Source organism: Eleutherodactylus coqui, chromosome 6 (assembly GCF_035609145.1).
Source record: "Eleutherodactylus coqui strain aEleCoq1 chromosome 6, aEleCoq1.hap1, whole genome shotgun sequence".
Taxonomy (NCBI): domain Eukaryota; kingdom Metazoa; phylum Chordata; class Amphibia; order Anura; family Eleutherodactylidae; genus Eleutherodactylus; species Eleutherodactylus coqui.
The window spans coordinates 90,111,565-90,255,743 of record NC_089842.1 but is presented as its reverse complement, the minus strand read 5'-3'; the positions used below and the strand labels follow the sequence as shown (position 1 = coordinate 90,255,743).

Genomic DNA, 144,179 nt, shown 5'->3' with positions numbered 1-144,179 from the left:
GCATTTTTTTTTTTTTTTTTTTTACACCAAAATTTTTCTTTTTCAGGGAAGAGCCTATATGTAAAACTCTTCCCTGAAAAACAATTCAGTGGTGCAAGCAGACCATTGTCTTCAATGGAGCCACCGGCAGCAGCAGCGGCTCCATTTAAGAGAATGCCTGCAATTTTTTCTACACTAAAATCTTTCTTTTTCAGGGAAGGGCTTATATGTAAAGCCCTTCCCTGAAAAAGAATGCAGGGAGCCAGCAGACCATTGTTTTCAATGGAGCCGCCGGCAGCAGCCGCGGCTCCATTGAAAACAATGCGTGCATTCCCTATGGTGCACGCATGTCCTATCTTTGCAGGCACGCACCTGTAAAACACGGACATGAGCACACACCATAGGGAATGCATTGTTGTAAATACAAGCGTGTTTTTGTGCCTGCGTATGCACGCACCAAAACACGCTCATGTGAACCCGCCCTAAGGCCTCATGTCCACGGGGAAAATAAGATCCGCTGCAGATTCTCCATGTAGAATCTGCAGCGGGTCCCTCCTGCCCCGCGGACATGAGCGCTGAAAATAAGAATTTAAAAGCATTTACCTATCCGTAGCGGGCGGCGAAAGCCTTCTCTTCCTCACGGCCGGATCTTCTTTTCCGGCCGGCGGATGAATTCGTCACGTCTTCTGAATTTGGGAATATAAATTGATAACAACCTTTGACACGCTGAATACTGGGTTAAATTATTCCCCAGGATTTATGCGTGAATGGGAAGTGTGAGACATTTATTATACAGATAAGACCCCCATCAACAGTAATTCAGGGACCATTAACTTTCACTCCCTTATCAGTGTTTAGCTAAAAATGTTTGTGTATCTCTTGTAGCAATTCAAGCCTGCTGACTTTTCCCCCCTCCAACAGTAATTTAGGGACCATAAAACTTTCACTCCGCTATCAGTGCCTAGACAAAAAAAGTTTGTTTGCTGTTGCAGAATTCCTTTTAAGTGCGAACCAATCACATCCATATCTGTGCCTTGTCATAAGTATGTATGTTATAAGTATGTATAAATATGCATGCCTCTTCAGATCCAATCCATAAGCCTGAAGAAGAACCCTGCGTTGGTTCGGAAGCTCGCTATTATTACATCATGTATTTTTGTTAGCCATTAAAAAGTATCATATCTACAAGATTACTTGGTTTCTCTTGCTGAGAACAATCACATTTTGCTCTACTGGCTAACACGGTACCAGATCTTTGTTTTCATTATAACGCATGCAATGACAGACCAATCTTATCGCTAATCTGATCTTTCATGCAGGTCTTAAAATCATTGTTGGTCTGCCACTGCATTGTTCAGTTTAAATCAATTAACAACTGCCTGTTTAATGTGAATGAAGATGGGCCAGAACGATCTTTGCCTGGCTCCACTGCCATTCACAGGAGCAATGATCCTCCTGTGCAAAAGCACAGGAGCGATCATTGCTGGGAAGGCTGCAATTTCTATATACAGTGATATGTAGAAGCTGCAGAAGAGAAACAATGCTAAATTTTTGATTAAACTTTATTTCAAAATGATTGCCAGCCCAAAATATATGTATTTAAGTGAAAACAAAGTTTGGTTCATTGGACAGTAAAAGCATACTTTAAAGTTTTAAAGGAGTTTTTTTTTTATACAACCATTGTCCATATATACTATTAGGGCATATGGATTCCCCTTTAATTGAAGAGCTTTGTTCATTATATTAACCTAGGTCTAGTGCTGTATATGATAGCAGCCTACGTGTTGTAAGGAGCCATGGCCCTTAATGCTTTAGAGCCCAGATCTGTCAGTCCACCACTAACAGGGTTCTACACTGATGACTGGAACAAATGCACCGCGGCCTCTAACAAGTAATAATAATAATAAACTTTATTTGTATAGCACCAACATATTCCACAGCGCTTACATAGACAGGGGATACAGAAAGACAAAAGTACAAACATTACAGAACCACAGTTACATAGTAATCAATTGATGGAAACAATAGGGGTGCGGGTCCTGCTCCAACGAGCTTACATACTACAAGTAATTGGGTGATACAGAAGGTAAAGGGGCTGGAGATGTGCACGGTATGGCGAGGGGGAGAGAGGGGTGATATACACATAGACAATGGTCAAACATTTAGCCGTGTGACGGCAGAAACAGTATGACTGCAGGAGCGGTTTATGATGGCTAGCAGGGATTGCAGTCTGTAGGTCAGGGAGCATGTTATCAGGCGGAGTACAAAGGGGTTTGTTTAGGGAATTCGGTATGCCTCCCTGAAGAGGTGCGTTTTTAGAGCACGCCTGAAGTTCTGCGAGTCCTGGATTGCTCGGGTAGCCTTTGGTAGTGCGTTCCAGAGGACCGGTGCTGCTCTGGAGAAGTCTTGGAGGCGGGAATGAGAAGTTCGAATTAAAGGGGCACTAAGTCTGGTTTCGTTAGCAGAGCGGAGAGCCCGGGCTGGGTGATGGATAGAGATGAGGGAAGCAATATAGGGGGGCACTGCACTGTGGAGGGCTTTGTGGATGAAGGTAGCGAATTTAAATTGAATTCTGTATTTAACGGGCAGCCAGTGCAGTGACCGGCACAGGGCAGAGGCGTCCGAGTAGCGGCTGGAGAGGAAGATGAGCCTGGCTGCCCATTCAGGATGGATTGGAGAGGGTCGAGTCTGGTGCAGGGGAGGCCGATCAGCAACGAGTTGCAATAATCGAGCCGGGAGTAGATGAGGGCAACAGTAAGCGTTTTTAGCGTGTCCACAGTGAGAAAGGAGTGGATTCTTGCAACGTTCTTGAGGTGCAGCTGACATGTTCGGGCCAGAGATTGGATGTAGGGGGTAAAAGAGAGATCAGAATCAAATATGACTCCAAGGCAGCGGGCATGTTGTCTAGGAGTTATGGTGGTGCCACACACTGAGATGGAGATGTCAGGAGGAGGTCGGTTAGTGGAGGGTGGAAATACCAGCAGGTCAGTTTTAGAGAGGTTTAGTTTTAGGTAGAGAGAGGACATGGTGTTAGAGACAGCGGACAGACAGTTAGTGATGTTTTGGAGTAAAGGTGCAGAGATGTGACGGGAAGAGGTGTATAGCTGGGTGTCATCAGCATACAGGTGGTATTGGAGGCCAAATCTCCTGATGGTTTGTCCAATAGGGGCTGTGTAGATAGAGAAAAGAAGGGGGCCGAGGACAGAGCCCTGGGGGACCCCAACAGCAAGGGGAAGAGGACGGGAGGTAGAGCCAGCAAAGGAGACACTGAAAGAGCGGTCAGATAGGTAGGAAGAGAACCAGGAGAGGGCAATGTCCTTTAGGCCAATGGAGCGTAGCATACTGAGGAGGAGTTTGTGTTCAACAGTGTCAAATGCTGCGGAGAGGTCGAGGAGGACCAGTAGGGAGTAATCGCCCCTCGATTTGGCTGTCAGTAGGTCATTGGATACCCTTGTAAGGGCAGTTTCTGTCGAGTGTTGAGGTCGAAAGCCAGACTGTAGGGGGTCTAGGAGAGAGTGCTCTGATAGGTAGCTTACAAGGCGGGAGTAAATCAGCCGTTCTAGTAGTTTGGAGATGAAGGGGAGGTTTGAGATGGGTCGGTAGTTGGCAGCATCAGTCGCGTCCAGAGTCGGCTTCTTTAGCAGTGGGGATATCATGGCGTGTTTGAAAGAAGAGGGAAAGATGCCAGAGGTCAGAGAGAGGTTGAATATAGTGGTGAGATGGGAGATGACCACTGGGGAGAAGGAATGGAGGAGGTGTGAGGGGAGGGGGTCGCTAGCGCAGGTGGTGGGGCGAGCAGAGAAGAGCAATTTGGAGACTTCTTCCTCTGTCGCTGGTCTGAGTACAGACAGTGAGCAGGAGCTAGATGCAGTGCTGACAAGACTAGGGTCAGGGCTAGTCTGGGATTGGGAAGTTATTTCCTGACGGATGTCATCAATTTTCTTTTTGAAGTAAGCAGCCAGCTCTTCGGCACTGAGATCCGTCACCGGGGGCTGTGGTTTAGGGCTGAGAAGGGAGTGAAAAGTATCAAAGAGCCGTTTAGGGTTGTGGGATAGTGAGGAGACTAGAGAGGTGAAATAGACTTGTTTGGCATGGTGGAGGGCAAGGTTGTAGGTTCTGAGCATGAATTTGTAGTGGAGGAAGTCTGCGGACGTTTGCGATTTCCTCCACAGCCGTTCAGCACTTCTAGAGCACCGCCGGATGAAGCGCGTTTGAGGCGTGAGCCAGGGTTGCCGTGGTCTACATCGGATGGCTCGGGTCCTGGGGGGCGCCGCTTCATCCAGGGCATGTTTGAGAGCGGTGTTGTAGTGAGCGGCAGCCAGGTTGGGGCAGGTGAGGAGAGAGATGGGGGACAGAGAGGACTGTAGGGATTCAGCAAAGTTCTGGGTGTGAATGGCCTTAAGGTTCCTGTAGGTACTGTAGGTAGGTGGGTCTGGAGAGATGTTAGGGAGCGTGACAGAGAAAGAGAGGAGGTTATGATCCGAGAGCGGGAGAGGGGAGTTAGTGAAGTTGGCAGCAGAGCAGAGCCGGAGGAAGACCAGATCCAGGGTGTTTCCATCCCTGTGAGTGGGAGAGGCTGTGAGTTGAGAGAGACCAAGGGAGGAGGTGAGCGAAAGAAGCTTAGAGGCAGATGGGGAGATAGGGTCATTAGTGGGGATGTTAAAATCACCTAAGATGAGGGTTGGAATTTCACAGGATAGGAAGTGGGGGAGCCAGGCGGCAAAGTGGTCCAAAAACAGGCGAGCAGCACCTGGGGGGCGATAGATAACTGCTACTCGCATGGACAGCGGGCGGAAAAGCCGTAGCGTATGTACCTCGAATGATGGAAAAGTGAGTGAGGGTACAGGGGGGATGACCTGGTAGGTGTATTTCGGGGAGAGAAGAGCACCTACTCCTCCGCCACGCCGGTCATCTGGTCTCGGGGTATGGGAGAACTGCAGGCCATTGTAGGACAGTGCAGCAGGGGAGACCGTGTCAGACTGCTGTATCCACGTTTCTGTGAGAGCTAGCAGGTTTAGAGATTTAGCAGTAAAAAAGTTGTGGATAGTGGGGAGTTTATTACATGCTGACTGGCAGTTCCAGAGTGCACATTTAAAGGAGTCAGGGTAGGGTATGCATGGGCTAGCAGTTGGGCTTGGGGATTTTATTAGTGAGCCCGGTAGGGGGTAATAGCTAGGAGCAGTGGAGGGTGGGCCAGGATTGGGAGAGATATCCCCAGCAGCTAGTAACAGCAGAATAGTTAGGGTTAGCAGATGATTAGGAGATTTATGAGGAAGACTGTTATTTTTGTTAGTGGCACTAGGGGGTTTGAGGCTAAGCAAGAAGGTAAACAGTGCATGCGAGCTGTGCATAGGTGAGGACAGGAGAGAGGGGCTAATGTGAATAGAGTGCCCCAGAGGTTGGCACTTGAAAGAAGTTCTGAAACTGAGAGCAAGAATGAGAACAGAAGTGACAACATTAGCGATAGCTGTTAAGTGTAAAGCATTAAGGCAGAGTTTGTGGCCTACCTGTCGAACTGCCATGATGGAACTGTATCATACTTTCTCAGCTCATACTTTAATACAGCTCATTTGCGTGGCAGCCACCCGCGTGGCATGCAAGCTTACACTGATATTATAGTGAAAGTTTAAGGTACGACTAGGAAACAGCTGGGAGTGGCTAAACAGGTTCCAATTGACTAGCCAGTTGACTTTAGCATTGCAAACCTAATGACCAAAGGGGGGGGGGGGGGAATGAAATTTATTGCTCTCCTTAGATAAGGAAAGCATCTCTGCAAGGATGGGTGAAAGATGCCATTTGGGGGAGGTGGATGGCAGAGGTGACTAAAAGTAAAGTTTCATTTACCGATGCAAACAGATGAAATGCAAAATACACAATTCATAGCAAGCAAGTAGCACAGAGGATTTAAGCAGAGGGAGATAGTTGGAGTTCAGCTTGGAGTGGGATGGTGCAGAAATGAACGTTTGTGTTGGTTCACCATTTGCAGAAGTGTATTCATGAGGAAACAGAATTGTTACACTTACTGAAACGATTACTGTCCAGATAGATGACACAATATGACTCAATCAGTTGCACCGAATATCCTGGGAGTATAATAATACCATAATCATAAGTAGCTAAACCAACAAATGTGCAATAGAGTTTGCCTCATTTTACAAATTACACAAGATAAATAATCTCTCTGCGTAGGAACTTGAGAAATAAACTGTAAAACTTGGCAAGATCTTACTAAGTTTTTAACATTTTTCTAGAGGGACAGTTGTTCCATGTATGTCCCTCCCTTACAGTTCATGTGGCCATTGTCACATTGTGCTCCTGGGACCTGTAGTACTATGGGTTTCCAGGAGAACACTGCCGCAGGTGTGGTTGATTTGCCTGACTGATGGTGTGGAGTCCTCCAGCCAGCCAATCACCACCGGTCTGTGCACATAAATACTTCCTAGAGGGCGCTGTCATTATACCATTACATCTCCTAACTAATTCTGGGTGTTAGGATGTATGCTGTGCAGATCCTTGTTCCATTTATGTCTTGTTCTGTCCATCTGCTTTGTGGTTTGTATGCATGCGGCTTAGGCCTCTCTCACACAGGCTTTTTTACCGTGATTAATGCGGCATGTTGAATGACGCAGTAATCGCGGTATAACGCTCCCATTGAAATCAATGGGGCCTCACAGACATGTGTATGAACGCAGCGCTGGACGGAGCTTTCCAGTGTTGTGATTTTCAAAAGGTTTGAAAGCTTGCTTAAACATCATGTAGTTTTGTTGACCATTAAAAGGTATCATATCTACAAGATTACTTGGTTTCTCTTGCTGGGAACAATCACATTTTGCTCTACTGGCTTCACCTGTGCGGTTCTCTAGTACATTGGTAAGTATTTGGTTGCCTGGTGTTTGTACGCATGTTCGGTTCATGGTGTTTGCATGTATAGCTCTTCCTATTTTCCATTCAAGCCTTCCATAGAAGTTGTGTTCATGTAGTGTTGCGTCCTTATCGGACGTGCAATATACAAAAACAAAAGAAAGGCACAACTGTGCAACGTAAATACAAAACTAGGGGAAAGCCTTTCCCTGCAAACCCCTAACCCGGGAGGGGGCCCTGCCTACTCGGCGGGCCGATCGCTTCCAACAGGTGCGGGCCCACAACGCGTGCCTGCCTGGGCCACTGAATATTCCCTAACAGGGAGCCCTGATACAAAAAAGGGAACAGAATAGAGATGAGCGAACGTGTTCGGCTCCGCCCCTTTTCGCCCGAACACCGAACTTTGCGAGCAATTCCGTGCTCGGGCGAAAAAAGTTCGGGGGTCGCCGTGGCAGCGCGGGGGGGGGGGGGGGTGCGGCGGGGAGTGGGGGGGAGAGGGAGAGAGAGAGGGCTTCCCCCTGTTCCCCGCTGCTGCCGCCCGCGCCGCCGCGCCTCTCCCCGCCCCCCGGCGCCCCCCGAATCTTTACGCGCGGACACTGAGGTCCTCGGTAAAGCCGGTGTCCGGGTGCGTATGTGTTCGTTAAGAACACGTTCGCTCATCTCTAGAACAAAACACCATGAACGCAAAGATACTTAGCTTAAACGTGGAGGAGCACCAGTGGCAAGCTGTGCTCCGCAGCAGCAATCCAGGTATCAACTGAAAAATTGACCAGCACTGAGGTCAATTCTAGCCTGGCTTAAACAGGAGCAGAGCTACTCAGAAACAGGTGAGGACTGACATCACTCATCCAACCACCACACCCCTCAGCTCCAGGAAAGGGAGAGACACTGCTAAACCCTGGTCCGGCCTGAAAGCCAGGTGAAGACTTCAGAACAGCTGCAACAGTACCTCCACTTCCAGAAGGGGCCCCAGGACCCTTAGGACCAGGATGACCAGGGTAAGGTCTATGAAATTTTTTTACCAGACGATCCGCATGAACATCAACTGCAGGAGCCCATGACCTTTCTTCTGGACCATAACCGCTCCAGTGTACAAGGTACTGCAAAAAATTCCTGACTCGACGAGAGTCCAAAATGCGACCTCCCCATCCACTAGCACAGGAGCCGGGGGTGGTGAATCATTCCCAGAATCGATGAATCTTTTGAGCAGAGATTTGTGGAAAACATTGTTGATCTTCATCGCACTGGGAATTTCTAACCGAAAAGCGACTGCATTAATCTTCTCAATTATTTTAAATGGACCGATAAATCGCGGGCCAAGTTTAGCGGACGATTGTTTAAATTTTATATTTCTGGTAGACTAGACAACCAAACCAAGTCTCCAACTCAGAATCCCACCCCCTCAGAGCGATGACTGTCTGCAACTCACTTGCTCCGCAGAACTGATCGCCGTAAATTTCTCTGGACCTCAGCCCACCCGGCCTCAATATCAGAACAAAACTCATTTGCTCCTGGTACCTCAGAAACCCTCTTGGAAAGAGGGCCGAAACATGGGTGAAATCCATAGTTACAAAAGAACGGCAATGTCCCCGTGGCCTCCAGTGGTCTATTGTTTAGAGCAAACTCAGCTAGTGGTAAGAATCTTGACCAGTCCTCCTGGTTTTCTGAGACATAACAGCATAAATATTGCTCCAGGTTCTGATTACATCTCTCAGTCTGCCCGTTGGTCTCTGGATGGTATGCCGAGGAAAATGAGAGCTGGACACCCAAACGAGAGCAGACTATTCGCCAAAAGCTGGAAATAAATTGTACGCCACGATCAGAGACTATATTCTCTGGCAAACCATGTAGTCTAATGATGTGGCAAATAAACAAACTCGCCAACGTCTTAGCATTCGGTAAGCCAGGGAGTGCCACAAAATGGCACATTTTGCTAAACCGATTCTCTACCACCCAAACAACTGTGTTGCCATCGGAAGGTGGTAAATCCGTAATGAAGTCCATGGACAAATGAGTCCATGGTCTCATAGGAATAGGCAATGGTAATAACATACCGGCTGGCCCACTGCAGGATGACTTGGTTCTGGCACACACTTCACAAGACGAAACAAAACTGAACATATCCCGTCGTAATGACCGCCACCAAAACGTTCTAGAGAGTAGCCTACGGGTATTATTAATTCCCGGATGCCCGGCCAATACCGAACTATGAATCTCAGCCAGCACCTGTAACCTCAGATGAACTGGAACAAAAAGCTTCCCAACCAGAAGCTTTGACGGGGCCAAATTCTGTGCTATCTGGACTTGCTCCTCTAACTCTAATGACACTGCCCACACCACCACCCCTTCAGACAGGATAGGGGCAGGAGGTGCATCAGAAACTACTGGAAGAAAACTTCTCGAAAGAGCATCGGCCTTCACATTCTTCCAGCCTGGACAATATGTAACTAAAAAATTGAAGCAGGAAAAGAAGAGCGACCAGCGTGCCTGTCTGGACTTGAGTCTCTTAGCAGATTCCAGATATATAAGGTTTTTGTGATATGTGAAAACCGTTACTTTGTGTCGCGCCCCTTCTAGAAAATGACGCCACTCTTCGAATGCCCATTTAATCGCCAGCAATTCCCTGTCCCCAATATCATAATTTATGAGAGAAGAATGCACGCAGGCGGAGGTCTTGCAATGTCTCCGTTCCCTGAGACAGAACTGCTCCAACGCCCACCTCTGAAGCATCGACCTCAACAATAAAAGGCCTAGAAGAATCTGGCTGCACCAGAACCGGAGCCGTAGCAAAACACGTCTTCAATCTCTGAAATGACTGCATTGCTTCCACCGACCATTTAGTAGGAAAAGACCCCTTCTTTGTCATATCAGTAAGAGGTTTAACAATCACCGAAAAATTCCTAATGAATCTACGATAATAGTTGGCGAATCCGAAGAACCTTTGTAGGGCTTTCACATTCTCTGGTAGGACCCAGTCCTGCACCGCTCGAACCTTCTCGGGGGTTCATCTTGAAACCCTCTTGGGTAATTATATGCCCCCAAAATGTGATCTCTTGTACAGCAAACACACACTTTTCTCTTTTGGCAAACAAACAATTGTGCTGAAAGATCAGCGATCCGTTATCAGGAAATCGCGATTTTGCGCGATTGCGATTTTAACATTACAAGTCCCATAGACTCCTGCAGAGAAAAAAATGCTGCGAATTTTGCAGGGAAAAAAACCGCTAGTGGGTAGGCACCCTTATACAGCCGAGCGCTCTGTGCGGAGGATGCAGAAGGCAATGCTGGACTGCTCTGTTCTTCATACCCCACCTGTCATCAGGGAGCAGGATACAGCTGAAACAATAGTATCAGCTGTATCCCGCTGTGAATTCCTGATAACTGATCGCTGATCTTTCAGCATGCAATCAGCGACAGCTTAACCAAAACTGCACGATGTCAGTGCAGTTAAACACCATGATTATCGCTCAAAAGACAGCTTTGAGCGATTTTTGAGCAAAAACCGTTGTGTCTAAAAGGGCCCCTTAACTCTTATAACAAAAAAAAAAAAAGTCACATAGAAAGCTATTGGTGGGATAATAAAAAAGTGATGGGAGTTGGAATGCAGGGATGCAAATTCAATATTTTTCTTTCAGGGTTTTTATTATTTAGAACTAGTGAAATTAAAAAAAATATATATCTGTATTGAGTTTCTCTGCAATCGTATTGACCCGCAGAATAAAGGTAAATGTTAATGTGTGCTGCACAATGAACGCTGTAAGAAAACAAAATAACTGAAAAAAAACAATTCTAGAATTGCTGTTTTTTACTAATCGTATCTCCCAAAAAGTAGCTTTTAGGCCTTAGTCAGACGGGCGTTTTTAGCCGCGATTTGCGCATGCGCATGCGTCTGGCGATTTTATAAAAACATTTCTTTGCAATGGTATCGGACACATGAGCGCTTTTTATGCGCTCGTCCGATAAATTATAGAACAAAAAATCGCAGATCGCACCTATCTGCGATCTGCGATTCCTGTTCTCTTCTCTATATGCGCTCAATGGGGCCGGCGGCAGCAGCGCCGACCCCATTGAGAACATATAGAAGACAAATCATTCTTCTCTGCCACAGCTGTAACAGCTGTGACAGAGAAGAACGATGTTTGCCCATTGAATTCAATGGAGCCGGCAATACAGCCGCTCCATTGAAAGCAATGGGCTGCCGGCGTGCGCGGGGTTAATTGTCGGGAAGGGCTTAAATATATAAGCCCTTCCCTGCAATTCATCCTAAAATGTGTTAAAATAAAAAAAAATTGTATACTCACCTTTCCGCTGCAGCCGGAGTTCAGCCACGGCCGCTGTCAGTTCTCCTGAACTGCTTCTCGGCACTATTCAGCCGGCGGGGCTTTAAAATCCCCGCCTGCTGAATGATCTGCCTCTGATTGGTCACAGCCCTGACCAGTCAGAGGCAGGTTTCACTCACACACCCATTCATGAATTCATGAATGGGTGAGTGACTGCTGCCTCTCAGCGCTGAGCCAATCAGGGGGCAGGTCTGACTCACATCCATTCATGAATTCATGAATGGGTGTGAGTGAGGCATGCCTCTGATTGGCTCAGCGCTGAGCCAATCAGGGGGCAGGTCTGACTCACACCCCCTTCACACCCACTGCAGGACGGTTATTTTTACACATTTTAGGATGAATTGCAGGGAAGGGCTTATATATTTAAGCCCTTCCCGACAATTCATCCTGGGCTCGCCCGCAGCGCATTGCTTTAAATGGAGCCGGCTCTATTGCCGTCTCCATTGAATGCAATGCGCTGGACAGCGCCGGCCCGTTTCTAATGAAACGCGGCTAGGAGCAGATTTTCGGGCGATTTGCGGGCGACTTGCGCGCACCGGTCACGCGATTTGCGGATGCGCATCCGTCATGCGATCCGCAAATCGCGCGAAAAAACGCCCGGCTGACTAAGGCCCAAAAGTGATCAAAAAATCATCTGTAGCCCAAAATGGTCCCAATGAAAACTGCAGGTTGTTCTGCAAAAAATGCTTCCTTATACAGCACTGTTGATAAAAAGTTACAAAATGTTATGGATCTCGTAATGCACCTACAGTAAAACGATTTTATTTTACTTTTTGTGTGAAAAAGTAGTAACATAAAAAAATGACATAAACTTGGTATTGATGTGATCATGCTGATCAAGAGAACAACATCATGCTTGTTTTACAGCACAGTTCAACGTCAGAAAACTGACAGTGGCATTATTATTTTTTTTTTAGATGAAGTGGCCAGAACAGTGTTTCCTCTGATTAGATTACACATGCATGAGCTTCACCCAATACAGTGACTGGATGCAAAGCATTCCCAAATTATATACAGTTAACCCATTGAGGACGTGGCTCTTTGATTTTTTTTTCCATTTTTGTTTTTTCCTCCCCAATTTTTGTTGTATTAAAGTTGTATTTGTCAATGCTATGTAATGTACCATATAATATACTGAAAAACTTTAAAAAATGCTAAGTGGAGTGAAATGGGAAAAAATGAAACTCTGCCAACTTTGGAGGAGGAGGTCGTGTTTCTATGTTGTACACATTGCGGCAAAAATGACATGATTTTTTCCAAGGATCAGTCTGATTATCACAATTCTAAATTTATTTTGCTGTACTACTTTCATTTTTTTTCCAAAGATATTTTTTTAATTATTTTCTGTCTCTATCTTCTGACAGCAAAGATGTTTTTATTTTTCTGTCAACATAGTTGAACAAGGGTTAATTTTTTTTTGTGGGACATCCTGTAGTTTCCATTAGTACCATTTAAATCTATTTGATGTTTTTTTATTATTTTTTTTTAAAGATGAGGTGACCAAAAAAAGCGCAATTCTTGCATTGTGTATTTTTTTCTTATGATGTTTACCATGCAGGGTAAATAATGCATTACTTTGATAGATCAGACTTTTATGGACGCAGTGATACAAAATATGTTTTTGTTTTTTAATTTAGATTTTTTATTATAAATATGGCAAAAGTTTTTTTTAACTTTTATTACTAGAGATGAGCGAGCACCAAAATGCTCGGGTGCTCGTTACTCGAGTCGAACATCCCGTGATGCTCGAGGGTTCGTTTCGAGTAACGAACCCCATTGAAGTCAATGGGCGACCCGAGCATTTTTGTATATCGCCGATGCTCGCTAAGGTTTTCATTTGTGAAAATCTGGGAAATTCAAGAAAGTGATGGGAACGACACAGAAATGGATAGGGCAGGCGAGGGGCTACATGTTGGGCTGCATCTCAAGTTCCCAGGTCCCACTATAAAGCCACAATAGCGGCAAGAGTGGGCCCCCCCCCAACAATTTTTACTTCTGAAAAGCCCTCATTAGCAATGCATACCTTAGCTAAGCACCACACTACCTCCAACAAAGCACAATCACTGCCTGCATGACACTCCGCTGCCACTTCTCCTGGGTAACATGCTGCCCAACCGCCCATTTCAGTAATAGTAGCAGTCAAGACAGGCCCCAGTAACAATTCCAAAGCAGCAGTAAAGGGGGAGCACAGTATTAGTTCCATTTCAGTAGTAGTTGCAGTCTAGACAGGCCCCAGTAACATATCACTAGCAGCAGAATAGGGGAAGCACAGTCTTAGTTCCATTTCAGTAATAGTAGCAGTCAAGACAGACCCCAGTAACAATTCCGAAGCAGCAGTATAGGGGGAGCACAGTATTAGTTCCATTTCAGTAGTAGTAGCAGTCAAGACAGGCCACAGTAACATTCCCGTTGCAGCAGTTTAGGGAGATAACAGTCTCTTGCACATTTCAGTAGTTGCAGCATAGACAAGGCCCCAGTTACATTTATGTAGCAAAAGTGTAGGCCAACCCCGCACACCTTGCTGTACCATGAGTGCAGGCGAAGCCCATAAAATTACTAGAATTACACTGTAGGCGAGAATTGAAACGTACAAACATTGTTTGCAAAAGTAATATGACTGAGCCTTGCGGGCCTAAGAAAAATTGACCTTTCGGCGTGATTACGTGAGGTTTCAGGAGGAGAAGCAGGAGGAGGAGGATGAATATAATACACAGATTGATGAAGCTAAAAGGTCCCCGTTTTTTATGGTGATAGAGAACGATGCTTCCATACGCGGGTGCAGCCTACGTATTGTTTAGGTACCGCTGCTGTCCGCTGGTGGAGAAGAGAAGTCTGGGGAAATCCAGGCTTTGTTCATCTTTATGAGTGTAAGCCTGTCGGCGCTGTCAGTTGACAGGCGGGTATGCTTGTCCGTGATGATTCCCCCAGCTGCACTAAACATCCTCTCTGACAAGACGCTAGCCGCAGGGAACGCCAACACCTCCAGGGCATACAGCGCGAGTTCGGGCCACGTGTCCAGCTTTGACACCCAATAGTTGTATGGAGCAGAGGCGTCACGGAGGACGGTGGTACGATCGGCTGCATACTCCCTCACCATCTTCTTACAGTGCTCCCTCCGACTGGGGAGGTGAGAGACAGTCTTGCTGGGGAGCCATAAAGCTGGCAAAGGCCTTGGAGAGTGTTCCCCTGCCTGCGCTGTACATGCTGCCTGATCTCCCCGCCTCCCCTGCTACCTGGCCCTCGGAACTGCGCCTTCTGCCACTAGCGCTGTCGGATGGGAATTTTACCATCAGTTTGTCCACCGGGGTTCTGTGGTATAGCATCACTCTCGAACCCCTTTCCTCTTCGGGTATGAGAGTGGAAAGTTTCTCCTTATACTGTGGGTCGAGCAGTGTGTACACCCAGTAATCCATAGTGGCCAGAATGCGTGAAACGCGAGGGTCACGAGAAAGGCATCCTAACATGAAGTCAGCCATGTGTGCCAGGGTACCTGTACGCAACACATGGCTGTCCTCACTAGGAAGATCACTTTCAGGATCCTCCTCCTCCTCAGGCCATATACGCTGAAATGATGACAGGCAAGCAGCATGGGTACCCTCAGCAGCGGGCCAAGCTGTCTCTTCCCCCTCCTCCTCATGCTCCTCCCCCTCCTCCTCCTCCAAAACACGCTGAGATATAGACATGAGGGTGCTCTGATTATCCAGCGACATACTGTCTTCCCCCGCCTCCGTTTCTGAGTGCAAAGCGTCTGCCTTTATGCTTTGCAGGGAACTTCTCAAGAGGCATAGCAAAGGAATGGTGACGCTAATGATTGCAGCATCGCCGCTCACCATCTGGGTAAACTCCTCAAAGCTTCCAAGGACCTGGCAGATGTCTGCCAACCAGGCCCACTCTTCTGTAAAGAATTGAGGAGGCTGACTCCCACTACGCCGCCCATGTTGGAGTTGGTATTCCACTATAGCTCTACGCTGCTCATAGAGCCTGGCCAACATGTGGAGCGTAGAGTTCCACCGTGTGGGCACATCACACAGCAGTCGGTGCACTGGCAGATTAAACCGATGTTGCAGGGTCCGCAGGGTGGCAGCGTCCGTGTTGGACTTGCAGAAATGTACGCTGACCCGGCACACCTTTCCAAGCAGGTCTGACAAGCGTGGGTAGCTTTTCAGAAACTGCTGAACCACCAAATTAAAGACGTGGGCCAGGCATGGCACGTGCGTGAGGCTGCCGAGCTGCAGAGCCGCCACCAGGTTACGGCCGTTGTCACACACGACCATGCCCGCTTGGAGGCTCAGCGGCGAAAGCCAGCGGTCGGTCTGCTCTGTCAGACCCTGCAGCAGTTCGTGGGCCATGTGCCTCTTCTCTCCTAAGCTGAGTAGTTTCAGCATGGCCTGCTGACGCTTGCCCACCGCTGTGCTGCCACGCCGCGCGACACCGACTGCAGGCGACGTGCTGCTGACACATCTTGATTGCGAGACAGAGGTTGCGTAGGAGGAGGAGGGTGGTTTTAGTGGAGGAAGCATACACCGCCGCAGATACCAGCACCGAGCTGGGGCCCGCAATTTGGGGGATGGGTAGGACGTGAGCGGTCCCAGGCTCTGACTCGGTCCCAGCCTCCACTAAATTCACCCAATGTGCAGTCAGGGAGATATAGTGGCCCTGCCCGCCTGTGCTTGTCCACGTGTCCGTTGTTAAGTGGACCTTGCCAGTAACCGCGTTGGTGAGGGCGCGTACAATGTTGCGGGAGACGTGGTCGTGCAGGGCTGGGACGGCACATCGGGAAAAGTAGTGGCGACTGGGAACCGAGTAGCGCGGGGCCGGCGCCGCCATCATGTTTTTGAAAGCCTCCGTTTCCACAAGCCTATACGGTAGCATCTCCAGGCTGATCAATTTGGCTATGTGCACGTTTAACGCTTAAGCGTGCGGGTGCGTGGCGGCGTACTTGCGCTTGTGCTCAAACAGTTGCGCTAGCGATGGCTGGACGCTGCGCTGAGAGACATTGCTGGATGGGGCCGAGGACAGCGGAGGTGAGGGTATGGGTGCAGGCCGGGAGACGGTCGTGCCTGTGTCCCGAGAGGGGGTTTGGATCTCAGTAGCAGGTTGGGGCACAGGGGGAGAGGCAGTGGTGCAAACCAGAGGCGGTAAACGGCCTTCGTCCCACCTTGTGGGGTGCTTGGCCATCATATGCCTGCACATGCTGGTGGTAGTGGCTCCCCGGCTGACCTTGGCGCGACAAACCTTGCACACCACTGTTCGTCGGTCATCTGCACTCTCAGTGAAAAACTGCCACACCTTTGAGCACCTCGGCCTCTGCAGAGTGGCATGGCGCGAGGGTGCGCTTTGGGAAACAGTTGGTGGATTATTCGGTCTTGCCCTGCCTCTACCCCTGGCCACCGCACTGCCTCTTCCAACCTGTTCCTTCTGCTGCACTTGCCTCCCCCTCTGAAGACCTGTCCTCAGTAGGCTTCGCAAACCAGGTGGGGTCAGTCACCTCATCGTCCAGCTGCTCTTCCTCCGAATACTCTGTGCGCTCCTCCCTCGGACTTACTGCCCTTACTACTACCTCACTGATAGACAACTGTGTCTCATCGTCATCGTCCTCCTCACCCACTGAAAGGTCTTGAGACAGTTGCCAGAAGTCCCCAGCCTCATCCCCCGGACCCCGGGAACTTTCCAAAGGTTGGGCATCGGTCACGACAAACTCCTCCGGTGGGAGAGGAACCATTGCTGCCCAATCTGGGCAGAGGCCCGAGAACAGTTCCTGGGAGTCTGCCTGCTCCTCAGAATGTGTCATTGTAATGGAGTGAGGAGGCTGGGAGGAAGGAGGAGCAGCAGCCAGAGGATTCAGAGTTGCAGCAGTGGACGGCGCAGAACTCTGGGTGTTCGATAGATTGCTGGATGCACTTTCTGCCATCCACGACAGGACCTGCTCTCACTGCTCATTTTCTAATAAAGGTCTACCGCGTGGACCCATTAATTGTGAGATGAATGTGGGGACGCCAGAAACATGCCTTTCTCCTAATCCCGCAGCAGTCGGCTGCGATACACCTGGATCAGGAGCTCGGCCTGTGCCCACACCCTGACTTGGGCCTCCGGGTCCTCGCCCGCGTCCACATCCTCTAGGCCTACCCCTACCCCTCAGCATGGTGTATTACGAGTAGAGCAGAAACAGAACGCTGTAATTAAATGTGCCGCTTATTGGCCTGTGGTTGGAGGCTGACTTTGCTTACGGAACGCACAGCAGAGCCAAAAAACAATTATGCGCAAGCCTGTAGTGAGACCTAGGTGCGTATGACTGAGCTACTGGAATTCACAGTGCAGAACCAGTCAAGTGGCCAAAGGCCAGTGGTAGGCCTTAAGTATTTTACTTCAATTTTTTAAAATGGTGAGGTGAAAAACCAGACAGACACCGTATGTAGCGTATATATGTATACTCTTTCCCTCTGGCGGGATGATGGCGATCATGTAACAGACACAGCAGAGCCAGGAAACAATTATGCGCAAGCCTGCTGTAACGCCTAGCTGGGTAATAATGAGCGAATACTACCCCCAGCAGACACGCAGTAAACTGTACATGGTCACAGGCTTGGCTGGGTATTAATGAGCGACTACTACCCCCAGCAGTCACGTAGTAAACTGAAGACGGTCATAGGCAGCCCAAATACAGTATTTTTTCCCAATTTTGGGGAAAAATCCCACTGCCTATATAGCCTGTATATGGATTTCCCTGTTGGAGGTTGACTGTGGTTATTGAAAGCACAGCGCAGCCAGAAAAAATTATGCGCAAGGCTGGGTATTAATGAGCAACTACTACCCCCAGCAGACATGCAGTAAACTGAAGACGGTCACAGGCAGCCCAAATACAGTATTTTTTCCCAATTTTTGGGAAAAAGCCCACTGCCTATATCGCCTGTATATGGATTTCCCTGTTGGAGGATGACTGTGGTTATTGAAAGCACAGTGCAGCCAGAAAAAATTATGTGCAAGGCTGGGTATTAATGAGCGACTAATACAGCTGCAGACACGCAGTAAACTGAAGACGGTCACAGGCAGCCCAAATACAGTATTTTTTCCCACTTTTTGGGAAAAAGCCCACTGCCTATATAGCCTATATATGGATTTCCCTGTTGGTGGATGACTGTGGTTATTGAAAGCACAGTGCAGCCAGAAAAAATTATGCGCAAGGCTACAGTAACACCTAGCTGGGTATTAATGAGCGACTACTACCCCCAGCAGACACGCAGTAAACTGAAGACGGTCACAGGCAGCCCAAATACAGTATTTTTTCCCAATTTTGGGGAAAAAGCCCACTGCCTATATAGCCTGTATATGGATTTCCCTGTTGGAGGATGACTGTGGTTATTGAAAGCACAGTGCAGCCAGAAAAAATTATGCGCAAGGCTGGGTATTAATGAGCGACCAATACACCTGCAGACACGCAGTAAACTGAAGATGGTCACAGGCAGCCCAAATACAGTATTTTTTCCCAATTTTTGGGAAAAAGCCCACTGCCTATATAGCCTGTATATGGATTTCCCTGTTGGAGGATGACTGTGGTTATTGAAAGAACAGTGCAGCCAGAAAAAATTGTGCGCAAGGCTGGGTATTAATGAGCAACTACTACCCCCAGCAGACACGCAGTAAACTGAAGACGGTCACAGGCAGCCCAAATACAGTATTTTTTCCCAATTTTGGGGAAAAAGCCCACTGCCTATATAGCCTGTATATGGATTTCCCTGTTGGAGGATGACTGTGGTTATTGAAAGCACAGTGCAGCCAGAAAAAAATTATGCGCAAGGCTGCAGTAACACCTAGCTGGGTATTAATGAGCGACTACTACCCCCAGCAGACACGCAGTAAACTGAACACGGTCACAGGCAGCCCAAAGATTTTTTTTTCAAATTTTTTTTTGGGACACCTCCTGCTTCAACCCAATCTTTGGTTTTAAAATGCGCTGCAGAATTGTGGAGATGTGTAGAAGTACTGGCATCTGAGTCCTCTTTATGTTCTCATTTGTGGCTCCTGACAATTTCATGACAGAGGTGGCATGGGATTGGAATTATGATTGTACGTTAGTTTATCAGCAATTCTCATCAGCATTGTGGGCAATCGCCCACAGTTTCAAAGAGGGTCGCTGGCAGGCCCTGCCAACCCTCTGCAGTGTGTGTCTCCTGTTCCTCCTCATCCAATTACACACCTATAAATAGACATGAGGGTGGTGTGGCTATCAAGCGAGCGTGTGGCATGAGGACAGCTAAACGCTGCACTGAGAAAAATTTGAGTACGCTGTGGATGCAGGCTCGTGCGGGTGATTGGACAGCAATGCCAGCATGTAACCCAGGAGAAGAGGCAGTGGTGTCACCCGCAGGCGGTGATTGGCCTTCATTCCACCTAGTGTGGTGCTTAGCTAAGATGTGCCAGCGTGTGTGCTTTGCTGATTATGGTCTGGCCCAACTAAATTGTTAGGGGGGTGACCGCCAGGCTCTTGCCCACAACTTGGTTTAATAGTGTGACTTGGGAGTCTCAGATGCATCCATGCATGCTGCCCCTGCTGTTCCCTAGCAGCTTCTGTGGTGTTTACATGACTTTCTGATGTTTTTAGGGGATTCACACAACCTCCCCTATGCAGAGCATGGGTCACCTTGAAAAATGCTCGAGTCTCCCATTGACTTTAATGGGGTTCGTTACTCGAAACGAGCTCTCGAGCATTACGAAAAGTTCGACTCGAGCAACGAGCACCCGAGCATTTTGGTGCTTGCTCATCTCTAATATTTTCCCATATGAAACCCTTGTACTCTAATTCACCCAACATTTTTCCAGATCTGTGTTGACATTGCCACTCCTCTCCTTTCCGTATAGTCACCCTGTTTATGATATTATTGTGCACCTGGTGCACGTGGATTTCCCCCTCATACCGTACCAGACTCTTATCCTATTCATAAGCACTAAGTATTGACTGAAGTGCTTCTTAATACATTTTGGTTCTTCCTTAAGACAAAGAATTGTGCAAGACAAAACAGGAATAAGGCTTAGTTATGTCATAAGACCAGAAATCTTAATCCTAAGAGAATAAAACCCTTTGCATTCTGGATCTAACTACAAATGCAGATATCTATACAAGTAACAATGCTCTCTATGAAATGGTGGCCACCATACCGTACACCATAATGGATGTTGTATAAAACTAAAATGGTATACAATTTCTTCATTGAAAGATATGGTGGACACAATGGTGAAACAATAGCAGTCATATTAAGTTCTACATTAAATTCTGTCGGTTGGGAATGTGACAGTGGGAACTTTGCACTACCAGCATGGAATCTGTATTATTGTCTGTCCAAAAAGGACCACATATGCCACTGACCACTGGGTTCTACAGTTACAGTATATGACTTGATTACTTCAATATCTATTCTGTAAATTTTCCAAACAAAGTATATATCCTACCAAGCTAACAAAGTCAATCAAGTAGTCTCAAGTCTAAGAGTAGGAGGCAAGTATATTCTCTGCAGGTTTTTATCTCTTTATAACCTATGGGTAGAACAATAATTATTATTTTATATAATAAAACTATTTCCAGATCTGTTGAGAAGGAGGACATTCTGCAACACACCTGGAGAATTGACCCCACAGCCTTTCAGAACACCATGGTCCAGCTGTTGCCAGATGTCTCTCAATGCACCCTCGGGATGAGGCGCCTACTGAAAACCCTTCCTGGGTCAGCTCACTGAAATAGGTGCGACTTATAGATGAGGTCACCCTTTTCACCTCATTATACAGAAAAATAGATCTACATTCTATCTACACTCCCCAGATCAAGCTGCAACTTTGGTTATTTTCCTGGGGCTAGAGAACTTAGCCATTCCGGATTGACTGTTTTATCCACTGCCTTCTGTACAACGGCACCCCTTGCCCAAGTGAAACAGATGAATTGCGACTTTGAAACCCTCGGCGCCTGACTCTATATAGCAGGAATGGACCTCCACGATCTCACTCAACATCCACGGAAGAATAAAGGATGCTTTGCTCTACACGAGGAATATTTCCTTTACCATATATTTAAAGACCTTGAACTCCAGTCTGCTACCCCTCTCATCTATTCCTTGAGTGAATACAGATGTGGTCCACCTCAGTAATAGTTACCTTTCTTTATTCACCCGGGCTTACCTCTCTCTCCTTTTGGTTGTGCCTCAACACCCTCTGACTGACATAGTTTTACTTTACCCTCAGCTGCGGGGCCTGTGGTTGCCCCAGGGATTGTCTCTGGTGCCTGCTTTTCCACCTCCCCAACCAGTGTGCTGTCTGGCAGGCTGGTGTCTGGTAGTAGGATGGTTGCCTGGGACTCACCAGTTTGAGTATTCTCACTTTTCCTATTTTTCCTTTCTCCTTTTCTTTTTTCCCGTCCTCTCTCATTTGTCTACTCCTGGATTAGCCAGTTTCAGTTTTTGGACCGACTCGTCCTCTTCTTTAACTTCCCTTTTCTCTATTGGTTAGTTTTTTTGTGTATTTCTTTTTCACTCTTCGGTTCTTTTTACTCTCCACCCTTATTTTGTCTTCTCTGTTCCCCTTTTCCCTTTTCCTCCCCTTAGTGCTTGGATGTCGATATGGACTCTATTTCTTTTCCATACTTAACACCCAGGTACTCAACTCACCAGAGAAGAGATTCTCAGGCTCCTTTGGAGCAGAAGGGTACAGATAGCCCTTCTCCAGGAAACCTACTTTGAGGTCGGCTTTATCCTTACCCTTCATTCATCTAGATACCCCAATGTCTACCAAAGCTGTTACCATAGACCAGAGGTATGAGTATTCTCATATCCCGGAGGATGCTGTAAGACTTAAATGATCACCACTCACATAGAGAGGGATGTTTCTTATTCATTAAGGGGAGATTGGGGAAGCATACCTTCACCTTTGCAAATGTATACATGCCAAGCTCTAACCAGTTGGTGGTCCCCAGAAGACATTCCAGCAAAGTTAGCAGAGTTTTCAGAGGGTAACCTGATTTCAACCTAGTGATAGAGATACCCTCTTAGATATTTCGAGGGGTGTATCCCACTTAGCCTTATCCTATCTCCACCAAGTTAATCACTTCAGTCACATAAGTTAATAAGTGTTTCGTGCACGGCCCACCCAGATAGGAAGGACTACACTAATTATTCTTCAGTTCATGTATATTCAAGGCTTGACTACTTTTTTTGCCCGGGACACTGATCTCTCTCAGATCCATTGTTCTACTATTGACCATATCACATATGCAGACCACACAATGCTGCATGCCTTGCTGGCATCCCCTGTGACTATACCCACACCTTGGCACTGGTGTTAAAATGAGTCCCTATTGCATGACATAGCCATCAGTGAGGCCATTCATGCAGACCTAATTCACTATTTTGAGGAGAACCCACTGGAGAAAATTTCACCCCTTGCGGAGTGGGCAACTCATAATTTTGTAAATCAGGGACTGTTGATGAGGCATGGGACTCAGCATAAAAAAGAAAGATCAGGAAAAAATAGTGTCCCTAATAGCTGAAATCGAAGCTCTAGAAAAGACGCATAAATGTTCCCACGTGGCTTCCATTCACTCTATACTCACCATAGCCCATAAGTGTCTGAAAGATAAATTAGATTCCAAACTAAATCCCTCCTAGCCATAGGATGTCACCACTTCCTTGAATCTTGGAATAAATGTAGCAGGACCATGGTGAGATCTTTGAGAGAGCAGAGATTTTGTAACTTTGTACCAGTAATTTTATCCCGCAGTGGTACTCTCACTAGTGATCCTGAAAATGTTGCAACAGAGTTTGCATAATTCTACAGAGAGTTGTATAATATGACACCCCCTCTCAGAGACCGGAGCTTGTTTTTACACGGGGCTCCCAATATGCCAGTATTTGGAGAATTCTAGCCTGTTAACAGTGTCACTGAAATCTGCAAATGCCCTGGACAGACCTATTTCAGAGGAAGAGATTTCCCAAGCTTTAAAATCAATGCCTTCTAGTAAGGCACCTGGTCGAGATGGCATCCCGTCTTCATATTATAAGAAATACCGAGACCTGCTCATCAGCCCACTGATGTCTGCATTGAACTCCATTGCAGGTGGATGCCCCTGCCCCCTGAGAGGACTAGTGCCCAAATTACAGTTATACATATATAAACAAGGGAGAGCCCCCACTCTTTCTCCACATTATAATCCAATTTCCCTATTCAACGTAGACCTAAAACTATTTATGAAAGTACTAGCAATGTGCCTTTCACCACTGCTGCCAGAATTGGTAAACTCTGATCACATTGGGTTTGCTTGGCCAATCAGTGGTATCCTCGGTAAACTTGAGCACATATGTAATTTTGTAAGTTTGCTCCTTTTCATACATACTCTTAATGTATGGTACATTAGAGTCATATGGTAATTTTAGTTTCAAATAGTTTTATTAATTTTTCTCAAATTATTACAATATAGTAACTATAGATATAGATACCCCTCGCAGGGGGATTTCAAGATGAAAAGGTTTATAAAACAAAACATAACAAAAGCAAGCTCAGTCAAGTATCCAGGCAACAACTTCCACAAACCATGTAATGTATTTTTGGGGTTAGTTCTGCTGCTATCCATGCTTTCCGTAGAGCTACTTTATATCTCTCTCCCCTCCCCAACTTATCGCTGGAGGGCCTCTGTGAAACCTGGAACTCCTAAGTAGTCGGACCACGGCTGCCATGTTTTCAAGAACAGCTCCATCCTGTCTTCTCTGATAGCTGAAAGCTTCTCCTATGCCATCATCAGCGAGATTCTAGCGTTGACCGGGCCTATCTGCCATACGGGCGATAACCATTGTAAGGCTATATATACTCTGGTTGCCATACAGATGTTTTGGGACAGTTTATGCTGTTGATTGTTGAAGAGTCATGCGGTAGTTTTAAGCCCGAATTTTCTAGCTATAGACTAAAAGCGGTGCGCCTAGAAAAGTATGCTTCTTCCTTATTTTTGTGAATAGTGCATACCACGATCGGCATTCTATGGTTGCTTTGAATTGTTGTAAATTGCACTGTCCACCTAGTGGGGCCGTTTTTGTTGGAAAAAATGGAAAAGCTTTATCAAACTTAATTTATTAAAAAAAAGCAAATTTGTACGATTTGGTTTGCAACAGATTTTAGATTGAAGGAGTTAGGCCTCCTTCCCACGAACGGATTTACGCCACGTAAATCCGCGGCAAAAATTCGCTGCGTTGCCCCCTGCTATTAGGTTCTATTGAACCTAATAGCACAATGCTCACGGTGCGGAATTCCACCGCGGAATTTCGCACCGTGAAATCTCCCGTCCTCACCCGCAGCATGTTCTATTTGCCGCAGGTGTACGCGCTGTCGGCTTCCATTGCAGTCAATGGAAGCCGTCCGTTCACGCTATCTCCCGCTGCAACCAGCGGAAGATAGCGTGAAAAAACGCTTCCCCGCCTACCGCCGCACGTCATATGACGCGGCCGGCTCGTCACGTGACACGGCCGACCGCGTCATGTGACGCGGCGGGCGTGTCACATGACGCGACGGCGGTGGGCAGGGAAGCGTCTTCACGCTATCTTCCGCTGGTAAGTATGGGGTCTCTGGGGGGGCCATGACGGGCTTCACTGCGGAATATTACGCGGCAGAGCCCGTCACGCTCGTGTGAAGCCGGCCTTAAAGCAGCAAAGGCCAAAATCCACATACAATTGTGTGGATTTTGATGCAGACTTTAGTGCGGATTCACTAAAGGTTTTTTTTCAGCTGCAGCAAATCTACAGTAAATCAGCCACTTGTGATGAATGTATCATAAGGTGGGTCCACATATAGTGTTTTTAGAAAACATGGAGCATTTTTTTCAGTAAAAGATGTCATGGCCAGATGTTAGCTGTAAGCCAATATGGAGTAATGTAAAACACTGCAAACATTGCAAGAATTTTTTGCTCTTTGTGGCAAAAAAGGAAAATTAAACACCCAAGAAAAGCACACGTCAACAAAATATATGTCTGTATGAAAAATATCATCAAAAACACATGAAATTCCTGTAGTTCTTTCTGCAAGACACCAAAAAGCTATGTGTGAAGGATGCCTTAAATGTTCTTCTGGACTATGATGCTTTGTAGCAGTATATAGAGAGGAAAGGTTTACCGATTCTGAGGTATTACTTCTATTAGTTTGATCCTTTCTTTTGGTATATAGTACAAAGAAGCTTTCAATATGCCGTTGGCTGCCCTTTGAGACAAACTGTGGTTTACCAAATCCTTATAAGACAAGCTAATTAGTTAAATGCTGTCTCTGCCATCTGAGCTCCCATGATGCACTGCTCTTTGGTAACAGGAAACTAACAAAATTCTAATTCAAGCTTTAGCTATGAATGGAGGAGAAAACTTCATGTACTGCAACTTGAAATCGGAACAAGATAAGTAAAGCAAACTATTTACAAAGTGACTCAACATTTTAAGTAGATTCAAGCTGTGAGACTACCTAGAAATGTGGAGTTTTCCTTGTAAGTTAACATTTGCAGTGTGATGTTCGGATCATGAGATACGGTACAGGTACACGGACGGGCTGATTTCCTGGAATGTCACTTTAAGCCCCATACAATATATGTGGCAAACATATTTTGCAGATCTTGATTAAAGTTTAAACATGTAAGTCGGAGATTTCATTACTTCATAGACATCTGTCACGTCTGACTGCATTTCAATGCTCTTTTTGCGTAACACAAAGCTCTTTAACTCTTCTGAGCTTAACCGTCAGACCGAAAGTAGTTTGCATCTGATATGCTGCTATTTGAGACCATTGTGATAGATCCCTGTAGTGTGAGAGTTAAGTTTGGAGGACACTTGATAGTCCATCGAACTCAAACCTGCTCACAGCCCTACCCCTAATATATCGGGAGCCAATGTGAGTCTACAGAGGGTGTAAATTGAAGACAATCCAAGTTTGAGCTTCTCCTGTAGAAGAAGCCAAGGTAAAGATGAAGGTGGCCACGGTTTTCATGTTGTCCGCAATTCTGATCCTATTCTACTGTTTGACCATCCAAGGGCGCAGCACCTCAGGTAATTTCTTCAGGAGAACACATATGACTATATAGGATCTATGGAATACTAGGGGTTCAATGGGGCTATATGGGATCTATGGAATCTTGTTCTTTATGTAGAAGGCAATGATTCACATGTAGTCATAAGTAGTCATAGCTTTTGGTTATTCATTATATGATACATTAGCATGCAACATTACTTGGATGATAGACCAAGGGGTGGTGGGTGGTGACTACCAGGGAGCCAGTATAGGGTTCAGTAATGGCATAACAACTTTTTTTTTTGTATTATCTCTACACACTAACATTTACATGGTATTTGTAAAGAGCATAGTAGAAATACCATTCATTATAGTACTAGGAAGAGCGAATGTGACCCAAGAATAACACGGCGAGTAGCAACATAAGTATCAGTTAACAGAATGTAATTGTTAGAGCTTTCTGATATCCAACATTTTTTGTATTGTGACTTGGCTCATGTTAAATCAAAAGTTTAATGCGGGTTGATGCTTATTGTAGTGAAGTTGTAGCAGAGGTGAATTTGTAAGAAATATCCAAACAACCTGTTGAACTTATCACTGTATACAGAATTATCAAAGTGCACAAACCATGCAGTAGAAAGAGTTAATATGCCCAAACACGCTTCTTCTAATTTATAACTTTCATTGGTAACAAAATTCAATATTAAGGATGACTTATTTCGAGCACTACACTAATGTGTCCATGGTTCTGCTTAAAGGGAACCAATCATCAACTATAAGCACCATAAACTAAGTTATGGCACTCATAGGGCAGATCCACAGGAGTCTACGGATGTATTTTGCATAATTATCTGGCTGCCCATTCCTGTGCTGTTACCCATGGAAGTCAGCATGTAGACAATGCGTTGAACTCTTCTCTGCAGGCTACACGTATGTACTCCCATAGGGAACAATGTATGTGCATAGGCACAGCCAGCAGAAATGCGTGTGCTACACTGTCTGTGTGTCAGCTTCCACAGGTGACAGTGCAGGAATTGAGAGCCGGGTAAGTATAAAAAGTACTTCCCCAGACTCCTCGGGACCTGCCTTATGAGTGCCATAACTTATTTCATGCTGCTCATAGGTGATGACAGATTCCCTTTAAAGGGTTTTGGGGAAAAACAAAGATCTGCCATTTCCCCAGAAATTTGTGGTTGTTAACTGTTTAGTTGTTCACATCCCTCGGCAACCCAAAATGCAAGCTCTCTCCATGTTTTTTGATTTTGCACTACTTTGTTCACTTTCTTCCCAGAAACTATACCACTGCAATTAGCTGCAATACCAGACACAACCCCTGGACAAGAGAGGCACTGTTACTGGAAAAAAATTGTAGGGTTATTTTTTATCACAAAATTTGAGATATTACTGTAGAATGAATGCCATACTAAAACAGAACACAGGATCACAAGGGTTATACAAAATCACTTTAATGTATTTTCGAAAACAAAATATGTTATTCTTTTATCAATTGCCATTACTGCTTTGTGAGAACATGTATGCATGTATTCTCATGCCGACACTTCCTATTCTATGCTCCACTAATTTAACACTGTCTGTATGTTTGTGTGTGAGTGCTTCTCAGGCTCCACCCCTGGTAATGTCATTGCTCTGTCCCCTGGTGATGCCATCGAAGGTCCTACAACATATATAAAACACAGAGTCTGACCGACAGAAGAACAACACAGTTAGGGGTCCTGGAAGGGAAGGACAAAAATAACACACTGAGAATACAACTAAGTTGTTATTATCTCAGAAGACACAACTCAGCAGTCCTGACAGAAGACAACAACCTACCACCACCACAGAGATCCAGTGGGCTAAAGGGTCTGTGGTGATGTCACTGCTGTGGGAGGAGTCAAGCTGTGTGTATGATGTGTGCTGTGTAGTAGAGCTGTGTGTGTGCATGTAGCATGTAGCAGAGCTGTGTGGCACATTGTGCCACAAGAAACACTGGTACTATCATTTCCTACACAACTCAGCAGTCCTGACAGAACACATTGACCTACCACAGAGATCCAGTGGTGATGTCACTGCTGTGGGAGGAGCCTAGCTGTGTTTGTCTTTTGTGGCAATCAAGCTGCTATGAGTGTGATGCACCACCAGAAACACTGCTACTATAATGTCCTCATCATTACTAGTATCTCCTTATTACAGGGATTCTTACCACCAAAAAGTATGCTACACTTAGGAGTGGCCCCTTCAGCAAAAAACAGCCACCATAACAGGTATCACCTCAGGGGTACCATCCCAAGTGATAATCAATTAAGGTGAAAAGGTTGAAGAAAATCTATTATGACCATAGAGACGTATAAAACATAATATAAAATAAGACATAAAACATAGATATTGTGTCTCCCAAAGGCCACTTTACTAGATTCCTCTAGATTCTTGATGGATACCTATGGTGGGTAGGGGAATGCAATGGCAAACCACCCCACAAAAACAGTCTGCCAAGAAAATGTCACAATGTGACGTCACTCTAGGAGTCAGTCAGGGACTTTATCTTTTACTTATGGTGGGTAATCCAGCTGCTAGTCAGACAGAGTAATGACATAGCATGACCCACCTCACAAAGTGCCACCATATATCTATGGACCCTCTTATCTTCCGTTACGGGAAAAATAAACTTTTTGCTCTCATTCCTTATAGAAGCAGCCAAAATGCTAATCACAAAACACTAGAGAGAAACGGACCCCTCGTAGCATCCAAAAATGGCTTAAAGGGGTTGTCCCGCGCCGAAACGGGGTTTTTTTTTTTTCAACCCCCCCCCCCCCCCCCCCGTTCGGCGCGAGACAACCCCGATGCAGGGGTTAAAAAAGAACACCGGACAGCGCTTACCTGAATCCCCGCGCTCCGGTGACTTCTTACTTACCCGGTGAAGATGGCCGCCGGCATCTTCTCCCTCGGTGGACCGCAGGGCTTCTGTGCGGTCCATTGCCGATTCCAGCCTCCTGATTGGCTGGAATCGGCACGTGACGGGGCGGAGCTACACGGAGCTACACGGAGCCCCATTGAGAAAAGCAGAAGACCCGGATTGCGCAAGCGCGTCTAATTTGGCCATTAGACAGCGAAAATTAGACGGCACCATGGAGACGAGGACGCTAGCAACGGAGCAGGTAAGTGAATAACTTTTGATAACTTCTGTATGGCTCATAATTAATGCACAATGTACATTACAAAGTGCATTAATATGGCCATACAGAAGTGTATAGACCCACTTGCTGCCGCGGGACAACCCCTTTAATGAGATCCGCACACTAAGCAGTTTGGAAAGCTGACATTTCAAGTGCTATGTACAAGTGTGTTCCTTTCTATACCCAATCCAAAGTTCATAAAAAAAGAATTTATATAAAAAAAATATATTACTACTAAAAATGAAAACAAGCGATACTAAATAGAACTGCTATTCCACTCAGCCCTCATAGACAGCATATTAGAAATAAGTATAAAACAGCATGTATGCAAGTACTTGGATGACCATAAAGTGATTAACCAGAGCCACTATGAGTTTGTAATAAACATGTCATGCCAGACTAATCTAATTTCCTTCTATGACCAAATCACTGTCTGCGGTAGATAAGGTATATGTTAATTTTAGTAAAGCATTTGACAAAGTATCTCATACCATACTTATTGAAAAAATGACCAAATATGGGATTGATAAGGCAACTGTTAGGTGGAGTCACAACTGGCTGAGTGATCATACTCATGAGTAGTCATAAATGGCTGCACATCTGGGAAAGAAAAATGAAAAAAACACATACAGAATGCGAAGAATTGTGCTAAGCAGCAGCACATGTGAAAAAGACTTGGGTATACTAATAGATCATAGACTGAACATGAGTCAACAGTTTGATGCAGGAAAAAAAAGGCAAACACAATTCTGAAATGTATCAAGAGAAGCATAGAGTCTAGATCATGTGAGGCAATTATTCCCCTCTACTCTTCCTTAGTCAGACCTCATCTGGAATACTGTGTCCAGTTCAGGGCATCCCACATTTAAAAAAGACATAGATAAACTGGAGCAAGTTCAGAGAAGAGGATGGTGAGCAGTCTGCAAATCATGTCCTGTGAGGAACGGTTAAAGGATCTAGGAATATTTAGCTTGCAAAAGAAGATGAGAGGAGACCTAATAGCTGTCTACAAATATCTGAAGGGCTGTCACAGTGCAGAGGGATCAGCCCTATTCTCATTTTCACAAGGAAATAGTAAAAGTAATGGGATGAAACTGAAAAAGAGAAGACACAAATGAGATATTAGAAAAAACTTTCTGACAGTGAGGGTGATCAACGAGTGGGACTGGTTGCCACTGGAGGAGGTGAGTTCTCCTTCCGTGGAAGTCTTCTAACAAAGGTTGGACAGATATCTGTCTGGGATAATTTAGTGAATACTGCATTGAGCAGAGAGTTGGATCCTGGAGATCCCTTCCAAGTTTACCATTCTATGATTCTAGTAACAAAATAATGCTGTATAGAAGAAACACCAACCAGTCCCAATGGTGGTAAATAAAGATAGCAAACCAGACCAACCTAGCAGAGATCTGGTTTAAAGATCTGGTTTTGGCTCCTACCAAAGAGGTGTGGTCCACTCATCCAATCCTAAATGCCCAATCACTTTGGAATGCCCAGGACACATCTGCATGGCTGTGCAGAAGGAAGCCTCCAGATCCGCCCCACGCTAGCTCACACTGTGAACCTCATGGCCCATGCTCACACAGCTAAGCTGATATTAGATGGCCAGGTGGTCCTCCAAAGGCTCAGGGCTCTAAACCGCAATGCCTTCACAATGGGCACAATAGGGCAGCATTAGAACAGCCAATTAAATTAATATCCAGCATGAATAGATAGTATACAAATATAAAGCACAACAAGAAAGTCAAAGTTGTTGGGAAGGTAGGTATACAGGCAAACAGCGCACACAGTACCACCTGATCACAGAATGTCAGTAAACCACTGATGATAAATTACTAAATGTTTTCAATAGTAAGGTAATGAGGTAAGTTAATAAGAAGGTATGTGAAGGAGCGTTAATGAATATTACAGAGACCCTTTAACTTGATATAAATCATATCATAAGGATGTTAATTAGTACTGGTAAACAGCAATATCTGCTCACCGGGTCCAAAACTCTCGAATCATTAAAAAGATTAAATCATATAAATGATCCAAATGACATCATTTAATTTAATGGCTTGGGTTGACAACAGTCCAATCTAAATATCCAAGAGGCCTCCTTTTGAGTCTCTTGTCAATATCTCCTCTTCTGCTATTGAGTGTCCTGGGCAGTCTAGAGCAGACTTCGACTCTTTCTTTGATGTGTTTTATATATGTGTCTTCCTTGTTGTGTTTTATATTTATATACTATCTGTTCAAGCTAGATATTTAATTGGCTGTTTTAATGCTGTGAATTTATAATCCTTGTTATGGTTATCTATATACCGTCCTTGCTCTATTGTGCCCATTGTGAAGGCATTGCGGTTCAAAGCTCTGAGCTTATAGAGGACCACTTGGCTGGCCAACGTCAGCTTAGCTGCATTTGCATGTGCACAAGGGTCACTGTGGATTGCTAGCGTGGAGTCGGGAAGCTGTTGACCCGGCATTCAGCCCTTCAGGTGTGTCCTGGGCATTCTAGAATGATCGGATAGTTAGGATTGGCTGAGCAGACTGCACCTCTTTGGTAGGTCTCACCAACTGGGCTTTAAAACAGGACCTCCAATGGGTTGGTTTGGTTGCTATCTTCATTTACCAGCAGTCCACCATTGGGACTTGTTGGTGTTTCTCTTATCTGCTATTGTTTTGTTATTTCCACTATGCTGTCTATCAGGGCTGAGTGAAATAGTGGTTATACTATTTAGTATCACTTGCTTTAATTTTTAGTAACAATATATTTTATTATCAGTGTATTATAAAGACTGAATGGTCTGAATAGATATCACTCCTGATGATCTTTACAGAGAAACCTGTTGAACAATACAGTTTTGAGCAGCTTTTATTTAAGACTTTGAGTAATTTTAGATGGTTCATTTGTGGCTGAGCAGTTTTGGCTGGGTTCACACAGGGCGGAATTTCCGTGCGGACTTTCCGCACGGAATTTCCGCCTGCATTTTTAAACCTGACACTAAGCAGGAAACTGAAATGTGGCACGGAATTCAAATCTGCGACATTTCAATTATATTGTCGTTTCCGCTGGGAGCTCTCTCTTCTCTATGGGGAGAGATTTCCGCAGCAGAATACAGGCAGAAAAGCCACTTCAAACCCATGCCAAATGGCGTGGGTTTTGAAGCAGCCTTTCCACTGGGGAAATCTTGCAGAATTTCCGTGCGGTCCCACTGAGGATAATCCGCAAGATTTCCCCAGGATTTTTGTCCCGTGGGAACCCAGCCTTAGAATGACTGATTGTTATCAACATCCCTCGACCGCAAGGCTTATTACATCAGAATTATCTATGAACAACACTGTTGTTACTGCTTTTACTCCAGCTGAACTGTATGGACTGGCTGTGAGCTTTCTCAACATCCCTCCACATCGGAGGTGAATATGTATGCAGTATAGGAGGATGAGTGAATTGTATAACCTTCAGGTGTCTTTAGAGGAAATAGCATATTGTCTGGCTCACCTTTTCACAGCAGTACTGTTTATTGCTTGAGATGTTGGCATAGGGATTAGTGTTATCTCCTATATTTGCCTTTATCTTCTTGCCCCTCTTCTTGTATCAGTACTGTGTGAGTTTATTTTGAGTATACACACCACACTCCTCTGGAAGGTGCTGGATAAGTTTCAGAACTGTTGTGGGTAGCCTGGCACATGTTATATTTAGGTATGTTTGGATTAACCTCCTTTTTTTTTTCTAGAATACTTTAAAAAAGGTCAAGTTTTATGAAGGATCTTTCCGGTGATTGTTTCCTATATTTACTAATATGGTCTGAAAATTAAACATTGCAAAGTCTGACAAACAGTATTACAATGCGTCCGATGCATGACAGCGACTTGTGCTGGATGGTAAATCTGCTGAATTTTAAGACTAAGTTTATGCCACCTGTGAGTTGGCTTGGATTACAGTAAACATTACACTAAAATTTGGCTACATTTAGTCCATGACTAGAGATGAGCGAGCATACTCGTCCGAGCTTGATGCTCGTTCGAGTATTAGGGTGCTCGAGATGCTCGTTACTCGAGACGAGCACCACGCGATACTCGTCTCGATTAAACGAGCACTGACCATTGAATTCAATGGAGCCGGCAATACAGCCGACTCCATTGAAAGCAATGGGCTGCCGGCGTACGCGGGATGAATTGTCGGGAAGGGCTTAAATATATAAGGCCTTCCCTGCAATTCATCTAGAAATGTGTAAAAATAAAAAATATATATATACTTACCTTGTCCCAGCAGAACGATGTTAGCTCATTGAATTCAATGGAGCCGCAATACAGCCGACTCCATTGAAAGCAATGGGCTGCCGGCGATCGCGGGATGAATTGTCGGGAAAGGGTTAAATATATAAGCCCTTCCCTGCAATTCATCCAGAAATGTGTAAAAATAAAAAATATATATATACTCACCTGAATTCATGAATGGGTGTGAGTGAGGGCTGGCCTCTGATTGGTCAGGCTGTGACCAATCAGAGGCATCTTATTCAGCAGGCGGGGATTTTGAATCCCCGGCTGCTGAATACTACTCACAGCTGTTCAGAGCAGTTCAGGAGAACTGCAGCCTGCCGCGCTGAACTCCGTCTGCCGGCACCAGGTGAGTATATATATATTTTTTATTTTTACACATTTCTGGATGAATTGCAGGGAAGGGCTTATATATTTAACCCTTTCCCGACAATTCATCCCGCGATCGCCGGCAGCCCATTGCTTTCAATGGAGTCGGCTGTATTGACGGCTCCATTGAATTCAATGGGCTAACATCGCTCTGCCGGGACCAGGTAAGTATATATATATATTTTTTTATTTTTACACATTTCTGGATGAATTGCAGGGAAGGGCTTATATATTTAACCCCTTTCCGACAATTCATCCCGCGATCGCCGGCAGCCCATTGCTTTCAATGGAGTCGGCTGTATTGACGGCTCCATTGAATTCAATGGGCTAACATCGTTCTTCTCTGCCACAGCTGTTACAGCTGTGGCAGAGGTGAACGATCGTTATGCTGACAGTGCGGGGGGGGGGGGGGTCTCACTCTTGCCGCTATTGTGGCTTAATAGTGGGACCTGGGAACTTGAGATACAGCCCAAAATGTAGCTCCTCACCTGCCCTATTCGTTTCTGTGTCGTTTTCATCACTTTCTTGTGTTTTGCAGATTTTCACAAATGAAAACCTTAGCGAGCATCGGCGATATACAAAAATGCTCGAGTCACCCATTGACTTCAATGGGGTTCGTTACTCGAAACAAACTCTCGAGCATCACTGAAAGTTCGACTCGAGTAACGAGCACCCGAGCATTTTGGTGCTCGCTCATCTCTATCCATGACCCTTTTCACAAAGCCATACCGATTTTCAAATGAGTCCAAAAAAGTGTCAAAGTGCAAAAAACACATAGCAAATATGGTGCAAAGCATGTCAGATTGATTTCTGGCACAACTCGTGCCAGAAAACTGTCATGTTTTGAATGTTAATTCTTCCCCATCGTGTATCTGCTTATCATGCCAGCTAAGTCCTACTATTCAAGTCAGTTTGTAAGTCTACATTGATGGGATGGATATTCGAATGCATAGGAATGTAGATAGACTGTAGATTCGGATGAAGCGAGTAGGAATCAGGCCCACCAACCCTACGGTTGGTATTAGTATCCTTGGATGCATGCTGCTTTATTTATTACATACACTGCCACATACTGTGATGTTTACTTACTTTGGCATTGGATGTGTTCACACTGCTGCAGCACTTTATACTATTTTATAGGTATATGTTGTCACACTGTATTGGGATGAACCATTTATCATGAATATGCAATCACTATCTTAAAGGGTTTGAGACGTATATATTTAATAAAGATGAAATATTTCTACTTATGGGCCTTATAAGTCTTCTGCTTAATTGGGTGCCGGATAAATATAAGTGGTCTCTTAGATTTTACATTCAGTCAATTAAATTTTTCAACCATCAACAATATTTTAGCACTTTTATGCAGTTTACTTATCATAGCAATGTCCAACCCTACTGCTGCCCCATTCTTTATTTGTCGAAGCAGATGATAACAGCTGATTTGACGATACACTTGGAGTATCACACCGGATGGAGCCCATCTGGTCCTCTAGACAATCTACAAGTACTGTATGACACAGACACAGCGAGGCCTTCCGTCACCTGCAGCAAGGATTCGGTTTGCTGTCCTAGGCCTATGTCTACATTCAGTGGCCAGAGCATAGTGGCTTGTTAGCAACCCCTTTTCACCCAGAACTGGACACACACCTAACCTAGGCATCTAAATAGAGAGCCGAATAAATACTTTCCCCATCCAACCCAATAGGATCAGACACTACAATATGCAGATTTATGTTCATTTCAGTAGTAAAGAATATCACTGCAAAACCTTGATTTCTAGACCGTCTGAAATCCAAATACATGGTCACTGCTCTGAAAAGGGTGCATTCTAGCCCTAGTACGATTGTCCTAGAAAACCCTAAAAAAAGGAAATTTGACATGCCAGAAAACTCCCTTCACACTTAGGCCACTAAATGCTGTCTGTTCTATTTCAGTGCGTTGCAGCACTTTTTAATGCACTGCATCACCCATTAGTTGCGTTAAAATTGCTGTTGAAAACTCTGTAAAATGCAGCGTTTAAAAACACAGCGTTTTTAGAAATGCCTGTGTGACACTGGCCTTAATCTGAAGATAATTGGGCTCCTCAGGGGAGTAGTAAATAGGGTGGGCACTTACAGAAGGGTACAAATCTGTGGGAAAGACAGTCCTGCAGTGGCAACACTTTTATTTTATAGTCCTAAGGCAGAAATTATATTTTAACTTCTTTGTGCCTATCAGTACAAATATGGCGATACTAAATTTATATAACTTTAGTGATGTCTTACTATTTAAAAAAAAAAAACTAAAAATGTGCTTTGTATCTCCAATTCTGGGCCGGCCTCATAACTTTTCTATTTTTTTCGCCAATAAACCTGTGTGCCTTGCTTTTTGCAAGTCAAGTTGTAGTTGTTACCGGTACTATTTTATGGTACTGTACACATGACTTTTTGATAATTTTTTATTACATTTTTGGAGGGGGATGGTGTGGGCAAGAACAGTAATGCTTGCCCATTTTGTAATTTCGTGTTGCTCTATATCTGTCTCCTTCATTTTTTGGTTGAATGTAGCTGCCAACCAACACTCAAAGTTCAACCAGGCACAATCTGATCCAGTAGGGATAGACATTGCTAAGCTGTCTTGTCAAGTAGTCTACAAATAGAAAAAAGCTAGGATACAGTGCAACTTGGATGCAGATTGTGCTGGATCCTAGCCTTTTCACTAATAATAATACATCTTAGTGTATTTCCTACATGTGCCATTTTACAATCTCAAGCAAATACACACTTCTCAGCTGCTTACCCTATAATTACATATAGACCATTTTCCACATACTTTTGACACATCGTCAACGGGTCTAATATACTTAACACATTTTCATGTGCCCATGAGTATAAGTAGGTCATTTTATGGCAAAAAAATTGCATATGATGTTCTGAAATGGTGTTTCAATTGTGTCTTTTAGGAAAAAGCCATGGCAAGAATGGAATAGCCAAAAGGATGAAACATGGAGGTAACCGAGTAAGCTTTAAATACAATGTATTGCCCCCATTTATTCTAATCACAGCTAACAGAAGAACTGGCCTTTTTACACTTATTAACCAGAATTCTTACTAAGCATGTTAGAAGGGTTCCTATTATTTCCACTAATGATGGAATTTTGTGGGATTTCAAGTATTTTGCTATTTTTACTCTTACTATCGTTAGAGCTTGTAAAATTAAAGAGAAGCTGTTATCACCTTTAAGCACCATAAACTAAGTTATGATCCATATAGTATAGGTAACGAGGAGTTCGGCGAGCTGTCTTATACTCAACCGTTTCCCCATTTCTGTGGTGTCTCCCAGCAAAGTCAGCCCACACAGCAAGAGTGACTCTTTTTAGAAGGCTCAAAGCCTTACTGTGTGCATGCTGACTTCCCCTGGAGATGCCTCAGGAATGGGGGACCACGTGAGTATGAGACATGGCTCACTGGACTTCGCATCACCTAAACTGTAAGCACCATAATTTAATTTATGATGACAGGTTCCCTTTAAGGTTTTATGGGAAAGAGGACATTTGTAGGTTGCTTTAATATCAGATATTGTCATATGTAATATTGATAGGAAACGTATCTTTCTACTGCGACCAAACATCTCTGTCTCTGGACAGAACGGAACAGCGCCAGATGGCCCCCATTGACTATAATGGGGTCTGTCCACTTTCCACCCAGCTGCTTAACTTTTGGACGGGAGAAAATGCGCTGCAAGCAGCACTTTTTCTTCTGGTGACGGATCACCGGAGGTTCCGATGCAGATGTGAAATCGGCCTTAGACTCCACTAATACATAGAGCCAACAAACATTAGTGGGGTGGAAATATGATGATATTAAAACATGACTTTTAATAATGTTTCATTGAAATAAGTGATTCATATACTACTTACAAAACAATAGCGATAGTCAAAACTGCCACAGTAATTACAGTCGTTCCAATAACTGCAGTCATGATATAATCCAAAAAGACAAGTGAAGGTAAGTACTTCTACAACTACAATGTCTAAAGAAGGACAAAACCTTATATGAAATGACAGTGTAAAAACTGCCACAGTGCAGCAGTCATAATGTAACAGCAACCTTCACAGACACATACAGGTCAGTACTCATACATGCTACATTGTCTGAAGATAAGGATAAAAGACCAGGAAACATATCCCAAAAGGAATGAGCTTACCGCGATTGTGAAGAGTTGCTGGTCATAGTAGTTCCACAGCAGTTACAATATGAAGCTTAATATAGAGACAGGGTTAACTTCAGTAGAGAATACAGTATCATATAATATACTATCCCTGCGAAACACTATATATAGACAGCCCTTAAATCCAAATATGTGGTCAATGCCCTGAAAATGGCAACCAGTTTGAGGTCTGGCCCTAGTAAGATAGTCCTAGGAAGTCCTAAAAAGTAAGGTTAACACATCAAACAGCAAATTCCCTACTTGCTTTATGCAAAGATAATCCGGCTCATCAGGGTACAGCGCTGGTTGGACTATTATAGCGTCTGCTTGCTTTCCGCCTGGCTTTTGAACAGAAGAAAAAGTGCTGCATGGTATTTTCAGCTGGATCTGCAACGCAACCTCCAGCTGGAGGTTCCAATGAAGATGTAAAATCACCGGTACACCAGCCGTACATATATAATTATATATAGGAGATATCCATGTTACAGCAGCATGCTCAATATCGCTATATACAGGGACATAGGTGAATGTACAGCTCCCTGTATATACTGATATCGACAATGCTGGTATTATCTGTATATCTCCGGTTTAAAATTATATCTACACCTTGTATAACCTATACAGCTCCCTGTATATGATGATATGGTTAAACAGCATATGGTTGGGGGCAGAGTGGGCCCCCCTAGCCAAGGTGTAGCAATTACGACCCCTAGCGGTATGTCGGTGGACACACTGTCCTGCAGAGACAGCACTTTGTTTTTACAGTGCTCACTTTGTGGCAAAAATGACATATTAACCCTTTGCAATCCAATTTTGGATTCAAGGTTTCCTAGGGTTTTTCTCTTTCTGCCATTATACAATGGCGCCATCTGCTTGCTAGAGCCAGTACTGTGGTATTGGACATGCTGGAGAGGCCCCTGACAACAGAGCGGCCAGTAATCTACAGTAAGAATACCCTGCCGGACGTCTTCCAACATCGGATCTGTACATCCTTCTGTACAAACTGTCGTGTGAAAGCGCCCTTACAGTGTACAGACTGCAGCAAAAATCATATGATAACCTTATTCTATGGTTCAATACAATTACAATGATGCAAAATTTACATAGGTCTTTTTTCATTGTACTACTATTAAAAAAGAAAATATCTTGGGAAAAAAAATAAAATTATCGCCATAATTTTTTTTCTGTCGACACAGTTGTGTGAGGCCCCATTTTTGCGGGACATCCTGTATTTTTTGTTAGTATTATTTTTGAGTACATAGAACTTCTTAATCGATTTTTATTAAAGTTTTTCTTGTAGATGTGGTGACCAAAAAATAAATAAATTGCAATGCTGGCGCTGCGTATTCTTTTTCTTTTGTTGACGTTCTCCATGAAGGATACAATTTTGGAAATATATGATATGATATTTTTGAATATCAATCAGGCATTGAAATGCCTCTGTCAGAATTGACAGTAGTATTAAAAGGTGTAAGAACTGCTATCAGTGTTCATGCTGATCATGTCTGTTTTAGGGACATGTCAGCCGTGAAAGACAGCCAGCACCCGATCTATGGAATATGCCCTGGGGCTTTAAGGGGTTAAAGCATCCATAGATGTCACCAAGCTTTCCACACAACTCATACTCTGTATTATTAAATGTCAGAGGTCTTCACTTGTTTGGCATTTTATTTACAAACTAGTGGAACTAAACAACAATCTATAGTATTTCATTTCTTTCAATCTTCTAGATTCTTCAGGATCTCTGTCGGCTGGGAGGAAATACATAACATGTACCTGTGACCAGAGTAAAGCGAATGGCTTACTAAGTATGACCCAATACTAGCTTTGGCAATACATCATCTATATTGTACTACTAGTAATTATTAGGACATTATATTCCCAGTGTTTCTGTTGGCACATCACACACACAGCAGCTTGATCCCCACACAAGACAAACACAGCTTGGCTCCCCCCACAGCAGTGACATCACCACAGGTCCTTCAGCCCAGCAGATCTCTGTGGTGGTGGTAGGTCAGTGTGTTCTGTCAGAACTGCTGAGTTGTGTAGGAAATTATAGTACCAGTGTTTCTGGTGGCACAAAGCGCCACACAGCTCTCTTACATAGTACATGAATATGATCCCCACACATCACACACACAGCAGCTTGATTACCACACAAGACAAGCACAGCTTGGCTCCTCCCACAGCAGTGACATCACCAAAGCTCCTTCAGCCCACTGGATCTTTGTGGTGGAGGTAGATCAGTGTGTTCTGTCAGGACTGCTGAGTTGTGTCTGACATAATAGCGGTTTAGTTGTATTCTCATTTTGTTATTTTTGTCCTCCCCTTTTCAAGAGCCCTAATTGTGTTGTTCTTCTGTCAGTCAGAATCTAAATCAGGTAGTACAATTAAAAGAATGTGCCATCAGGAAATGACCTATTGTTGGAATCAAGTTTTTATGTTAAACTTAAGACAATTTAGGAAGGTTTAGTGCCAGCCAACCTGACAGGAACGAGTGCTGCAATATTATACACGGGCTCCACTGCAAGGTAATGCACTGGTTCTTAAAATGAATCTGTCAGTTCAAATATGCTGTCTAAACTGCAGGCATGATGTTATACAGCAGGAAGAGCTGAGCAGATTGATATGTAGCTTTATGGGGAAACATTCAGCAGAACTTGTATTTTATTCATTTATATCTCTGCACATTCTGAGCTGAACAGTCCAATGGGTGGAGCTATCAGTGATTGAAAGCTACCCCTGTATGTACTGTCATACACAGTTACCAATCCCTGATAGGACTGCCCACTGGACTGTTCATCTCAGAGTGTAGGGATAAAAATGAATAAAATATGAGTTATATAGTTTTATGGGGAAAGATTCAGTATATTAGTCTGCTCAGCTCTTTCTGCTATATAACATCAAGCCTGCAGTTTCAACAGCATGCTCGAGCTGAGAAGATTCCTTTTAAGTGGCACACAACTTGTCTAAGTAAGGCCTCATGTCCACGGGCGGGTCGGATCCAGCCCTGCCCATGGCCAGTGACCCATGCTAACCAGTATTTCCCTTGCAGCGGCATCTGCATGGATCTCTTCACTTCCAGGTAATGCACATGATCCACATGGCTTGCCTTTGGACATGCGCAGTACAGTTTTTTTTTAAAATCTCCTGTTTGTGTTAGCTGCGGATAGTCCGCAGATCAGATGGCTTCCATTGACTTTAATAGAAGCCGTCAGTGCAGGATCCGCACAAAAATGGATATGCTGCAATTTCTTTTCCGAGCCAAAAGGTCACAAATCTGCATGCTTAAATTAATTTGCGGACACCTATGCTTTCCTATGGGTGGCTTGATTTGCAAATCAAGCCCACTCATGTACGTGAGAAATTAAGTACCTGTAGATAAAGGTAACTGGGAATTCATATAGATATATATTTTTTTATGTTTTTCCATTTCCTGGGGAACGTCTTTACGTCCTGCTTCCCTACCCACTCATAGAGAAAGCCTGTGAGTCCTGCTTCCCCACCCACTCATAGAGAAAGCCTGTGAGTCCTGCTTCCCCACCCACTCATAGAGAAAGCCTGTGAGTCCTGCTTCCCTATACATACATAGAATACGCCTGTGAGTTCTGCTTCCCCACCCACTCATACAGAAAGCCTGTGAGTTCTGCTTCCTGACCCTCTTATGGAGAAAGCTTGTGAGTCCTGCATCCTCAGCCCATGTATAGAGAAAGCCTGTGAGTGCTGCTTCCCCACCCACTTATAGAGAAAGCTTGTGAGTCCTGGTTCCCCACCCATTCATAGAGAAAACCCATGAGTCATGCTTCCTCACACACTCAAAAAGAAAGCCTGTGAGTCCTGCTTCTCCACCCACTCATAGAGAAAGTATGTGAGTGCAGTTTCCCCAACCATTCATAGAGAAAGCCTGTGTGTCCTGCTTCCCTGCCCACTCATAGAGAAAGTCTGTGAGTCCTGCTTCCCCACCCACACATAGAGAAAGCCTGTGAGTCCGGCTTCCCCACCAACTCAAAGAGAGCCTGTGAGTCCTGCTTCCCCAACCACTCATAGAGAAAGACTGTGAATCCTGCTTCCTGACCCTCTCATAGAGAAAGCTTGTGAGACCTGCATCCTCAGCCCATGTATAGGGAAAGCCTGCGAGTGCTGCTTCCCCACCCACTTATAGAAAAAGCATGTGAGTCCTCGTTCCCCACCCATTCATAGAGAAAGCCTATGAGTCCTGCTTCCCCACACACTCAAAGAGAAAGCCTGTGAGTCCTGCATCTCTCACCTGCTCATAGAGAAAGCCTGTGAGTCCTGCTTCCCCATCCACTCATAGAGAAAGCCTATGAGTCCTGCTTCCCCACCCACTTATAGAGAAAGCCTGGGAGTCCTGCTTCCCTCACCCACTCATAGCGAAAGCCTGTGAGTCCTGCTTCCCCAACCACTCATAGAGAAAGTCTGTGAGTCCTGCTTCCCCCATCCACACAGTTTTTAGCAGCTCTGCCTGCATACAAACTTATACAAGAAGAGCTATCAATCACTGTGTTTGGGTGGAGGAAGGCAAGACTCATAGATTTTATCTGTGTGTGATGGAAGCTAAGTGTCTTCGCCTCTATATTATGCTACACTCAGGTAGAAGACCCGACAGATTTAATGCTCCATGCTTTTCCTACTAGAGAGCATAACATCCTCTTAGAGACCAGTTTTTCCACTCTCATTTTTTATGGCCAACTTTTTTAACCCCGCCCCCCCCAGAAAAAACTACATTTTGGGGGGCAAAATATGGACAAAGTTGATCTTTAATAGTATGTAAGTACACGTCTATAGCTCAGTTACCCCAGAGCACCAGTAACTATGAACAGTAAAATGATGGACAAATGTGAATTTCACCCAAGGATCTTCGGTGTAATTTGAATCAGACAGTACAAAGACACATGTCTGTGTGCTCTCCGATCGGCATGGACAGTGAATATTGAAAGTCTTATTACCATTCCTGATGAACAAAGGACATGCAGTGCTTTCATTTTAGCTTGTGTATAAGCCTCTTAGCCTGTAGGTTTGTGTACTGTCTATGACATACACAGGTAGCACATGGACAATCACAATGACCCGCGCTTAAAGCACATCAAGTTTCAAAAATATTGTGTAAGTGTATGAATATTTTATTACGGACATGGCATAAGTCCCTTGTTTTTACAGACTGTTCAGGGTGCTTAAGAACTCGTACAGATCATTTGTCTTATTGAATATTTGTCTTATTGCCTGCTACAGCTTTTTACATGATCTGCCTTCTTGTTCTCATCCACAGGAAAAAGGCGCCACATGAATAAACATCACAAACCTGGTCCTCATGGTCATCATGGCCATCATCCTCGATGCTCTGTGGTTTGCAAACGTATAACTCTGTCCAAACCATTTAAAATCAGTATACCTTTGACCTAGGAGAGCAAATAACACAGAGATCTGGCTTTTCGAAGTGGTCGTAGAGCAAAACAAGCGTTTCTTATAAATAATCTGAACCCCATAAAGTTCCAGGTTTCTTGAGTATTCTTCTACACATCTACCCCTCTTCTTACTACCGGTGAGCGCTGGGACTCATTATCCTAGGTCCGTGACAGCAGTATCACCTATGCCGTCCTGATGGCATTCCCGGAGAAAAATGGACACTTTTGCCTGTAACACTTAGGCCTTAGTCAGACGGGCGTTTTTTTCGCGCGATTTGCGGATCGCATGACGGATGCGCATCCGCAAATCGCGTGACCGGTGCGCGCAAGTCGCCCGCAAATCGCCCGAAAATCTGCTCCTAGCCGCGTTTCATTAGAAACGGGCCGGAGCTGTCCAGCGCATTGCATTCAATGGAGACGGCAATAGAGCCTGCTCCATTTAAAGCAATGCGCTGCGGGCGAGCCCGGGATGAATTGTCGGGAAGGGCTTAAATATATAAGCCCTTCCCTGCAATGCATCCTAAAATGTGTAAAAATAAAAAATATATATATACTTACCTGCTCCCGGCAGCCGGAGTTCCGCGCGGCCGTCCTGCTGTGGGTGTGAAGGGGGTGTGAGTCAGACCTGCCCCCTGATTGGCTCAGCGCTGAGCCAATCAGAGGCATGTCTCACTCACACCCATTCATGAATTCATGAATGGATGTGAGTCAGACCTGCCCCTGATTGGCTCAGCGCTGAGAGGCAGCAGTCACTCACCCATTCATGAATTCATGAATGGGTGTGTGAGTAAAACCTGCCTCTGATTGGTCAGGGCTGTGACCAATCAGAGGCAGATCATTCAGCAGGCGGGGATTTTAAAGCCCCGCTGGCTGATAGTGCCGAGAAGCAGTTCAAGAGAACTGACAGCGGCCGCGGCTGGACTCCGGCTGCAGCGGAAAGGTGAGTATACAATTTTTTAAAATTTTAACACATTTTAGGATGAATTGCAGGGAAGGGCTTATATATTTAAGCCCTTCCCGACAATTAACCCCGCGCACGCCGGCAGCCCATTGCTTTCAATGGAGCGGCTGTATTGCTGGCTCCATTGAATTCAATGGGCAAACATCGTTCTTCTCTGTCCCAGCTGTTACAGCTGTGGCAGAGAAGAATGATTTGTCTTCTATATGTTCTCAATGGGGTCGGCGCTGCTGCCGCCGGCCCCATTGAACGCATATAGAGAAGAGAACAGGAATCGCAGATCGCAGATAGGTGCGATCTGCGATTTTTTGTTCTATAATTTATCGGACGAGCGCATAAAAAGCGCTCATGTGTCTGATACCATTGCAAAGCAATGGTTTTATAAAATCGCCGGACGCATGCGCATGTGCAAATCGCGGCTAAAAACGCCCGTCTGACTAAGGCCTTAGGGATTATTCACATGAGTGATATTCTTGCACAAATTTTGTGTGATGTGATGCACACAAAACTTGTGCGAATATGATTTTTACTGCGAGGAAAATAAATCATAGCATGTCTCATTTTTGGGCGTTTCGTTGGAAAACCTCGCTCATTGTTTTCAATAAGACCTTAAAAGCCATCTCATGGCACTCGCATGCTGTGCAATGTGCCTGTCTATGCGATGTGATGTTTCATATTGAAATCAATGGAAAACACTTGCACTCCTATCAAGTGTGTTATCACAAAAGTGATGCAATTTTAAATAAAAACGCTTTGCCATGAAAAAACGCACGTTGGCAAGCAAGATACCGGGCTGAGAAACTTGGCCCGATGTCGCACTCAACCGCGTGAATGTAGCCTTACTGCATTTCCTGCCTTTTGTATTAGGCATTTGTAGCCTGACAAATTTGAGTTTGTTACGACTTTTTGATATATCTGACAGTGTTTACATAACTGTGTTCTTATTTTGCTGTTGCTCTTAAGGAGTATTATAGCAATGATTCTGTATCTACATTGTAGCTTTATTGTAGGAGTTTGTTCTAATAAAATAGCTATTTACATTAGAGATTGTATTGGTATGTTTGTCCATTTACTCATCTATATAGTTCTAAGGTAATATTAGAGTCGATTTCTTAATATTGCTAATCACTATGGGCAGTGCTCCATTATGTCCTCCAGTGCCACGTTAAGAACATGGTGCGAGTCATGTTGCCATATCAAAAACATAATTGCAGCAGGCGCTACAATCCTCCCCAATATCGTAGATCCCCATCATAATCACTTACGTCTGTCGGGGGGGGGGGGGGGGGGATCTCATCTGACCCTTTACCCCCTTTTTTTTTTAATTGTGAAGAGAGGGAGAAGGGTTACATGTGAGCTTCCGTCCCCTTGACAAACGTAAATGGTTATTCTGGGAATCTACCATAGTGGGGAGGATTCTACCGGCTGCTCCAACAATGTTTTTGTTTGTCATGGATGTTACCTGTTGAGTGGAATGGCCGCACATGCCGACCCCATTTAATTGCGCTGGTAATATTTTGCAGATTAAGAGTTCGGACTATTTGTCTGTTGGAGTCTAGGGGTCACCATCTGGTGGTGCCAGTCTAGTGGGTAACACCTTGTTTTATTTTAATTATATCCATTTTCCTTGGGGTGCTATTTGGGATGTCTTATAACTGGATGTTGGCTTATTGTCCTAGGTACACTGGTACAACACAACAGTGGTGTAAATACGCTGATAAATCTGCTGTGATGTTCTATTGATTTTACATGATTTTTATGACCCAGCAACTCTGACAAGAGACATTTAGTCATCAAGTTTGGAATTTCAATTATAGGTGGAGATGACTATAAAGTTCACAATATAGATGTAAAGTTATGCTTGTTATCTTTATATGTAAATCCAGCAGCATGTATCACAGAGTCATAACCTGAAGTTCGTTGATCCCAGGGCAAAATGTGTAAAAGCACCCCCACCTATCATGTGCTACTTATAATATTAGTGCCTTATGGGGCTGATAGGTCTTTGGGCCCCCTCAGACAATGGGGCTCAGGTGTGACCTACTTCTACATTCCCAACAGCTAAGACTGTGATGTTGCAGTGATCAATCAGGTTCTGGTTCAGAGTCCCTGGTCGTAAGTGGTATGGGCAGATAGCATAGTCAGGCAAGCCAGAGGTTGGGACATGAGAGCAACTATGAATTACGGAGGAGCAGGCAAGTGGAGTAGTCAGGTAAACCAGAGGTCGGTACACAGGAGCAATTGTCTTTTGTAAAAAGAGCAGGCAATTGGAAGAGCTTGACTAAAGGCTGGAAGCACAATAATCACACAAGGAAGGAGGTAGTGGCCAGGTTTATATAGGGAGACTAATTCAGGAAAACACAGTGTGGAACCAGTCAGGAAAAACACAGGAGCATGAACTAGGAAGCAACAAGGGCAAGATTTTGCTTGGGAGCTATTCTAGAGGACTGATCGCTCAATCAAAAGAGATGCCGCCTGGAGCATGGGAGCTCCCAGATTCGAGTCCTGACAGATGTAGAGTACTGACCAACAGGCTTTATGAAGAGAGATTGTATAGGACAGCGGAAGATAAGATGACATTTTCCCCTCTTAAGTAAAAGACTGCATATACGACTATAAAACTCTAAGAAAAATGGTTATTGCTGTTATACTGCTATACTCTATATTCCATATTGCTGTTATACTGCTAACTGCCACCTTGCACAAGAAGGTGGGTCCAGGAAGAGCTGATGTAATTGTCTGCCCTGTGGTGCTGAATAGTATCGATCAAACCTAAACCCTGGGTCGAACTTTTCTGAAAGTTCGGTTCAGTACGCACCCAAACCTAAGGCAGTTCATCTTGGCCAAGCCCACTAAAATCCTCCTCTTTTAGAAAGTGTTATACACCAGTTTTAGGGATATTGGTGAAGTTTTGATTTGGTGCAAACTAGCAGACCCTGATCATCTCTGCTGGTGATTATTGTCACTAGAGGGAGATATTTTCCCCTGTAACTGGGGCTCCTATGTATGCCCCAGTGGAAAAGTGTGAAATTTAAAAAAAAGACAATGTGAATGACCGCCAGATGTCTTATGTGATGTCATGGAGCAGATAGATATAAAAAAGGATTGTTACAGAAGTAAGTAAAAAAAAAAAAACACAGAAAAAAGAAAACAACCCACCTCCGAAGCCAACCAAAACCATTACTATACGCGCCCTGCAATCCAAAATTCTGCAAATTATATAGCAAAACGTCCAAAGTAAATTGAGGAACCCATTCCTGTACTTTACTTTACTGTAAATATATTAATTTTAAAAAATTAACTATTATGAACCCAAAAAAGTTTTTTTTAGCTTTTTTACCCCCAAGAAACTTAATAACAGAAAAAAAAAATCTGTGAAAAAAGATAGAAAAAAAACCCTTGTCTCAGAAAAAGCAAATGTAGCAAAAATAATTTTGCTAGCTGACAAAAGAGAAATAGGGCAGTAAAACCACCACATGGATAAAATCCCTAAAAAGTTTCTGGTCCTTTAGGATCAAAACACCCTGGTCCTTAAGGGGTTAAAAGGAAGCACCCTTATAATCAATCCATGCAAGAAAAACTTGCCACTGTTTATGTTCCTTCACAGGGTATTTCACAGCTACAACATATTCTGCTTTTATTTCCTCATTCCAGCGGTCGCTTCTAAATCTTTCCATTCTTTTTTCGCTTTTACTTTGGCTGCTCATCTGATCCCCGTGTCAGTACATGTTACCAAATGAGCCCAGCGTATACTGTAACACTAGAAACAGAACTAGTCACAGTGAGAATAGTTTGTCCATGAACTGAAACCTGGCAGGCATGCAATTATACTATGGAATAAGTTTTCATACAGAAACCCTTGTTAACAGAGCAAAGATCGATCTGACTTAAAGGCCTCTGGACATTCATAAGATATTGCCCCTTTGTCAACAATCAAGATGAGATACAATTTTGTAACATACATTCAAATAGGCAGCAGTAGAACTCGTTCAGGACATATAACGCAGGAACCTCTACATATATGCAGGCATATCACCCAATATGTAATCTCCCACATCTTTCCCACTGCTCTCCTGCCTGTGATAATGCGTGGAGGCAGAATCAAGGCAGGGTCTTTCGTACATACTTCTAAACATCCTTTTTTTGGACCCTATCTACATTTTAACTCCCACCCTATATATTATTTAGTGCTGCTGTGATTAGCAAGGTCTGTGTCATTTGATGTTTATAACTTTATATACAATATTTTGCTGATTTTCTTTCTGGTAAAACTACTTGACACCATTAATGTTTTTCTCTGACCATCTGAAACACAAAGAAGTGTGAGTCTGCAGAGGGTTGACAAAAATATAGAAACACCGTACGAAATGCATGGGATTTTAATCATTAGCACTGAGCTGTCCTTTTGAGCCCTGCCAAATTTATGTTTACTTCACCTCTTGCCCTGCTCTGGGTGGTTTTGAGATCCAGCTGGTGATAGCAGCTGAATGGCTTAAAACCCTGACCAATGGAACCTTGCTGCTCAGGCAGATCCACTTAAAATCAGTCTCTACATGTTTTATTGAAATATGATTTGTAATTCCATGTAATTTACGGCACGCATTTCATACAGTGTGTTTCTATATTTTTGTCCACCCCCTGTATATGAGGCTCTAACTATACCTGTGCATTTGCTTACCATTTCTGACGCAAAATATATTTTGTAAATGGATATTACAATTAAACATAAAATAATCTGCAATAAAAATTAAATAACTATTAGAGATGAGCGAACACCAAAATGCTCGGGTGTTCGTTATTCGGAACGAACTTCCCGCGATGTTCGAGGGTTCGTTTCGAACAACGAACCCCATTGAAGTCAATGGGCGACCAGAGCATTTTTGTATTTCGCCGATGCTCGCTAAGGTTTTCATGTGTGAAAATCTGGGCAATTCAAGAAAGTGATGGGAATGACACAGAAACGGATAGGGCAGGCGAGGGGCTACATGTTGGGCTGCATCTCAAGTTCACAGGTCCCACTATTAAGCCACAATACCGGCAAGAGTGCCCCCCCCCCCTCCCAACAACTTTTACTTCTGAAAAGCCCTCATTAGCATGGCATACCTTTGCTAAGCACCACACTAGCTACAACAAAGCACAATCACTGCCTGGATGACACTCCGCTGCCACTTCTCCAGGGTTACATGCTGACCAACCGCCCCCCCCCTCCCCCCCACAGCACACACCAAAGTGTCCCTGCGCAGCCTTCAGCTGCCCTCATGCCACGCCCCACTCATGTCTATTTAGAAGTGCGTCTGCCATGAGGAGGAACCGCAGGCACACACTGCAGAGGGTTGGCATGGCTAGGCAGCGACCCTCTTTAAAAGTGGCGGGGCGATAGCCCACAATGCTGTACAGAAGCAATGAGAAATAGAATCCTGTGCCACCGCCATCAGGAGCTGCACACGTAGGCATAGCAATGGGGAACCTATGTGCCACACACTATTCATTCTGTCAAGGTGTCTGCATGCCCCAGTCAGACTGGTAATATGCACCTTAACAGTAACCGCGTTGGTGGTAATGTGGTGGTGACTGCGGACCTAGTAGCGCGGTTGTATTTTGTTGGTTTTCGGAATGCGGCCAGGATTAAGTGGGCCGTGGCGGGGGGATGGTGTGGGGGCTCTCTTGTTGTGTCGGTAAAGGTGAAATTCTTGGACTGCCACCAGACGAACCAATGCAAAGACATTTGCCAAGAATGTTTTCCCTGTTGGAGGAGGAGGGGGATGTTTTTGAGGCACTACGTGTCCTCTCCACGTGTCCGTGGTTATATGCACCTTAACAGTAACCGCGTTGGTGGTAATGTGGTGGTGACTGCGGACCTAGTAGCACGGTTGTATTTTGTTGGTTTTCGGAATGCGGCCAGGATTAAGTGGGCCGTGGCGGGGGGATGGTGTGGGGGCTCTCTTGTTGTGTCGGTAAAGGTGAAATTCTTGGACTGCCACCAGACGAACCAATGCAAAGACATTTGCCAAGAATGTTTTCCCTGTTGGAGGAGGAGGGGGCTGTTTTTGAGGCACTACGTGTCCTCTCCACGTGTCCGTGGTTATATGCACCTTTACAGTAACCGCGTTGGTGGTAATGTGGTGGTGACTGCGGACCTAGTAGCACGGTTGTATTTTGTTGGTTTTCGGAATGCGGCCAGGATTAAGTGGGCCGTGGCGGGGGGATGGTGTGGGGGCTCTCTTGTTGTGTCGGTAAAGGTGAAATTCTTGGACTGCCACCAGACGAACCAATGCAAAGACATTTGCCAAGAATGTTTTCCCTGTTGGAGGAGGAGGGGGATGTTTTTGAGGCACTACGTGTCCTCTCCACGTGTCCGTGGTTATATGCACCTTAACAGTAACCGCGTTGGTGGGAAATGGCCTCGCCGCCATCATGTCTTTGGGAAGCCTCTGTTTCCACACCCCAGAGACATACCATTAGCAGCGGTATAGGCAGAACCCAGAATTCGTAACATTTCAGCCGTAGCATTAGGACAGGCCCCACTAACATATCACTAGCAGCATTATAGGAGGAGCGCAGTCTGCGTTCCATGTCAGCAATAGTAGCACTCAAGACAGGCCCCAGTAACAATTCTGAAGCAGCAGTATAGCGGGAGCGCAGTCTTCGTTCCATGTCAGCAATAGTAGCACTCAAGACAGGCCCCAGTAACAATTCCGAAGCAGCAGTATAGCGGGAGCGCAGTCTTCGTTCCATGTCAGCAATAGTAGCACTCAAGACAGGCCCCAGTAACAATTCCGAAGCAGCAGTATAGCGGGAGCGCAGTCTTCGTTCCATGTCAGCAATAGTAGCACTCAAGACAGGCCCCAGTAACAATTCCGAAGCAGCAGTATAGCGGGAGCGCAGTCTTAGTTCCATTTCAGTAGCCTTAGTATAGCCAAGGCCCAAGTTACATTTATGTAGCTAAAGTGTACGCCAACCCCACACACCTTTCTGTACCATGAGTGCAGGCGAAGAACATACAAATTGCTATGATTACACTGTAGGTGAGGGCCCCAAAAAATTGGTGTACCAACAGTACTAATGTACCTCAGTAAAAATTGGCCATGCCCAACCAAGATGGCAGGTGAATCGCTTTGGTTAATGTGGCTTAAGTGGTAACTAGGCCTGGAGGCAGCCCAGTGTAACGAAAAATTGGTTCAAGTTAAAGTTCCAACGCTTTTAAGCGCATTGAAACTTATAAAAATTGTTCAGAAAAATTATTTGAGTGAGCCTTGTGGCCCTAAGAAAAATTGCCCGTTCAGCGTGATTACGTGAGGTTTCAGGAGGAGGAGCAGGAGGAGGAGGAGGAATATTAGACACAGATTGATGAAGCAGAAATGTCCCCGTTTTGGATGGTGAGAGAGAACGTAGCTTCCATCCGCGGGTGCAGCCTACGTATTGCTTACGTATCGCTGCTGTCCGCTGGTGGAGAACAGAAGTCTGGGGAAATCCAGGCTTTGTTCATCTTGATGAGTGTTAGCCTGTCGGCACTGTCGGTTGACAAGCGGCTACGCTTATCTGTGATGATTCCCCCAGCCGCACTAAACACCCTCTCCGACAAGACGCTAGCCGCAGGACAAGCAAGCACCTCCAGGGCATACAGCGCTAGTTCAGGCCACGTGTCCAGCTTCGACACCCAGTAGTTGTAGGGGGCAGAGGCGTCACCAAGGATGGTCGTGCGATCCGCTACGTACTCCCTCACCATCCTTTTACAGTGCTCCCGCCGACTCAGCCGTGACTGGGGAGCGGTGACACAGTCTTGGTGGGGAGCCATAAAGCTGGTCAGGCCCTTAAAGACTGTTGCACTGCCTGGGATGTACATGCTGCTCGATCTACGCACATCCCCTGCTACCTTGCCCTCGGTACTGCGCCTTCTGCCACTAGCGCTGTCGGCTGGGAATTTTACCATCAGCTTGTCCGCAAGGGTCCTGTGGTATAGCAACACTCTCGAACCCCTTTCCTCTTCGGGAATCAGAGTGGGCAGGTTCTCCTTATACCGTGGATCGAGCAGTGTGTACACCCAGTAATCCATCGTGGCCAGAATGCGTGCAACGCGAGGGTCACGAGAAAGGCATCCTAACATGAAGTCAGCCATGTGTGCCAGGGTACCTGTACGCAACACATGGCTGTCTTCACTAGGAAGATCACTTTCAGGATCCTCCTCCTCCTCCTCCTCCTCAGGCCATACACGCTGAAAGAATGACAGGCCGGTGTACCGTCAGCAGCGGGCCAAGCTGTCTCTTCCCCCTCCTCCTCATCCTCCTCATGCTCCTCCTCCTCCTCCTGTACGCGCTGAGAAATAGACAGGAGGGTGCCCTGACTATCCAGCGGCATACTGTCTTCCCCCGCCCCCGTTTCCGAGCGCAAAGCAGCTGCCTTTATGGTTTGCAGGGAATTTCTCAAGATGCATAGCAGAGGAATGGTGACGCTAATGATTGTAGCATCGCCGCTCACCACCTGGGTAGACTCCTCAAAATTACCAAGGACATGGCAGATGTCTACCAACCAGGCCCACTCTTCTGAAAGGAATTGAGGAGGCTGACTCCCACTGCGCCGCCCATGTTGGAGTTGGTATTCGACTATAGCTCTACGCTGTTCATAGAGCCTGGCCAACATGTGGAGCGTAGAGTTCCACCGTGTGGGCACGTCGCACAGCAGTCGGTGCACTGGCAGCTTAAAGTGATGTTGCAGGGTGCGCAGGGTGGCAGCGTCCGTGTGGGACTTGCGAAAATGTGCGCAGAGCCGGCGCGCCTTTACGAGCAGGTCTGACAAGCGTGGGTAGCTTTTCAGAAAGCGCTGAACCACCAAATTAAAGACGTGGGCCAGGCATGGCACGTGCGTGAGGCTGCCGAGCTGCAGAGCCGCCACCAGGTTACGGCCGTTGTCACACACGACCATGCCCGGTTGGAGGCTCAGCGGCGCAAGCCAGCGGTCGGTCTGCTGTGTCAGACCCTGCAGCAGTTCGTGGGCCGTGTGCCTCTTATCGCCTAAGCTGAGTAGTTTCAGCACGGCCTGCTGACGCTTGCCCACCGCTGTGCTGCCACACCGCGCGACACCGACTGCTGGCGACATGCTGCTGCTAACACATCTTGATTGCGAGACAGAGGAGGAGGAGGAGGAGGAGGGTCCTTTAGTGGAGGAAGCATACACCTCCACAGATACCACCACCGAGCTGGGGCCCGCAATTCTGGGGGTGGGTAGGACGTGAGCGGTCCCGGGCTCTGACTCTGTCCCAGCCTCCACTAAATTCCCCCAATGTGCCGTCAGGGAGATGTAGTGGCCCTGCCTGCCTGTGCTTGTCCACGTGTCCGTAGTTAAGTGGACCGTGGCAGTAACCGCGTTGGTGAGGGCGCGTACAATGTTGCGGGAGACGTGGTCGTGCAGGGCTGGGACGGCACATCGGGAAAAGTAGTGGCGACTGGGAACTGAGTAGCGCGGGGCCGCCGCCTCCATGATACTTTTGAAGGACTCCATTTCCACAACCCTATACGGCAGTATCTCAAGGCTGATGAATTTTGCTATGCGGACGGTTAACGTTTGAGCGTGCGGGTGCGTGGCGGCGTACTTGCGCTTGCGCTCCAACAGTTGCGCAAGCAACGGCTGGACGGTGCGCTGAACTACACTGCTGGATGGGGCCGAAGACAGCGGAGGTGAGGGTGTGGGTGCAGGCCAGGAGACGGTAGTGCCTGTGTACTGAGAGGGGGGTTGCATCTCAGTGGCAGGTTGGGGCACAGGGGGAGAGGCAGGGGTGCAAACCGGAGGCGCTGAACGGCCTTCGTCCCACCTTGTGGGGTGCTTGGCCATCATATGTCTGCGCATGGTGGTGGTGGTGAGGCTGTTGGTGTTGGCTCCCCGGCTGAGCTTTGCGCGACAAAGGTTGCACACCACTGTTCGTCGGTCGTCAGGCGTCTCTGTGAAAAACTGCCAGACCTTAGAGCACCTCGGCCTCTGCAGGGTGGCATGGCGCGAGGGGGCGCTTTGGGAAACACTTGGTGGATTATTCGGTCTGGCCCTGCCTCTACCCCTGGCCACCGCACTGCCTCTTGCAACCTGCCCTGCTAATGCCCTTGACTCCCCCTCTGAAGACCTGTCCTCCTGAGTAAGCGTTGCACACCAGGTGGGGTCAGTCACCTCATCGTCCTGCTGCTCTTCCTCCGAATCCTCTGTGCGCTGCTCCCTCGGACTTACTGCCCTTACTACTACCTCACTGCAAGACAACTGTGTCTGATCGTCATCGTCCTCCTCACCCACAGAAAGTTGTTGAGACAGTTGGCGGAAGTCCCCAGCCTCTTCCCCCGGACCCCGGGAACTTTCGAATGGTTGGGCATCAGTGACGATAAACTCCTCTGGTGGGAGAGGAACCGCTGCTGCCCAATCTAAGCAGGGGCCCGAGAACAGTTCCTGGGAGTGTTCCCGCTCCTGAGCAGGTGTCATTGTAGTGGAGTGAGGAGGCTGGGAGGAAGGAGGAGCAGCAGACAGAGGATTCGGATTTGCAGCAGTGGACGGCGCAGAACTGCGGGTTGACGATAGGTTGCTCGAAGCACTTTCTGCCATCCAGGACAGGACCTGCTCACACTGCTCATTTTCTAATAACCGTCTCCCGCGTGGACCCATTAATTGGGCGATGAATGTGGGGACGCCAGAAACGTGCCTCTCTCCTAATCGCGCAGCAGTCGGCTGCGACACACCTGGATCAGGAGCTCGGCCTGTGCCCACACCCTGACTTGGCCCTCCGCGTCCTCGGCCGCGTCCACGCCCTCTAGGCCTACCCCTACCCCTCAGCATGCTGTATTACCAGTGATTTGATTTCACAGGCAGCTAATAAATTGGCCCAAGACTGCAGGCCAAATATAATTTTTTCCCTTTTTTGAAAACGAAAGGCCCCACTGCCTCTAGTGAATGTATAATCTAAGTTTAATAACTGTGCTGTTTTCCTGCTAATGTGTCACAGAACGTGAGGGTAGCAGAGTTATTAACTGTGGCAGAGCAGGTATTTTTTTTCCCAATTAAGGAAAGCAAATGGCGAAGCCAGGAGTAAAACGTAGCTGGGTGCGTCTGATTTTTAAAGGTTGCACACGCAGCCGACACATGTCCACCGCCCTTAGGACGGACAGAGGCAGGACAAATAGAATTATTTTCCGTTTTTTTGCACCAAAAGGCAGCACTGCGTATATTCAATGAACATGAGAAGTTTAATAACTGTCTGTTTTCCTGCTAATGTGTCACAGAACGTGAGGGTAGCAGAGTTATTAACTGTGGCAGAGCAGGTATTTTTTTTCCCAATTAAGGAAAGCAAATGGCGAAGCCAGGAGTAAAACGTAGCTGGGTGCGTCTGATTTTTAAAGGTTGCACACGCAGCCGACACGTGTCTACCGCCCTTAGGACGGACAGAGGCAGGACAAATAGAATTATTTTCCGTTTTTTTGCACCAAAAGGCAGCACTGCGTATATTCTATGAACATGAGAAGTTTAATAACTGTGCTGTGTCCCTGCTAATGTGTCACAGAATGTGAGGGTAGCAGAGTTATTAACTGTGGCAGAGCAGGTATTTTTTTTCCCAATTAAGGAAAGCAAATGGCGAAGCCAGCAGTAAACCGTAGCTGGGTGTGTCTGATTTTTAAAGGTTGCACACGCAGCCGACACGTGTCCACCGCCCTTAGGACGGACAGAGGCAGGACAAATAGAATTATTTTCTGTTTTTTTGCACCAAAAGGCAGCACTGCGTATATTCTATGAACATGAGAAGTTTAATAACTGTGCTGTTTTCCTGCTAATGTGTCACAGAACGTGAAGGTAGCAGAGTTATTAACTGTGGCAGAGCAGGTATTTTTTTTCCCAATTAAGGAAAGCAAATGGCGAAGCCAGCAGTAAACCGTAGCTGGGTGTGTCTGATTTTTAAAGGTTGCACACGCAGCCGACACGTGTCCACCGCCCTTAGGACGGACAGAGGCAGGACAAATAGAATTATTTTCTGTTTTTTTGCACCAAAAGGCAGCACTGCGTATATTCTATGAACATGAGAAGTTTAATAACTGTGCTGTTTTCCTGCTAATGTGTCACAGAACGTGAAGGTAGCAGAGTTTTAAACTGTGGCAGAGCAGGTATTTTTTTTCCCAATTAAGGAAAGCAAATGGCGAAGCCAGGAGTAAAACGTAGCTGGGTGCGTCTGATTTTTAAAGGTTGCACACGCAGCCGACACGTGTCCACCGCCCTTAGGACGGACAGAGGCAGGACAAATAGAAATATTTTCCGTTTTTTTGCACCAAAAGGCAGCACTGCGTAGATTCAATGAATAATAACTGTGTTGTGGCCCTGCCTACACAATTCTTTCCCTGCAGTATCAATGGAGGGTGCAATGCTCTGCAGAGGCGATTTTGAGAAGTAAAAAAAAATGCAGCACAGCTAACAGCAGCCTGGACAGTACTGCACACGGTTAAATATGGCCCTAGAAAGGACCGTTGAGGTTCTTGAAGGCTACACTCACTCCTAACACTCTCCCTGCCTATGCAGCACTTCTGTCCCTAATGCCGGGTGCAACGCTCTGCAGAGGCGATTTTGAGAAAAAAAAAATTGCCACTGCTAACAGCAGCCAACACACAGCTATCAGTGGCCCTAATAAGGACCTTTGGGGGGTCTTGAAGCCTACACTAACTACCAATTCTTTCCCTACAGCAGCTCCGGTACAAACAGCACTGTCCCTCATCTAACTCACACGGCATCTGAGGCGAGCCGCGGGAGGGGCCGACTTTTATATTCGGCGGACACCTGATCTTCCCAGCCACTCACTGCAGGGGGGTGGTATAGGGCTTGAAAGTCACAGGGGGAAGTTGTAATGCCTTCCCTGTCTTTCAATTGGCCAGAAAAGCGCGCTAACGTCTCAGGGAAGGAAGTGAAAGTAACCCGAACACCGCATGGTGTTCGTTACGAATAACGAACATCCCGAACACCCTAATATTCGCACGAATATCAAGCTCGGAAGAACACGTTCGCTCACCTCTAATAACTATATAAACACACTGAATTTTTCACATATTGTTATAGTCCAGAGCTGTGTGCAGAATTCTGCTGGTTGCCATTAAAGGGGTGACCAGCTTAAGAAAATGAATTAAAACAGTTGGCCAAACCATAAAATAAAAAAAGCAATACGCACCTCTTTTCTTCCCCCGGTAAATAGCATAGAGGCTCCCTGGACTCTTATGACTCTGCACTGACAGCGGAAGTCATGTGACTGCTGCAGCTAGTCAGAGGCCACGGCATCACTGCCTGTTCTCCTGCCATCAGCGCTTACATACGCAGTGCTATGATGTCAGGAGTTTGGAATGGTGACGCTGCGACTTCTCATTGGCTGCAACGGTCACCTGACTTCTGCTGTCAGTACAGACCAGGTAGGCTACGGCAGCCACTATGCTGTTTTCTGGGAAGAGAAGAGAGGTAAGTATTGCTTCTTATGTTATTTTATGGCATGGACAACTATTTAATGTTTTTTTTTAAGTAGGACAACCCCTACAAGCTTGGTGACAGACATGTGCCTAACAGCTTTGCTGGGCTCCTATAAAGCAGGGAGCAATTTGTTTGCCTAAATCAGATTACTGAACAGAGTTTGGTGTAAAGATGACAATTCCCAGAATGCAAATAATAACTCTGTATAGACAATGTACAAGCAGGGTGATTTTAGCTCTGAAGCCTTCGGAACTGTGAATGCAGCTTGGGAGTACACTGTAATTCAAGCATGATCACATTACAGTCTTTGTAGGAACACAAAAGGCCGAAACGGCTTTGGGTCCAAACTTGTCAAGACACAGGAATATATATACACTCATAATCTCTATGGTCATGAGGTCTCTAGCCTCTTAGCAATACAGTAGGTTATTGAATGAAGCCCCTTCAAATCCATGGTCAGAAGGCTCCAGGGCTTTTTCGCAGCTCACATTTGTTAGCCGCACCCAAGCTCTTCCTCAGACCTCTCATACTTGCTTCTGTACTCTTCTACAACAGTAGTGTCTTCGAGCACAATGACAGCAACTACTACACTTGCATGCCATCTTCCACTGGGCCTCTGATGCTCCCGCTAGCCCACTGTATTTTACTAATACAGCAACCAGCCTTTTACTCGGCCCCACAGTTGCTAGCATTGTTAGTTACCCACTGTAGTGGCAGCCACAGTTGGCCTTTACTCACGACTCTTTGGTTTGCCAAACTAAATCTTTTTGCCTGGCACTAACAAAAAGGTCCAAAGCACACACGCCCCTTCAATAGAGGGGCGGACCAGTCCTCCACCTCCTTAAGCCCAATGTTCACGGGCGGATTTTTGCTGCGGGATTTGGAGCAGGTGTTCTGGAAAAATTATTTTTCTTGTTGACGAGTGGAAACCAATTGTGGTTTCCGTTCGCAGATTAAAAATCGCAGCATGCTCCATTTTACTGCGGTTCTCGTGCTGACAGCTTCCATTGATGTCAATAGAAGCTGTCTGATCTGTGGCCCGTCCACAGTTGACACTGCGGACGGGATGTGGATTCCGTGGTAAGAGCAGGAGATTTAGAAAAAAATCTGTACTTTGCATGTGTGCTGACGAGCCAGCTGGCACTTCCGTACACATCCGCAGTACAGAAGAAAAAAGACAGATACAGGTACGCAGGGTTGCTGGCAGCAGGCACAAGTGGATTCCATGTGGGATTCCCCATGTGGAATCCATGCGTGCTCGTGGACATGAGGCCTTACAATGGGGAGAAGTGGGTGATAGCTCTGTTCATGAACACATCAGACATATAGCTATGAGACCACTATAGACTCTCATGGCTGCTATTATCCAAATGTTACAGTATTTTTTGTCTGCTCTTTTGTTTAATAGTCTAGCAGACTTGTGTCCGTGTCAGGCAGGCAGATGTGGCTCTACCTTGCCACACAGCGGTGTGACTTAGGGTTATGTAGGGAGGCAGTACCTGGGGTAACATGGCGTTCACCCCTGACCACTCCAAGCCGGGTATGGTCTTTTCTGCAGGGTCCCCAAGCTATTGCTCTTCCAAGTAGTCCCAGTAATGTGGTTGCTGACTTTGGGCTGAGGCAGAGGCACGGTACCTGGTGGTGTGAACTGTGGCATAGTGGTCAAACAGGCAATGTTCACGGCAGGTGGCACATGTGTGGTAACAGGGTCCAGGCAGAATATTATGTTAGGCAGCAAGTAACAGCAAGGTCTAATCAGAGCCAAGCTCAGGGAACACAGAAGTCAGAATTGAAGCAACCACAAACAGGGATTTTGTCACAATGACAGATTTAGACCAATTACTTAGGCATCCTACATATGGGGAGCATTACTTATATAGTCAGAAGAGAGTGGGGGTTAGTGGAGAACATAATTAGGAAGCGTGCGCTGGCCCTTTAAGACAGCAGGGACGAGAGTGTGAACACACTAAGTAAAGCATAGCCGGAGCAAGCAAAACATCTACAGCATGGACTGGACATCCGAAATGCAGGACAAGTGGCGCCCGAACACAGCTCCAGTTACAGGTGAGCTATGACAGTAGTGCTCCGTGACAGTTCATAGCCAGTTGTCCTTAAAGGGGTTCTGTGAGCAAAAATAGTAATTTATACTCACCTGCATCCTGCCCTGCACCCCTGTACAGTCTAACCTGTGGAAAGAAAAGAGTTAAAAAACAAAGTAAACTTACATAACCCCGTTGTATTTCTTCCCTCCGTTGTTTAGCTGTCGCGTGAGGGGTCATCTCCCAGCGGCTCCTGTGCGCTGACGCCGACCTGGCCACGTCTGACCTCTGACTTCATCGAAGAGCTGATGGCGAGTGCGCAAGCATGCTGGGAAGGTGGACGCATGCGCACTTGCCATCTACTCTACGAGGACTTCAGAGGTTAGACGCAGCAAGGCCAATCAGTGGGCGACGCGTCAAACACTGACCCGGGCGGCAGTACTTGCTGTAAGGCAGTGGTCGGAGCAGTGGTGGAAGCTGGACCTTTGCTAGCTTCTGCTCTGCGATAGAAAGGCTGCCGGAGGGACATCAGGACTGCAGCAGGTTCGTGGTGAACGGCCCAGTAAGGCACAGGTGAGAATACATTTTATTTTGCTGACAGAACCCCTTTAAGCATCTTTTACACGGTATGATTATGGTCTGCAAGAGAGATCCGACTAGCAGTTTATCGCATATCAGTCTTTCACTGCATGTGTTTAAACAGCACAATTAGGACTCCCTCACACAGGCGTTGCGTTATGCGGGGCGATTTAAATTGCGGTGCTTTGCTGCGCTTTACTTTCATTTTCGCTGCGGCCGATGTGGACTTCTAGCACTCCTCATCATTCATGAGGAGCACTAAACACCCAAAAATAGAACAGACACCGCTCGTAAATCGCGACGCTGAAAAGCGCTGTGATCGAGCGGCTGTCTGAGCGGTCCCATTGAAAACAATGGAAGCATTATACCGCGCTAATCGCATTAAAAAGCGCCTCTGTGAGGGAGGCCTTATTGTGGAAACTGCTCGCTCTAATGAGTGATTTGCAGAATAATCGTCCAGTGTAAAAGGGGCTTTAGATTGGGCAGTGTACTCTGATGACAAATCCACTTTTATTCCTAGGGACATACTTATGTCATGGAGAATGAAAAGGCTAAATAAGAAAGTTTTGATTTATTTGGTCAAATGGTGAAACAATAATTGGGTGTCTCCTCTTCGATTACGTCGTAGAGGCATCAGATGATCCTCTCTACTGGTGGTCTGTCGAGAGCGTCCTGAGCTGAGTCAGCTTGTGTATGTGCCCTCACGCATCCACTGGTCCCAACAGTCTACTAACAGTCTGGTCAGATGGGCCCAGGTGGGGGACAATTCGTCAATACTACCCTCCAGCTTCTTGCATCCCAATAATGCCCCCCACTCAAACTCTTAACTGGATGAAATCTTTACTCTGTGCCGTAGAGACGTCTAGTGGACAACAAGTTCTACACAAGCACGAAAAAAAGAGGTCACTACACAAAAAGCCTCCGAGAGCCTTTTTATAGGCCAAGGGGGAACCACTTGTAGGGCTTCAGGTGACAAGACCGTTCATCTAATGAGGCCACAGCTCTAATCATTTGTATATCTGCCTGAGATGTAACTGCATGCCGAGTTTTGCAACAAAATGTCAACTTCTTCCAGGCAATGGATTTTTTTTGACAAAGGCCCCCTGCACATGGGCGGAAATTATGCGGCTGGATTTCCCACACAATTTGCGCCCGTGGAAGCTGCCATAGTCTGCAGGTGGCCAAAGAATGAACTACTTTCATGTTTTTAATCAACTTTCATTTTTTTTCATGCAATAGGTTATGGAGGTTTCCTGCTGGGAATGTTATTTCAGCTCATATATCTGGCAACAGCTAACTCAGAAACTAGACTTTCTTGTTCTCTAGCTGAGCTATGACAATAATGCCTCTTTGTTTATCATGTGTTTGCTTTTTAATTTGCCTGCAGAATTTAGGGAAATTTTACTGAGGTATGCAAACAGCTATTCTGGCCCGAGTTATCTTTCAACTACAGGTTCACTGAACAAGATATTAAGCACATTAAAGGTAACAGCCAGTAATAAAGTGGGGTTATTTAGTAAAAGCCTTCATTTATGAGTACACACCTAATTGGACTTTTATCTCAGAGGCAGTAGGAGACAGTTGCAGGTCATGGCCCTGATTGTGACAGAGTCACACAGGGCCAGCTTTCTACCTTCCTAGATTCATCCACTTATCTGTCACTTTTCCAGTTAGCCACACCTCTGAAAATGCAAGTCTGCATACCCCACCAGCAATACTTGTACTTGCCACAGACCCACCTAATAATTCCTCCATGAAAATTATTGAAATTGTACACTCAAAAACTGCTACTAACAGTTCCCGGCAATGCTAGGCCCCACACTCTCCTACATTTCAGCCACGGTACCACTTTATAATGTTACCAAACTGTACCAGCATTACTATCACATACACAGTGTATCCCATAGTGCTAGTCACAATAGCATCTTAATAAACTCAGAGTTCTGAGGTCTTCTGAAAGTTGTTTGCATTTAGGTATGGTTCATACTAACCAATTTTTATTGAGAAGAACAGATTTGGCAGTAACCATGCTTTGGGTGCATTATTTAATGGGCAAAGCACCTGTGAAACTCAAATTTCTAATTTCATCTAATTAAATAACTGTATAACATGAACACAAAGGTTCACTTACTGCAGATATTTCCTTAGTGTACTCAATAAAGACATGAGCTTTACAACTGTTTGCGTATTATAAGCTAGATTACATTTTTATAGAATTGTGACTTAAATTAGGGTATATTCACATGGGAGAGTGCAATATCGGCCTGAGAAACTTGGACCGATATCTCACTCGTAAATCAACGATTTTTCCTGTGAATGTGATGCAATTTGGAAGAAGGCATCATTTTGCATCGCTGCACATGCAATTTTCATGTGAGTTTTTCAACATATGTAAAAATCGCATGTTGTTTCAATAGTAATAATAGGAAAATTGCATCACACTCATATAAAACTTAGATTTACATGCGAGTGCCATGCAATTTTTGTCCCCTCCCATAGAAACTAATGGGTGATTTCTGAACCGAATCGCCCAAAAATAGGACATGCTGCGATTACTCTATCTTGGACTATCGGTACGAGAGAAAAATTGCTCATTTAATTAAAAACATTGAAATTAATGTGTTATTTTCAGGTATGAGTTCTATCCATACCGCATTCAGACGGAACTTGCTCGTGGGAATCGCCTGTGTGGCTACACCCTTACAATCACAACAGGTTATATTAGTAATCAATGTTGAAATCCAGGTAATTCCAAGGAGTTCATTCACTTTTTCTTGCAGTTCTATATACTCATAAAAAGTTGAGTCACTTTGTAAGTACATTACGTTTCCTGTACTGATCTTCAGTTACATCAGTATTAAACTCCAGAGCTGTAATTAACTTTTTGCTGATTGTTATTAGAAATGTTCAACAAGATCGTTGACAAACAAATCTGTAACAACTTAGTTGAGCTCCCATAATGCAATGCACTCTACTGATCTGGTGTAAAAACTCAATTTCCAAGAATTCACATCCCTAGAGCAAGATCTGTGCAGACACTGAACAAGCAGTTATGGTCATTATTTTGTAACAGAAAACAAAGTGAAAGGAAATATGAGCTTTGCCATAAAGGGGTTTTCCTCATAAGGACCGCTAGAACTCCCACTGATCCCGACATCTGCACACATCTGATTTCCCCCTATGAACAGAGTGGTGGTGTTTTTTTCTGAATGTATTACATTGGTGTGGTAGTCGCTGCCTAAACTTTTGTCATGCACTCCATTCACCCGTCTGTCAATGAGAGTATATAGCTAGGTATTCTTCCTTTCCATTTATTCAGAGGCTTTTGGGGTGTCTTTTAGAGATAGGAACCCATCCAATAAAGTTTGCAAGGACGTTGCAGATGGGCCCTCATGTTTTGATCAAATGGCTTGAGAATTGGCTTATTGGGATGCATGAACATTAATACAATTCTTTGTCCTAATAGACCAGCTATACATATTCCTGTTCACATGGAGAGATGTACCACCGATTAGCAAGCATAAGTGAGCCTATCAGCTGACGAACAAGTTTGCCGGCTGATCATTGGCCCCTTCATATGGCCCAATTGTTGGGCGAATGAGCGTTTAGAGGAACACTTGCGTCTGATAATTCAGCCCGTATAAAAGAACCATCAGGTCGTAATCACATGGGTGATTCTTCTGTGCGAGTTTTATCCGATTCCAAGATGCACAGAACTCGCACAGGAAAGGAATCCATTCATTTGAATGAGTTAATTCACACAAGTGATATTTCTCTCGGACAGATAGCCCTTTTTGCACCGCATTGGCGTATTTTACTGTACATTTTGTGCCCCCAAAGCATGTTCATTTGCGTGCAGCAAACAAAGATGCATTCATTAAAATGGCTAACTAGTCTAATAAGTTCCACATGTGTTCTTTTCCCTGCGTAATTACGCAGCATATTACACATCTCCAAGCATATTACGCACGCATTTGCACAACCCCACTGACTCCTATAGGGACCTTTGGTGCACAAATGTGGAGGAAAAGAGAGCATGCTGTGTTTTTTTTCCGCAACTGAAATGCTCAGGAATAAATATGCACTGTGAATGAACTAATTGAAATCATGCGTTCTATTCTCTCTGCATGCAAATACACACGTACATACACCCCTGTGAATTTGGCCTTCAGGCTCTTTCACACGAGCATAGGCATTTTTACGCCTGTTCCATATAAGCACCTGAATGGGCATCTTTCTGCGATCACGGCTAGCGTTTTCTCGTTCATTCACATGACCGCAAGCGTCATTTTTAGCAAAAAGATACGCTGCACCCCGGAAAAACCCTCGTTCTGTCAAAATCCTTGGGAAGGCTTCCAATGTCTATATAGAGGCACCTGTAAGCTTTTCGCAGAGTTGGACGCTGCAAAAATGCCTCCCCCTCCTTTCTTTTTCCCTGCTCCCATAAGAGCCTATAGGACTCGCCAGCGTATATTGGCCAAAACATAGTTCCAGAACTATCTTCGACCGCATATGTTACATATTTCATGGTGCCGACGTATTTATGCACCGTATAATCTCCCAAGTGAACGAATGCATTGCAGAACAATGCCTCTAATGGTCGCGTATATACAGCTGGGTGTGAATAAAGCCTTAGTCACAGTTGTTGCAATGAGCACTGCAAGCCCACAGGTTGGTTGGAGACCACTGACCAAGGATCCAGCAGAATGCAGGAAATCTGCTACAAAGTATACAGTTGCGGGATCACTTAAAACAAGCAAATCAGCGTATCATGGAGGGACACAAAAATAAACTTTTTATTAATTATTTGTTCCATTTGTCATCAAAAATACAAAAACAAGTATCTAACGAAGCACAGGAAATAGCTCACAATTACTCTTAAATATACATTATGGCACATTGAATGCATCCAGTTTACAGTAAAAATTATGAGAAATTGAATAGAAACAGCTAAAGAGGATTTCCCAGATGCCCCGTACTGAAGCTCAGTGTATCTTCATTGCTCGTTGATAGTTTAGTTCACAGCTTATACTGGTTCTGTCCTTGCTGTGTTTGAAATCAAGTATTTTTGTGTTGAGATGCTGGCTATTTACTACTTAAACCAAAGCAGCCAATTTAAAGAAAAGCTGCAGTGTAAAGCAAGGAAGACAAAGCTGCACCCTGAGCCTCTGATACCTGGATTTCTGCTTTAAACGTCATTTAATAAATATGAGGAAATAAGGGACAGTGCTGAAGCCAAGAGGATGAAGCCATTGTTAGATTTACTTACAATGCAGTGTACAGGGCATTACTCATTTTATTTCATGTTGAAACTTGGAACTATTATTGACATGTGTACTTTTTTTAAACCCTTTGGCTCAGGATGTATTTCCTGTGTGATATGCAAAGTAGTATCAATGCTTTATTATTATTGCCGAAAATGATACAGCAACACAAGGCACAACATACTATATTTTATGTTACAAATAGACTTCATTAAACATATCCTGCCGTTTCATGTATACAGCTCCTCTTTTGACCTATGTCTCTCCATGGTTACAGACCACAAACAAACCTGGTGTAGTCTGACCCCGCAATCATACTCACTTTCATCTCTTCCCTGTACTTGTATAAGTATAGTTGGTGGGTTACAAGAAGAGTGAATGGATAGACAGAACTATGACTGCGGGATTAGACTACACAAGGCTTTGTTCATAGCTGTAACCACGGATACACATAAGTCTGCATAAGAACTGTAGACACAGGACAGTAAGGGGTTTTTAATCAAGATTATTTGCGTAATTTGCCTAATTATTCGTTTTTCTTTAGATCTGATGGAGCTAAAAATAATGGATGCAAAAGTATACTAATCTCAATCCACTTCGGATGCGCAACATGGAGGAGTGTTTCCATCTCAGCTTTTCATGGCTGGATGCTGTCACAGCTACCTATCCTGTTTCCCCGAAAATAAGACAGTGTCTTATATTATTTTTTACTCAAAAAGATTTCACTTTTTTACATGTATAGCTGCCTGGACACTATCTAAATTGACTTTTTTTTAATTAATTGTAAGCAGGGCTTAATTTTGGAATAGGGCTTATATTTCAAGCATCCTCAAAAATTCAGAAAAAGCATTTTGCATCCTCAAAAATCCTGGAAAATCATGCTAGGGCTTGTTTTCAGGGAAACAGTAATAGGAAAGTGTTCTTCTTGACTATAATAATCAAGTCAGAGTCCTGGCCAGAGTTCATTTACTGGTTGCAATGACCCCAAGCAAAACTCTTGAAAACCGCACTGTAATTTCTCAATTTAGTGGAAAACCTACTTTATAAACAATACTCGTGTAATATTTTGAATATTTGTTTATCTAATCATTTTAGTACTTTCTTAGTTACTAAATAAATGAACTTGAATAGAATGTATTTGTTATATGGGAAACATGAGATTACCTAAAACAACGTTGGCACCGATACTCCAGACGAGGCGTGCACAACCGTTTCGGCTCCCGAGATCACATTATCAGAGTGTACCACACCCAAGTGCTGCTGTAGAACTTACAAAGGTATCGTCATCTGGGACATTTATGGCTTATCAGCAGTTGATGTTGTAAATATTTGAAGGGTGATCTTTCCACTTCTGAGGAACAATACGGCTACACACGCTGGCGGCTACTTCTAATGCAGTTTATAGGAGTTGCTTAAAGAGCTGAACATTTCACAACTCCCATAAATGACAATGGAGAGAGTCACATTAATGTGTGGCCACCTCTCCACCTAATTTCCTCTTCTCTAAGGTGCCGCACCCATCAGACATTTATAGAATGACTATGTATATATGTCATAAATGTCTCAGGGAAGGGGCACTTTGGGTAAAAGGTCCAACATTTTAAGAATGTATCTAGAAGCTGTTTAAGGGAAGCTGTAAGTGGTTTTAGCCCTACAAAACAGGGGCAGACTACTGAATAACACTTCCTTCCAAAAATAAGCTTGATGTTGGTCTATTTCAAACTATACTTACAAAAAACATCTTTAAAACATTAAAACAGAAGTTTGCGAACCAGTGCATGTCCCGATGGGAATGACAAATTTGCCCACAGAGGGGATATATGATCTGCGCATGCGATGGTCCAAGAACTTCTGGCGCATGCGTGAAAGGGAGGAGGTGGGAGTCTAGCAGTGGCCAGCACTGCTAAAACATGTCAGTTGGCTCTATTTGACTAATAGAAGCCATGCTAAGGATTTATCCTGACTAGAGATGAGCGAACCTACTCGTTTCAAGTAATTACTCGATCAAGCACCGCGATTTTCGAGTACTTCTGTACTCGGGTGAAAAGATTCGGGGGGCGCCGGGGGGGTGGCGGGAGGCGTGGCGGAGCGGGGGGTAGCAGCGGGGAACAGGGGGGAGCCCTCTCTCTCTCCCTCTCCCCCCCACTCCCCGCTGCAACCCCCCACTCACCCACGGCGCCCCCTGAATCTTTTCGCCCGAGTACGGAAGTACTCGAAAATCGCGGCACTTGGGCGAAAAAGGGGCGTGGCCGAGTAGGTTCGCTCATCTCTAATCCTGACCAAAGGAATTCTGGGGCTGCGGCGTATATATGCCGCACCCAGATGCATGAATGAGCGAGAAAATGCTAATTTTGGCCGTGGCTCGATGGCAGCTTTTTTTGATGTTCATGCGTTTTTGGCCTGCAAAGCGTCCAGCGTAAAAATGCAACGCCTGTGTGAAAGAGGCCTTAGACTGTTTCATAGGGTTACAACAACTGACAACTTCCCTTTAAGGCCTTTTTAGACCTGCTGATGATCGGATGTGAATCTTCATGCTAGTGTGATCATCGGCCCATCTAAATCTGCTCACATCTAAATCTGCTCACATTTGCTTGCTCGACGGTGAGTTGGATCTTTTATGCTGACATAAAAACGTTTGCTCATTGACAGCACATGTATAAATGGGATGTCCTGGCGAAGAATGTTATCTGTATGGGGACAAGCGATCATATTGTGAAGACTGCAAAGGAGTGTTTTCTGTCTGGTACCAAGAATCATTTGTTAGTAAAGTTGTCCAATAATCTGGAGCTTCCAGTGATGGGATCCACACAGTCCGTACGGTCAGTAGATACATACTGAGATGAAGGTGTTTGCCTGTAAAATCCCATCCAGACAAGTGCATGTGCAAGGCACACTGGTGCTTTAAGACAAATGCATACAATATATTACTATTGGGCAGCAATTTTTCTGATTGATACAAGGGACAAGCCTAAAAAAATGCCAATGCCCCTTCTAAATATATACAGCTGGATTACTGTAGTTGCTATCGTTGGTAAAGTTCCACTGCCAATAAGCAAGTGTCAGAGAAGCGGTCTAGCACATCTTTGGTTTCTTCATATATCCATCCCTGAAATTGTAAAATCCTAGCCTGCCATAGTCTGTACAGATGCTGAAGCACTCTTCTACACATGATCATCCACTAGTATGTGTAGTGTGATCTCATCCTGGGGCTTTAATATTCAGTATTATGTTTTGATTGAATGTTTGACATCACTATATACGGTTTCCACCGGTGTTGGCGTTGGGGACGTGGTTGGGGCTTTGTTTTGGAAATTGATTGCAGCATAATTTACTTCATCCTGGAAAAAAGTTACAAACTGTTAAAAAACTGAAAACTTGAATAATGAGAAGATATTATTATACATAATAGGTGATGAAGAGGATGTGCTATTATTCTCCTTTAAGGGAACTTGCCAGCTTGAAAATGTGGTCTATTCTGCAGGCAGCAAGTTATAGAGCTGCAGAGCTGAGAAGATTGATATAGGTTTGTAGGAGAAGATTCTGTATAACTTGTATTTTACTCATTTTTAAATTTCTGTTCTTTCTAAGTTTCATAGTCCAGTGGGCGGTCCTATCAGTGATTGACAGCTAGCTCAGCTATTTGTGTATGACTGCACATACAGTCAATCACTGATAGGACCGCCTACTGGACTATGACACTTAGGAAGAACAGAAATTTAAAAATGAGTAAAATACAAGTTATACTGAAACTTCTCCCAAAAGACTTAAATACTGTGCAAACGTTTTAGGTAGATGTGGGAAAAATACTGGAAAGTAAGAACTGGCTTGAAATTTATTTTGCAGCACGTCAACGAGCCCAAACATACAGCCAATGTCATTAACAACATCTTCAGCGTAAAGAAGAAGAAGGAGTTCTGGAAGCGATGATATGGCCCCCCCAGAGCCCTGATCTCAACATTATTGAGTCTATCTGGGATTAGATGAAGAGACAGATGGATTTGAGCAGGCCTTCATCCTTAGAAGATCTGTGCTTAGTTCTCCAAGATGTTTGGAATAATCCTCCCTGCTGAGTACCTTCAAAAACTGTGTGCAAGTGTGTCTAGAAGAATTAAAGGGGTTGTCCCGCGCCGAAACGGGTTTTTTTTTTTTTTAAACCCCCCCCCCGTTCGGCGCGAGACAACCCCGATGCAGGGGTTAAACAAACCACCCGCACAGCGCTTACCTGAATCCCGGCGGTCCGGCGTCTTCATACTCACCTGCTGAAGATGGCCGCCGGGATCCTCTGTCTTCATGGACCGCAGGGCTTCTGTGCGGTCCATTGCCGATTCCAGCCTCCTGATTGGCTGGAATCGGCACGTGACGGGGCGGAGCTACACGGAGCTACACGGAGCCCCATTCAGAAAAGAAGAAGACCCGGACTGCGCAAGCACGGCTAATTTGGCCATCGGAGGGCGAAAATTAGTCGGCACCATGGAGACGAGGACGCCAGCAACGGAGCAGGTAAGTATAAAACTTTTTATAACTTCTGTATGGCTCATAATTAATGCACAATGTACATTACAAAGTGCATTATTATGGCCATGCAGAAGTGTATAGACCCACTTGCTGCCTCGGGACAACCCCTTTAATGCTGTTTTGAAGGCAAAGAGTGATCAAACCAAATATTGATGCGATTTAGATTTCTCTTTTGTTCATTCACTTAGCATTTTTTTTAATTGACAAAAATAAACTATTAACAAGTCTATTTTTGAAAGCATTCTTACTTTGCAGCATTTTTCCTCACCTGCCTAAAACGTTTGCATAGTTCTGTATATATCAATCCGAACAGCTCCTCTAGCTCTATAACGTGCTGCCTGCTATATGGACTGCATTTTCAAGCCGCGGCACTTCTGCGATGACCCTATCTGTTCTGCACAGGTGCGCCAGCGGCACATCCGCAGTACAGAAGAAGATGATTTCTGACAGGTACCCAGGGTCGCTGGCAGCGGGCCTGGGAGGATTCTGTGCGGGATTCCCCACACAGAATCTGTGCGTGCCCATGTGCATGAGGCCTCACTCCCTTTCTCTTCCAGCCACAAGTCTGGATTTTCTAGGCATTCTCCTACCTAGGTATGAGCCATTCCGCCACTCGTACGCAATGTTAATTGCGTATGGGTGGCGGAACTCGCGCATCTATTGATTTCTATGGAAGCCATCCGTGCAGAATCCGCGCTAAAATACAGCATGCTGCGATTTTTCTTCCACTCATGGAATACACGATTTGTACCTGTGAGTGTGAAGAAAAATTCGAAAAACATGCCTTTCAATGCCTGCGTTTCACCGTGGATTTTCTGTGCGGACAACGACTGTGGAATCCGCAATCCAGACTCGTTCATGTGAGACCTTCTTACACTGAATGTACTGACTCATTTTCGGGAAGAGTATAATAGGTTTTACAAACTATAAGTAAGATTTGTGCGCAGGTTCAAAACATACACAGATGCTTAAAAGGAAGCTTTATCGTTCCACTCATGTATAGAGCTGGCTGGTTGCCACTGACATATGCTGAGTTCTATTTTATTAGGAGCCTCTGTTGTGAAGTCCCTTATTTGCTGACAGAGCCTTGTGTGGTGCAGAGTGCTAACACAACAGAAATGCAGTCCTAAGCTCTCGCTCATGACCTGAAGGTTGCGGGTTCAATCCTTCCTCAAGGTTGACACTCAGCCTTCTGTGGTCAGTAAAATGAGTACTCAGCTTACTCAAAAGCGCTGTGGAATAAGTTGTCGCTATACAAATAACAAGATTTATGTTTAATTAACAGTAAGAATATCCCTGCATGCAGAGCTATTTTTCCAATCAAAGCAATGAAAACATAGAGGTTTGCTGGTAATTGCACACGCCTCAGCGCAACATATTTGCACCCTGAACAAGGCTTTTTTGCGCAGCTGCTGATGTATTTTGCTGTACTATTTGCACACACAAGTGCTGCACAATTGCGTGTGCGAAAAAAGCATGCTACCTCTGGTCCATCCATTGACATGGTTTGTTAGTCTAGTGAGTTCCAGATGTGTTCTTTTTCCAGCGGCATTATGCAGTTTTTGACGCATCTGCTTGCGTATTGCACGGACATTTGCGTACCCCCCATAAACTTCCATGGGGTGCGTAAATGTGCACAAAAGTAGAGCATCTTGTGTTTTGTTTCCATGCGTGCAACTGCAAGGTACAATATCACCTCCGATCACCTCTAGTGCTTGTTTAGTTGGGGTGGATGTGCATGTTTATTTCTAGGGTTGTAGAGGAGTAGCTGACATGCGGTTTCTTTCTATATACAATATATGTCTATTAAAATTGACTATTGACAGCGTTAAAGTGTGGGAAGTCCAATTTAATAACAATAATAATCATCATCTTATTTCTTAAATTAAACTCTATAGAACAAATAATTACCTTAGTGTCGCTGGGGTTGGTTGTTAGTGTTGTTTCTGCTGTACCTAGGAGACAATGAAGAATGGGATTTTTTTCCTTCAAAATTATGGTATTTTTAAGAATAAACCCATGAGTCTTTTTCTGTAGGAAGTTGTCCATTAGGCTGCTTTTTACATCTGTGTCGGGGGTTCGCTTTCTGGTTACCGTTAACTATAATGGGGTCCATTTGGTTTCCGCTCAAGTGCCCGTCATTTATCGGAAGAAAAGGTGATGCATGCTATTTCTTTCGGTAATTTGCACCAGATCTGTGGTGGAACCTCCCAAGAGAAGACTAATTCTACTTAACCGCTTATTGGGTGACTACTAATGCTATTACAGTTGTTACCTGTCTATCCAGAGAACTGTAGTGGCATATAAATACAGTATATATAGTTAGACAGAGATACACTGAATGTAACATCTGGATTCATCTGACCAGGAGAGGTTTTCCCACAGCTCAATGATCCAATTTCTGCCCTTTTTTGCTCACTTGAGTCTTGCTTTTTCTGTTTCTCATAGGCCGTAATGACGCTGGAACTTATTGTCTGCTGTTATAGCCCATCAATGCGGAGGAATGACGAGTAGTACATTCGGATACATGAGTTGGGTCACCAGCTTAGTGTTCAGCTGCAATTTGCTTGCCTCTAACATCTTTTGACAAGTTGCTTACATACACAAGATCTGTTTTCTCAGGATAATTATTCCCAGTCACTCCATTCTCTGTATACCCTCCAAACCCTTGGATGAGAAAACCCCACCAGGTTGACAATTTTTGGAATACAGGCCCAGTCTAGTGTAGCAACGATGACCAGGCTCATTCGAAGTCACTCATATGACTCAGTTTGTATATTCTAATGTGGATTCAAACTGAAACTAATCCACAGAAAACGGAGGACCCTTTTACACTGAACGATCATCATTCAGTGTATCGCTGGATCATGAGAAACTGAATGCATGTGTGACCTCCGCTTCATTCATGTGGGGACCTTCAGGACCCCAATTCTCAGGATAAGTTGGGTTCTCAGCAGCTGAACCCTCGCAGATCATAAAGATCTTACTGATACCTCAAATGCTGTAGATAGGGGATAACTTTATAAGTTGGCACAACTCCTTGTGTGAGTTGTATGACTGCTTTTGACAATCATCTAGTCAATTGTGTGAGCATCACACATGAATTGACATCACGATACTCACATTTAACCCTTTCCAATCCACTGTCTGACGTCTAAAGACATTCTGATTGAAAGCTGTACAGCTTCCGATGTTGGAAAATGTCTAGCAGGATATTCTTACTGTATCTTACTGCCCGCTCTATTGTCGGGGGCCTCTCCAGCATATCCAATACTGCAGTACTGGCTCTAGCCTGCAGGTGGCGCCACTGTATAATGGCGAAAAAAAGAGAAAACTCCCAAGAAAAACCTGAATCCAAAACTGGATTGCAAAGGGTTAAAGGAGTTGTTTAGTTTATACAGCCTATATCCAAATACTTGATTAAGGATTTCTTAGCTAATAGAAGGAGAGGGTCTCCATTTACGGACTCTTACTATGGAAGATCCAGCATGTTTGCACATTATACAGATGGGTTGTTGATTTCACTAGCGGACGAGTATTGCTACATTTCCCCTCTGGTAGTGCTAAAGGGGAACTGAACACTTCTTGCCAGGTTCCACCATTGTACCGCTGATCTATATGGGTTCCAGCAGCAGGACATCAAAAAGCATTTGTGCACTGAGGACAATCTCATTTAAATCCTACTATACTCTCAGTCTGCCTTTTGATATGTGGATAATGGGTGTTCTACTATAATTCCTCTGTAGTTATAACTGTATAGCCCAATTCACGTTAATAAACAGCTCCAGTATAATCCTCATATTTGAATAACTGAGTCTAGTTCAATATGCCTTTAAGCTTACCTCCATTTGCTTTTTTGACCTCTGCATATACTACGGTATCTGTAGAACAAACGCATGTGATTAAAAGCAACAGTAAAAACAACAGATACTTCCTTGTAGAACCAGCAAATACTGAGTAGGAGGCATAAAACACATTACCCGTGGGAGAAGACAACTGACATCTTACACATGACCTTATCAGTGACTTATAAGTGAAAACAATCATCTCAAGTTTTGTTTTAAGCCAACTGTAACTATTGACTTAAAGGGGTTGTCAGAATGCTATACAATTTTTTGAAGATAGATACAAATCTGTTAAAACAATAAAAGTAGTGGTAGTAACTTGCCTTCTTCCCCAGTGCTGCAGCCCCGTGGTCCTCCGGGTCTTTGGCTGCAAAGGTCAGGAGTTAGCCATTCTAAAACGATCAGAAGCCACGGCGGTCAGGTTCTTCTGGCATCACGGATCCCAGCATCTAAGTGGTGATGCCAGTAGAACGGTATGTGACCACTGCGGACTGTGGTTGGCTGCAGCAGTCAGGTGGCAGTTGTTCCAAAACAGAGACCACCAGGACTGCAGGGTTGCAGCTCTGAATTGCCAGGGAAGAGTAGCAAAGTTTAACTTGACACTTAATGCATTAGATATACTGTGGCACAGAACTTTATTTGTAATAAAAGCTCTTCACGGCTTTTGTGGTGTGAAAATAGGATAACTAGTTGGTAAGTGTTGGGATAAACTTTGTTACATCTGAATGTGAAAAGGAGACCAAAGAGGTGTCTGTCCTAGATATTCTGCGCTATGGTGCCATCCTGGTTTTGTCCTGGTTTCTGTCCCCATACAGTCTTTTTCATGGAAAATAGAAACCAGGACAGAACCAGGATGGCACCATAGCGGAGAATATCTAGGACAGACACCTCTTTGGTCTCTTTTTCACATACAGATGTAACAAAGTTTATCCCAACACTTGCTGCAACAAGTTATCCTATTTTGACACAACAAAATCCACAAAAAGTTAATATAACCCCTTAGGCCTCATGTCCATGGGGAAAATAAGAATTAAAATCTGCAGCGTTTTTCCCGCACGCGGATCCGTGCCCCATAGGAATGCATTGACCACCGGCGGGTAGATAAATACCCGCGGATGATAAATAAAAAATTTCTGGAGCATGAAAAAAAATGGACATGCTCCATTTTAGTGCGGATCACGCATGCGGGAGCTCATAGAGCACATAGCTCAATTGATCTCCTGCATGAAAAATAAAAGACAATTACAGTGCATCCGCACTGCATCCGCAGCCCAAATCCGCGTTACAAATCCGCAGCGGATCTAATTTTCCCCGTGGACATGAGGCCTTAGTGACCGGACTTTTTTGCTTTTTTCCATTTTTTGTTTTTTCCTACTCCCTTTTAAAAAATCGTAGCTCCTTTATTTATCCATCGACGTCGCTGTATGAGGGCTTGTTTTTTGCGGGATGAGTTGTATTTTTCAATGGCACTATTTATTGTACCATATAATGTACTGAAAAACTTTTTAAAAATTCTTAGCGGAGAGAAATGGAAAAAAAACGACATTCCACCATCTTTCGGTGCGTCCTGTTTCTACGACGCACAAACTGCAACAAAAACGACCTGATATTTTTATTGTATGGGTCTGTATGATTACTACGATACCAAACTTATATAGTTTTTTTTTTGCTGTAGTACTTGTATTTTTTTTTAAGGATATTAAATTTTTTTCAATTATTTTCTGCGGTCATTTTGTGCGTGCGATAACTTGAGCAAGGGCTCATTTTTTGCGGGATGTCCTGTAGTTTCCGCTAGTGTCAATTTGGAATACATACGACTTTTTGATCACTTTTTATTGCGTTTTTTCTGGGAGACAGGGTAACTAAAAAAATGCATTACTGGCGTTCTTTATTTTTTTTTTCGGACGACGTTCACCGTGCAGAAAAAATAATGCACTACTTTGATAGATCGGACTTTTACGGACGCGGCGATATCAAATACATATTTTTATTTTATGATTTAGATTTTTTAATAATTGATATGGCAAAAGGGGGGTGATTTAAACTTTTATAACTTTTTTTTTTTTTTACAATTTAAAAAACTTTATTGATCTTTTTTTTTACTTTACTTTGAAGTCCCCCTGGGGGACTTTAACATGCGATGCTTTGATCGCTCCTGCATACTGCTTTTTTACAGGCAGTCTATGAAGCCACCCTGTGTGGATGGCTTGATAGGCAGTCTGCTAAGGCAGCCCTGGGGCCATTCATTAGGCTCCCGGCTGCCATGATACCTCCACGGATCCCCCGATCTCACCGCGGGGGGGCCGTGCGGGACCCCCAAACAGCGTTCGGGGGTTTTAAATGCCGCTGTCAGAATTGACAGCGGCATTTAAAGGGTTAATAGCCACGAACGGCCGAGCGCAGCTATTGCCCGCGGGTGTCAGCTGTAATAAACAGCTAACGCCCGTGCTGTATGGAGGGAGATAGCGGCGCTACCTCCCTCCATACACGTCCTGCAGCTGCAGGACGTAAAAACACTATGGCCCGGTCGTTAAGGGGATAAAGACAAATAAAGTTATGTGCCACAGTATATCAAATGCATTGTGTCAAGTTAGACTTTACTACATCAGTAGATTCCATCCCTGTCAGCTTATTACCCTGGATAGAAAGGCGCCATGCTCTGCACTTTTCTATCCACTATAAAAGACTGACAGAGTGAGATGAAGACTGAAGAACTTGTATCTCTGTCTCATAGTTTGCCTCCTATGATTTCATTCAGTAGTGAATTAGAACTGCCATCCTAATTTTCATCCCCATGCAGTTCTCTGTCTAGAATATGTAAATCAAGATGGAACCTGTGCTGGAGAGGAGACATGTAATCTGAAAAGAGCCTTAGACCAAATATATATTTGTATATTCAAATAACAGTATAATAACCAAAATCAAAACAATATAACAAACACAACTAATAGCAGCAATATCTGAGACCTAATATTGGGAAAGTTTTAGATAATCAAGTACAGCTCCATTTTGTATGGTGACATTCTTTTTTATGGTATCTCCTCCATTCCCATTTCACCCAATCATAGCATCTGAATGCACTGCCGCTGGCGGCCTGGATTATAGAAAGGGCAGAACTAGCTGATCTATGCAGTTTCCATAACCTTCATAGAATTGGATGGGAGTTATGAAAACAACATAGAATGAGTTCAACTCTTTCCGTAATCCGACTCACCTCAGGTAGCAGAGGTGAGCCGGGGCAGGGATGGAAAAGGGAGGGGACTATTTTTAAGATAGTTGCTGGCCCCAGAGGTGAGACCCACTTCTATCAGACCTTTATGATAAACTCTGTGGACATGCCATCGATGTCGTAGATGGGAATACCCATTTAGGGAATTATTTTCATAGTTTTTGGGGTCATATGAGACTAAAGAACAAAACGCAGGTCAATTATAATGACTTATAATGTTCTCCCACAGCAGGTCCCTTAGGCTTCACAATGCTGCTCTGATTGCCTTTTAACATCAACCGTTTTCTCTCCTCTCAGTGTTGCGGTGCAACGTGCTGCAATACTGAATGCTTGCCAGCCAATGTTCCCTCTAAGCCGTGGGAGCTGCTGAGCAGGGTCATTAGGGAGCTGGGCAAACTTCCATCAAAGGTGGATGATCTAAAAACAAACATCTGACAAAGACAAACTAGCATAGTAAAGAGTGAGCATAAACCACATATTCTTCAGTAGTGAGCCAGCAGATGACCCAGCATTCCTTCCTTTCATCTTCAGAACATTGCAACCAACTTATACTTTTACGAAGACAGACAATACTGCTGACACCATTAGTACTTCATACTGCCACAGTGCCACCATTAGTGCCCCATAAAATAGCAAACAGTGCTGTCATCACTGTGCCCCACAAATTTGCCAACCACAGTGTTACCAAGTGAACACACAGAAAATTGGGGCTTCTTACCTCTGTGGTAGGAGATGAGTGCAGCGGGCAATTCCAATGTAGAGACCAGCAACATGAGGAAGAGGGGACCAAGCAAAGCCAATCTATCTTGTATACTTCTCCTCGTGTCAGAGAAACAGTGCAAGAGTACAGACCTCTAGGTGGCAGCACGGCACATTAGAAGAGCATAGCCACCGATTGGCTGTGACCAGTAAACATCTAATGGTCATGGCTTAGACCTGAGGAATAGTTTGCAGATTGTGTGGATCCATGCTGATCCTCACCTCCTCCTACTGCAAGTTGGCAGCCAGAGGAGTATGCATCCTGATGCCCAGTGACTGTGGTAAGGTCTGAAAGCAATAGGACAGCCGCGTTGCTGCCACACTTCCTACATGGGACAGGATTTGCCGTAACAGGAGCTTGAAGTGCAGTAGCAGCATGGCTCCCCCACTCTTCCCAATGGGAGTAAAGCCAGAACCCGCATTTCTTCACCTATCCGCTGATGACAACTTCTGGCCCTGGACAGCAGGCTGGATGATCAGCTGATGGACAGGGGTCCCAAGCGGCAGACCCCAATCCATCAACTATTGTTGACCTATCCAGCTGAAACAAGCCCAGACAGCCCCTTAAGGTTTCATAATAACTTTACATGTGCTATGTCCACTAATAATAACCTATAGTGGAGAGAGGACACTGCTTTTATGCACCTGGGATATAAGGCAGCGAGAAGTCCCACAATATTGGACAGACTAGATTTCAGCTCCCTCAGCAGCAGGTAACATTACTACCAATTAACCAAAAGGTTGCACTATGATAATTGTGATTCCTAAGATCCATACGGAGCTCAAACCTAATACAGATAATCCATTTATATATAAACATAGTAAATAAATCAAGGTCATTTACTGTACATATTTGGTTACAAGTAATGTAGCTTTGACAGGGCGCTCACATTCTAAATCATGCCTTAGTAGCTCTGTATACACAGCCAGTACTGTACGGCTTTCCATCAAAGACATCTTGATAAGGTATTATAAATTGTGTATTATAAAGTTAAACGATAAGTCAAATGGCACCTCCAGGGAAAATATTCTTATCTTACTGCATATGAGATAACTGAAAATCATTGAATGTAACTAGATGTAATAGGTTACCCAGCAATGCTGCATTTACAACTTATTGGTGCCTGTCTCATCATGATCCTGGGCAGTCCCACACGTTCCAAAGCAAAGACATGAATCAGTAAGCACAGTACAATTGAAGAACAAATCTCCGTGTTATTTCTGCTTCCACGCCTTATAGATAAGGTTGATAGATTAAGTATACTTGTGCTGTTACTAATTAATGTGTAGCTCCATTTCTGCTGAGAGTAAGAACTGACTACAAACTGACACACAGCTTGGAAAAGTAATTTATAGCTAAGGAGCATCTGAGATATCTAAAGATGTGTTCCAATCTCAGACATTTAAGGATAGGCCACAAATATCTGGTAGATGCGGGTCCCATCTCTGGGACCTGCACCTATGTTACGAATGGGGATCCCGCCAACCCATTTCCCCCACTTGATGAGTTGGCTGCAAGCTACAAGAATGGGGGCTGTATTAATTCTTTGCCTGGATACATTGGCTGGAAGCCACCACATCAAGCAGAACAGGAGCCAGAGGATCCCCATTCTTGACATATGTGGAACCCACTATGCAGACATTTTAGATTTATCTTATGAATATGTCGTAACTATCTGAGATGGGAATACCCAATTAAAGAGAAATCTAAAACGTAGAGAAATTATGTACAGATGTGTCCTTCCTTAACTTGTCTCTGAACGCAGCATATCTTGATTTATATGGCATAAAACTGAAAAAAAAAATATCTGAGCCATGCTATCCATTGGACACCCGCCACCCCTAGGTTTCCCTATAAAAAATATATTTAAAGTATGCATTTTTTTACTGGATGGCATAATATTGTATGGAATTGGGCTCATGACAAATTGTATTTAATGCAATTTACAAACTTTTAGGTGGATACATCTGTATGTAACTCAGGACAAAACGTTAACATATAGCCTGAGCCAAATAGGCAACACCTATACCCCGCAACATTTCCAAAAAGGCTTACTTACCTGAGTACAGTACACTCCAGGAATCCCTCACTTCCCTCTATCAGTGCTGTTCATTTGTCATGACTTTATATTTGACGATAGTGAGGGCTCCAAAATGGAGACATTCAGGTAATTAAAACTTTGGGGAGGTGTAGAATTGAGGAGTTGGCTAAAGACTGAATTTTCCTTATTTCGTGAATTTAAATTTAAATCTACAACATATTAGAAGGTTAACAGTTGATATTTACAAGTACAGATATATGCAGTAATTGTACTTAAACTTTACCTGTTCCGGTGTCAGAATTGTTCAATCTGGGGAAAAAAGAAATGTCAGTCAGGTGTACAATATATCTACAATACTAAAGGTTATATCTACTAAGATGATTACTAAATGTCTAATATTGAACAATTAGTAAGTATTATTTTGTATGATCAAGGAATACATAGTGTTTATCTGTAATAACTATAACTGACTATACAATGATGTAAGCTATATCTGGTCGTAAGGCATACTCATCAAGAATGTAGCAAATAGAACATTACACATTCTATCAATGTTGCAGACCAGAACATTATATAATTTAAGGTACTAAAAGGGGTGTTTGGTGGTAATCTTATGTCTTTGGATTACTGAAATTATACTTTCAATTAAGAACGTTTTGACTCATCAATGTTGTTAATCATGAAAGGATTTGGGACCAATTTGGGGACTGTCTGCAACCCAATTTTAAAAAACTTGATGTGAATAATCAGTTCTCTTCCATTGTTTTCTTCTCTCGTACTCAGTGTACAGGTGGAATGGTAGGTGGGATATGGGAGATAAAATAAAGCAAACATTAGGCGGACTCAACAGGACTATCGGTGCAAAAGTTACTCTTTTCATAGTAGCATAATATAAGACAGAGGCTATCCTGAGCTTTCAGGTAATTAAATAGCATCAGATCTGAAATGTACTTGGCTCTTGGAGTCTGCTTATTTCATTTCTTGACTTTCAGTGGTTTCGATCAGCACACAGGAACCCATTGGAATTGGATATGGGCAGGGGTAGGTGTAATTTGACAAAGCACCCACAAATCAATTCGCGTCTGAAGGTCCACTTAGTGTTTCCCATTAGGAGAGGTGGAATTTGTCTAGGGGCATGATCATAGATCCCAGAGACAATGTTGATGAATCTGTTCCACTCAGCTGCCCAACCAACATGCTTGGTTTCTATGAAGGGGTAAATATAAATCTGAATGCTGGTCATACAACTGTGACACAGCTAGATTTTGCAAAAAGTATTTGATACTGTATCACACAACAGTTTAATACGGAAGCTACAGATGCAGGGACTAGGGGACAATATAAACCGGGGATAAAAAAAGAGAAGGACTTCTGAATGCAAGTAACATAAAACAGCACTACTCAATGTCAAGCTGCAGCTACAAAAGCAAATAAGTCAAAATTATTAAATATAAAGGAAGGCATCTTTTATAATAAAAGGTTAGAAAAATCTGACTTGTCTAGCTTGGAAAAATATGTCATAGGCAGAGTTCACATCAATGTCCGGCATTCAGTTCTTGCATAGAGACAGAAAACCAGAATACTGGATCTGTCCTCTGACAGAAACAAACAGCTCCACGTGGACCCCACTGACTATAATGGGGTCCATCCGGCTTCCATCCCGTTCTCTGATATTTTACCAGACAAAATAACTCATCATGTTAGTTGTCTGCTATTCTGTCATAGTTTGTCTGGTATTCTGTGCCTGAAGTCTTTGGCTCAGATGTGAACATAGCCTTAGAGGTATTCTCATTAACATGTATAAATATACTGATCCCTTAAAACCAATGACAGGTGAAGTAAATAAGATTGATTATCTCATGACTATGGCAAATCTCATGGGATGATATGTACAAGACAAATGAACAGTTAGCTTTTGAAGTTGATGTGTTGCGAGCAGAAAAAAATAGGAAAGTATGAGGAGTTGAGCGATTTTGAAATAGGCCAAAATGTGATGCCTAGATAATTGAGAGCATTTTCAAAATGGCCAGCTTCCATTGGCTTTAAAATTGGAGCATGCTGTGATTTTTCCTCCACTTGCGGAAACCGCAATTGTGGAGGAAAAAAATTGATTTCCCATAGCATGCTATGGGCGGTATTTGTTGCAGATCCATGGTGCGGATGCCTGCTGTGGATTCCTCTGAAAATATCCGTCAGTGTGCAGGAGGCCTAAGGCACCTGACCACAGTTCAGAATTACAAATTACAAAAAAAAATGAAAATCTAAAAAAAAAAAAAAAAATTAAAAGAGAAGAAATATTGCAAATATCTGAGAGACTGTAAAGTTTTATAAGACGTGAAACAATAGCCAGTTTTGTGTAAACAAACTATAGTGATATTTCAGAATCTGACATCTCCAAGGTTGATGAAAATTCCTTCAGAGGTCAACCTAACTCTAAGAGAAAAATTAAGAATATAAAACACATGTAACTACAGGCTCTTCTATGGAGCATACTAGTAAAAATAATAAAGTTCAAGGATGGGGGATTGCGAGAGTTTCCTTAGTGACACCACTTATTTCAAACTTCTCACAATCCTCTCAATTATCATCTGTACCTCAATGACTAGAACCCATTTTAACCTTGAAAATTCATCAAATATACCAATGATTGCAGTAGATCATTCAGTAAAACCAATGATACTACCAGTTCTCACAAATACACCAATATCCCTTACACCTTAACGCCGTCCTTTTTCTAGGTACATCTTATATCCAATTGTGCAAGAGGGAAAAACCTGGCCACAGTCAGAAATAAATAAACATGTGGATTGTGGGATTGTGATACTTTAACTGAAGATGCTATTCAAAATTGTAATCTCTTGATCTTCTTTACCCTAAGTGATACCCGATTATCCGTCCTGAAAAAAAGTCTTTCACTCCGACACTGGTATTCCATTACCTTGGGTGGGTAAAGGACATTAATCTCTTTGGTAGAAAGCTGGCATTGCATAAATGCCATTTCAGCAAAGGAAGAAAGCAACCAGGTCCAACCCTGAATGACCAGGAAGTCTTAAGCCTCCGGAAAGAATTATTGGAGAAGACTGGGACTGGACCAAGAGATGTGGGTTCCCTTTACATCATTTAAAAATATACCTCCAACTGAACAATATACTAATACTGGTGTTTTCACCAAATTAGTCACAGAAGAAATCAAAATAATTAGACCTAATAAGAGTTTGATACACTTAAATATGACTAGGAAAGACCCAACCCCATTATTACTACCTTCTACGTCCTTCCTAAAATCGACAAGAAAACTTTACCTATTCCAGGGAGACCAATTGTTTTAAGTAATAATAACCTCATTCAGAATGCAAGCACCTCCATATGAGGATTTATTTCTTGGGTGGGGGGAGTTTATATGTGTCTCTGAAAAATACGAGTGGTTCACTGAACACATTCTCTTCTGGGGCGGGTACATGGAGGATATCCCGATCCTGCGGGATGGTGATAAAGCCTTGTTCTAAAGTTTTGTACTGATACTTAACTCTAACAATATAGGGGTGAAATTTACACGAGTAACAAACTAAAACCCTCAATTTCTTGTCCATCTTCCTGGATGACCAAGGCCAAATTCAGACTGAAATACATGGCAAGACAACAGCCACCAATAGCTCTTTACTTTGGGAAAGTTGTCTCACCCTTCCCTGAAAAAGAAAATTCCTCTTGGATAGTACCACAGAGCCAAATGCAATTGTTTGAAAGAGAGACCTCATTTCAGAAGGAATGTAATCTCCTATATAGGACGTTTGAGAACAAGAGGATACCCTTGCATGACTTCAGAAAATAAAGGAAACCTGCCATATGCGCACAGCACAATTAATTAAGTTATGGTGCTGTGGGGACGTGACAGGTTCCCTTTACGTGCTTTCACACAAGCTTGGCAATTGTGCCAGAATGCCTCTGGCATTTGGCATTTTTCTTTATGATTAGCTAATGCCCTGGGCTCCGCTTGGGTCTGTTTTTATTTGCTTCCAGCTTATTGGTAGAGGACCATTCCAACAATAACAGATTGCCCAAACTGTATAACCTTTTTAAGTTGTGAGCATAGACAGGAGTGGTAGGTATATATTTTGATGAACTTACCTGTACTAAACCCATTTTAGAACTACGGTACGTCCCAAAATATTCAGCTGTCTGATTCAAAATCCCCATTAGACAATGAACAATATACAGATCATGCTGCTGAAGGCAATTTCTCATAGACTGCAGTATGTTGCTCTGCATGAGTGCTTGTGGGCCCACTCAATCCAACTGATGAGCAGGCAATGTGCATTATTCTGTTTTAGAACATTAATTCTTAAAATAATTGGTAGAATTAATGATTCATGCACCGAATAATATTATTGTAATAGATTGCTATAGATAAGTCGGTAAACTATTCTTTAAAACAAGGTATTACTGTAATTTCATTAGTAATTCTGATAATGGATATTAAAACTCCAATGAGCTCATGCACTGGGTTAACACTCTTTCTATGTAACAAATAGACTTTATTAGTCTCCATAAGGGCTGGTCACACTTGCTATGTTTCTTGAGCAACAAAAATTGCATATGTTCCTATATTTGCATACATATCACCTTTATTTTTTTTAAATTAGAGATTAATTTGATATATTGTTACCTGTTATCAACTATTCCAGGCTGGGCAATAATCAACACTTTAAGGACACAGTTAGGGAAAGGGAAAGGCGAGTCATGTGTCCTGGGTGTTGAACGCCAGAGAAGTTGCCAACAAGCTATCCTTTCCTGACCGGAGTATAGAGATACAGGCTGTCAAACTGAACATTAGCCCAGGAAGAAACATTTATATTCATATGTTTGACTGATATTAGTAGATTTCTTGAGAAATGTTCTTTTATAAGCTCTATTCTTTAGGTTTAATAGCCTTTTACAAGGTTTCTTAGAAATGGAGGAAGTAAATAAACTATGGGCTTAAGATCACCACTGTTTAATGTTTCCACACATGACATTGAGAAACCATGACTAATATAAAATATAGACAGCTTCTCAAAAAGGGGTAAGATACTGGCACCTGGAACCCCACAATAAACCAGAATTACTGGTTTAAAATGAGTTTCCAGCATTGGCATTTGCATCGTGCTATAATTCTTCTGTTCTAATTTTAACCCTTTCCAATCCAATTTGCATCCTGGTTTTTCTAGGGGGCTTACTCTTTTTCTGCTGTTATACAATGGCGCTATATGCTGGCTAAAGCCAGTACTGCATGAAGTGACACATAGGGTAGGCTCAGACAGCAGAGAGGCTGGCAATATGCAGTAAGAGAACCTTGACGGACGTCTTCCAACATCGGAGCTGTACAGCCTTAAATCATAATGTCGTCAGAGGTCAGACAGTGGATTGGAAAGGGTTAAAAGACATTGTCTCACATGTATCAAAAGTGGCATAATTTGACCAAAATTTGGCTAATTTATTGATGTGCACTGAATAATCACTTCATTATAGACACACATCTAGTAGCACCTTGGACCTCCTTTGGCCTGGAGAACTGCAGCGATTTGTTGTGGCATAGATTCCGCTAGGTGATAAAATTGTTCAGCAGGAGTATTTGCTCATGCAGCCATGATAGCTTCTTGTAGTTGTCACACACTAGATGGAAGTACTGACAAGAGTTCATTATCTCATGCTGGTTGTGCCAAATTCAGATCCTCCCTCCTCAGCATGGTTTAACAGAAATATCAATGCATCTGACCAGGTGATGTCTTTCCACAGATCTGTCTTACAATTTTTGTGCTCACCGGAGTCTTACCTTTCTGTTTTTTCTTGGACAGTAATGGTACTGGACCTAGCTTTCTGCTGTTATAGCCCTTTCTTGCTACAGAACGATGAGTTGTGTATTTGGACATGTTAGTTAGAACACCAGTGTTTCATTCAGCTACAATTTGTTTGACTGTGCACCAACTGTTAGAACAATTCTTTACATCCTCTTTTGACCACTTTAGTTGTTGTTGAGTTGTTTACATCCACAGTTACTTAAGAAATAAGTAACACGACAGATAAGGCTCTATTTTGGAGCAAGTTGCTCCTATAAAAGGTGCACATACAGTAAATGTGGGTCAAAATGTAAAAAAAAAGCATTTAATACAATGTTTGATGCCCAAGTTTATGCAAAACAATTCTGTTTTAATAATGGAAACTTTAGTATCCTATTCAAATGGGAACGACAACTTAAAGAAACAGTGTGTCTCATTTAGAAAGCCTGGTACAGATAACAGGTGACAGTGCTTCCCATAGCAGACAGTAAGACTGGTTTGTCTGGAAGCAGAGCCCATATAGTTAATGAAGGTGAGTATTTTTTCAGCATTAACATCAATCAATACCAAAAGTACGAAAAAAAGAGACTCAGCAACGATAAAAAAAACACATGCAAGTGTGACACAGCCCTTACGTAAGTTGAGTCTATTTGTACATACAAGACTTACCTTGAGCTGTCACCATGTGTTTTTTCTGCAGGATATAGAAAGGGGTTAAGTAAGTAAAAGATGCAAGAATTTAGAATTTATAGAACAACCCCAAATGCAATACCAAACCAAGCTCCGGCATTAAAAATACTGCAATGTTAGTGCAACATGTACAGTTAGGAACACCAGCCTGCTGTGCCCAAGACAGAAGTTCAGCATATATATTACAAATGTATACATGTTAGGGCTCATTCACATTAGGGCTTTTGGGTTACCATTTTCCTGCAAATGGCACCAAGTGCCTGAATGGAATTGTTATGATAAAAATTAATGGATCCTATTGACTATAATGGGGGCTGTTCAGTTTACAGCATTTTACAGGGCAAAATAGTGCACAATATTGTGCTGTTCTGTCCCCTTTTTTTGCCAAAAAGAACCTCTGATGCTGATATGAATGAGCCCTAAGTGGGAGAGGCTTCCTTGGAGTATAGATTGATGGCCGTAGGATCAGCACAGTAGGAAGGCCATTCATTTGAATGGGGCTGAACTGCAGTGTTAGGCACAGCTACATTCATTGGTGGTAATCAGAAGTTTGACAATATTAGTAAAAAGTAGATTAGTTAGTTAAGTAAGTAGGAAGACAGAATACCAATAAAAGAAAAGCTGCCTGAAAATCTGACTACTAACCTCCATTATCACCTTGATTATATGAATCTATATCAGATATTGAAAATGGTTTAATTGATCATAATGGTAAGCGTTGTTCTCAACCAATGGTAACAATAACTGCTCTAGGGGAACTGTACTATTACTGAACACTGAATAGCCGTCTGTGTAATACATTAGCAGTTTGAGTCTGCCAGAGTCTTATAGGGTGGGTCTTCATCTAGACTCATAGCTGGGAGCTCTCATATAGCTCTGTTGTATTGCTGGAGGTCTAGATAAGGCATTACAGTACAGGTGTCAATACACATTAGATGTATAGCAGCCAAACCTGCTGACATCCATGGGTTCAGAGGATCATCTAATGTGTATGGAAGCCTTCCAACTCTCCCAATTGTAGATGTCGGAGAGAAAAGAATCAAACAGTTGAATGTCAACTGCCCAATCTTTATTATTGCAGAGATACGTCATTGCCAGAGGTGTCTGACAGCGGCTTTTCCCCCTCTCCATGCTCAAAACACATGCATGCTTGGCTGAGTTAAGTGTATTATTGTATGGCGGGATAGGATAGCCATGGGCCGAACAATTCTGTTTTGTAGACAGCTATCTAATGTGTATGGCCACCCAAACACTGTACACACCAATAAGACTTTCTATGCATCTCTTCTGTAATTGTCCTAGTCTTTGAAGCATTGGCTGTACTCCATTACCTAGAAACTGTATAAGTCAAAGTGAAGTTCTTGAAAATAAAGCATAAATAAGTACAATATTTAACAAAAAATAGAAAACACATTATTTGTCTCCTACAAACCTATGTCCAAAGTATGAAACTAAAATTTAAATGACATCATCCTCTGTCCTCTTGATACGCAAATAGTCAAGGCATTAAAAGTTACAAATATTGCTCATAGTAGACTTGTTAAATTGGTTAAAATGTAAGTTCTATACATTGAGTAGGTCATAAAAAGCCATTTATATGCGACAGACTGACAAAGCAAACACAGATTATATTAAAAGAGTTGTACTTCATTTATGAATCAGGCAACACAAATGTGAAAATTCAAACTGAATCTCACATAGTCATTAGAGAGTTCTCCAGATTCCCTAATAAATATTTTTGGGTTGTGCTGCAGTGCTTAGTGGCAATGCAGATGTTAGGAGGGTATTCTGGGACTCAAACATTGATGGCCCTTCCCCACGACTGCCACCAATCAACAGATGAAGGGGTCATGGTGCTCCACTTAACTTCACATTCTGTAAAATACTGTATTGCAAATATACATCAGCTTTACAGAGCAGGGATATGTGAAAAAGTCTGGCCTCTTGTAGTTTTAAAGAAGTGTAAATTAGTACTGCTTTTTGTCAATCAGGGACCAAAATAAGTGCACCTCATGCAATTCCTTAAGAACAGTGCTATTGTTTCTTACAAGCCAAAGATATGGTGCAGTACTTCACAAGACCCCTGATGAATGGGGTTGAGAAGACTTGTCATCAGGTTAGGCCTTCTATTTCTCCCCTATTTTGTTGTTATCGGGACATCTTCAAGCTGCCTTAATATTCAGAAATATATAAATCTAGATGTAGATTATATAAAAGAACCAAAGATAAACTTTTGCTTACTGTCAATCAACAGTATTTTCTCCAGGAACACAATGGATAATTTTCTTCTGATCTCTTGATCCATTCATCCAGGATTTTAGCTACAAGGTTAAACCAGGATCTAAAGCTATCCTCTATCCACCAGATAGGGGATAACTTCATAAATTGGTGGTGGTCCAACCACTATGATCCTTATATGCACCGAACGTGCATCCTCAGGATTAGTGGGACCCCCACTGATCATAACATTATCCCATATCCTGTGGTTAACGGATAACTTTAAGCAGTATTATACCATATGCCAAAAACAATAAACCGCAAAGTGGGCCCTTCAACTATAACTTTTATTATTATATACTAAAAACGATCACACTATATAAATTTTAAAATTCCATATCGACCACTGTTGACAGTATGGACGGGGTGCGACAAATATTTGCCTGCATATATCAATCAATAATGACAGCTATAAGGAAGCCAAAACCTGCCCTATAAAGTACAAGGCATATAATTAGTCGGGCCCATTGTTGAAAGCTCTACAGTCAGTTGCGGACCAAGTGGGATGCCAACACTCCCTACTTAGTCAGCTTATACTGACCCAGGTCACCAATAAATTGAGCAGCTGAATGAGGCACTGTGGTAAGCTGAACTAATATTGTAGAGCTTTCACCAATGAGCCTGAGTAATTAAATGCAGCCTTGTATTTTGTAGGTTTTGTCTCCTTATACTTTTCCTTATTGGTCTGTGGACACATGCAGGCAAATGTTTGTCACACCCCAACCATATTGTCAATAGTGGTTGATATGGAATTTTAAAATATATGTAGTGTGATCTTTTTCAGTATATAAAAATAAAAGTTATATTTTAAGGATCCACCTTAGGGTTTATTGTCTCTGGACATGGTATCATACTGGTTAAAGTTTAACCCAAGTGGGTCTTGAGCCCGCTATTTTTGAGAAGGGATAACATTAGACTTTGATATAACCAATTTAAGGGGTGGGGATTAAAATGGTTTTACAAGAAAAAACTATTGGTGACCTATCTCCAGGATATAAATAGTTGGGCGGCTGGGGTCTGCTGCTCGGGACCCTAGCCAATCAGCCAATTGGGTGCCTGCTGCCAGTGCCAGAGCACACAGGTGTATGGAGCAGAAGCTGCTGCTCCGACCCCTGTGTAGGTGCCAGTGCTTAGAACTACCGGTGCAGATCTCATTGATTTGAATAAGACCCCAGCCTGCAATTACAAGAGTTAGTTACTACACAGGGATTGAAGCAGCAGCTTCTGCTCTGTATCTCTGTGTGTTGCGGTGCTGATAGCAGACGCAAATCAGCTGATCGTGCAGGGTCTCGAGCATCAGACCCTAGCCAATAAACTATTGATGACCTATCTGGAAAATGGGTCATCAATAGTATTTTCCTGGAAAACCCCTTAATGGGTCCTGGTCTCCTATTTCACACAGAGCAAAGAGGAGAGGCTCCTGCTGCAGTGAGTGGTCTTACAGCCAGAGATAAGATAGTGAGGAGGAGTGGGGAACACAGCGGATCACCTGGGACACTAGAGAAGAGTTCCTTATACATCACAGTTTTGATTGCAATATGAGTCAGAGTAGAATCATAGGGAAAGAAGATATTGAGGGAGAAATCGCTGGGATTTTTTTCCTTATTCATTTAGTGTTTCTTTAAAATTCTCACTTGCTATATAAGAAATAATTTATCAACATTATTACCTTTACCACTATATACAGTATAAATTCAAACTATATGTAAATGAAGTACATCTCTTATGTGGATGAACAAAACATACATTCAGTTCACACAGACAAAAAGAGACAGAAGTTACATAGAAAACATACTTTTTCTCAAAATGAAGTAAACAATGATTCCAATGAGGGTCAGCCCAGCAAGAACACCAATGACGATACCAGCGATTGCACCACCACTAAGTCCCTTTCCATTGGGGGGAGGATTTGCTGTAAAATTACAGAAGAAATCATCAAGTTGGTTCAAACTGTTATGTTGACAAACTGCACTGTTAGAATAACTTACTCAATACAGTAAAATGATGGCAATTCTCATGTATTATGAGAAATATTCCAGCAATTTCATCAATGTTTCAACCCGTTTTCGCAAATGGGCATACTATTACCAGCCAATTTTGGCTAACAAGCCAAAATAGGATCTAACAGTACACCCTGGTGATTGTGACAGAACAAATTCCGAGCTATGATTGACAGCCAGGATCAGAGACGTCCCTGACCTTAGCTATTCAACCATTTAGATGCCACAGACAATAGAGGCCATTGTATCCAAGGAGCTTGACAAATGGAGGTTGCTTTCCCTTTAAGTTCATTGGTGCCCTCATGATTAATTTGAAAATGCCTCTATCAGGCAAAAGTAATGGGTCTAACAAATTCTTATCCGCTAGGTAGAAGAGAAAACAAGAGGATCTGCTATCTTGGACCTAATTCTTACCAACAGGGAGGAAATGGTTGAGGAAGTACGGGTGGCTGGGACCTTAGGAGACAGTGATCATGCTATCCTTAAATTTTGGATAATAAGGGAAGGAAGAATTGTGGAGACTCGGGCTTCAAGGTAGGATTTCAAAAAAACAGATTTTGAATTGACTCAGAAAGAGGATATGAAAGATCCAAGGACAAAAATATCCAAGAAGGATGGGAAATGTATCAAAATGAGATTCTCAAAGAAAAATTGTTAACCATTCCTAAAAGAAGGAAGAATAGGAAGCATTTAACAAGACCAAGATAGATGAACCCAGAACTTAAATACAACGAACGAGAAGATGTTTATCAAATGGGAATATCTAAAGAAGAATATAATACAGTCTGCAGAAACTGTAGGGCAAGTGTCAGAATGCCTAAAGCTAATAATGAATTGAGGCTTGCAAGACAGGCCAAAAGCAATAAAAAAAGAATTGTGGGGATATTTCAAAAGCAAAAGGAAAAATCAAAGATGCTATAGGATGTTTACAGGATGTTTACAGGTGAATTGGTTAAGAATGATGTTGAGAAGGACGAACATTTAAATTCCTATTTTGTATCTGTCTTCTCTCAGAAAGTAAATGCAACATGAATGGATCTTCCTGTCCTATTGGGGGAATAAAAGAATGCAGACTATCTATAAGCAGAGAGATGGTGAGAGAACACTTAACTAACTTAAATTAATTCAAGTCTCCAGGTCCAGATGAATTGCAGCCTAGAGTACTGAAGGAAGCAGCGGAGGTAATTTCTGAACCACTTGCCGTAATCTTTAAAAATTCCTGGAGAACAGGAGAAGTCCCAGAAGATTAAGAAGGGCAAATGTTGTCCTTATCTTCAAATAAAATGAAGAAGATGGACTCAGGAAACTACAAGCCTGTGAGCCTGACTTCTATACCAGGAAAGTTCTTTGAACAAATTATTGAACAACATAAACAAATTATTGAATGAGAATGGAGTAATTAACCAGAGCCTACATGAGTTTGTAACAAACAACTCATCCCAGATTAATCACATTTCCTTTTATGATAGAATCACTGACTGGGTTGATCAGGTAAATTCAGTAGATATAGTATATCTTGACTTCAGCAAAGAATTTGACAAAGTATCTCATACCATCTTTTCTGACAAAAATGACCAAATATGGGAACAACAAGGCAACTGCTAGGTGGATTTACAACTGGCTCATTGATCGTTTTGAAAGAGTGGTTATAAATGGCAGCACATTCAATTTGAAGAATGTCTTAAGTGGGGAACCACAAGGCTCTGTCCTGGGCCCAATGTTGTTCAACATTTCCATAAATTAACTAGAGGTGGAAATTGAGGGGAAACTGATCACACAAAGCTAGGAGAGAGAGCTAACACTAGAGAAGGTAGAGAGCTTTAAAAATATCTAAACAAGCTGGAACAGTGGGTTGTGCCTAATAGATTGGTATTTAGCAAGGAGAAATGTAAAGTCCTGTATTTGGACAAGAAAAAGGAAAAAAACGCATACAGTATGGGAGGGGGAGGAATTGAGCTAAGCAGCAGCATATGTGAAAAAAGCTTAGATAAACTAATAAATCATAGACTGAACATGAATAAACAGTGTGATGCAACAGTAAAAAAGGCAAACACACTTCTGGGATGTATTAAGAGAAGCATCTTAAGAGTCTAGATCACGAGAGGTAATTATCCCCCTCTACTCTTCCTTAGTCAGACCTCATCTCAAATACTGTGTCTAGTTTTGGTCACCCCACTTAAAAAAAAGACATTGAAAAACTTGAGTAAGTTTAGAGAAGAGCTACCAATATGGTGAGCGGTCTGCAAACCATGACCTACGAGGAACAGTTAAAGGATATGGGAGTTTTTAGCTTACAAAAAAGAAGGGTGAGAGGAGACTTAATAGCGGTCTACAAATATCTGAAGGGCTGTCACAGTGCAGAGGGATCAGCCCTATTCTCATTTGCGCAAGGAAAGACTAGAAGCAATGGGATGAAACTGAAAGGGAGGAGACAGAGATTAGATATTAGAAAAAACTTTATAACAGTGAATGTCAATAATGAGTGGAACAGGTTACCACAGGAGGTATTGAGTTGTCCTTCAAAATAAGTCTTCAAACAGAGACTAGATACACATGTATCTGGGATGATTTAGTGAATCCTGCATTGCGCAGAGAGGTTGGACAGATCACTACAACAGAAGCCACCCATTCCTTCAACTGCAGGGAGGAAGAGTTTAAATGGAGTGGTGGTCAATCATGCAATGTCCATGGGGTGAGATAAACAACTGGGTGCTCTGCTTGACAGTCTTCATCAATCCCATAGAGTTTGGAGTAGCTCTGCACATGATAGTACACCACTAACTTTTTATTACTGCTGTCATGTAGTAAAGAGGAACAGGAAACTAAGGACTCCAGTTATAGTGCTCTGTATATGGCAAGGTCCCTAGTTATCACTTATCCTTATATTAGTTTTATATATAACAACAGTTGGTAAAAATAAGCATTTGGTGTGGTGTATATACAATAAGGGAGGATTTCATAGCTAAATGAAAAGTAAGCGATGTCTTCTGCAATCCTGGATATAAAGGAACACTAAACCAAGAATGAATAATAAAACTACCGTACACAGGAAATAATCTTGTCTACATTGTTAGTCTACAGGATTTTCTGTATGTTTCTAAAAGATCGTACGAAAAACACAGGAATTAGCTTCCTTCGGACCCATTTACAGTTGGCAAATGATTAAGAGAGTAGGGCTTGGGTCAAGGGGACAGGACTTAGTGCGCTTTTACACTGAGCGATTTATCGTTCGTATGAGAAAGCGATGACAGATATCACTCATGCTGCCTGTTTATACAGGCAGATAAATTGTTCACTCGTTCGATCGCAAATCATTCAGTAGTTCACATTTACTGTACCAGTGAATGAGAATGACTAAATTTAAAAAAAAAACAAAAAAAAACAAAACGGTATTTAAACCAAACAATTAGTGAATGAGTGAACGATAATTTTCATGAAATGAACAATAAGCAAATCAATTATCATTCATCGTTCAAGTGTTGGCTGTGTTTATACTGAACGATATAATATAAGTTCAAAAGATCCAGCAATTTTTTTTGAACGATCCGTGTAAAAGTGCCCTTATCCCTTTAGTGTCGGTCCTTTTGCCTTTTTACGTCCTAGCTAAGTGGGCTTTTATCCTAGAGGATGTAAAAATATGCATCTTCTGAGGATTAAAGCCACGAGGGCTATGGACATGACAGCTCCATGCTTTGGGTGCCCAGAGGTAGCTGAGAACATAGAGCAGTCATCCCGGGCCGCGGGGAGTGTCATCCCTCCCTCCCCCCGGGCAATGCGATCGGCGCTATCCAATGGATAGCGCCGATCGCAATAAAGTCAATAAAAAGTTTTTAAAAAGTTAAGGATTCAGTTGCCCTGATGGATCTATTGGTGCGGCTGAAAATACTCCCCCTTCCCCCGGTCCTCCATGATAACCCACAGTGATTGGGACCTGACGCAGGCTTCTGCGCATGCGCTGAAGTGGTGCGCATGTGCAGAAGGCCAGAGAGCCCGGCAAATTTAAAATCTGTCTGCACCCAGCTGTCAAAGATAGCCGAGTGCAGGCAGATGTGACCGGGGACTGCTGTATGCGCTTCCTAGTCATGTGATCACTGTTATCCACTGGATAACAGTGATCATGTAAAGTTAAAAAAAGTAAAAATAAAAAGTTTAAAAAGTTAAAGTTTCATCTCCCATTACGAATCATATCCGTGAGGGGAGATGAAATTACACAAATAAGGTCCTCGGATTTGTCCCACAATGGGATCTTTACCCGTGGACCTTACCCCGGCTTTTGTGCATGCACCTGTCAGCAAAATGGCGGACGCATGCGCAAAAGTCAAAGATTGACCATTAAATTTAAAGTCTCCCTGCTACTGGCTGCTAAAGGCTGCCGGGAGCCTGGAGATGTCATGGGGGGCCGTGGTACGTGGTTACTGGTCACGTGATCATCGTTATCCAGTGGATAATGGCGATCATGTAAAAGTAAATCGGTGAGAGAGAAGATGAAACTTCTTACCGGAGGCCTAAGCATTTGAACCCAGACGCGATCCTCCTTCACAGACTTTCCCCGGATTCTGCACATGCGACCGCCGGCAAAATGCCAAACACATTCACAAGAGCCGGGGAGGGCCTGGGAAATTTTAAAATCTCCTAGCTCCTGGCTACCAAAGGTCACAGAGAGCCTGGAACAGTGACCAGTAGCCTTGTTGAGCGGTCCCCGGTCATATGCTAAAAAGGTAACAATCATATGACCGGATAGAAATTACGGATTCTGCATTCGTTTGATCTGTGGTAATATGCGGATCAATCAAATGCCCTGGAATACAAAATTCCGCTTACATTAGTGGATTGGAATTACATAATCCACTTGCAGAAGACAGAAAGCAGCATGTTCTATTTTACCGCAGATATCCGCAACATAGAACCCATTGTAAGTACATTGGGTACGGGCTGCAGGTACCCGTGTCATCGCTAAGCGACAGCACGGGAAATATAAACAAAAATGGTGTACTGTGCATGACCACCTGTGTAAGTACGCAATACATTACGTGGCCGGGCTCACAGCTGGAATCCACTGCGGGGCCTCTGCAAGCGGATACCACATATGGCCGTGTGAGCCCGGCATTATTCAGATCGCTACTTGTAATACGTCATTTACAAGAAGTCCCAGGAACGCTCACTGTTCTGCAGTTCCAGATGCAACTTGTTGAGCGCCTTCTGTGTGAGACCACCGCAGCTCAGTGAACTGAAGCCACACAGAGCGACACTTTTTACACCCCATCCCTGCCACTGAGGTCAAGAAATACCGCCCAAAAAAACATGGGAGTAGGAATACACAGTTTAATTGCCCCTTGTGCCCATCCCAACCAGGCCCCCGTAATTACCCCTGTCTTCAGACAAACCACACAGTTTACATTATTACTTTTATCTAAGATTTAGGGAACACCAAAAAGGGCACAGAGGGGGAGGGGATTGTTTTTAGGGAGTCAATTTTTATTCCATACAAGTGTGCAATGGGGCCTGGAATTTATTCAGTTGTGCCCTGAAATCCAGTGGTTGTTCCCTCCATTATAGGCCTAGCTATGTGTCCTATAAGTAGATTGGGGCTATAATGGGTATGTTTCTAAACACGAAACCAACAGGGGTATCCATTTTGGGGTGAAAATCTTCATTCGTATGTGTGCTGTATAAAAAAATGGTTTTTAAATTGACACAATTGCCAAACAAAAATCATAATTTTTTCCTACCACTTTGCTTCGATTAATTCAAAAACTGTGGGGTAAAAATATGCAATACACCCCTTGATGAATTCGTTAAGGGGTCTTGTTTCCAAAATGGGGTCATTTGTGGGGGTTCTCCATCGTTTTGACTGCTCAAGGGATCTACAAGTGTGCAATGGGGCCAAAATCACCTTCAAGCAAAATGTCTGTTCTGAAAGCCACCGGCTGCTCCTTTCAGTTGTGGCCCCATTGTGCATACAGACATAAGATTAGGACCACAATGGGTATGTTTCTGAACACAGGACAAACAGGGAATCCATTTCGGGGTGTAAATCCTCATTTTCATGTGTACTATAGAAAAAAAAACTGCCTTTAAAATGACGTATTTGCAAAAATATGAAATTTTATTTATTTCTCCTTTGAATTGCATGGATTCCTGAAAAAACTGTGGGGTAAAAATACTCTTCAGACCCCTCAGTCAATACATTAAGGGGTGTAGTTTTTAAAATGGAGTAATTTGTGGGGGTATTTGATACCTATGAGCCTTTGCAATCTTGGCTTGATGCCGGAAAACAAAGTGTTCCTCAAAAGGTTGATAATCAATGTTAAATTTGTACGTTTTTCATATGTGCATTCAGAATAAAGTAAACAGATGGAAATATATATCTTATCAAACATTTGTACAGTGTGTTTGGACATATTTGAGATATTACAGTTGAAAATGTGAAAAGATGATAATTTTTTCAAAAATTTCCCAATTTTGGCGATTTTAATAAATATGCATAAATTCTATCAGACTATTTTTACCACCTAAATGAAGTACAATCTGAAGCGAAAAAACAATGTCAGAATCACTTAGATATGCAAAACCTTTACGGAGTTATTCTATGTCAAAGTGACACACGTCAGATTTCCAAAATTTGGCTCCGTCACTAAGGTGCAAACAGGCTTGGCCACTAAGGGGTTACCTTTGCTGGTGGTGAAGACTGTGGTGAAGGCACCTCCTGCTTCCAGTTGACTTCCAGTCAGACACAGGTGTATGAATAGAAGGGGGTGGAAATAGTTGATCTTCTGTGACATATTTATAGCAATTCTTTATAACTTGCTCGGTACTGATTACAACATTGTCATTATGTATCTTGTATGTTTAGTGTCCCTTTAGTTGCATCCAGGTTTGCAACTATAAAAAGTAAACTACGTCCTCCCTTTTGTGTTTCACAACATTCTTCAGAAAATTGTCAAAAAGGTAACCTACCTTTTGTGGTCACAGTGAGATTGAAAAGAAAGCTTTGGCTTCCGACTAAATTAGTGGCTGTACATTCATATTTTCCAGCATCAGCCGGTGTCACATCCGTGATGTTGAGAGTCGATACATGTTCAGTGGAGTTCACTATAAATTTTCCGCCGCTCTTTATCTCCGTTTTGCCCGGGTCATAACGATACCAGACGAACGTTGCAGGAAGGGGCACAGTTGTTCTAGTGCTACGGGAAGTAGATTTCGAGCCTAACGTTACTCTCAGAACATAATATTCTCCCTCTTTTGCTTCAGTTACTGTATCATTGTTATGTCCTGAAGAATATGGAGGCTCTGGTGAAAGAAACGGAAGAAAGAATTGTGCTGCTGATAATTATCTCGTCATTACTATCAATTAGTCCAACATGTTTACCGACTATTAATACTGCAGTCATTTTTTAGGTGCTCCTGTGAGGGTGTATTTACAGGAGATGTTATGACAAAAAAGTGCCAACAACAAAAAAGTCTCATGTAGATACTAGGATATAACTTCATCATCCCCACCGCAGCTGCTGCAGAACCTATCAATTCAGAACTCAGCTGCTGCAGAGCATCACAGCAAATATCTCAGCTGCTGCAGAACATCATAATACACACATCAGCTGCTGCAGAACATCATAATACACACCCTGAATGCTGCAGAAATGCATAACTCAGTTACTGCAATACTACATCATCCACACCTCAGCAGCTGCATTTCATCATAACACACACATCAGCTGCTGCAAAACTGCTCTGGTGCTGCATAACAATCATAATACACACTTCAGCTGCTGCAGAACATCATGATACACAACTCAACTACTCCTGAACATCAGGACACAGACATCAGCTGCTGTAGACCATCATAATGCATACATCAGATAATGCTGAACCTCATAATGCACACAACAGCTGCTGCAGAGCATCATCCACAGTTACTGCAAAGCATCATAATATACCTCAAATGCTGCTAAACATCATATTACACATATCTGCTGCAGAACATCATAATACAAATCTCAGCTGCTGTAGACTTGTTTTTTAAGAATTGATGGTAGACAAGAATCTTCAACTTCCCTTTGAAAATAAAGAGGTTCTACAGCAGCAAGTATATTCTCTAATATGGGTCACCTCGGAGTTCCCTGTATAAGGTATTCAGCTTGTTGCCTACAGCTTTGATATGGTTACTTATTTCCTTGGTGACTTCTATTATTTCCAGTAGGGGAGCGCATTATCACACATAGCATGAAGAACACAACCATAACACGCTGCTTGAATGTTTTCATTGAAGACACTGAACCGGATAGTGTGTTGGTGTTAAAACCATATTTATAACTCACCAAGTGTCATTGTACATGTTGACGTTCTTCCCAGCTGATTACCGCTGCAGTTGAGGTCTGATCCTTGGATATCAGCATGTAAGCTCACATTTTTTAACACAATATTAGATTTGGTCTCTGTTGTCCCATTAAATGTCATTGTCACATTGGCGGGAGGATGGCCATTTTCCCAAGCGCAAACAAAGGTAAAATACTCGTTATTAGAGCTGCTTAGACATTTAATTTCTCCATCTGGGTACCCTGTTGGAAGACAGACAATGCACAATAGAAAAGGGACCAAAAACTCTACCAGTACTGTGCTATGTGCAAACCGCAATCTTTAGACATGGAGGCTCATTGTCATTTTATCATTATTGGCTGTGTGGTTTGCGGGAAAACTTGATTATTTGCAAAACTGTTGCAGCCATTCATGAATAGAGAGGAAACAATCAGTATTGAAGACCAGTAAAATGATCCAGCTACTGACTTCATCACAAAAATGCATTTCAGATGTGTATCACGTCCTTATTCACTGCATAAAACACTGCATACCCACGAAGCTTTTAACCCCATCCAATCCAATTTGTATTCTGGTTTTCCTAGGGGGGTTTACTCTTTTTCTGCAGTTATACAAAGGCGCTATCTGCTGGCTAAAGCCAGTACTGCATGAGGTGACACGTTGGATAGGCTCTGACAGCAGAGAGGCTGGCAATATACAGTAACAGAACCCCAACGGACGTCTTCCAACATCGGAGCTGTACAGCCTTAAATCATAATGTCTTCAGAGGTCAGACAGTGGATTGGAAAGGGTTAAAATAGGTGCCATCCAATGAATAAACCCATAACAGAACACATGATATGGGCTGTCCCAACCACGGATTAATATGCAATGAATAAGGACGTGATGCACATCTGAAACACGTTTTTGAAGTCAGATTTTAGTGGTCTTTAATAAGGGATTTGCGCCTGCACACAACCGGATTCGCATTGCAGAATCCGGAGCGGGTGTCCGCCTTCGGATTCCGCAGCAAATACCAGACATAGAATGCAATGTGAAACCACTTTTCCTGCCCATGCGCAGAATTCCATTGCAATTTTTCATTCATTAATGAAAAAAAGAAAATTGCATTATGCTCTATTTTAAGGCGAATTCTGCGCAGATGGCTTCCATTGAAGTCAATAGAAGCTGTTCGACACTTGGCCCTTTCGAAATCATCATTTCGGAGAGGTCACGGGATCTGCATCATCACCTAGCCACCGTGCAGCATTATCTGTACTGCGCATGCGTGCCGGCTGGCACATCCGCAGTACAGAAAAGAAGAATGCGAACAGGTATGCAGGGGATCCCCGGCCAGACACTGGGTCAAATTTTTTTATGGCCGAGATGGTAAAATCCAGCGCTCTGTGACGACCTCTTGTTGGGAAAAGCCGAGCACTTCACGCCATGCTATTTCTGTAGCTCTCATTGAATTGAATGAGATCTACAATTACAGGGTAGCACAGCATGCTATGCTGTTCCCTTAACTCGGGGGCTTACTGAAATAGCATAGCTCTCTGCTACATGGATTCTATAGCTTCTATGCCCTTCTATAAGAGCTACAGAAACAACACTTAGCTGAAGCGCTCGGCTCTTTCTGTAGGCTCCTACAGGTTGGCTGGTAACCATAGCAGATGGAATTATTATGAAATTAACCATAGCAGAGGTTTGCCATCTTGGCTATGAAAACCTGAGATAGGGACACCCTTCAACAGGCGGCACGATTTTGGGACAGATTGTTATCTACATCAGTCCCATAGACAGTAAATGAAGCAATAGTGTTGTAACCACTACTCTATTCACACCAGGGACGTAGGACCTGGTTCTCATGAATGGTGGTAATCCCTTGTTTTTGCACCTCCATCTACATGTATCACTTTTCCCATGGATAGGTGATAAATGTTGATGGGCCAACGCTTTAAATATTTCACAATTTGGGTTTAAATAGTATAATCGTGAACATAACTAAATCTTAGACCCAAATATTTTTTACACGTAATTTTTGTACACAAGATTAGAATTTTGGAGCCTCCAGAACCTGCATTATGTATCAAAGTAGTCGGAGTACTTACTATATGAAACAATATATGAGCAGTGGTAGAGCCAATATGATGATCTAAACTATGGTCATCTTCAGAGTCTTCCTTCATATGTCACCAGCTACAGCCCTATCTCCCTGTAACTGCCCAGTCTATAAATATAAATATCTACAGTATTTATAATCACTGCTACATAGTAATGTTGTATAGCATATTGCATGTACTGAAGTATATTACTTACAGTTAATATCAAAGGAGGTTTCATTGCTGTTTACACTGTTTGCCATGTTGGTGGCTGTACAGATGAATGGTCCGGTGTCCTTCTTGGAGATGGGGCTGATGGTTAGACTGGAGTTTGAAGGAGAATCACTAATGAAGTATGGAGGGTTCGAGATCACTTTAGTTCCATCTAGGCTCCAGGAGAAGGTGACATTTGTACCCTGAGCTGAGCATTGGAGAAGCACTGAGTCCACACCTGCCCAGAGCACTCCTGATGTATTAGCACGCAGCGTCACATCCGAGACAATAGCTGTAATGAGTTAACACAGTATTGAGCTACAGAAAAGATTATTAAAGGGGTTGTCCGGTTACAGGAAAACATTTCTTTAACTTCTTAATGACGAAGCCCGTTTGCACCTTAGTGGCGGAGCCGCATTTTGGAAATCTACCGTGTCTCTTTGACATAGGATAACTCCGTAAAGGTTTTGCATATCCCAGTGATTCTGACATTGTTTTTTCGCCACATATTGTACTTCATTTAGGTGGTAAAATAGACCGATAGAATTTGTGAATATTTATTAAAAGTGCCAAAATTGGGAAGATTTTTGAAAAAAAATATTTGTTCACATTTTCAACTGTAATATCTCAAATATGTGCAAAGATATTGTACAAATTTTTGATAAGATATATATTTCCATCTGTTTACTTTATTCTGGTTGCACATTTGAAAAACTTTGTTTTTTGTTTATCATTTAGGAGACGTACAAATTTAACATTACTTATCAACATTTTAAGGAACACTTTATTTCCCTACACCAAGCCAAGATTGCAAAGGCTCATGGATGTCAGAATGATAGATAGCCACACAAATGACCCCATTTTAAAAACTACACCCCTTAATGTATTCAGTGAGGCAGGTCATGAGTATTTTTACCCCACAGTTTTTTTTTTCAGGAATTAATGCAATTTAGAGGAGAAAAAGTAAATTTTGATATTTTTGCAAATATTTAATTTCAAAGACATATTTTTTTTCTATAGTACACATGAAAATGAGAATTTACACCACAGAATGGAACCCCTGTTTGTCCTGTGGTCAGAAACATACCCGTTCTGGCCCTAATCTTACGTCTTATAGACCTGAACAAATATCTACAGTATTTATAATCACTGTTACGAAGTAATATTGTATAGCATATTTCATGTACTGAAGTATATTACTTACAGTTTATTTTAAGGTAGAGTTCAGTGCTGTTTAAACTGTTTGCCAAGTTGGTGGCTGTACACATGAATGGTCCGGTGTCGTTCCTGGAGATGGGGCTGATGGTGAGATCGGAGTTTGAAGGAGAATTACTAATGAGATATGGAGGTTTTGTGGTCACTTCTGTTCCATCTAGGCTCCAGGAGAAGTTGACATTTGTACCCTGAGCTGAGCATTGGAGAAGCACTGAGGCACCTGCCCAGAGTTCTGATGAATTAGCTTGCAGCCTCACATCCGAGACAATAGCTGTAATGAGTTAACACAGTATTGAGCTACAGAAACATAACAATTATTAAAGGGGTTGTCCAGTTACAGGAAAACATTTCTTTAATATAGCCCCCTGTAGTAAAATAATAAACTGAGCAAGTACTTACCTCTCCACTGCCACTGGGATCCAGTTGCAGCCCACTGTGGTCCCGGTGTTTGCTATGACAGCTGATGTCACAGGAATTCAGGGGACCGCTCCAGCCAATTAAAAGCTACAGGGTCACGATCCTGAACTCCTGGCATCATGGGTCTCAGGATGTGAGCGCCAATACCAGGAGAATGAGCAGTAACGACTCTGATTGGCTGCAGCGGTCACCCGCCCTCCTATGATGTCAGCTGTCACAACAATCTCCAGGACCACAGCAGAGCTGCAGGGCTGGATCCTGGCTGCAGCAGAGAGATAATTACTGGTCAACTTGTTACTTTATAGGGAACTCTATTACAGGGATGTTGGCCGATAACTAGACAACCCCTTTAAATGATTTTGCTAAAGGCAGCTTTGGTATACTTTCTTATATTGCCCTTATACGGCTTTCTAAAGGTTGTGATATTAATAACTAGGATGGAATTTGATTACAACCCAAATGCAAATATCTCCAGTGACTTTCACTGTTGAAATGAGAGGGAAATAGCTAATCTAATCAAAAAGGGAACATTGACATTACATTTGAATTAATACCAACATTAGCTAAATGGTGGCTCTTTAATAGTTAACTAGTTACGCAGTGGATAAAATAGTACTTAGCTGGTTGAAAAAGACAGAGGCACAATCATATCACTAAGAAGGAAACTACTTCCTATGAGGGTACATTTACAAAGAATGTCAGAAAAAAAAGAACAGTTTGTACATCAGGTGCACCAAATTCACTGTCATGTTGCAGAAAAACACAACAGGGCAGATTTACTAATACTGTCTAATGTTGCAGTCTTAGAATAAACAGTCTTAGGGCTTATTCTGATGTCCATATATCGGCCGGGTTTTTATGCCCAACCGATATACGGTGTCTCTCTCTGCAGGGGCAGGAGGCAGGCTGGGTTGGGAGCAGTGCTCTGAGGTCCCGCCCCCTCTCCGCGCCTTACCACTATTTGCAATGGGAGGGGGCGGAACTTAGCTCTGCCCCACCCCTCTCATTGCAAATAGTGGGGAGGGGGCTGAAGCTCAGTGCCCTGCTCCCGACCCTGCCCACCTCCTCCCCCTGCAGAGAGGGACAGCGTATATCGGCCGGGCGTGAAAACGCGGCCGATATACGCACGTCGGAATAAGCTCTGGATTTATCACAGTAACTCATCCTGGTTGATCAATTAGTTGAATCTTTAGACTGCCTAGCTAGCTTTATACCAGCTATAAATAGGCTCAGCTTATGCCAAAAATTGCACCAAAATTTTAGTGCATTTAGACCCTGTTCTTTTTCAAAAAAGGCACGGCTCTTTTTTAAACCTGTCAAAAAAAACTCTGAAAGTGTCTAAATGCAATAAAAAAAATAGCTACAAACCATGTAAGTCAATTTTCTGGAACAATTAAAACAATTAACATAAAATCTGACAAACTTTCAATAGTAAATTCCACAATATTTTGGCAGAAATTACAAGAAAAGTGTTAATCATACTTTGCACCACATTTACCATGTCTTTTTGATACTTTTTGACAGTTTCTAGGACTTGTCCAACAAATCTGACATTGTGCAATAATATTGCACCAAATTTGGCATATATTTTGGTGTAAACTAAGCCAGCTAATAGGTGGCATAAAGCTAGACTAGACAGTCTAATGATTTGACATAGTTAAAATCCAGCAGAGCTAGTGTAATAAATCTGGCGTATTTTAGGATTGTCTAGTCTAGTCAAGTTTATACGTAAATATGCCCCAGTGAGGAATATCTACTACTGAGAATTTAACAGTTGTCTAGGGCAAACTGCACTAAAATCTTTACAAGATACTTTGCACCACATTTATGATGATACTTTTAGACACCTTTTTAGCACGTTTGACAAAGGGGCATGGGATTTGTGGATAGTGGGCATGGTCTAAACATGTCATCGTGCACCAAAAATTAAGCCAAAATGTTAGACAGTTTGGGCCACTTTTTACAACTTGTCTGCCAAAGGCGCATGGTGTCGTGAAAAGGAGGCATGGTCTATATTTGGCAAAAATCGCACCAAACACACAATCTTGGCGCAACTTTTGATGGAAACTTTGCCAACTAATAAGTATAAAGTTAGACTAGATAGACTAAAGATATATCAGATATATCATCCAGAATGTGTCCCAATGATAAATCTGTCACATTTTAAGTCTGTCTCTTAGTTCACACTGTACAGCTATTAGTAAATCGTCCCCAATAAAGAGAAGCCTGGCAGTGACTTTCTTTCCTCTCTAAATTGAGAACACATGCATGCTCAATAAAGAAGATTGTGCATGTGTATGGGGGTGCTGGGTTAGATAACTGATAGCTGAACAGCTAGCTAATGTGCATGTTTCTAATGTGTATTACAGGGCTACTCCAGTAAAAACATTTTTTTACATCCCTGCCCCCCCTCACTTGATTGCCTGTCACACTTTGGAGGTCTCCTCTGTGTATTGCTGCCACGTCCATGCATCGCAGCCCCCTGTCTGATGCTTATCAAGACCATCTTGATGGTGAAATATTTTACTTTCACTTTCAAATCATTCTCATGATGTATTTGCAAAGCACTAGCTAGAGGCTATACCATCTCTGCCTGCTGTAGGGGCACCTTAATTATCATTACCTTCTATATTCACCTAAAAAAGCTACAGACCTTAAGTATACAGTTCAGAGGATGAGTTGTTATCTCCTCTATTATAACGGTGTAACAGGAGCTATGTGATTATCATCAGTAACTGTGACAAAATTGTCTGTGCCCCCCTCTCTGCAATTTCTGTGGTAGGGTTCATTAAACAGCATAATACAGACTGAGTAAAAAATTGACTAGTTTCAGCCTGCATAATTCCAAGTAGACCAGAGCTGGTCAGAACTGAGATCACATGGCCATCAAAGGAAAACGAAGCCAGGAGTTTCAGATAGAAAGCAATCATTAACCAAGATAACACTAGCCCACTGATATATACTGAGGTGATAGCTGCATAATGAGTGGGGGAAAAAAAGTGGCCCTTTAAAAAGATATCATTTATAACCCTTTTTGGACTGAACGTCATTAGAGCATTTTAGGGTAATACTTTTTAAATTGAATATTTTTCTTAATTTCATAGTCAACCAATATATTTTTTTGTGGGATATTCTGGTCTTTCCTGTAGGATCACAATTGAATCTTTTTTTTAATTTATTTGTCTCTATTATATAGGAAAATTGGACTCAAAATTGGGAAAAAAAAACTTTCCTTGGTACTTTCCCTTTGCACACTAATGTGGGTGGTCTAAGCAATTAAATTTACAACACAAAATAATCCCCTAATTCTCCTGAGTGTAAAGATACTGGGATCCTATATTGACTGATGCCGCCATTACTGCTCAGAACAAAAACCTCCATTAATGTTAGCAGCATAGTGTGTAAGAACAGCCCACTACAATTCGGCACACGAGGTGCTCAGACATGGCAGGGGCTCACTACATCAAAGTATACACAAAATAAATTAGAGCATAAACAGATAATTATGTACATGGCATGCATCTCTAACATTTGCAAAGTAATGCCCATAAACAATTTTCTTAAAGGGGCCATAACATAAGTCCACTACACACAGGCCCAGTATGGCAGTACACACAGTCCCTAAGGTTCCATAAACTGGGTTTGTGCAGATGTAGCAGCCAGTATCTTTAACAGCCAATGCACTGAGCTATTGATATAGCAGGTCACAGTGCTCTACACTATGTATGTAGTGTGGCCATTCCACTGGTACATGTATGACCGGCACACTACATAAATAGCATAGCATACCACGTTTCTTTTATATAGTGGCTGCATATGGGGGGACTCCAAGTGCTGCTGTATGGGCGGTATTCTCCTTTCTAAAAACTACAGGAGAACACCTGAATAATATGAATAGAACATGCAACAAAATCTCCATGCTCCTCTGTATAAGGGCTTATTTACACGTCCATATATCGTCCGGACGTGAAAACCCCGTGTCCCTTTCTGCAGGGGGAGAAGGCAGGCCGGGCCGGGAGCAGTGCACTGAGCTCCCGCCCCCTCTACGCTGTTTACAATAGCAAAGGCGGGACAGGGCAGTGTTAAGTACCGCCTCATCCCGCCCCCTCCCATTGCAAATAGTGACGAAGGGCGGAGAGGGGGCGGGAGCTCACTGCACTGCTCCCGACCCTTCCCCTGCAGAAAGGGACACCAAATATCGGCGAGCCGTGAAAACCCGGCCAATATACGGACGTGTGAATAAGCCCTTAGGCTGCCTTCACACTGGTGATAATTTTCACATGATGTGAGAGTGAGTGAAAACGCAGAATTATGAAACGAAAGATGTTTTGCAATGTTTTCCCTCATGTGATGTGGCATAAAAAAAAAATAGTGGCATGTCCTATCTTTCAGCGTTTTGCGATTTTTATTTTTTTTTTCTAGTCCAGGTCTCCCTATGGAGCCTTCTTTTTATTGCATTGTAACGCACGAACTTGCAATTTTCGTGGAATGCATCTTTAACTTTAGAAACGACTATTGACTTTCATGCGATAAAATTGCGCAATTTTATCACGGATGGCTGCGATGCATGATTTTGCACAAGAAAAAGCATTGCTGACGCTCAAAAATTGCCTGAACAAAGCAGTTATATTGCGATCGCCAGTGTGATGGAGCCCCAAGATATAAGGCATTTGGATGTGTAGTATGGATCCATAGCAGGCTATGCGTGCTGTATTGCTGATTTACACAAATCAGATTAGAAATATGGCCATGTGCGTTAAGCCTTAAATTGTGCTTTGCAGAAGCTACAGAATTCGTGCGAACAAAAAAAAAAATAGCAGTTACCACTTAATTCATTTGTGAGCCGCTCTGGCACGCAGCTTTTGGCCACATCACGACCACATTTCAGATGTGTGGTGACCGCTCAGTGGCTGCAGCGTAAAACTCTACCCATAAAGTATAGATAAATGTAGTATTTAGACAAATAATTAGACTCACTAGCATATGAGCATGGCAGCCACACCTGACACTTACGATTTACCACTAACTGCCAGGCTACACCTTGAGCTGCAGTTGATTCAAGCTGCAAGCTCAGGAGCAGCCCAGCAATTACTGGTAAAATGTTAGTGTTACCCGTGGCCGTATGTTGGCACCCTAAGGATATGTTCATATGATGAAACCGTCACAGAATCATCCACAGCAGATTCTACCATATGGACATACCCTATGGGTAAACAACATACATGCCGTGAATGATCCATGGTAACTGTATGCAAATCATTGCTAATTGCTGGGCTGCCCCTGGATTTGCTATTGTTTCAATTCGCAAGTCCAGGTGGATCACTAAAATTAGTGGTGATCTGCATACAGTTATCATGGATTATTTGCAGCATGTACGAGCACCCCCCAAAAATTGCTTACTATGCAATGAAAAAGTAGAATTTATTTTTTATGTTTTTATTACTCACCGGCTAGGTTGAAGGATACTGCATTGCTTGTCACATTGCTTATAGGGTTTGATGCTATACAGGTGAAAGATCCATTATCCTTAGGAGAAACCGGGCTGATAATGAGTACATTGATATTTTGGTTGTAACGTTGGTCTTCAGGGAGTGGCGCCCCATTCAGCCTCCAGGAATAACTGACATTACTACCATCGGCTGAACAGTCTAGAGACACCGAATCTCTTCCAGGCCAAAGAAGCTCAGTATTGTTAACCTCCAGAGCTACATTAGTTACAGGCACTAGAAATAAAAAAAAGTACATTATATTATAGGAACGTATTAAAACAGAATACACAATCAGCTATGGGCTTGTTCATATCTCGTTATTCCCTCCGTCCAGGGTTCACATTGGGGATTATGTCTGAATCCCAAAAAAGGGACTCAGATAGAACTCCTGTATCGAACCATTCACTTCTATTGCTGAAACTTAGACAAATAGGTCTTTGTGCAGCAGAACTTTGTTTGCTTGCAGCATTTTGATCCTGAAAGAATAATGTGGTCCATGGTTCAAAATGCAGAAACAAATGAAACTCTGCTGAAGTGAAACCTATTGATCTCTGTGTTACCAATAAAAGTGATTGGTTCTGTGCAGGAGTTCCATTTGGAGCCCTACTTCAGGGATTCAGATGTAATTTCCTACGGAAACCCTGGACAAGATCAACGGGATGTGAGGTGGCCCTAATATATGTTGTGATATACAATCCTACCTAACTTTGTTAAAGCATTTGGAACTATGGGGCCCATTTGTCTAAGACCAATGTTTTACTGGTCTTAGACAAATGGGCCCCATTGTTGCAATTTGATACTGGGATTTATCAAATTAAAGGAAGCACTTAGATGAGTGTTATCAATCCTTGGTGTTGCTATTATTTTGATAAAGCCTGTTAGTGACAATGGAGTAAGATGTGGCTCTTATTACATTGGGTGCGTTCTTGGGCTGGCCGTGAGCCACTTGATGAAGTCTAGGGCAGGTCAAACCTAACAGATTTGCAGTATAATTTACACCAGTTTGAGGTGTAAATTATAGTGAATTTGATGAACGTGTCGGGCTCTACCCGCTTTGGCAAGCCACAACCGCTTTTTACAAAAGTGGTGAGGATGATGTAAAAAGCAGTAAAGCAGCAAATTTTTGTGTGAGTGGCACATGTACAAAAATGTGCAAGTTTAAAAGGGTTTATGAATCCCCCCCCCCCCCCCCCCCAATGTGTCCTTGCACGTCAACCTTTTCAGCTGAACACTGAATCACTCTACTGTCTACTCCTCACTGTCCAGAGAGAAGATAAGGAGAGGCTCCGTTCACACATGTGGTTAGGCCGCATGCACACGGCAGCTCTGGTTTCTGGCAGAGGAATCCCGCAGTGGAATCTGGCCCTGACTGTAGACAGTGACCCTGCGTACCAGTCTTTTTCTTCTTAAATCTGTACTGTGGATGGTCCGGCCGTCACACATGCATAGTACAGATTTCCCCGTCACTAGGCGATGACATGGGTCCAACAGCCATTCCTCAATGGCCACAGGACAGACAGCTTCCATTGACTTTAATGGAAACCATCTGTGCGGGTCATGCACGAAAATGGAGCATACCGCGATTTTTCGTCCTTGAGCGGAAATCACAAATGGTTTCTGCACATGTCCATGAAGAATGACTTTTTCAATGCACGCTATGGGCGGCATTTGCTGTGGAATCCGGAGGCAGTTGTCCTCTCCGGATTCCGCTATTGAAATTTGCCTGTGTAAATTCACCCTTAATGTTATAGGGGATGAACAATGAAAATCGCAGAACTACTGGATCCATCACATCACAGACATAAACATGCAGATTTTGTGGTAGTAGATTTGTGTAAAATAACACCATGTGTGAATCTACCAAAAAAAGTTACACCTTGCCAAGAGGCTACCTACACATGGCCAAGTGCGATATCAGGCCATGAAAGTCGGCCCAATATTGCGCTCGTGAACATGCAATGTACCCATTGATGCAAAGCGTTTCTATTGGTAAGGTTGCAATCCTCCGGCGTGGCACTCAGCCTTGTTGGAGAATCGGCAAGTGTTTCCAATGAGAAACCTTGTATTGCACTCACATGCGCATTGAATGCCGTGTTTTCCTGGCCCATTGAAAAAAATGAGCAATGTGTTCTGAGAAACGCGCTAGGATAGAGCATGGCATGAATGGGATTCATATTCATGCAAGATTTGTGCATGAATGCACAAATCTCACGCGATTTTCTCAGCCTTTTGAAAGCAGACTTGGGACTTGTGCAAAAGGGAAATGTGCATATTAGAAAATTCTATTTAAATGGGGTTTCTAGGACTTCTTCTGTGATCCGTGCATTGGGCACCAGGGCTACATTTATATATACAATTTATATTACAGGTGCAATGACAATTAAAGTGTCCCTAACTTTTCAGGCAACCCATGCTCATCTAATAGCCTGTGTGAGTCTCATCAATCTTGTGATATAGTTTGTTTTATTTGTTTGTTTGCTCTATCACTGTGAATCAAAGTTGAAGTGCAGCCCCTCTACGATCCACTGCATGTTATTTGGCCTTCAGCGTCAGTAGTAACAGACATTAGGATATCTTCTCAGCTGTGAGGGAGGGTCTGTCCTCACAGGTTCAGCTTCCCTGCACTCACACTGCTCTCAGACCTGCAGTTAGGGCGAGCACCCACTGGCGTTTTTTTACCTGCGTTTTGCGTTTTTCCTGCACAGGCATAGAGATAACATGTGTTCCTGTCCACTGGCGTTTTTTTTGTGTTGCGTTTGCGTTTTTAACATAGGAACTGTCAGTTGCATATGTGTCCCTATTTTTCTCCTAATGCACCCATGAATGTCAATGGAAATTAACGGAAAAGCCGCGAAAACGCCGCGAAAACGCCGCGAAAAACGCCGCGAAAAACGCGTGGGAAACGCGGCGAAAACGCAACGCCAGTGGGTGCTCGCCCTTAGTGTGTACACAAGATCTGCCTCTACTGATCTCATCATTACGTCACATGCTATGTAGAGATGAGCGAACGTACTCGTCCGAGCTTGATATTCGTGCGAATATTAGGGTGTTCGGGATGCTCGTTACTCGTAACGAGTACCACGCGGTGTTCTGGTTACTTTCAGTTTCCTCTCTGAGACGTTAGCGCGCTTTTCTGGCCAATTGAAAGACAGGGAAGGCATTACAACTTCCCCCTGTGACGTTCAAGCCCTATACCACCCCCCTGCAGTGAGTGGCTGGGGAGATCTGATGTCACCCGAGTATAAAAGTCGGCCCCTCCCGCGGCTCGCCACACATGCCGTGTGAGTTAGCTGAGGGAAAGTACTATCGTGCTGGTGCTGCTGTAGGGAGAGCGTTAGGAGTCAGTGTAGGCTTCAAGAACCCCAACGGTCCTTCTCAGGGCCACATCTACCTGTGTGCAGGCTGCTGCTAGCAGTGTTTTTTTTTTTTTTTCTTCTCAAAATCGGCAGTGCAGAGCATTGCACCCGGTATTAGGGACAGAAGTGGTGTATAGGCAGGGAGAGTGTTAGGAGTGAGTGTAGCCTTCAAGAACCTCAACGGTCCTTTCTAGGGCCAAATTTAAGTGTGTGCAGTACTGTGCTGGCTGCTGTTAGCTGTGTTGCATATTTTTTTTTTTCTAAAAATCGTCTGTGCAGAGCATTGCACCCTCCATTGATACTACAGGGACAGAATTGTGTAGGCAGGGCCACAACACAGTTATTGTTCATTGAATATACGCAGTGGGTCCTTCACTTTGCTAAAAAGGACAAAAAATTATATTTGGCCAGCCTGTGTCAGTCCTAAGGTCTCCGTGTACGTGTGTGCTGCGTGGACAACGTACAAAAATCAGACGCAACCAGCTACGGTTTACTGCAGGCTTGCGCCATTGTCTTTCCTGACTGGCAAATACCTGCTCTGCTAGAGTTAATAACTCTGCTACACTATAGTTGTGTGACACTTTTTGAGGGCCACACCACAGATATTAAACTTCTTGTTCATTGAATATACGCAGTGGGGTCTTCCCTAAGCTAAAAAGGAAAAGAAATTATATTTGGCCTGCCTGTGTCAGTCCTAAGGTCTCCGTGTACGTGTGTGCTGCGTGGACAACGTACAAAAATCAGACGCAACCAGCTACGGTTGAGTGTAGCCTTGCGCCAATTTCTTTCCTGCCTGGGAAATCAAATCACTGGTAATAAAGCATGCTGAGGGGTAGGGGTAGGCCTAGAGGATGTGGACGCGGCCGAGGACGCGGAGGGCCAAGTGAGGGTGTGGGCACAGGCCGAGCCAGTGCGGTGGCCAGGGGTAGAGGCAGGGCCAGACCGAATAATCCACCAACTGTTTCCCAAAGCGCCCCCTCGCGCCATGCCACCCTGCACAGGTCAAGGTGCTCTACGGTGTGGCAGTTTTTCACAGAGACGCCTGACGACCGACGAACAGTGGTGTGCAACCTTTGTCGCGCCAAGATCAGCTGGGGAGGCACCACCAACAGCATGCGCAGGCATATGATGGCCAAGCACCCCACAAGGTGGGACGATGCCCGTTCACCGCCTCCGGTTTGCACCACTGCCTCTCCCCCTGTGCCCCAACCTGCCACTGAGATCCAACCCCCCTCTGAGGACACAGGCACTACCGTCTCCTGGCCTGCACCCACACCCTCACCTCCGCTGTCCTCGGCCCCATCCAGCAATGTCTCTCAGCGCAGCGTCCAGACGTCGCTAGTGCCACGGTTTGAGCGCAAGCGCAACTACGACGCCACGCACCCGCACGCTCAAGCGTTAAACGTGCACATTGCAAAATTGATCAGCCTAGAGATGCTGCCGTATAGGCTTGTGGAAACGGAGGCTTTCAAAAGCATGATGGCGGTGTCTGCCCCGCGCTACTCGGTTCCCAGTCGCCACTACTTTTCCCGATGTGCCGTCCCAGCCCTGCACGACCACGTCTCCCGCAACATTGTACGCGCCCTCACCAACGCGGTTACTGCCAAGGTCCACTTAACAACGGACACGTGGACAAGCACAGGCGGGCAGGGCCACTATATCTCCCTGACGGCACATTGGGTGAATTTAGTGGAGGCTGGGACAGAGTCAGAGCCTGAGACCGCTCACGTCCTACCCACCCCCAGAATTGCGGGCCACAGCTCAGTGGTGGTATCTGCGGCGGTGTATGCTTCCTCCACTAAAGCACCTTCCTCCTCCTCCTCCTCCAACGCAACCTCTGTCTCGCAATCAAGATGTGTCAGCAGCACGTCGCCAGCAGTCGGTGTCACGCGGCGTGGCAGCACAGCGGTGGGCAAGCGTCAGCAGGCCGTGCTGAAACTACTCAGCTTAGGAGAGAAGAGGCACACGGCCCACGAACTGCTGCAGGGTCTGATAGAGCAGACCGACCACTGGCTTGCGCCGCTGAGCCTCCAACCGGGCATGGTCGTGTGTGACAACGGCCGTAAGCTGGTGGCGGCTCTGCAGCTCGGCAGCCTCACGCACGTGCCATGCCTGGCCCATGTCTTTAATTTGGTGGTTCAGCGCTTTCTGAAAAGCTACCCCCACTTGTCATACCTGCTCGGAAAGGTGCGCCAGCTCTGCGCACATTTCCGCAAATCCCACACGCACGCTGCCACCCTGCGGACACTGCAACATAGGTTTAATCTGCCAGTGCACCGACTGCTGTGCGACGTGCCCACACAGTGGAACTCTACGCTCCACATGTTGGCCAGACTCTATGAGCAGCGTAGAGCTATAGTGGAATACCAACTCCAACTTGCGCGGCGCAGTGGGCGTCAGCCTCCTCAATTATTTACAGAAGAGTGGCCCTGGTTGGCAGCCATCTGCCAGGTCCTTGGAAAATTTGAGGAGTCTACCCAGGTGGTGAGCGGCGATGCTGCAATCATTAGCGTCACCATTCCTCTGCTATGCATCTTGAGAAGTTCCCTGCAAACCATAAAGGCAGACGCTTTGCGCTCGCAAACAGAGCCGGGGGAAGACAGTATGTCGCTGGATAGTCAGAGCACCCGCCTGTCTATATCTCAGCGCGTTGAGGAGGAGGAGGAGGAGCATGAGGAGGATGAGGAGGAGGGTGAAGAGACAGCTTGGCCCACTGGTGAGGGTACACATGCTGCTGGGCTGTCATCCTTTCAGCGTGTATGGCCTGAGGAGGAGGAAGAGGAGGAGGAGGAGGATCCTGAAAGTGATCTTCCTAGTGAAGACAGCCATGTGTTGCGTACAGGTACCCTGGCACACATGGCTGACTTCATGTTAGGATGCCTTCCTCGTGACCCTCGCGTTACACGCATTCTGGCCACTACGGATTACTGGGTGTACACACTGCTCAACCCACGCTATAAGGAGAACCTTCCCACTCTCATTCCCGAAGAGGAAAGGGGTTCGAGAGTGTTGCTATACCACAGGGCGCTGGTGGACAAACTGATGGTAAACTTCCCATCCGACAGCGCTAGTGGCAGAAGGCGCAGTTCCGAGGGCCAGGTAGCAGGGGAGGCGCAGAGATCAGGCAGCATGTACAGCGCAGGCAGGGGAACATTCTCCAAGGCCTTTGCCAGCTTTATGGCTCCCCAGCAAGACTGTGTCACCGCTCCCCAGTCAAGGCTGAGTCGGCGGGAGCACTGTAAAAGGATGGTGAGGGAGTACGTAGCCGATCGCACGACCGTCCTCCGTGACGCCTCTGCCCCCTACAACTACTGGGTGTCGAAGCTGGACACGTGGCCTGAACTCGCACTGTATGCCCTGGAGGTGCTTGCTTGTCCTGCGGCTAGCGTCTTGTCAGAGAGTGTGTTTAGTGTGGCTGGGGGAATCATCACGGATAAGCGTACCCACCTGTCAAACGACAGTGCCGACAGGCTTACACTCATCAAGATGAACAAAGCCTGGATTTCCCCAGACTTCTCTTCTCCACCAGCGGACAGCAGCGATACCTAAGCAATACGTAGGCTGCACCCGCGGATGGAAGCTACGTTCTCTCTCACCATCCAAAACGGGGACATTTCTGCTTCATCAATCTGTGTCTAATATTCCTCCTCCTCCTCCTGCTCCTCCTCCTGAAACCTCACGTAATCACGCTGAACGGGCAATTTTTCTTAGGGCCACAAGGCTCACTCATCTAATTTTTCTAAACAATTTTTATATGTTTCAATGCTCTTAAAAGCGTTGAAACTTTAACTTGAACCAATTTTTCGTTAAACTGGGCTGCCTCCAGGCCTAGTTACCACTTAAGCCACATTAACCAAAGCGATTTATGGGTTTCACCTGCCATCTTGGTTGGGCTTGGCCAATTTTTTGGATGTACATTAGTACTGTTGATACAGCAATTTTTGTGGGCCCTCGCCTACAGTGTAATCAAATGAATTTTTAGCCCACCTGCATTACAGCTGACGTTACATCTGCTGTGTTGGGCAATGCAATGGGATATTTTTGTGTATCGTCGGTGGGTTCCAGGGAGCCACCCATGCTGTAGGTGCACACGGAGTTTAACCTACATCTGTCCACTTGTAAAGAACCCCAGTCTGACTGGGGCATGCAGTGTGGGCCGAAGCCCACCTGTATTAAGCACGACATTACTACCTCAGCTGTGTTGGGCAATGCAATGGGATATTTCTATGTACCGCCGGTGGCTTCCTGGCACCCACCCATGCTGTGGGTCCACAGGGAATTATAAATGCATCTGTTTCCACTTGTAAAGAACCCCAGTCTGACTGGGGCATGCAGTGTGGGCCGAAGCCCACCAGCATTAAGCACGACATTACTACCTCAGCTGTGTTGGGCACTGCAATGGGATATATTTATGTACCGCCGGTGGGTTCCAGGGAGCCACCCATGCTGTGGGTCCACAGGGACTTCACAATAGGGAGTTGTACCTGCCTGTGTCTATGAATTAAAAACCGCGGTCTGACTGGGGCATGCAGAGACACCTTGACAGAATGAATAGTGTGTGGCACATAGGTTCCCCATTGCTATGCCCACGTGTGCAGCTCCTGATGGCGGTGGCACAGGATTCTATTTCTCATTGCTTCTGTACAGCATTGTGGGCTATCGCCCCGCCCCTTTTAAAGAGGGTCGCTGCCTAGCCGTGCCAACCCTCTGCAGTGTGTGCCTGCGGTTCCTCCTCATGGCAGACGCACTTCTAAATAGACATGAGGGTGGTGTGGCATGAGGGCAGCTGAAGGCTGCGCAGGGACACTTTGGTGTGCGCTGTGGGGGGGAGGGGGGGGTTGGGCAGCATGTAACCCAGGAGAAGTGGCAGTGGAGTGTCATGCAGGCAGTGATTGTGCTTTGTTGGAGGTAGTGTGGTGCTTAGCTAACGTATGCCATGCTAATGAGGGCTTTTCAGAAGTAAAAGTTTTTGGGAGGGGGGGGGGGCCCACTCTTGCCGCTATTGTGGCTTAATAGTGGGACCTGTGAACTTGAGATGCAGCCCAACATGTAGCCCCTCGCCTGCCCTATCCGTTGCTGTGTCGTTCCCATCACTTTCTTGAATTGCCCAGATTTTCACACAAGGAAACCTTAGCGAGCATCGGCGAAATAAAAAAATGCTCGGGTCGCCCATTGACTTCAATGGGGTTCGTTACTCGAAACGAACCCTCGAGCATCGCGAAAATTTCGTCCCGAGTAACGAGCACCCGAGCATTTTGGTGCTCGCTCATCTCTAATGCTATGTGCACAGTCAGATCTGTTTAATCAGCTCATCTGAGCCAGCTCACCCAGTCCACAGCATCCTTGGAGAGGATTCAGAGCATTATTTCAATGCAAATAAATAGAAGAAAAAAACCTCCAGCATCAGCCAGGTCTTCATTTAAACTTCCTCCTTTATTTTTACATCTTTACAATTCAGAGATAGTACACTTCTCTACATGGTGAGTTGCTAGGCGTTTCGGAAATGACTTTCCTTCATCGTGTCAATACCTTATTGCATTGTTCTTTATTGGCGATTTTACTAGGTATTGTGTGTTTGCGTAGTCACAGCATACAGTAAATACAGCATCTATATAGAGATCTCTTTATATGCTCTATACACGCTACTCAAAAATGAGCAGTTAATATGTAAAAAGAGGGGGAAGTATTGCACAGCTGTGTTTTGCAGCAAAGATGTTACACACCCAGAATTGCAGCTTACAGATTTATTACTGTAGCAGCCTCAAAAAGCTTTGTATAAGGGCTCAATCACACGAGAATATAACTGACCCGCTTTCACAGTCCGCCGATATACCCTGCCCATCTGAAGCATTGGTTTAAAATGCATCAGTTCAGATGGGCGTTTTGCTGCTGCGTAATAGGGGCCGGCCGGCCAAGATAGTGCTTTTACATCAGCCAGGAAAGATAGTTCAGGAACTATCTTCCTGCCGGGTAACAGCGGCAACTCCCATTGACTCCTATGGGAGCCTGTGGGAGCTGCAGGAAAGGAAGGTGGGAGGGAGTTTAGCAGCGTGTCTGAAATCTGACGTTTGTGCGCTCATTCACATTATTTTTAGTCGCGCAGTCATTTATTAAATACATCACTGCGACTCTCTGGCAGACTTTCCACAGTCACTTAACTCAATTTCTAGGGGGGACTTCCCTGATACAGGAGCGATATCTCTTTTGTTCGCTGTCTATGGCACCGATAATTAAAAAACAGTCTCTAATCTTTAGCTTTGCAGATGACACATAGCTGAAGCACCTACAGTCAGGGCTGGCTCTAAGTTTAGTGGACCCTTATAGTAATTTATAGGCACCATTCTGCCCCCTAAGTCATTAATAGATCCCCACTATGCTCGCTGGTCATTTATAGGCCTCGTTGTTCCTCTGGTCAATGACTAATACCTCACTGTGCTTGTGCAATTAAATGAAAAAATAAACTCGCTCATCTACATCACGCTCTCATCATATCCCCATTCTTTGGCTTAGGCTGCTTTCACACAGCTGAGAAAATTACGCAAGATTTGTGCGTTGCGAGACTTTCGCTCCCTGGCCCTTTTTTTTTTCTGTACATGTTGTTACGTAGAATTGCGATCCCTGCACTGCTGTTATGCAGATGAAATTCTATTTTCAACACTTTTATTACATGAATACACAATAAATGCAATTAAAGATGAGATGAAAGAAGAAAAGAAAAAAAAAGAACAGGGGTTGAGGAGGTATAGGTAAAAGGGGGGGGGGGGATTTGTAAGGAGGGATATGTCGGGCGGAGTGTGTGTGTGTGGGGGGGGGGGGGGGGACAGTGAGAGTTGCATTATATAGAATACAGTGATACTTCTGGCATAACCAAATAGGCTAGAGGTTAGAGACGGAGAGACCAAATAGCCTCAGCCTCTTCTAACCAGGCTTCTGTGAAATGGCGCAGGTGACACATTAATATCGCACCACCTGCGTGACAGAGAAGGCTCCAGATGGCGGGACAGGAAGCACTGGGCTTCTTGCAGTGATGCTGTCATAATCAATTGTATCCACATTTTTAAGACTCGGATCCAATTAATTTAAAAGGAGGACTCGATCATTTCTATCCCTGCCTGGGCTTGAAGCATAATGTTGTCAACCCAGTTTATGGCAACTGGGTTCACTTCGGCCTCTTTAATGTAACAACTATTATTAACTTTTCCTGATCTGGCTTTGGTGCTCTGTACACTGGGTCTTTAAGTATTTCCTCTGGCAAGAACTGGACACTGCTTTCTGTCTCATGTCTCGCACAATGTCTCCGGACTACTAACAATTTGCTCTGTATCATAGACTTGCTGTAACTTTTCCAAAAGTGGGCAGAGATTTTGGAAGAGGGCATGGCCAAACCGACGCATAAATTTATATATAATTTATGCCAGAAACTGGCATAAATTATAGCAGAAATATATGCCAGGCTGGACCTGGCGTACATTTCTTTCTAGACGCACGGAGCTGCAGAGGATGTTCCGCACACATGAGGAGTAGTACATCTCTTCATATATGCAAGTAAGGGAGATGGAAAAATACCTCTGCAGTGCCACCTATTGGAGGGCAGCATTCCTGCAAGTCAATGGTAGACTCTGTATACAAGCCTTGTAACAATGACCGGGAATTGAAAGCCAAGGCAGAATCCATACATAGACAGCTGTTTTAGGGTGTTTGCCCCTTATCAGTGTGCATTAGGCTTCTGGCTTGGCTAGCGAGAGACCTGCGATGTGGGTCAGGAACGCTACCTTTTCTCCTTAGGGAGAGCACCTCTTCATATATTCAGTATTCAAAGCATCCAGAAAAATTGTACTAAGCCCGGCGCAGAAGATGCTGACCTTTGTAAGTTTCCAGCTATGTTTTGTTGAATCTAATAGAGTACAGTAAATTAATAATTAAAGGGAACATCAGGTTCATGCTGCCTGAACCATGAGCAATGGCGTCATGAACCAGGACATGTATGTACAGTGTACTCATGTATGCCTAATTCTGGAGCTCTGCACTGTTTTAGAATAAATAGACTATGAAGCTTGATTCAGAAAAGCACTCCAAGTCTCACAGAGGGCCATGCTGACTTCTCCCCTGTACACAAGCAGGAAAAGTGCTGTCACTCTAGATAATGCAGGCGGGGAGAAGCCAGCATGGCCCGTCCCTGTAACTCAGAGCGCCATCAAACTTCAAAGTATATTTATGCTGAAACCCTGGAGAATTTCAGAATAAGACACAGTTCATACTGCTTGGGCAGCGTGCACCGTGTGACAGGTTCCCTTTAATCATCAGACAACCCTTTAATTAAGGGCCCCATTACACAGGCTAGGAAAACGTTAAGGCCTCATGTCCACGGGGAAAATCAGATCCGCTGCAGATTCTACATGTAGAATCTGCAGCGGGTCCCTCCTGCCCCGCGGACATGAGCGCCGAAAATAAGAATTTAAAAGTATTTACCATCCGGCGCGGGCGGAGAAGATCAGCTGTTCCTCACGGCCGGATCTTCATTTTCGGCCGGCGGATGAATTCCTGACGCCGGCGGCACGTCGCCGGCACGTCGCCGACGTGCCGCGCGCATGCGCCGGGCACATCCGCCGAGCCGAAGCAAGGAAGATGCGGCCGTGAGGAACAGCTGACCTTCCCCGCCCGCGCCGGATGGTAAATACTTTAAATTCCTATTTTAGGTCTCCCGCGGATCCGGACGGCTTCCATAGGCTTCAATAGAAGCCCGCGGGAGCCGTCCCCGCGGGAGACCCGCACGAAAATGGAGCATGGTCCGGATTTTTCCATGCTCCATTTTTTTTAAAATCCCTTTTATTGACGTTCCGCGGGTATTTATCTACCCGCGGGTGGTCAATGCATCCCTATGGGATGCGGATCCGCATGCGGGAGATCCGCTGCGGATCTTAAATCATATTTTGCCCGTGGACATGAGCCCTAAGATTCCCACGATCAACGCAAATTTGTACAATTTACTCAGCCTAAATGCATGCAAGAGTGAACGATAAATTAATTCATTGTTCAGTTTCTGCATGCATAAAAAAACTGAATGACTGCCTGTTTACTGTGAATGGAGGCGGGGGGGGGGGGAACGAACCGCAGCCCACTCCATCTCTATTCACTAGCGATGACCATTCCTGGGTAAAAGCTCATGAACGATCATTGCCGGGATGACCTGATGGCCATCTGCGCTCGACAGGTCGCCCCGTATAAAAGCCCCCTACATCCACACACCTGTGTGCTCAGCAGCTGAGAACTGTCAGCAATGAACCTCATTTCTCATATACACTGTAACAATGGTTCTCTTACACGTGTGGAGGTTACAACACAATAGGATTTCCCTTAACCCTTCCCAATCCAATTTGTATCCTGGTTTTCCTAGGGGGCTTACTCTTTTTTTGCCGTTATATAATGGCTAAAGCCAGTACTGCATGAGGTGACATGTTGGATAAGCTCTGAGCAGAGAGGCTGGCAATATACAGTAAGAGAACCCTGATGGGCGTCTTCCAACATCGGAGCTGTACAGCCTTAAATCATAATGTCTTCAGACATCAGACAGTGAATTGGAAAGGATTAGGGATGAGCGAGTATACTCGCTAAGGCACTACTCGCTTGAGTAATGTGCTTTAGCCGAGTATCTCCCTGCTCGTTCCTGAAGATTCGGGAGCCGCCACAGCTGACAGGTGAGTCGCGGCGGGGAGCAGGGGAGAGCGGACGGGAGAGCGGGCCTGGCGGCGGCCGCCGAGTCTTCAGGGACGAGCAGGGAGATACTCGTCTAAAGCACATTACTCGAACGAGAAGTGCTTTAGCGAGTATACTCGCTCATCCCTAGAAAGGATTAAAGATGACAATAAGCTCTTTGTACAACACCAGGCGTCAGTCCTTCTGTTAGTGATATAGTTGAGAACTGCACCATTGTATAAATAACACGCGTCTTACATTCATTTTTTGTGGCAACGGTTGGGTCATAGGAAATGTTCTCAGCGCTGCTGCAATGCAAAGATGCTAATTATTTAGGCTCGATTCACATCTGCATTTGCATTTCCAGACACAGAGCTGGATCTGTCACATAATGAACACAAACACAACGCTACGGACACCATAATTGGTTCCCTTAAGATCCTCTATAGTAGCCGTCATCTTACGAGAACAAAAATGGTGCTGCGTGCTGAGCTATTACTCCCCAAAAATTTGACAGAATCTTTTACCGAGGCTGGCTTCACACGGGCGTCAAAATCATGCGAGATTTTTGCGTTTCGAGACCACGTACTAGGTGTACGCGATGTGACGTGGAGTCTCCAATTGAAAACAATGGGGGAAACTCTGTGATCCTTCATCGCAGCTGTCAGCCGTAGTGGGGAATTCCCTTTTTTTGACATGAGAACGCCTCGCATCTTTGGAGAACTCACATTGTGGAGACTGCGATATGGGGGCGGGATTCACAGCCTAGAACACCTAAAAACTGTTGTTTGTGTTTTTATATATACAGTGATACCTTGAGTTAAGAGCGGAGAAAAACTCACAATAAGGGCTTATTCAGATGACTCTATTTATACAGGAATTTACCCGCGGGGGAAAAAAAAAAAAAATCTTCAAAAAAACGCGACCTTGAGAAGCATTAGATTTTAATTGCTTTAGACTACTTGTCCACGGGCGCTGCAAAATCCCGCGGCAGATCGCCGCTGCAAGAGCCGCAGCCCAGGAGCAGGAGCTGGCAGAGGGATCTCCGCAGTTAGCCTATCTGACAGATAGGCTCATCGTGGAGAATCGCGGCAATTCGCAGCATGCAAAGTTATGGAAAGCGTGCACTGCGTTACCCATTGCCGGATTATCGCCACGGGGAACGCAATACAAAAACGCCCGTGGACAGGCAGCCTTATTCAGATGAACTATTTTTTGCCGTGTAAAAGGAATGCCAGTACAAATAGCACATACACGACTGTTTTCGGTAGCATATCTTTTGCCAAAATACGCAGCAAGCTCCAAAGGACTTCTATTGAAGCTGGAAAAAAGGGAAGTTGAGGGAGTTACCCTGCATACAACGCTAGGAAAAGAAGACAGCTCGCCCTACTTAAGTATTAGTAGTCATTCCGAGGATTTCTGCCAATGGCTGCTTTTCAATGCTTTAGATTATTTTATTTGACGATACGCAGCAGCTCTCCGTGTGAATGGCTAAAAATACACAAATAAAGACTGAAACTTGATTGCGCCAAATGTTCATTCATGCAATTTTCCAGCGCATACGGGCAAACGTAAAAACATATGTGATCGTGTGAAGGAGGCCTAAGGGTGGATTCAGGCAAATGTTGTTTTCTCCTCTTATCAGACCTTAATAATCAAATGACAAAACCAAACCACTGAGTTCAATAGGATTTCAGTGGTTTCGTTTTCATCAGCTCTTTTCTCGACCTGAATACATCTTGCGGGGAAGATTGGGCGGCACCTATCTTCCCACAGTTATCTTGAAACTCCTGTGCTCTGGTGCAGAGTTTGAAAAGCTGGCGAAAGGGAAGGAATTCCCTTCGTTCAGATGTAGCAACACTCTGTGCAGCCGAGCGTAGTTGTGCCCATAGAAAGTGGTCAGTTTTTCACGGACCAAAATTGCACTTGCCAGTGTGAATACAGCCTCAGTTCTCTTTCACATGGGCGCTGCGTTTTTTGGCCGGCCGTGTCATCGCCATAGCGTGGCCGAAAAACATGTGAACGAGAAGCGTCTCCCATTCATGCTTCCTTTTAGCTCTGCTAAACTCCCTCAATCTCTCCACCCTTGCTGGCTCTCGGCTATAAAGGAGGCAGGATGGAGCGGGAGCTAGTGTGCTAATCCCCCATCCAGTCCAACCCTCTCTCTTTGCCAATAGATGTCAAAGAGCAGAGAGGAAAAGGGAAGAGGGAGGGAGTTTAGCAGAAATGCCGCTAAACCCTCCCATTCCCTTTTCTTCGGCAGCTCCCATAGGAATCTATGGGACGGACGGCGTTTTCCGGTCAGGAAAGATAGTTCCAGGACTATCTTCCCGGCTGGCGGGAATGCACACCGTATGCTCTATCTTTGCCAGCTGGCCATTTTTACACATCAGGAATACGCCCATCTCAACTGATGCATTGCTTTCCAATGCATCAGATGGGGAGCGTATATTGGCCGGCTATGAAAACGTGGTCAATATACGCTCATGTGAATGAAGCATCATGCCGATTTCAGACGAGCATATGATAACTCCATATTTAGTTTGTGTTTTGTGGGTTGTAATCTACAGCTGATGTCAATCTATGTATCTATTCACATGAACATAGTTTCCAGGTCATTTTTTAAAAATGCAGCATGACCTATTTGTTTCCGTATTGGTATTATTTGCTATTGGGTAAATGCAGATCAGTACTTATCCAGTAGAGAATAAAATACACAGAAGCAAATGATGATGAAGTAGTGATGGAATACTGATAATATACGGTTGTAATGTCATCTGTAACGTGTCCGTAATACAGATCTATATTAAGATGGATTCACACAAGCATATGTGTGGGCATTTACACTGTGTTTTTGCGAATCTGCATTGAATATTTGCGTGTGCAACAGCGTTTTTTACTGTACTTTTTGGCTCGCAAATAACAAACACCGAAGTGCTGAGCCATTGAAATGGCCAATTAGTTCAATGAGTGCAAGATATGTTCTTTCCCTACACAAATGTGCAGGAAAATAAGGAATGCACAACGGTACTGTGCATGCCAAATATGCGCACAAAATCGATGGGTTCTTTTTTCTGCGTCTTGTGCACGCAAATTTTTCATGCGCAAATATGTTTGTATGAATCCATCCTTAGGGCTTAAACAGAAACTCCCACCTGCAAAATGTGACACAGGTGTGCATGAGAAAAGACAGGACCTGCCCTATCTTTCTGCGTGTTACGCAGAAAGCTGCCATAGAAGACTATTGCAAGTTAAAGAAATTAAGCAGGGAACAAAAGACAGCCGACCCTTATTAGACTTTAATAGCCATTCTATTCCACAGAAAAGGAGTAACATGCGCAAGTGAACTGGTATTTCGATCGCAAAAATTACATTACAGTGCTCATGCACACGCATATCAGCTGGATTATTGCCATCTCCAAACCTTGTTCATGCGCAAATATGCCCTGTTGTGGCAAGTGGCTTCGCGCACATGCTCATATGTTGAAGCCCTTAGTGCTCATGGGTGTATTGTCACCGTGTATTAAGCACAAATATATGCTGTGCGTAACGCACAGCGAATAAAGGCAGTGAAAGTCAATGGACTTTCATTTTACCATGCACACCTGTGGGCACTGCGTATCGATAGGCAGGAGAAATAAATCGCAGCATGCTCTAATTCTCTGCGTATCATAAGCAATCCTTGTATGGGCTGCATATAATACGCTGTCCAAACACATGCATAGCGTATGGGCAGCGTTTTCATACACATCCCCGCTCTGAACAACGCAGGGAATTTAAAATAATTAAAAACGATAAAAAATTTTTTTTTAAATTGCACTACTCATGTCTGTGACTGCGTTGTTCGCGAGCATGCGCAGTGCCATATGTGTGCAACGCTGCGGTAGACCTACGGAGTTGTACGCATACGGCCATGTGAAACAGCCCTTAGTCGGCTGATGTTCTACTCCTGGTTTTGGCTTACAAGTGCTGATGGAAAATACTGACCAAAATACTACGCTGTGAAAGTGGCCCAATTGTGAACAGACCTTATCATCTTCTTCACAGACTATTGTATGGATAAGATGCCGGACAGGTTGTTACTTACCATATAAATTGAGCCGATAATTCTGAACTTGAGCTGTGAAACTATCCGGGCTGTTTTCTGTCGCAGTATATTCTCTCTCATCATTTCTTGTGAGTTGTTCCAGTTTCAGAGTCCCATTTTGAAACAACTGAGTTCTATTCACATAAGCCGGACTGATTGATGGGTTATTATTATTAGATATTCTTCCAATAACAATAGTGCCTCCTTCAGTTGTCCATGATAGCTGGTAATTTTGAGGTAATGTGATATCATGCAGATTAAAATCCACAGATCCTCCCAGAGTTCCATTTACTATCACCAGCGGATTTTGTTGAGCAGCGACTGTAAAAAGAAGAATATTTTACTGTATGTGCAAAAAGTTATAGGAATGATTACAGATAGAGTATATACATAATGTATCACTCACAAATTATCACTACTATGTATGTATGTGAGTAGCAGAGCCAATTCTGACGGAGGAGATATTAATACAACAGCTACCAGGTTACTCCTCAGTCCTGATACTATGTAGTTACCTGCCATCCAGTAACACTCACCTGCAGTTAGAGCTATGAACCCCAGGAAGAGACGGCAGTCCATGTTGCACCTAGAAGCTCTGCTGCTCCTCTTCTCCTGAGCGCTGTGCAGACTCTAACCCTTGTACTGTACTCTATCCAGATGGTGACACCTCACAGCTGCGCTGCAGTGCGGGGAGGAGGAAGTAAGAGCTGATTGTTAACCACCACTGTGTGTCATCCTACACTGTGCAGACAGTAAATAACCTGCAGCAAATAACCTGCCTAAAGACTGGAAATAACATGCGGATTTCAAAATAAGCTCCAACTATAGTGTGATCCACGCAGTGCATTTATTGTATGATTCAGTGCTCCCCAAATCTACCTCTTTAGACACTGATTAGCTACCCGGCCGCACGAGGCGGATCCACTGAGGTCTTCCACGCAAAAAATCTGCAGCACTTAGGGCTCCTTCAGACATTTGACTGTGTGAAATATACGCACACAATACGCAGAGAACGGAACCAATTTATGTCAATGGGTTCTTTCTAGAGATGAGCGAACGTACTCGTCCGAGCTTGATGCTCGGGCGAATATTAGGGTGTTCGGGATGCTCGTTACTCATAACGAGTACCACGCAATGTTCGGGTTACTTTCACTTTCCTCTCTGAGACGTTAGCGCGCTTTTCTGGCCAATCGAAAGACAGGGAAGGCATTACAACTTCCCCCTGTGATGTTCCAGCCCTATACCACCCCCCTGCTGTGAGTGGCTGGGGAGATCAGATGTCACCCGAGTATAAAAGTCGGCCCCTCCCGCGGCTCGCCTCAGATGCGTTGTGAGATAGCTGAGGGACAGTGCTATAGTGTTGGAGCTGCTGTAGGGAGAGCGTTAGGAGTTAGTGTAGGCTTCAAGAACCCCAACGGTCCTTCTTAGGGCCACATCTAACCGTGTGCAGTAGTGTGGAGGCTGCTGTTAGCAGTGTTGCACATTTTTTTTTTTTCCAAATCGACCGTGCAGAGCATTGCGCCCTGCAGTAATACTCCAGGGACAGAATTGTGTAGGCAGGGCCAGAAGACATATTTTATTGATTGAATATACGCAGTGGGCCTTTCCTTTAAAAGAAAAGGGCAAAAATTCTATTTGGCCTGCAGGCTTGCGCCAATTTCTTTCCTGGCTGGGAAATCCCGGCTCTGCTGCAGTAAATAACACTGCAGTTCTGTGACACACAGCAGGGCCACACAACACATTTATTAATTGATTGAATATAGTCAGTGGGCCTTTCCTTTTAAAAAAAAAAGGGCAAAAATTCTATTTGGCCTGCCTCTGACAGTCCTCAGCGTTCTGGGTACGTGTGTGGTGGGTGGAAAGAACGTAAAAAAAATCATACGCAGCCAGCTAAGTTTAACAGCAGGCTTGCGCCCATTTATTTCCTGGCTGGGAAATCACCGCTCTGCTGCAGTTAATAGCACTGCAGTTCTGTGACACACAGCAGGGCCACAACACATTATTGATTGAATATAGTCAGTGGGCCTTTCCTTTTAAAAAAAAGGGCAAAAATTCTATTTGGCCTGCAGGCTTGCGCTAATTTTTTTTCCTGGCTGGGAAATCAAATCACTGGTAATACAGCATGCTGAGGGGTAGGGGTAGGCCTAGAGGACGTGGACGCGGCCGAGGACGCGTAGGCCCAAGTGAGGGTGTGGGCACAGGCCGAGCTCCTGATCCAGGTGTATCGCAGCCGACTGCTGCGCGATTAGGAGAGAGGCACGTTTCTGGCGTCCCCACATTCATCGCACAATTAATGGGTCCACGCGGGAGACCTTTATTAGAAAATGAGCAGTGTGAGCAGGTCCTGTCGTGGATGGCAGAAAGTGCTTCGAGCAACCTATCATCCACCCACAGTTCTGCGCCGTCCAGTGCTGCAAATCCGAATCCTCTGGCTGCTGCTCCTCCTTCCTCCCAGCCTCCTCACTCCACTACAATGACACATGCTCAGGAGCGGGAAGACTCCCAGGAACTGTTCTCGGGCCTCTGCTCAGATTGGGCAGCAGTGGTTCCTCTCCCACCAGAGGAGTTTATCGTCACTGATGCCCAACCATTGGAAAGTTCCCGGGGTCCGGGGGATGAGGCTGGGGACTTCCGGCAACTGTCTCAAGACCTTTCAGTGGGTGAGGAGGACGATGACGATGAGACACAGTTGTCTATCGGTGAGGTAGTAGTAAGGGCAGTAAGTCCGAGGGAGGTGCGCACAGAGGATTCAGAGGAAGAGCAGCAGGACGATGAGGTGACTGACCCCACCTGGTTTGCAACGCCTACTGAGGACAGGTCTTCAGAGGGGGAGGCAAGGGCAGCAGCAGGGCAGATTGCAAGAGGCAGTGTGGTGTCCAGGGGTAGAGGCAGGGCCAGACCGAATAATCCACCAACTGTTTCCCAAAGTGCACCCTCGCGCCATGCCACCCTGCAGAGGCCGAGGTGCTCTAAGGTCTGGCAGTTTTTCACAGAGACGCCTGACGACCGACGAACAGTGGTGTGCAACCTTTGTCGCGCCAAGATCAGCCGGGGAGCCACCACCAACAGCCTCACCACCACCAGCATGCGCAGACATATGATGGCCAAGCACCCCACAAGGTGGGATGAAGGCCGTTCACCGCCTCCGGTTTGCACCACTGCCTCTCCCCCTGTGCCCCAACCTGCCACTGAGATCCAACCCCCCTCTGAGGACACAGGCACTACCGTCTCCTGGCCTGCACCCACACCCTCACCTCAGCTGTCCTCGGCCCCATCCACCAATGTCTCGCACCGTCCAGCCGTCGCTAGCGCAAGTCTTTGAGCTCAAGCGCAAGTACACCGCCACGCACCCGCACGCTCAAGCGTTAACCGTCCACATAGCGAAATTTATCAGCCTTGAGATGCTGCCGTATAGGGTTGTGGAAACGGAGGCCTTCAAAAGTATGATGGCGGCGGCGGCCCCGCGCTACTCAGTTCCCAGTCGCCACTACTTTTCCCGATGTGCCATCCCAGCCCTGCACGACCACGTCTCCCGCAACATTGTACGCCCTCACCAACGCGGTTACTGCCAAGGTCCACTTAACAACGGACACGTGGACAAGCACAGGCAGGCAGGGCCACTACATCTCCCTGACGGCACATTGGGTGAATTTAGTGGAGGCTGGGACAGAGTCAGAGCCTGGGACCGCTCACGTCCTACCCACCCCCAGAATTGCGGGCCCCAGCTCGGTGGTGGTATCTTCGGCGGTGTATGCTTCCTCCACTAAACCACACTCCTCCTCCTCCTCCTCCGCAACCTCTGTCTCGCAATCTAGATGTGTCAGCAGCAGCAGGATGTCGCCAGCAGTCGGTGTCGCGCGGCGTGGCAGCACAGCGGTGGGCAAGCGTCAGCAGGCCGTGCTGAAACTACTCAGCTTAGGAGATAAGAGGCACACGGCCCACGAACTGCTGCGGGGTCTAACAGAGCAGACCGACCGTTGGCTTGCGCCGCTGAGCCTCCAACCGGGCATGGTCGTGTGTGACAACGGGCGTAACCTGGTGGCGGCTCTGCAGCTCGGCAGCCTCACGCACGTGCCATGCCTGGCCCACGTCTTTAATTTGGTGGTTCAGCGCTTTCTGAAAAGCTCCACATGTTGGCCAGGCTCTATGAGCAGCGTAGAGCTATAGTGGAATACCAACTCCAACATGGGCAGCGCAGTGGGAGTCAGCCTCCTCAATTATTTTCAGAAGAGTGGGCCTGGTTGGCAGACATCTGCCAGGTCCTTGGAAACTTTGAGCAGTCTACCCAGGTGGTGAGCGGCGATGCTGCAATCATTAGCGTCACCATTCCTCTGCTATGCCTCTTGAGAAGTTCCCTGCAAAGCATAAAGGCAGATGCTTTGCGCTCGGAAACGGAGGCGGGGAAGACAGTATGTCGCTGGATAGTCAGAGCACCCTCCTGTCTATATCTCAGCGCGTTGAGGAGGAGGAGGAGGAGGGGGAGGAGGATGAGGAGGAGGGGGAAGAGACAGCTTGGCCCACTGCTGACGGTACCCATGCTGCTTGCCTGTCATCCTTTCAGCGTGTATGGCCTGAGGAGGAGGAGGAGGAGGAGGAGGATCCTGAAAGTGATCTTCCTAGTGAAGACAGCCATGTGTTGCGTACAGGTACCCTGGCACACATGGCTGACTTCATGTTAGGATGCCTCTCTCGTGACCCTCGCGTTGCACGTATTCTGGCTCTACGGATTACTGGGTGTACACACTGCTCGACCCACGGTATAAGGAGAACCTTTCCAGTCTCATTCCTGAAGAGGAAAGGGGTTCGAGAGTGTTGCTATACCACAGGACCCTGGCGGACAAGCTGATGGTAAAATTCCCATCCGACAGCGCTAGTGGCAGAAGGCGCAGTTCCGAGGGCCAGGTAGCAGGGGAGGTGCGGAGATCGAGCAGCATGTACAGCACAGGCAGTGCAACACTCTTTAAGGCCCTGGACAGCTTTATGGCTCCCCAGCAAGACTGTGTCACCGCTCCCCAGTCAAGGCTGAGTCGGCGGGAGCACTGTAAAAGGATGGTGAGGGAGTACGTAGCCGATCGCACGACCGTCCTCCGTGACACCTCTGCCCCCTACAACTACTGGGTGTCGAAGCTGGACACGTGGCCTGAACTCGCGCTGTATGCCCTGGAGGTACTTGCTTGTCCTGCGGCTAGCGTCTTGTCAGAGAGGGTGTTTAGTGCGGCTGGGGGAATCATCACAGATAAGCGTACCCGCCTGTCAACCGACAGTGCCGACAGGCTTACACTCATCAAGATGAACAAAGCCTGGATTTCCCCAGACTTCTCTTCTCCACCAGCGGACAGCAGCGGTACCTAAGCAATACATAGGCTGCACCCGCGGATGGAAGCATCGTTCTCAATCACCATCCAAAACGGGGACATTTCTGCTTCATCAATTGTGTATAATATTCCTCCTCCTCCTCCTGCTCCTCCTCCTGAAACCTCACGTAATCACGCCGAACGGGCAATTTTTCTTAGGCCCACAAGGCTCACTCATATAATTTTTCTAAACCATTTTTATACTTTCAATGCTCTTAAAAGCGTTGAAACTTTAACTTGAACCAATTTTTCGTTAAACTGGGCTGCCTCTAGGCCTAGTTTTACCACTTAAGCCACATTAACCAAAGCGATTAATGGGTTTCACCTGCCATCTTGGTTGGGCATGGCCAATTTTTTCTGAGGTACATTAGTACTGTTGGTACATCAATTTTTTTGGGCCCTCACCTACAGTGTAATCATAGTAATTTCTATGTTCTTCGCCTGTACTCATGGTACAGAAAGGTGTGTGGGGTTGGCCTACACTTTAGCTACATAAATGTAACTGGGGCCTTGTCTATACTGCAGCTACTGAAATGTGAAAGAGACTGTTATCTCCCTAAACTGCTGCAATGGGAATGTTACTGGGGCCTGTCTTGAGTGCTACTATTACTGAAATGGAACTAAGACTGCGCTCCCCCTATACTGCTGCTAGTGATATGTTAGTGGGGCCTGTCCCTAATGCTACCGCTGAAATGTTAATAATTCTGGGCTCTGCCTATACCGCTGCTAATGGTATGTCACTGGGGTGTGGAAACAGAGGCTTCACAAAGACATGATGGCAGCGAGGCCATTTCCCACCAACGCTGTTACTGTTAAGGTGCATATAACCACGGACACGTGGAGAGGACACATAGTGCCTCCAAAACATCCCCCTCCTCCTCCAACAATGAAAACATTCTTAGCAAATACCTTTGCATTGGTCCGTCTGGTGGCAGTCCAAGAATTTCACCTTTAACGACACAACAAGAAAGCACCACCACCATCCCCCCCGCCACGGCCCACTTAATCCTGGCCACATTCCGAAAACCAACTACATAAAACCGCACTACTAGGTCCGCAGTCACCACCACATTACCACCAACGAGGTTACTGTTAAGGTACATATTACCAGTCTGACTGGGGCATGCAGTGTGGGCCGAAGCCCACCTGTATTGTATCTGACGTTAGCTCTGCTGAGTAGGGCACTGCAATGGGATATATTTATGTACCGCCGGTGGGTTCCAGGGAGCCACCCATGCTGTAGGTGCACACGGAGTTTAACCTACATCTGTCCACTTGTAAAGAACCCCAGTCAGACTGGGGCATGCAGTGTGGGCCGAAGCCCACCTGTATTAAGCACGACATTACCTCAGCTGTGATGGGCAATGCAATGGGATTTTTTTATGTACCGCCGGTGGCTTCCTGGCACCCACCCATGCTGTCGGTCCACAGGGAGTTGTAAATGCATCTGTTTCCACTTCTAAAGAACCCCAGTCTGACTGGGGCATGCAGTGTGGGCCGAAGCCCACCTGCATTAACCACGACATTACCTCAGCTGTGATGGGCAATGCAATGGGATATTTTTATGTATCGCCAGTAGGTTCCAGGGAGCCACCCATGCTGTGGGTGCACACGGAATTCCCATTGCGGAGTTGTACCTGCCTGTGACTATTTATAAAAAACCGCGGTCTGACTGGCCCATGCAGACACCTTGACAGAATGAATAGTGTGTGGCACATAGGTTCCCCATTGCTATGCCCACGTGTGCAGCTCCAAATGGAGGTGGCACAGGATTGGATTTCTCATTGCTTCTGCACAGCATTGTGGACTATTGGCCCGCCCCTTTTATGGGGGGGTCGCTGTCTAGCCATGCCAACCCTCTGCAGTGTGTGCCTGCTTTTCCTCTGGCAGACGCACTTATAAATAGACATGAGGGTGGCGTGGCATGAGGGCAGCTGAAGGCTGGGCAGGGACAATTTTGGTGTACGCTGTGGACACTGTCGTGCGGGGTGGGGGGGTTGGGCAGCATGTAACCCAGGAGAAGTGGCAGCGGAGTGTCATGCAGGCAGTGATTGTGCTTTGTTGGAGGTAGTATGGTGCTTAGCTAAGGTATGCCATGCTAATGAGGGCTTTTCAGAAGTAAAAGTTGTTGGGGGGGGGCCCACTCTTGCCGGTATTGTGGCTTAATAGTGGGACCTGTGAACTTGAAATGCAGCCCAACATGTAGCCCCTCGCCTGCCCTATCCGTTGCTGTGTCGTTCCCATCACTTTCTTGAATTGCCCAGATTTTCACACATGAAAACCTTAGCGAGCATCGGCGAAATACAAAAATGCTCGGGTCGCCCATTGACTTCAATGGGGTTCGTTACTCGAAACGAACCCTCGAGCATCGCGATAATTTCGTCCCGAGTAAGGAGCACCCGAGCATTTTGGTGCTCGCTCATCTCTAGTTCTTTCACATGAACGATTTCAATGAAAAAGAGGACACATCTAGCCTTGAGGCTACCCACACACGAGCAAGTGTAATCGCAGGCCAAGAAACTTGGCCTAATATCGTGCTCGCCAGTGTGCGTTTTCACGCCACTGCGAGGCGTTTTTCTGTCAAAAAGAACCTCGATCACTTCTGTGAGGTAGCAATTCTCTTTAGCCGTGTTAGAGGATTGGCAAGGGTTTTCCATTGTTTTCAGTGGGAAACCTTGCCTCGCACTCGCAACCCACAAATTGGATGCAAATATCTCGTTCGTGTGAAACCGTCCTCATTAGGCAGTATAGCCTTTTTAATCAGTTTGAAGCGGTGTTGCGCGTGCATCAGAACATGCCCTGTGTGCGCAAAAAGTACAGTACTATGCACCAATACACGTGCAAATCAACCTTGTTTACTGCGTACATTGTACAAATCTACCATCTGTACAAAATCTGCAGCAGAATTGACCCGCAGAGCAGATTTAAAAATCTACATTGTGCAAGGCCTACATATAACAGAGGCAGGCCGTGTGACTGTTACGGGGCCCCAGGAAAGAGAAGACCCTAACTCTGATGGAAACATCCCCTTTGCTACTAGGTAGCGAGAACTTGTGCAACACTTGCCTCCAAAGAGGAACTGCATTGTTAGCAAACAAAGAGGTGGAGAATTGTCCCAAGAGTCATTGAACACCTCTTGGCGATATCCGCATTTACACGTATGGCAGGTGTGCACAGGGTTAGTATGGCGCAGGTTCAGCAACTGAGCCTGCTTTACACATGGCGGATATCGGCTGGCACCCAGTTGCAACAGCTGGAATCACAATCAGAGGTCAATTTTTAAATGTCCCAAACAGCCCCCCAATAGCTTATGGAGTGGCCTTTGGACATCATCGCAGTCTGGCGCCTGCTGCATGTATTTCTGCTTATTAAGACAAGCCTTTCGCACATCTTAATAAGCAACCTGCAGACGTATTGCAGTATAAGCGATCACAAGTTCAAGTCCCCTCAGGGGACTAAAAAATAAGTTAAATAAAGTTTTTTTTAATTTTATAAATTTAAATTAAAAAAATAAATATTAAGTTTAAAAAATCCCTTTCCAATATTTAAAATAAAAAAAATAGCAATAAAAAGAACATGGTTTGTAAGGCTGAAAAAATACATATGTCCATCCAGTTCAGCTTAATAACCCTCAAAGTTGATCGAGAGGAAGGCAAAAAAAAAATGGGGTAGAAGCCAATTTTCCCCTATTTAAGGGAAAAAATTTCTTCTTGACTTCAATCTGGCAATCTGAATAATCCTTGCATCAACAACCCTTTTGAATCTTTTAATGATTAGTTGATATACCCGTCTTCCACTGAGTTAATTTGGTACAGGTGTTTACATGTTGTTCGCACATAAAATTGAAGCCATGAAGTTGTGGTTACTTCAGAGGAACCGAGGAATAAAATATTTATACACATAGAGAAGTGTTAGATTCTCCTCAGACTGCATGTACGGATGTCAATCTGCAGAATGTGCCACCCCTCCCACTCTCTTCACTTTTTACCTTTAAAGGTAATGCCCCTTTTTTTCAAATGTACCCTCAGAATGGAGGTTGCAGCCCCTTCTTAACCTTAAAGGGTTGCTCCATCCCTGAAGTCCTTATGTACTGTACAACCTTTCAGTATATGCACACAGAGGTCAGTTAGAGTCTCTTCAGTATATACACATAGAGGTGAGGTAGATCCTCATCAGTATATACACACAGAGGTCAGTTAGATTCTCCTCAATATATACACAAAGAGGTGATGTAGATTCTCCTCAGTATATACGCACACAGGTCAGTTATATTATCTTTAGTATATACAAATGGCGGTGAGGTAGGTTCTCTTCTCACACAAAGGGGTCAATTATATTCTCCTCAGTATATTCACATAGAAGTGAAGTAAATTATGCTCAGTATACAAAACATTTCCCTAGGCTTTATGGCTTCTAAGAAAAGAACTATCTCATGTATCGCAGATTTTGGCACAATTTTCACGTTTAGGCTGCCGTTAGATGAGCAACTTTTTAGCGCATGAATAGGTGCGCTTAAAAATCGGCTCTATTAGAACCAATGAAAGCGGTCACATGTCTGATTTTTACAAATGCTAAATAATCGCATCTGCAAAACATAGGACAGAATCCTAAAAGGGGAGCCTTCCTCTCTGTTGCATCGCATCGCACGAAACACAGTTTTTGTGCGATGCAATGCAATTTTGACAGTAGGAAATCCTACAGTCAAAGCCCATGAATATGCCCTAGCTACAGGAAAAAAAAAACATGACCTGTCCGGCTCCAGCGCATCTTCTCCCTGGGTCCCCGGCATCAGGGGCGTACCTAAGGGCTCCGGGGCCCGGGTGCAAAAGTTCAGCTCGGGGCCCCCCCACTCCGGGTCTCCACCCCACACGCCCCCGTACCCATTCCTAGATCGTGCTGCATACATGATCTGTCCCTGGCGTAATCTTTCCAAACATGATGCATTTCCTGCACTACATGAAGATTTGTTTGCAGCCCCGCAGGCAACTCTCACACACACACCTTTTTTTACCGCTATTAGCACAGCGCCCCGAGTGCCGTACTAACCGCGGTACAACACTCCCATAGATTTTAATGAAGTTACTCAAATTTGTGCTCGGACACGGTGTTTCTAACACTGTGATTTTCGAGAGCTGTCTGTTCTGTTCCTGCATTTTTGTGTTTTTTAACACATCTCCTCACCCATCACAATGATGGGGTGCATTGAAGAGTGCTGTCAAACGCTGTAACCTGTGTTCAAAAACGCTGCTCGAAATTTTGGTAAAAATGCCACGATTTTGAGCTGCATTTTCTGAACACGTGTGAGAGCGGCCTCAGGGGGGGTCATGTTTTTGTTGTACTTTAGAACCACAATTAAGACACATAAAAAACCTGCATGCAGTATTTGAAGACCGCGTACGGTATTAGGGTGACTGCCCACTACAGTTTTTTTTCACTGCGAAATTCGCTGTGTTTTTTCTTTCTGCAGGGGTCTATGGGACTTGTAATGTTAAAATCACAATCGCGCAAAACCGTGATTTTGCGGTAAATTGCGATTTTGCGCGATCGCTATTTTAACATTAAAAGTCCCATAGACCCCTGCAGAAAAAAAAAACGCTGCGAATTTCGCCGTGAAAAAAAAAATGTAGTGGGCAGTCACCCTAAAGGAGCTGCAGACACTATTAATAACAGCATGCTGTTTTGATGCGTTTTTTAATTGCGTGTAAAGGGTGCAAAAAAATACAGTAAATCCAGGGAGGTGTGTAATTTATACCAAAGAGAGAGAGAGAGAGAGCTAGATAGATAGATAGAGAGATAGATATGAGAGAGATAGATAGATAGATAGATAGATAGATAGATAGATAGATAGATAGAGAGATAGATATGAGAGAGATAGATAGATAGATAGATAGATAGATAGATAGATAGATAGATAGATAGATAGATAGATAGATAGATAGATAGATAGATATGAGATAGATAGATATGAGATAGATAGATATGAGATAGGTAGATAGATCGATAGATATGAGATAGATAGATAGATAGATAGATAGATAGATAGATAGATATGAGATAGATAGATATGAGATAGATAGATCGATAGATATGAGAGAGATAGATAGATAGATAGATAGATAGATAGATAGATAGATAGATAGGAGATAGATAGATAGATAGATAGATAGATAGGAGATAGATAGATAGATAGATAGATAGATAGATAGATAGATAGATAGATAGATAGGAGATAGATAGATAGATAGATAGATAGATAGATAGATAGATAGATAGATAGATAGGAGATAGATAGAGGAGACAGACAGACAGATACACACACATATATACACTTACCTCAGGGCTCGGTCCACTTCTCCTCCATGTGACAGCAGCAGCAGGGGAGGTAAACTCAGAAGCTTCCCCGTTCAGCAGGAAGCAGGGGGGCGGGCAGCACATGATCACTGTGCCCTGCCATCCCATGTGACCTCCTCCCCTGCCGTCCCATGTGACCTCCTCCCTCCTCCCCTACCAGCCCAAGTGAGTACCTCCCTGCTTTTCCTCTCAGGCTGGCTGTTCTGACTGCCGCATCATGCGGGGGAAAGAACGGTCAGCCATTAATGCACTGAATGTGCATGGGAGTATGGGGAGGGCAGCCCCGGGGCCCCCTGAGCTCACGGGCCGGGTCGCCATGGCGACCCCAGCACCCCCTGACGCTACGCCTATGCCCGGCATTGTTCCTCTTTATTTCTTCTGGCTGGGGATTGGAAATTCCTGACTCTGGAATTGCTGCTTCTGATTGGCTGAGAGCTGTGACCAATCACAGCCATTTAATGAATGCCACAGTGCTCAGTGATGAGGGGACTCTCCGCAGGGATGTAAGAATCCCTTGCCACAACTGTTACAGCAGTAGCAGAGGAGCGCAATTTCCTCTCTATGTTTTCAATTGGGGCCGGCGCTGCTGCCGGGGCCCCATTGCCAACATGGTCAAACCCCTGGATGTGACAGCATCCAGGGGTTTCACTTTCAAGGAATCCCCTGCTGCAGCTGTCCCAGCCACAGCAGGGAATAGAGATCCTCTCCCATTGCTTTCAATGGCACATCACTATTTATGTGGGATTTTTAGCTTCGGTCCCGTATTTTTTACATATGCGCCTGGCAATTTTTTAGCGCAGCTATTCATGCGCTAAAAAAATTGCTCATCTGACTGATCCCTTAGAATTGAATAATCAAGTTGGTACCACTTTTATTTTCCTATTTATGAAGTATAATTTTGTACAACACCGGGAAGTTAGAGAATTATATTACGTACATTACATAGGAAGGTCACTAACTTTTTCCCTTAGAATTGAATAATCAAGTTGCGATCCCTTTACTTTTTCTCTTTAGGATCTAAAGAATAGTTGTGCCATATTTCAAGTTTTTATGACACTGGGAAGCTAGAGAATTAGTGGCTAGTCAGTCAGGGCTTTCGTTTATATATATATATATTATAGCATAGGTATTTACAATAGGCCGCCTGGACAAGCAGAAGATATGGATGAACTCTTTCTACATCAGAAAACTACAACATAGTGACCATAAGTTTAACTATCCAGTTGTAAATCTTTCTCAGGCAAAAGTAATGGAGCCAACAAATTCTTCTCTGCTCTTACTGACAACTTTAGCTTCCAAAAGGTAGAAGAGAAAACAAGGGGATCTGCTATCTTGGACCTAATTCTTACCATCAGGGAGGGAATGGTTGAGGAAGTAAGAGTGGCTGAGACCTTAGGAGGCAGTGATCATACTATCCTGGAATTTTGGATAACAAGGGGAGGAAGACCTAAAAAGACTTAACCGTCAAGATTGGATTACAGAAAGGTAAATTTTAATTAACTCAGAAAAAGGGTATGAAGGAGCCAATGGCTGGATGTTCTTCAGGACAGAAATATCCAAGAAGGTTGGGGAATATTAAGAAATTAGATTCTCAAAGCACAATCATGAATCATCCCTAAAAGAAGGAAGAATGGGAAGCATTTAAAGAGACCAGAATGAATGAACACTGATCTTAAATACATGCTAAAAAGTAAGAAAAATATGTTTATCAAATGGAAAGTGGGGCCATATCTAAAGAATAATATAATGCACTCTGCAGAAACTGTACGGCACATGTCAGAAAAAAACTAAAGTTAATAATGGATTAAAGCTTCATAAGAAGGGGAATATGTCAAAAGCAAAAGAAAAGTCAAGGATGCTATAGGAGGTTTACAGAATGAAAATGGTGAATTGGTTAAAAACGATGCTGAGAAGGCTGAACTTGTAAATTCCTATATTGTATCTGTTTTCTCACAGAAAGTAAATGTAACATCAGCTTATTTACCCTGTGCTAAAAGAATGTAGGTTTTCTATAAACAGAGTGATGGTGAGGAAATACTTAGCTAACCTAAATGAATTGAAGTCTCCAGGTCCTGAGTAGTTATATTGAGCAATATCCTGAGTGGTAAAATTGAGCAATATCCTTTCAAGATTTTGCCCACTTATCTGGGCTAATTATCAGTTTCAATTTTGAGCTTTTAGTTTGCAGGAGACATGATATTATAATTCCCTGCTTTTTTAAATGTACAAGGTTTTGATTAGCCTCACTTTATACCAATATAGCTGCTATTAGCTTTTTCTACCATATATTGAAGCTATATTACATCGCTTAGGTGTTTGTGGAGGAGCAACACACGCTCATATTGGCATGAAGAGATGGGTAAGTTAGTTCTGATAGATTGGTCTTCACTACGTTTATTGGTTGTGCGTATGTTTGTCCTAGTCTGTTTTTTGGCCTCCTTAGGCTTATTTTATCTATATTATTAACCCCTTAACGACTGCCCCATCGGGAAACTACGTCCTCGGCAAATGTGCTTTAATCCTAGAGGACGTAGTTTTATGCATCCTCTTTGGATTAATGTCCACTTGCCTGAGGACGTGACAGCTCCATGCTGTCAGTGCCCGCAGGTAGCCAACAGCATGGAGCTGTCATCCCAGGATGCGGGCAGTCCCCCCCGACATTGCGATCGCAAAAAAGTAAATAAAACAGTGTAAAAAAGTAGTAATTCAGGTGCCCTGATGGATCGGATCCTGAAAATACTCACCCGGCTTGTCCGTGGTGTCCCCCGAAGAACGGGTCCTCCCGCACCCGCTGCGGGCCTCCTGCACATGCGCGCCAGACGATGACGTCAGGCGCATGCGCAGAAGCCCGGGAGTCCCCGGCAAATTTGAAATCTCCTGGCTCCTGGCTCCAGAAGGTAGCTGGGAACCAGGAGGTGTTATCCATTGGATAGCGGCGATCGCAAAAAAGTTTAAGAAAGTTAAAAAAAATCGGATCCATGACGGGAGGTGAAAATACTCACCTAAGTCGTCCCCGATGTCCCGATGTCCCGGGACCCGAAGTCCCCGTCTGCGTGCCCGATGATTGACATCGGGCACGTGCACAGAGGGGCTCGAGCCCCGGGAAATTTAAAATCCCTCTGCTCCTGGCTGCCATGTGTAGCCAGGAGCAGAGAGATTATACCGGGGACATGATAACTATTATCCAATGGATAGCAGTGATCATGTAAAGTAAAAAAAATGTGTAAAAAGTTTTTTTAAAAAGTGTAAAGGTAAAAAAAAAGTTTAACAAAGTTTTTAAAAAGTTAAAAAAGCTTGCGTTTCATCTCCCCCCACGGATCATATCCGTGAGGGAGGATGAAATGACGTACCTAAGGCCTGCGGATTTATCCACGGACCTTACCCCAGCTTCTGCGCACGCGGCTGTCGCCAAAATGGCAGGTGCATGCGCAAAAGCTGTGGATTGCCAGGATAATTTAAAATCTCCCTGCTCCTGGCTACAAAACTTAGCCTAGAGCTGGGAGATTTCACGGGGGGCCGTGGTGAGCGGTTCCTGGTCACGTGTTTGCCGTTATCCAATGGATAATGGCGATCACGTAAAAGTAAAAAAAAGGTGAAGGTTCATCTCTAGAGATGAGCGAGCGTACTCGACCGAGCTTGATACTCGTTGGAGTATTAGCGTGTTCGAGATGCTCGTTACTAGAGGCGAGCACCACGCGATGTTCGAGTTACTTTCACTTTCATCTCTGAGACGTTAGCGCACTTTTCTGGCCAATAGAAAGACAGGGTAGGCATTACAACTTCCCCCCTGCGACGTTCAAGCCCTATACCACCCCCCTGCAGTGAGTGGCTGGTGAGATCAGGTGTCACCCGAGTATATAAATCGGCCCCTCCCGCGGCTCGCCACAGATGCATTCTGACAGAGATCAGGGAAAGTGCTGCTGATGCCGGAGCTGCTATAGGGAGAGTGTTAGGATTGATTTTAGGCTTCAAGAACCCCAACGGCCCTTCTTAGGGCCACATCTGACCGTGTGCAGTACTGTTGAGGCTGCTTTTTGCAGTGTTGCACATTTTTTTTTTTTAGTATATCGGCCGTGCAGAGCATTGCGTCCAGAGCATTGCGTCCTGCAGTAATTTTACATAGTCCAGGGCCAGTAGTGGTGGTGAGGCAGGGACAGTGAAAGACATATACAGTCTATATAGGCAGTGGGCTTTTCCAAAAAAATTTTGGGGAAAAAATCTATTTGGGCTGCCTGTGACCGTCCTGACTGTACTGCGTCTCTGCTGGGGGTAGTTGTCCTAATTCATACGCAGCCAGCTAAGTGTTACAGCAGGCTTGCGCAAAATTCTTTCCTGGCTCTGCGTTGCCTCTTACATTACTGCTGTCATCCTGTCCAGAGTGAAACAGTCTGCAGTAATTTTACATAGTCCAGGGCCAGTAGTGGTGGTGAGGCAGGGACAGTGAAAGACATATACAGTCTAAATAGGCAGTGGGCTTTTCCAAAAAAATTTGGGAAAAAAAATCTATCTGGGCTGCCTGTGACCGTCCTGACTGTACTGCGTCTCTGCTGGGGGTAGTTGTCCTAATTCATACGCAGCCAGCTAAGTGTTACAGCAGGCTTGCACAAAATTCTTTCCTGCCTCTGCTGTGCATTCCGTAAGCGAAGTCAGCCTCCAACCACAGGCCAATAAGCGGCACATTTAATTACAGCGTTCTGTTTCTGCACTACTGGTAATACAGCATGCTGAGGGGTAGGGGTAGGCCTAGAGGACGTGGACGCGGGCGAGGACGCGGAGGCCCAAGTCAGGGTGTGGGCACAGGCCGAGCTCCTGATCCAGGTGTATCGCAGCCGACTGCTGCAGGATTAGGAGAGAGGCACGTTTCTGGCGTCCCCACATTCATCTCACAATTAATGGGTCCACGCGGTAGACCTTTATTAGAAAATGAGCAATGTGAGCAGGTCTTGTCGTGGATGGCAGAAAGTGCATCCAGCAATCTATCGACCACCCAGAGTTCTGCGCCGTCCACTGCTGCAACTCTGAATCCTCTGGCTGCTGCTCCTCCTTCCTCCCAGCCTCCTCACTCCATTACAATGACACATTCTGAGGAGCAGGCAGACTCCCAGGAACTGTTCTCGGGCCCCTGCCCAGAATGGGCATCAATGGTTCCGAATCCTCTCCAACTGGAGGAGTTTGTCGTGACCGATGCCCAACCTTTGGAAAGTTCCCGGGGTCCGGGGGATGAGGCTGGGGACTTCCGGTAACTGTCTCAAGAGCTTTCAGTGGGTGAGGAGGACGATGACGATGAGACACAGTTGTCTATCAATGAGGTAGTAGCAATTTCTGTAAGTCCGAGGGAGGAGAGCACAGAGGATTCGGAGGAAGAGCAGCAGGACGATGAGGTGACTGACCCCACCTGGTTTGCTACGCCTACTGAGGACAGGTCTTCAGAGGGGGAGGCAAGTGCAGCAGCAGGGCAGGTTGGAAGAGGCAGTGCGGTGGCCAGGGGTAGAGGCAGGGCTAGACCGAATAATCCACCAACTGTTTCCCAAAGCGCCCCCTCGCGCCATGCCACCCTGCAGAGGCCGAGGTGCTCAAAGGTCTGGCAGTTTTTCACTGAGAGTGCAGACGACCGACGAACAGTGGTGTGCAACCTTTGTCGCGCCAAGATCAGCCGGGGAGCCACCACCACCAGCCTCACCACCACCAGCATGCGCAGACATATGATGGCCAAGCACCCCACAAGGTGGGACGAAGGCCGTTCACCGCCTCCGGTTTGCACCGCTGTCTCTCCCCCTCTGCCCCAACCTGCCACTGAGATCCAACCCCCCTCTCAGGACACAGGCACTACCGTCTCCTGGCCTGCACCCACACCCTCACCTCCGCTGTCCTCTGCCCCATCCACCAATGTCTCTCAGCGCACCGTCCAGCCGTCGCTAGCGCAAGTGTTGGAGCGCAAGTACGCTGTCACGCACCCGCACGCTCAAGCGTTAAACGTGCACATAGCCAAATTTATCAGCCTGGAGATGCTGCGTATAGGGTTGTGGAAACGGAGTCTTTCAAAATTATGATGGCGGCGGCGGCCCCGCGCTACTCAGTTCCCAGTCGCCAGTACTTTTCCCGATGTGCCGTCCCAGCCCTGCACGACCACGTCTCCCGCAACATTGTACGCGCCCTCACCAACGCGGTTACTGCCAAGGTCCACTTAACAACGGACACGTGGACAAGCACAGGCGAGCAGGGCCACTATATCTCCCTGACGGCACATTGGGTGAATTTAGTGGAGGCTGGGACAGAGTCAGAGCCTGGGACCGCTCACGTCCTACCCACCCCCAGAATTGCGGGCTCCAGCTCAGTGGTGGTATCTGTGGCGGTGTATGCTTCCTCCACTAAACCACCCTCCTCCTCCTACGCAACCTCTGTCTCGCAATCAAGATGTGTCAGCAGCAGCACGTCGCCAGCAGTCGGTGTCGCGCGGCACGGCAGCACAGCGGTGGGCAAGCGTCAGCAGGCCGTGCTGAAACTACTCAGCTTAGGAGAGAAGAGGCACAT

General features: G+C 44.6%; 1 protein-coding gene across 2 annotated transcripts; it reads right to left on the bottom strand.

The window, feature by feature from the left end:
• Positions 1-65,411: 65,411 nt before the first annotated feature.
• Positions 65,412-126,638, bottom strand: LOC136632357 (carcinoembryonic antigen-related cell adhesion molecule 1-like). Of its 2 annotated transcripts, XM_066607165.1 has the most exons (13): positions 126,480-126,638; positions 125,944-126,264; positions 108,766-109,041; positions 102,891-103,172; positions 101,691-101,978; positions 99,395-99,634; positions 98,034-98,366; positions 90,872-90,988; positions 86,779-86,803; positions 80,580-80,605; positions 74,264-74,302; positions 72,333-72,376; positions 65,412-69,244 (listed from the first exon to the last, which is right to left on the bottom strand). In XM_066607165.1, the coding sequence occupies exons 1-13, from the start codon at positions 126,520-126,522 to the stop codon at positions 69,131-69,133; spliced, it is 2,148 nt and encodes a 715-aa protein (XP_066463262.1). In that variant the 5' UTR covers positions 126,523-126,638; the 3' UTR covers positions 65,412-69,130. The 2 variants fall into 2 exon arrangements, 1 of the variants encoding a protein (XP_066463262.1); XR_010793155.1 differs by lacking the exon at positions 86,779-86,803 and having other exon boundaries at positions 69,220-69,244.
• Between the last annotated feature and the right edge of the window lie 17,541 nt (positions 126,639-144,179).

Coding starts and splice junctions, on each gene's coding strand:
- LOC136632357 (XM_066607165.1), bottom strand. CDS start 126,522: ATGGACTGCCGTCTCTTCCTGGGGTTCATAGCTCTAACTGCAG. Junction 90,989..98,033: donor TCTCACTGTGACCACAAAAG/GTAGGTTACCTT, acceptor GTAATTTTACAG/CAAATCCTCCCCCCAATGGA. Junction 86,804..90,871: donor TTACTTCATTTTGAGAAAAA/GTATGTTTTCTA, acceptor TATATCCTGCAG/AAAAAACACATGGTGACAGC.